The 115,768-nt window shown below is 36.6% G+C and overlaps 1 protein-coding gene across 5 annotated transcripts; it reads left to right on the plus strand.

Moving 5' to 3' along the window:
• Nucleotides 1-24,366: 24,366 nt before the first annotated feature.
• On the plus strand, nt 24,367-114,241 carry LOC129122357 (sodium channel protein type 1 subunit alpha). Of its 5 annotated transcripts, XM_077181453.1 has the most exons (28): nt 24,367-24,785; nt 32,498-32,577; nt 50,646-50,961; nt 57,551-57,668; nt 61,969-62,059; nt 62,760-62,888; nt 63,409-63,500; nt 64,608-64,880; nt 69,169-69,232; nt 69,611-69,752; nt 69,900-70,106; nt 70,555-70,860; nt 71,584-71,964; nt 73,151-73,283; nt 74,095-74,333; nt 76,579-76,752; nt 77,359-77,715; nt 78,421-78,903; nt 81,719-81,836; nt 83,269-83,423; nt 85,993-86,166; nt 88,515-88,637; nt 100,827-101,108; nt 107,725-107,778; nt 108,109-108,246; nt 109,879-109,983; nt 110,345-110,615; nt 110,980-114,241. In XM_077181453.1, the coding sequence occupies exons 3-28, from the start codon at nt 50,698-50,700 to the stop codon at nt 112,146-112,148; spliced, it is 6,042 nt and encodes a 2,013-aa protein (XP_077037568.1). In that variant the 5' UTR covers nt 24,367-24,785; nt 32,498-32,577; nt 50,646-50,697; the 3' UTR covers nt 112,149-114,241. The 5 variants fall into 5 exon arrangements, with proteins under 5 accessions (XP_077037568.1, XP_077037566.1, XP_077037567.1 ...); XM_077181451.1 differs by lacking the exon at nt 32,498-32,577; XM_077181452.1 differs by lacking the exons at nt 32,498-32,577; nt 63,409-63,500 and adding an exon at nt 63,599-63,690.
• Nucleotides 114,242-115,768: the final 1,527 nt, after the last annotated feature.

The raw sequence follows: 115,768 nt of genomic DNA on the forward strand, positions 1-115,768 counted from the left end.
AGCATCTCCCGGCTGCTGCGGGGCGGAAGGGCCGGATCGGAGCCACGGGCGGCACCGGCTGCGGGCACGGGCACCGCCAGAGCCCGGCTGGCACTGAAGGGACCAGGCTTGTGCTTGGTACAGCCTGAGAATCGCTCTGGTGGTGTGGAGATAATAGTCACTGTCAGCACTTCTGTGACTGAAAACAGCAGCTTCTTGGATTTCAGTTCTGTACCCTGTAAGACATGTGGACCTATGTCTCATGTACCTGTATCCAGACCTGATACCACGTCAGCTAAGAACTGCCGTGCTCATCTGAGCTTACTAAACTACAGCTGAAGGGTTTTGATGCAGTGAGGAATTCCTCAAATAGCTTTAAGGTTTACTTTTCTTAGTAGGCATTATTCATCTAATGCCACGGTGCACCCCTGAAACAGCCCCAGCCTTCTAAAGAATCACATATGAAAGTATCTGTGTCATTTGCACTTCCTTATACATATTATATATATATATGTGTGTGTGTGTGTATATGTATATATATATATAATATGTATAATGAAGTATTATTAAAAATGCAGGGGGATTTTTTTGGACATAGAAAATCCTTATGATATTTATTCTATAGTATAGATTCAGAAAGGCTTATCTAGCTCAGTAAGGCATTAGGAGAAATAATCTGAAATCTCTGCAGTGTAGGAATATTTAATGGCTCACAAACCTCTGCATTAGCAACATCTTTTTCAGTGGGGGATGGTACCATTTCTTTCATCCTTAGAGCACAACTAGGTTTTGTCTATGTGATACAGCATGCAGGTTCTGTCACTCAGCATATTTATTTTTCCTCGCTGATCAGTGGGAGCTGTTGCATGGTGGAAAGAGACATATTCTAGTGCTTGCCTTAAAAAAAAAGACTGCAGTGTAACCCAAGCAAAGTAAACTGCGGCACATTCTCATCCCTCTGGAGAGGAAAAATTGCATGCTGAAGCACACATGATGTCTGCTGCAAGAAAAGCTTTTGATGAAAATAAGGAGTGGCATTTCATAAACAATTTATAACAATCAAATCCTGCAGTTCCACACATGCTCTGCACTTCCATTTTCTATTGTCTTAAAAGCATGTTACTTTAACAGCAATCTTGATAATCATCTTTGTGGATGTGACAGCTGATTAACAAACAGCACAAAATATTTTTCAAACAATGTATATATGAAATGGAATGTAATAAACTGTTTTGACTTCCAAAGTAGTAAGTATCTGTAACAGTCATGTTTAAAAATGGTCAGAGAATTACATGCTGTACTGCTATTTGCAATATTGCTTTATAAAAAAGTCATGCTTGCAGATACCATAGCAACCCGTCATGTGGTACTTTTTGATTGCCAAGCTGTATAGTAGCTTTATGCTCGTATTCTGCAGCCATACTTGCATTAATATCTTTATATAGAGAATATTAATATCTTTATATTGTGTTTAGTGAAAATTGTAGCTGTATCCACAACATAATGCAAACTGAACTATGTCAGCAGTGGTCTCAGGCAGGCAAAAAGTTAAAATAATCTCTCCAATAATTGACATTGTGAATACCCTTTCTCTTGTCTTAACTTCTTCATGGTCCTGATGGTTGCCAAATGGGGTCTTACAATGATTGCTGCAGCATTGCTGCAAATACTAGTAAATTAATTCATACAGATGGAAAGCAGATGCTCATGCTCTAACTATATAACATTGGAAATTGGATGTGATTTATGTGATTCTGAATAGGAGGGCAGATAAATGCAGGCTCCTGATGGCCTCTGCCTGGAACTGCATGTGCATCCAAGAAAAAAAATTCCAGAATGATGCAGAAAAGCACTGTGAATTCACCAGCTTTACCACTCTTACTTTCTCATTTATTTGAAAGCAGTTACTTGAAATTTCGTTTACCTATGTTGCATCAATCTTTTAGAATTCTGTTATTTTTATATAAAGACTGGAAGAACAAGGAAAGGAGAATGTTTGCTTTGAAAAGATAGTAACCAATGAATATGAAGACAAAATAATACTGTGTTGACATGATTTTTTACTTGTATTTCAGGATTAAAACAGGTTTTTTACAGTTAAACTCTACTACATATGAGAAGAGCATCCAACAGGAAATTTCAAAAGCTACATAGAGGAACTGACAGGAAGAGAAATCACAGTGCTGATATTACTTGCTGACAGGTTTTAAATATAAAGTCTTTTGCAGAAGTTAATTGGAAATTGATGAACTCTGAAAATAAAAGATTGTGCCACAGAACATGGAGTAAGAAAAATCTGCAGCAGAGTGCAATTAGAAATTACTGTCTTACACATGAAACTGTTTTACTTTTGTGATTAGAGAGAATACTTCATACTAAAAGCTAGGATCAAAAAATAATTTACGTATCTGGTAATACCCAAAACACATCTATGTATATGTACCCTATTTATTCACACCTATTAATATATATATATATAAATGTCTTTAATAATTTAGCAGTTTAAAAATTCTCAAAATTTTCTTAAGAAAAAAAGAGAAAAGGCATAATAGGAAGGCATGTGGATTCAGTTTTTCTGTATGACTTGGTGCCTATTCACATTCCAGCTTCCCTTTCCCTGTTCCCCTATCAATCCCTGTCCATGAGATGAAGGTTTCACATGGCAATCCAGACTGATGTGGTGGAATGTACTCCTTTTAAAAATCCATGATGAAGTAAAATAAAATGCTTTTTCTCCTCTGAGGAGCAGAAAAAGATTCAGTTTGCAGGTCTCCCTGGCATTTTCAGCAATATGCTGTCCAAAAACCACTTGAGCAATTCTTGGCTTTTTAAAAGTTCTGTATTAAGTCAAAGGAACTGCATTTGAAAGGTTTCCTCGGTGTTTCCTCAGTATTTCTTCATACATAAGACACAGAATAAAAAATTAGTTCTTCAGAGCTGCATTTAGTCTACAATCTCTTTTGCCTCTGGTTTTACAGGAGTAAATTTGTGGAAGTCTAAAGGAAGAGAATGTAAGTAGGTAGGTGAGAGCCTATACCTGCCCCTCCACACGTAGCTTCTTTCTGGCTTTAGGGCAGCTCTAGTAGAGTGTAATTGTGTCTCCTTTTCTTTTCCTTCCTGCTCTGTTCCCAGTCTGGAAGACAGAAGAGTTACCTTTCAAGCAGGAAGACCACAAATCAATATATTATTGCACATGATTCAAATGGTGGAGCTGAAGAGTAACTGGATCAGCTGCAGCAGTTTTTTCACGTATGACAGTGCCAGAAAATGATGGTAGGTAACCTCATTAGCAAATAGACTTCAGCAGCAATTAGAATAAATGTTAAAGAGTGAAGAGAGAAGATAATTGGTGTTTAAAAACAAAAATTAGAGACAAGGTCTTTTAGGTTTTATAGGTAATTTTATTCCACACAAAATTACAACTTTGTGTATGAATGCTTTAAAAAACAGATGCACAGTACTCAGACCTCCCTTGTGGAGATAAAGGACATTTAGAAGTGATTTTAAATAATGTTGAAACATGGCAAAAATACCACCTTAAAATGTCCCATTGAACTGCAAGCAGAGGCAGATAAATTTGATATTCAGAGACTGATAAACAACTTACTTCCTCCTTTTACTTATATTTTTCATATAGAGAATTTGTTTCTGTCTGTTTTTAGAAGTGTCCTTTCTGATATAAGTAAGAAGTACTTTTGTAAAGTTATCTGGTTTGTTCATAACTTTGTGAGAGTTTCTTGAGGTGTGACTGCATTTTCTTAACAGTTTCAAGTCTCTAGTTAAATGTTAGGACAATTTCAGTTATGAACTTCCCTAGCTCTTTAAAAATTTTCTCCTGGTGCTTTAGGGCTTTTCTGATAGCTTGCTAATCTATAACTGATCTGGCAGAATGTAATATAAACTTCTACTAAATTTCTAGTCTTTCTGAGCACAACTGGAATGCTGGTCTGAAAAAGCTTCCTTGAATATTACTGGCTGCTGGCCATTCTGACAGTGTAAAAACCAAACCATTAGTGCCAAAAAGCCACCAGAGGTATTACCAAGCCAATCCAAGGTTTATCTGATTCCCAGGGTGAGAGACTGACCAACCAATTGCTTTCTGATTCTTCCCAGCCTGTTGATTGCACGTGCACTGGCTAAGTCATGGTAGTTACCAAGCAGGAAGAAAGTTCTTTCAGCACACCACAAACTGCTCAGCCCCTTAATGCTTCAATAAGTCTGTAAAAGCACAACAGCCAACGAGGCCCTTCTCTACCCTGCACACTGTGGGGAGAGCTTTGAGTGCACAACCAGCAATCTCTCTTGTAGATGAGGCAGGCTTTCTCCGTCTCATTTTTCTGCTCTGTTTACCAGGCTGTGGGATGAGGGGAATAAGTAAAGGTATGGAGAGGAGGAGGAGAAGCAGCTCAGTTCAGAAAGGTGACAAGGAGCTGGAAGGGTGGGGATAAAGATGAAGGAAAGGAACAAAATGAAGCAGGGCAGTAACTTCTGATCCAGACTGTCACAGACTGAACTAGCTTAACTGGTTTAATTTTAGTATTAAAAAAACCCAAAAGTCATAAAATCCTAAGTCCACTGAAAATACAAACTTGATAACAGTGAGGATTCTTTAGTGTAAGAGGTATTGAGCAATTGCACAGCTTTCTTTGTGTTTATAAAACATGCATGATTAAGAGTTTCTGCCTGCTTCTGCTCAGTTTATATATTAAGGGATTACTGAAGATTTGTCTGAAACCATCTAGATCTATTGCTGTCAGTTATACTGACATGTTATGAGGAATTGTTACAATCACAGATAGTTGGTGTATTTCAATTAGCATTCCATATCATTATCTTCTCCTAATCTTAGTTGTAGCAGAGGAGTTGGTTCAGCTCATTGGTTTTATCAATGCTGTCCTGATACTTTTAGAAACTGCAATTGTTTGGGACTTTGAGAGAAGTTTTAAAAACATGGGCACATTTATGTTCCAGTATAACTGAAGAATACTCCAAGGGGCTCAGAAATTTGCTAGGGTATGATGACAATTTAGCAGATCCTTCACAACTCAGCTGTAAAAGGCAGTGGAGGAAAGCAATGTCCAAGTGTTTATAAAAATAATTTGTTACAGTGCTGTTAGGTACTTTCAATGTTCAGGGTTTATGTAAGAGATAGATTAACACAGCTGCTGGGTAGTTAATGGACACAGGGAAGTTAGGGTCAAATCATACCAATAAGTGAATTTTCTTGATCTTGAGTGATCAAAAAAAGAAAAAAAGTCATTCTTTACATATTATTAATGCAAAATAATTTCCTTATTTTGTAGAATTACATTAAATTATTTTCCAGCATTCCAGTTTCCTTCCCTAAAATACTATGCATCAGTCTTGACTCTCCTGATTCAGTGTAAATATAGTAAAAGTAATACTGACAGACATAATGTTTATAAATCTAGTTATCATAAAATCAAAATTTCATTCATGTAGGTATGCTTTATATCTCTGTGGCTTTCTAATTCCCTCTTCAGAATTCTAGACATCTCTGGTGCGTAAGCTCTGGTGCTTGTGCCTCACTGTGATTTTAGTTTCAGTAGCATTTCTGACAGCTGACATCTCTGAATTTGCTTATCCTTACTAATTGTCAAGTAGAAGGTCTAAATTAGGCCATAGTGTGACAAACACATTTAACTGCCATAAGGTGGCAATGTATGTGAAAGAAGAAGTCCTTTCCCCCCAGTTAGAAGAACCATTTGTACTTTCCTACAGCAGACTGGATTGGGGAACTAAAAACTCAAGGACAACAGAAGTTTATCCTTAACCTAGATAATTTTTCCATTCAATTCACACTACTTCAAGTACTATGATGTGTTATATTTTTCTGATTCATTTGTCTCTACCATAGTTTCTAAGTTATGAAATAATGCTTATTAAAAAAACATTCCGACAACAAAGAAACAAAAGAAACAAAATAAACAACCCCAAATTCCAGGAAAAAAGACACCTCAAAAACTCACAAGTAAAAATGCAAGAAAATGTGTATGGAAACTCAGAAACTCAACACCATTGTATTAGAGCTTTCATTCTTTATGATTAATGGAAAACTTGTCTGTGTACACCTAATATTTCAAGTTTCTGTTTATTTATAATATTTTGTTCTGCTAAGAAGAATTTTTAGAAAACACTGTTGTCTGGTACTGTATTGCTGTAAGCTGTCTCAGTAGTTTGGATGTGTCACCTCATAGCAAGTCTTATGTTCTTCTCTAAGTTTAATCATAATAATTAAAACATATTCAGGACCAGCCTTATAATTACATAGCTTTATTTTCCATGCCTCTGCTGCTGATAGTTTTATAGCCTCAAAAGTGTGATGCAAAATTTCTTAAGTTTTTCTTTCAATCATTGAATTTGCAGTTCAGGCATTACTTTCTTCAAAGTTTTGCCCAACAGAAAAATGCTTTCTTGTTATTTCAATATTTTATTCACAATCATCCTTTTTCTCCAAAGTAGGCTATTCCATGTGTAGCTACTGATTTACCAGCCAGTCATTTCATCTGCCCACAAGAGAAGTAAAAGTTGTGTAGGTGATCAACTTCACTTCTGATTGACGATTTTTAAACCTGAATCCTTTGTAACATTTCCTGGGGGATACCTCTCATTATGGTTATTCCAGCTTCCAAAAACACTGTCTTCTACCACTGAAAATTGAGGGGTGTTGAGGTAGACTAAGTCAGCAGAGGCTACTTCCATTCCAGCACAGAAGAGGGCTGTGCTGCAGTTCTGTGTGGAGGAATTCCATCTGTTACTCTGTTGTAGTATATTCAAATGTATTTTTGTGTGACATGAAAATGTGCCTTGGCAGAGGCACAGTGAGATGGCATCAGGGTGGGTGTGTTGAGGCAGAGGCAGGGCCCTGGTGAGGCAGGAGGAGGAGCCAATATCGTGGTTTGGCAGCCACTGTAGATGAGGGATGCGATAACTTCAGTGTGTGGGAATTGTATAAAATGTGGGGTAAGGAGTAAGGTGACTTCCACTCAGTGAATTTACTTCCACTTTAATCTTGACTTTCACCTTTTGGTTCTGCATCCCCTATTATTTATTCTGTGAAGATCTGTGAATTTTTAGACTCATAAAAAAAATTTAAAATTGTTTGGTTGGGTTGCTTTCTGTATTTTGAGTGTGCATAATAAATGATTAGTGAAGAATGCATAGAATCTGTGGATTAATATAATTTTCTCTTGAGGATTTGCATAACTTGAAAGTGCTTCATGCATAACTGCCTTTGCCATAGCCATGTTTTCCAAGGATCAGAAGAGATTTTCTTAAGAAGTCTTTAAAGTCGTTAAAGATAAATCTTTGAATTCCAGAGATCTTTTTATGAAGCAAGTGGCTTCATGACTTTGTTGTACAAAATAGGCTGTGTACATGTTTATTGCCATACAGTTGATTTTTTCAATTTCTATGCTAATTTTTCGTCTGGTATTCATAGTCAAAATTAGGGATTTTTATCTTTTTAATCACTTCTTCTTAAGGATGACACAATCTCCCATGAGGTAGGGTATTTTCATTCTAGCATCCTCTAATGGCTTTTTATCACTTTTGGCTGCCTCAGTTTATCAAACTGAGTCATGCCATCAGGAAGCAAATTCTACCTAAGCTGAATGGAAGGATTCCCAGATAGTGATTTTTTTAAGTCATTGTGATACAGTTATTTGACATTTGTGAAAAACCTTGAGAAATTCTCTCTATCTCAAAACCCTCATCAATCATTAAATTTTATAAATGCAACTTCTAGCAGCAATATACCTTTTGATAAAGAATATACATTAATTTGCTTCTTTGAAGAACCATTTTTTCTGATATGAATATATAAACCATGCATTTGAAAATAATTGATTAACCTAATTCATACATATGTCATGTAATTATGCATGTCTCAGTAATATAAAAAAAAGGATTTTTTTTAGCTTTAAAGGATTTAATCAGAGCAGGACTCCCCTACAAATGAATAGAATGATCCTTCTTCATCTTTGGGCTCTCTGCCAAGATTCATGAGTATGGCAAAAAAATCAGACTGAACAGTTTAAAATTAGATCTCACCTGTCTCTTCACAAATGCTAATAAAGTGGAAGAAATAACTCACTTGTATTCCAGGCTCAGTAAATGTAGCAAGATTTTGGGGGCTAAAACGGGGAGACTGGGTTGATTCTGCAGGATGCTTGCTGAACAGGGGTTAGGTTTTGGAAGCAGGCTGCCAGCATGCTCTGCAGCAGTTTGCAGGTGTAAGGACAGCAACCTTTCACAGTGTGTGCTCTCAGAAATACACTGATATTGTTAATGCCTTTAAAAGAATATTGAGAAATTCAACAAATTTCTGCTTCCTTAGAGGCTTCTGGAATGAATTACCACTACAAAGTCCAGAGGTATGAACTGGTAAAAAATGTCTTCTTCACTCCACAGACTCAGCCAAGTGTCTATGTACTGTAGTAACTAGTAACAAACCTGCTAGTGGTATTTCTTACATATGTAGGAACAGATACTGATAGGGGCTTTTGTGGGGTTTGTTCCAAGTGCAGAATAAACTAATTGAATAATGAACTTCAATAATTACCTAAAAAAAAAAAAAGCAGTAGTATTTGCAGTCACAATATTTTAGGGATTAAATGGGAGCAAATAAAGACCTGAATAGTACCTGTGAATTTATTGTTTCAAGGTGACTGGTAGACATGTGCTTATTGTGGGGGTTTTTTTGTTTGTTTTTTTTTTTTTTTTTAGGGCAAAATTGAAAGGCTGATTACATGTGCCATGCAAAGCAATGCTAGTGCATGGTAACTTGAGGAATAGCCAGGAATGGTAGCAAAAAGCTGCAGGCTGGTGGCTCCTGTAGTGGGTAATTGAGCAAAGTGTGAAGTTACTCACCAGTAAACAAAGCAGACAGACTTTACTTTGAGCCGTGTTTTACTGGTAATTAAAAACCTACATCATAAATCAGCTGCAGAGATGTACATGTATACCTGCCATGTGGGTTCAGAGAGCCTGAGACTTGTGTGTTATAAAAACAGGCTGGTTCCAGAAGGTTCAGCTATGGGGAGGGACGTGGGGGTGGCAGCAAGCAGTGCAACATCTGAAAAGCCAAGTGCCATCAACATTTGGTGACATAGTTACACCTAAGTGCATTTGTGTGAATCTGTGCCTGAACCCATCACACTCAGAGTACACAGACACGAGGGAGCAGGTCCACAGCAGCTCATTTCGGTCAGATTGATGTTATTTACCTGCCTCAGTGCAAAACAGATGGATACCTCTATAGAATGTTACCCTACTACTCCCATTTTTTCCATTATTTGCTTAATGAAAAAGATGGTGGTTACAAGGAAAAAAATTCAGGTTTGGTTTTTTTTTTACTTCAGCATAGAACTAAAGAAGTTCCTTCCGTGTCCCGACTTTGCCATCCAAAGAATTACTGGTAAGTACAACATTGAATGAAGCATTCCACTTTGTTCAGGTTTTCTTTTAAAAGGTTTTCATACTTTTCATTTTATTTCAGAGGTATTTTAAAGGGGAAGTTCAAAGAAGATGATTAGATATTACCTAAGCATTCTACGTACTGTCGGTTATACTATGCCTAGATTGCTCATAATTTCAGAAAACCCAAGACATGTTAAATGAACTAAAAATTATAGGGCTAAAATGCAAACAAGTTACTTTTAATTCACTTACTATGGCACTTAAACAGAGTACTGGTAAATAGCATTTCCTCTAATACGATTTTTATTATTTCTTGGCGTATCTTAAGAACCTTTTATTTCCTTAATTAGTGTTAATTCCAATTAAAAATTGAGGATACTACTTCATTCTGCTGATTGAAAATGAGATACACCTCCTGTTGTAGCTGTAGAACATGAAAGGTTCTAGGACTCTAGAAATCTCTCTAGGACTTCAGTGATTGTGAGCAGTTACCATCTGATGGTTGTTCAGCAGCCTGTGTGAAATGAATCAGTAAATTTTTGGAGCAGCATAAACAAGCCTGCAATGCTGTGCTGCCTATTCTCTACATAAATAGACAGGCCAATTCTCCAGAGATGCAGTCTGGCACCTCTCACAAGTTTGGAGTTTACTTACAATTCATTATTAATTGTTAAGTGCTTACAGCACACTCGATACTGTAAAAAGTACAAAGATACAGTCCCTGCCTGGAGGAGCTTACTTTAGAAGATAAGCAGAACCAACTCGTTCTTTTCCTACACAATAAATACAGTTTTCATTGTGTTTTGTTCAAATTCTCTTATACTCAGAGAATATGGGCTTCAAGGCAGGTTACACAACATTTCTTTACTGACTTTCCTATTACCCAGTTCAGAGTGAAAGGACTGTCAAAGCATTCCTGGCTGTATGCAGTGTGACAGGTTTCACTGTTCAGAACAATTGGTCCCAACTGCTCTTATTTCTTGTTTAAGGTTTCAAACCACTTTTGAAAGCTATCAAATTTCATGTTAATCTCCTCAGGAGGAGAAAGAATGAGTTTCTGGATGGGAAGACAAGCCAGAGCTGATGCATAGTGAATAGCATGAGAGGCATAATATTACTTGGAAGGATCTCTGACATGTCTGTGCCCCCTTTTCCATAAGGCAGAAAGCTTTATGATTTTCTTTGGGGGTGGGGAGAATAGGGAATTAATAGGTTAGGCAAATGTGGCATTCTCTTGAAGAAAAAAAAAATGCTACCCTGAATTTATAAGTAGAATGTGTATGATTTTATTTGTATGATTTCTTCTCAGGTGAGAATTAGTACATGGTGCATTTGGGTTTTTATGTCCATGGCTATACTTGTTCCAATCCCTTTCATTGCAGAATCTCAAGCACATTCACCATTTTTTGGAAAGATTCATAAATAGTAACAAAGTGTTAAATGTTAAGATTTGGGTGAATGAGCAAGAATTTGTAACTAAAAGTAAATTATAAAATGGAAGGAAAAATAGGCAATAGGAGGTGAATGACCTGAAACATGTAGAGAAAGAAAAAGATATAAAAATATTCTGAAAAAATACAGATAGAAAGGAAGTGTGATCAAATCGTGACAAAGCACCTCTGCACCAGTTTTTGGGTAATGTTCTGCTTCTACTAGTCTGGTCAGTGAATGAGTCAGTTGCTCTAATAGGACAGCAGATTATAATGAGAAAAAAGAAAATATGATTGGAAGCCATCACTCTGGGGGCTCCTATCTGGAGGGCAGTTGAGGAACCAGGTCACAACAAGTGAGCTGGAAGATTCCTGCCTCAGCTGCCCACAGATCCCACTGAAGCTGACCTGTGAGTTGCTGCCTGGAGCTTGTCAGGACTATGGAAGTGCTGGCTGCAAGAAAGGGAACTGCCTTCTGAGAGGGCTGGTAGGTGTGAAGAGCTGCTCAGCTTCTTCCTGATCAGTGTGTAGGAACTTAGAGATCTTGAGATAATATTTTTAGCAAAACTCCATGTATGCGGTTCTAAGTATTTCCCCTTCTGCTAAATCAAAACTGTCTAGTCATGATCCTCCCATTAAATTCACAAATGGAAGACATATGGATGCCAGGTTCAGAAAAAATTGGGTAAGCTCAGCTCAGAAGAATTAACACACAGCCACTCAACTCACTAAAATGTAACTTTTCACTTGAAAACACCAGATACTCCTCGCTGATATTACAGCCCTTTCTGTTACTTTCAGACCCTTTTACCAACATATTCAAGTCTATGTATCAATAATCGATTATAAAGAGTCTGAAAGCACCACCAGTATCAACATATACTTTGCAATAAGTGCAGTCCAAGGGGGATCTTGACAAATTTGCATCTGTTTTGAGGAATACAAAGCTCATCCAAGTGTAGCTTCTTTCAAAATATGTCTAATGGGGGATGATCAACAGATTGAACTCATAAGGTACATTAGAATAGGCCACAGAATTAAATAAGAGGTCTAGGGTCAATATTTCAGACACTCTTCAGCAAATTTAAGCAAAACTAGCTTAGATACTGAATACTCAAGACAACTTCAATATAATTATCAAAACATAGATAATTGAAAGTATTCTCCATGTTTAAAGCTCTTGACTGTGTAGTCAGTTCTAAAATTAAGCATCCTGGATACCATCTGAGCAACATAAATTGTAAGTGAGGGGAAAGAATCTTACTTTAGTTGTAACCATTTAGACAGAGTACTGAAAGGCAATCAACATCTACAGAGTGCTGGGAAAAGAGTTTTGAATTCTCTAAAAGGTGGTAATTTGCAAAATGATGAGATTATAGGCTTTGTTCTAACACACAAGTTTTTGGTTTTTTTTAATTCCAAGTAATTTTTATATCAAAATGGTTGGAGGAAACAACTTCAGGCATGGTGATCCACCAGCCCAGCTACTTTATATTTGCTCATTCAGATTTTTCAGTAACAGGCTAAGATCTTCTGAAATTTACTTTGCTTTGCTTTTCAAGCGACTGGAATATATAATGTGTCAATCTTTTTGAAAACAGAAATGTAGATGCTAGGCATAATTGAAAGATGAAGAGGTTCTTATGGTAAACATAGCAAGCATATGTGCTTTCTTCTCGAGACCCTCCTAAGCATAAGCTCACATATAACAACTATAAAAAATTTTTTATAAAATTTTTTATAACAACTATAAAAAAAAATCTGTGTTTCTGATCAGTCCTTATGTCTCATGATGAAAAGAGTTCCCACTGGCAGCATATTTCTTATTCTGTGTTATCTGGATTTGGCTCAGACAGGATTTTATCTCCAAATCATTTGGGTACAGGCAAGGAAACACCAAGAGACGAGGTCATAGAAAGAGAAATATTTCCTAAAGTTCCTATACTGCAGCATCTGCAGGAAAATCAGACTTTGTAACCAAGAACTGCAATATGTAAGTGTAGAGCAGCAGAGAATAGCAGAGAAATAGAATAGCAGAGGGTAGCAGAGAAATACCTATCTACATGTGTGTACCTGTCAGATGAAAAAAAAGGTTTTGCAAAAGTTTATTATTTGATAATTCCCTGTTAAACTGACTAATTTGGAATGTCTACTCCCAAGAATAGTAGGTTCCCAGCTAAACTGGTTGAAAGAATTGGTAACGTAAGCAGGAAAGCATTCCCCCATCACTTTCATTACTGAAAATCATCGTGCTCTTTTCTGAAAAATTGTAGGAAAAAATAATATGAAAGATTATGCTTGTAATTGTTTCAGACTTCAGCCTGCAGATGCAGTCCAGGAAGCTAAATGCAGCAGTAACAGTAGGCAGCTTCCCAGAGGTGCACACTGGGAATACCTCAGGAAGCAGTAAAACCTCCAAGACAGATGAAAAGTGAGACAAGCCCCTACAAAAACCCCATACATAGTTTTATACAATGTTTTGAATTATTTATTATTATAAAAGAAATTGAAAAAATGCAATCCCACCAAAAAAAAAACCCAAAAAGCAATCTTTAAATTAAAAACTCAGGTATTTTAATTTACCAAAACAAGTACAATTTTAAGGCTGAAAAGTTAACACTTTTTACTATATGACATATTGCATTTTATTCAGCTAACTATTCTGGTTCTCAAATTAAGATTTATTTGGGAGAATATATTTTTTTGCTACTGGTGTTCCTACTGGCCCTGATAACTTTTTAGACTAAAGGTATTATCATCCTTCTAAGGATTATTATTTTGTTTTCTTTCAAAAATTTAATAATTTGTTCTGCACTTTGCTTGCAGGATTTCAGTTGAAAATTATCTAAAACAACTTTGGTAATTATTTTTCTAGTGATTATTATAAGATTTAAGGTCCTATGGGAGAATGTCAAATTATATGTCTATAATTACTTTGACTCCCTCCAGTTTTTGTTCAATAAAAAATTAAGATCAATAGTTCTTGGCACACAATAGCCATGCAGAGCTCTTTGTCTCCGCAGGCAAGAAACTCCAGTCTATATAAATGATGAATTCTCTTCCCCACAAAAGCTTGCATTAAGTTGTCTGCTGTTTGCCATTCATCCATTGTGTGAATCCTCTATCTCTAAAGTAATATATTTCTATCAGATAGACTGCAAAGATATTTGGAAATAGCAGAAAGCTATTCTTGGGAACATGCTGAAGGAATATTGGAAATGTTCCATGAGCTCAATACATCCTAATGGCTACTCCTAGCCAAGGGAGCTGTGACTGTGTGTCTTCAGGCCCCTGTTGAGTGTGCAGCATGCAAAGCACACCAGATCAGCACCTGAATTCAGGTAAACATTACTGAAGCATTTGAAATCATTACAGGAACTGTGCTTTGTAGTGTGATGCCATCGATGTGAGAACGCCTTGTATACTGTTCTGGGTAGCTTCAGTGTGGATTTGGGCATTTTTGTGGTACACCCTGGTTGTGTGTTGGACTTGGGGAAATCAGCTTGCTGCTCTTTTGCACCTGCTGGGGTCCAGCAAAACCCACTACGTTTATAATTCGGTTTCAGTGCCAAATTTCACCACTTATTGCTTATGTTGGCAATGTCCAAAACATTTAATTACCATGTGCTTGTAATATATCCAAAACAATCATTTGCATATTTTTTTCTTAGATCAGAAAAGAACTCTTCTCTACAAAAAATATTTTCAATGAAAATTCTAAAATTTAAAGCATTAGCAAAATAGCAACACAAGTATAACCAGGAGAGTAGAAAATCATTTCGTTCTGAATTATCAAGAGTCACATCTTAGCCACATGATGACTTGCACGGGCCTGCTGCTGGTACTTGTTTCCTGCTCTAAATCTCAGTTAAAATTACAGAAAATACTTTCCTACCATTCCCATCTTAAAGAGCCACTACATTTCTCTGAAGCCAGTTGTATCATTCCTGAGGGGGTGGCATGCAGTGAGCACAGGCAGGGATGTGATCCCCAAGAGGTTATCAATGGAGGTATGTGCTCAAGTTAGAGTCAAAAAGGGTTTGAGAGCCACAAAGCATTTTGTGAGGATATTCAGTGTGGTCCAAAGGCAAACAGGAGAACATACATTCAGCTTTCTTGGCACTAACAGTAGTGCTTATGACTCTTAGGGATAGATTGCATCTTACTGAAATAGCAGAAGAAAGATAAGCAAAACATCATTAGGATAGATGAGAAGAAAAGGAGTGAAGCAATACATTATTTTTAATATTCTGAATGCTGTCTGTTGACATACCAGGCATAGACTCCATTTTATTACTCTGTATCAAAAGTTGAAATAAATGAGATGAATCAGTGAAGACTTAATGAACAACAGTCATATTCCCTTATTGTTAGCACAACTAACAGCAAGTTTCTAAAAATATGACATTAGGAATAGTGGAGAACTTCCAATCTAACTCCAAATTTATAAACACTAGAAATGACATTTTGAAGAACTATTGATTAGTTACATGAATGTCAGTTCCAAGTAAAATACTGAAGATATTTGGATTTGAACCACAACAAAATAGAGGCTGAAGTGCTAATTATGGTAATGAGCACAAAGATAAATCTTGTCAAATTACTCTCTTTTTTGAAAAGATCATTAATCTATTTATAAAGGCAAGTGTAGAAGCATAGTTTCTTTTTTTTTATGTTACTAAATATCGTACATTTTAAACACTTTGGGTGCAAGTGATCAAATTAGGTGGGCTACAGGCTGGGCTGATGGATCTAAAAATATCACTAATGAGGAGATGTATCTGAGTGGTATTGTTTCTGGGAAGGACCCTCTAGAAATAGATCCTTTATTTGGTGTAGTTAATATTTTTGTCATTTATGCACACTATGCTGTAAAGTTTTCTGATAGTAAAGTTTACAGATGACATGGAAGAAGGAACAAAGTTAATAAGGTTGGTATTTCAAGGCAAGCTGCATGGTCTGGTTTAAATACTGGAGTTGAAAACATCAAATTTGAAGGTAGTCAAATGCAAGGTACAAGAATTAGGACTTCAAAGTTTATGGCCTGGGCAAGAAGGCCTTTAATTCAGATTCAGAGTAAATCAAATTTAAATTCTTCACTCCCATCATACAATTTGTTAACTTAGCAATTTCTCTTCATCTTTAAAGAAGTTTTTTCTTATGATGAATAGGAACAGTTCTGATTTAAGATTAGTATTATAATCAAATTATCTCATTTAGATGTCATGAAACAACTTCTGCAAGATGCATAGTTTAGTCTATATTCTGCTTATTTTTTTTTCTCTGAATTGTTTTGAGGAAGTTTAAATTAGCACTGGGAATGAGATAGTTACCAGAATATACCTGTAGTCTGAAGGACTAGTGAGCCAGCTGCATCTTTCTCATGAACTCAGCTTTAAAGGGGTTGTTGAGCTTAGGGCTGCAGTTCATATCAGCAAGAAAGGAAGGGGAAAGCCCTTGAAACCTTTCTTCTGCAGCACAGGACATATTGATACATTTCATCTAGCAATCACCATAGAAGCACTTGCTGTGACTTTTTGTCTTCCTTCTATGACCTTTGTCACCCAATCACTTAATTTCATTCTGATTCCAGTCAAAATAAATAAATGATGGTTTCATTAGAAGGGTAACTGAGCTAAATCCAGTGGAATAAGGCTGAGACTAGACATTCTAGCCCATGAGGCCTGAAATTTTATGAAGTACTGTTGGTTTTATATTCCTTTTTTTTTCCTAAAATAACTGCATTATCTGAATGTGGCTGCAGTTGAGTAAACTTAACATGAATTAGCATTCCTTTCTATATTGGTGTTGAAAATGCTCAAGAACAGCTCTTGGCGGTGGCAGATTTTATCATACTGCTCCAGTTCTAGACTGACATGGCTATTCCAGCAGACTCAGAGTAACAGAGAGAGCAGGGCACAGGTTGTAGAAATAAAATATCAATATAGCCTCATAACCAAAATCAGGCTAATCCTGCTAAAGCTCAAGCATCCTCACAGAAGTGCTATGTTTAAAAGGGAAAACTAAAAAATTACTCATCCTGTTCTCTTAATCTTAAAGGAGGAGGTTATGAAAGTTCAGTGGAAAACTCAATGTTTTCAGGAAGCTGTGAATCAAAACAGAAATCCTGGAGGAAGATCTGGGAGCTGAAGTTATGGGCAGATTGTCCTATAAATGTTTCTGTTCTGGTTTCTATTCTAATGGCACTTGGAGCCAGTTTATTGGTGAACACAGTGGTGCTGGGTTAATGGTTGGATGCAATGTTAGGAGTCTTTTCCAGCCTAAATTATTCTGTAATTTTGTTTGAATTCCACAGAAATTCTGATATGTGTTGTGAGAGAGAGCTCAATCTCCTTCCCAGAGGACTCTTTTAGACCTGGAGCTTTCAGAAGGTTTCAGCCAGTTGTTCTCAGGTGAAAAAATAGAGAGATTTGCATTGCTTGATTTCCTTTGCAGGTCCACATTTGGAAACGAGACCAAACTCTGCATTTTGCAAGGCAATGATTCAAAGCTGACATAAATTGAGATGCTGGTTCTGGGAGGACAATAGTCTCTGTCAGGACTGTGATAGGCATCCCAATAGTGCATTGTAAGCAACTGAAGGAGGAGAGTGGAAACTTGTCTTTCTCAAGGTCACATTGCCACAGCTTCCAATAAAAGTTAAAAACTGTTAAAGTAAATTTGATCAAGGAAAGAATTTTGCTTCACTAAAGTACATTAAACAAATTGCTGAATTCAGAATTCTGAATTCAGAAATTGCTGAATTCAGCTGAGATGACCTGTTAAAAATAGGAACAAAAAAGTATTTTCCTTTATTGACTTCTAAGGACTTAGTGATTTGAGAACATACAGCTGAATTTTGAAGAACTCCCGACTAGGAATGATTGAGAAACGGAGAATTCCTTCAGTAGATTTCTCTCAGATATCATTGCTTTACAGTGTGGAATCAGTTTAAAATAGATTAGCATAAAGATCTAATATCATGTAATGATGAGGCATTGTAGGCATTGCTTTTGTCTGTTTATGGCTGGTTTTGTTTGTTTTTTTGATTTACTTGGCCTGAAATCAAGCCAGAGTGGCTTACAAGGACATTTAGTTTACTTTCTCACATAAGGGAAGGAAAAAAGAGACAGCTGCATCAAAGAGATGAGCAGGATAAGCAAAAATAACAGACTTTCATGTCACTTTTTCCTGCAAACGTGAAAATGCTATTCTTGGTTTTGCAATTATTGTGTTGTTTTTATTTCAGAGTTTACTTAAATGAAAAATCAATTAATGGTAGCCAAATAGTACTTATTCTGACAGATAAAACAAATGTTTTAAAACAAGGCATTCTAGAAGTTACTGAATTTTCTTTAGATGGGATAGTATTCATATCTTTTTAACACTTTTGGGCAGCGCTGCTAAGCTCAGCATTAGGCAAAGGATCACTTAAGTGTGAAATGTGTATGCAACCCTAAGGTGCTGGCAAGGATGTATCTTGCTTTGTAAATAATAAAACACTGGTTATCAATCAGCAAAGGACTGGTACCTCAGAACCTGGGATTTGCAGATTATCCCTGACAGCCCCTGAATCCTCCTGCTCTACAAGGGACTACCCTCAACACACAGAGATTTGGGACATCTGGTGCATTGGACCACTGTGTCATGCAGCACTGAATGAAGGTTGATGTGTTTAGTACAATGGTATTATCCTAAAAAACTTGTCTCCTTCTTACTGAGCTTTATCTTTAGGCTGGAGAAGGAGAAATGAAGACAGAAGCAAATCCTGACCTAGATGCCTGAGCACCATCTGTATTCACTCTACCTAGTTTGAAGGCTGAACAGTCTTTTGCCTATGAGAGCTTTTAGTGTGCAAGTTCCAAATCTGGATGTGGAATACATAACCTGAAGAGCTTTGATTACTGCACAGTAAGTCCTCTGTGGAAAATACCTGCAGACACTAGAGACTTGAAAAGTTACCTGAGACACAGACTTAATATTTACCTAATTGTGAGCTCTTATATTGTAAACTATGCCCAAGTGACTAGGAACATCTTGGGAAGAAAAGCAGGAAACCAAAAGGGAATCTGTATTATTTCCTGGAAGCACCCAAATGATGGAAATAAGAGGAAGCAAGAATATAGGAGCTGGAACAATTTCTTTGGTGGCAACCAAAGAGATCCATTGAAAACATTTAACAGCTCACCCACCCTTTTGTTACCCTGCAGTTATTAAGCATATTTCTAAAATTTGTGGTAAAGTAAAATACAAGAAGTATCACTTTTCTATAAAGAACTATATCTGAATTACTTTTCTTCCCAAAAATATAGACATTTCAAAGACTTGAAAAGACATTAAAAATTAATGAAAGTAATATAGTTTGTTTGACTGGTCTGGGCCATGTCAATTAAAGACAGAAATAAGGTACTTGGATCCAGAATGAAACTGAAGTGATGAATTTATGCCTTTTAGCCAAAAGTGAGTACTGATTGCATCTTCATGTGTTGCTAGAGGGGATAACCAGTCTTGCAAACATGTTCGCTGTAGTAGGTCCTTCAGGACTTTGTGTTAGCCAGTTCTGCATCTGTGTTAAATCAATATCACAAATGGTGCATGCTGGGGGCTATTTAGGAGGGGTTTGGGGAAAAAAAAAAAAGGAGAAAAAAAAAAGGCACCTTATTGCTTTTAGTGCTAATGGTATGTTTATTATGCTGAACCATAAATCTGTTTTGACTGATACTGTTCTTAGGCATCAATAACTCATGGCTTGGAGTTCAAGATACTACCACTACAATATCTAGAAATGTTCTGATGAATGACTGACAACTTAACTCCAAAACTAAGTGTGGTTCTTTTTTTTGCTCTTAGGCTCATAAAACTTATTTTGGGGAGATGCTAAAAATAATTAAAATGTAAATTCAACATCCTGGAATCAGTGACACAAGAAAATCCAACAGAAAATCCTGCCAGTACTAATTATTTTCAGTTGATAAAGATCATTCATTTAGTCAAAATAAATAGGCATATTTATTGAATAGTTAATTAACTGCTTTTTCATTTTTCAACTTTTTTCTTTCCTCTTATTTTTGCCATTCTCTTTTAGTATTAATATGCAAAACAGCAGATGGTTTTTTATGAGATAAGTACAAAAATAGTCACTTGGGAAATCAGTTTATTGGCACTCTCAGAGGTATAATAGGCAACCCTATAAATCTCACAAAGAATCTTGAAAAGGAATTTAAAAGACCATCATAGCTAGTTTTATTGTAGAGGAAGAGATGTCAAAGAGAAATGAAAGAACAGTCCATGAATATTCAGATTACTGTGACCTTGACCTATTTAATGTTCATAGTTTAATTGTAGAAGGTTTTTATGCTTAATTGGATTATAATTTTTTAGTTATTTTCTGGAGTAATGTATATTGTTAAATATCAGAAACTGCATGTGAGCACAAAATTGCAAAATTAGTGATACCCATCTGAGGAGTATCCACTGAATTCAAGTTCAGTGTTCACCTTTCATGACTGGAATACTTCATCATTTGGGGAAAATCAGGGACCTTCTTGTATATATGTAGGGCACTAAATATTGTCAAATGCTAAGGAAAGGAGGCTTGAAAACATTGACACAACATCTAAATTGTACAATTTGTTTGGAAATATGAACTACTTTTTAAAATGCTGTTTCATTCAGCTGCAAGGTTGGTAAGTTATCATTTAAGGACAAAAGGGTATTTAGAGATGTTCTGCCTATTTGAATATTGGCATTAGTCAGATAGGTGGAAGTTCAGTCAACTAAAAGAGAAAATCATTCCTCTTTGACTAGTCCTCCAGTGGTCTTCATTGTGATATGATTGAGTCAAATAACAAAAAAAAATATGCAGAGGAAATTGAGGTCTTGAGCTGCTAGGTAATATTTGAAGAAAGAAATCAAAAGTTTTTAACACCTGTTTCAAAAAGGAGGTATGTGTTATGCATTTATAGGTTTTGCTTACAGAATTAGCACATGCAGAGAAATGGCCAAAGTCTTCAGAGAGACTTGGGTACAGGACTCCTGTAAGGAATCCCCTTCCTCCTCCATTTGTAGGACTATGTGTTATCAGGTCTAAATGCAGGAGTTTATTTTTTGAAGACTTTGAGCCATTGTTTACACATTTCAGCATGACTCACTTGTGCAGGTTGTTCAGGAACACAAGTGATAAATTATTTTGAGAAAAGAAAGAAAGGTCACAGAGGACAGAAAAAATGCCAAAAACCTTCACCACAAGATATTGTAGTTGTCTCTCCAGTCACTGATACCAGAGCATTTTAGTGTTTCACCAGATCCCAAATGGAATCTATATTAGTATGAGCAAACCTCAAGTAATGATTTATTTATGCGCAAGGCATCTTAAGAGCAAGGTGTCTAAAAAAACATTGTCCTGTTTACTCAAGGTTGTTGGCAGGAGTAAGGTCTATGAGATACTGCTTCCTTCATTTCAGCATGGAATAGAAAGGACCTTGTGGAAATAAACTCAGCAAGTAAGGGCAATTTAGTGACAAGCATTGCAAACCTCTATTGCCATATTTTCCATAAAAGAACAGTTCCAGAATTTGTTTCATGGGCTTACAGTCTTCTGTAATAATGACTAGCATTATCTTCCTAATGTGTGTAGCAAGAGTTTAGGTAGTTTTTAACTCCTCACATTAAGCCCCCAAACATTCATATTTTCATCTCCATCCTCATGAGGGGTTGTCTAGTCCATTCTTCTTTTCCAATCAGCAGATTTTTCTGCAGTAATTTTTCAAAAGACTACAGTTTTTAAAAGGGTTTTTTCCCAAATTGCATTTACTTTATTTACTTTGACCATCTATCTGCTGAGGCATCAGAATAATTAATATGCTGGTTGAGTATTATATAAACTTAACTTATTTTCTTACCACTGTCAAGCATTAGCCATTAATACATTAATAGAGCATGCAGCTGGCTCAGAAAGAGTCTTTTGCTGAAAGTTCTACATGTCAGCAATTTCTGTATCAATTTGTGTTTAGATAGTCTTGACTTGCCAGCAGATTTGACCCAAGGAAAAATTGCTTATAGGAGTTACTGTAAACTGAAAAGTATTGTGGCTCAATGGAAGAGCAATTTGGCTACTACCTGAGAGAAGGAACAGTATTTATACTCCAGACAGAAGCTATGGCTTTCAGGTCTATGTTGAATGACAAAACTTAATGTTTGCAAACTATTACACTGGATTTACTTATCCTCATGAGAACAGACTGTGATGAGGTTGTTCTCTGGTTGGATACACAGTTGTATGAAATATCATAGAAAATAAGACTGGAAAACTTTGAAGGAATATCTGATTCATCGTTTAGCCTAAAGATGGAATCAGCTGTCTCAGACAAGTTTGCCTGAACTGCAACATCAAGCAAACTGTATATTGCCTTTGCAATGCTGCCAGCCAAATTTGCATTCTGTTCATTTACGTAGCCTTTTCAACTCAATTTCTGTGGATTGGGTTGGGTAACCTGTATTTTACCAATGAACTTTCTTTATTTTCCTACCTGATGCAGTCAACATTTGGTTATCTCTAGTTGGACTGTCCTGTCCAGTGCCATGGCTGTGGAGGCACCTGAGCTTTCTTTAGGTGAGTACTTTGTCTGCTTTGCTGTTTGGAGTGACCAACAGAATTGCTGGTTTTGCACCTTAATTGAACTCTTTGTGTATTTTTCCAAAGCCTAATACAGGTCATGATATTTTCAACTCTTGATTAACCCAGGCCAAGTATGTAAACAGATTTTTTCTAAAGCAAGCACTCTTAACACTTGAAACACACCAAAAGTCGAGGTTGGTGCATACAAATTATGTAAAGTTTTAATAGATACTCCTCATTAGCAGTCTAAACCAATATGTAAAAAAATGAGTGCTCCAAGGTATTTTTAATGTTATTTTCTGAAGATTGGAAAAACAGTTACTGATTTCAAATACAGAAATAATTGGTGTTTAAAAATAATTCTCAAATTATATTTTTCTTGCTTTTTTATTTTTTCCACATTCTGCTGAACTCAGGGCATGCTAGCTGTAGGTCTTCTTAGAAATCTGCCTTTTATATCAAATGCTTCTGATTTTTTTCTTTTTTTCCTTTTTTTTTTTGATTCTCAAGAAAGGAAAAAAGGAAAGCATTTAACAACAGAAAATGGAAATATATGTTTCAAAACAAGTGAAAACCAAGTTTTTTTTGCCTGATGAAATTTATTTGAAAAGTCATTGTAAATTAATCTCCAAAGAAGAAATATAGATTAAATAGATTTGGAAGACAAAAATTTGTATTATTTTTGTCTCTTTCACCTTGATTCTACCTTTTGAGATCAGAGCTTAAGTCATGTTTAGTCTGGGAAGGACATAACTATTAATAATAGAGTCTGCCCCTAACCAGACTTCTGTAAACCCCAGCCAATGTTCCACATTGAGACTTAAAACTTTTCTTGACCTGTCTTTTAATGTTGCCACAGGATTTTGTGTCCAGTTGCATTTACTCTTGATTATGTCTAATCAAGCAGTCTCAAATATAACCACAAAACCTCTTAGTGAAACCTTTGCCTTCTTTTGTAAAGAGAAACTATATTTATCAAAATATTGGTTCAAGAATAATTTGTATATGCATTGTAGGTATTTAAGGGTCTTTAGTTACTACTGAAGCATTAAAATGAAATAAATTATGGAATACTAGTTATATATAGTAGTTTATTTTATATAAAGGGCTTTTTGTAAACAAGGTTATGTAGGTTTTAATGGCTGATTAAGCCTGAATACTTGTTTCTCCTGTTGTGCCCTGAACAGAAGTGCTGATATGACCCAAACAAGAATAAACTATGAAAGTACCAAGGCTTCTCTTAGGTAAAAAGAGGAAAAAAACAGATAAACACCAGAAATTACTGTAAATATCTTCACAACAGATAATATATCTTACCCATCATTTTCTTGAAAAATCAAAACCTCTGTAATAGAAGCAGTTTAACCCCTGTAACACCACATACAACAGGTAAAGAACGGTTACTTTCCAGAAACTAACCTGCATGCAGTAAGATTTCTTGGAGGGAATAGCAATTCCCTTTGGAAATGCATCCCAGAGTTTCTCTTGCAGCGATGCTTCCCCTGTACTCACCGCAGTGAGCCGTGGCCAGGCAGAGGTGTGCGGGAGCAGCGCGTCCCTCGCCGCTCTGCCGCGCTGCTGTGGCTGCAGCCGAGCAGTCCTGCAGCTGCCCCGTGTGCCAGGAGCCCTGCTGCCTGCGAGCAGGTACAGCTGCAGCCGAGCAGGTACAGCTGCACCGTGTGACAGGAGCTCTGCTGCCTGCGAGCAGGTACAGCTGCAGCCGAGCAGGTACAGCTGCACCGTGTGACAGGAGCTCTGCTGCCTGCGAGCAGGTACAGCTGCAGCCGAGCAGGTACAGCTGCAGCCGAGCAGGTACAGCTTCACCGTGTGCCAGGAGCTCTGCTGCCTGCGAACAGGTACAGCTGCAGCCGAGCAGGTACAGCTGCAGCCGAGCAGTCCTGCAGACACCGTGTGACAGGAGCTCTGCTGCCTGCGAGCAGGTACAGCTGCAGCTGCAGCTCCTGCTGCCTGCCTCACACTTGGAACACCCTCGCTCCTTCCGGTCATTCGTTCCAGGGGAGGAATGACAGCAGCATTTCTGAGCTGTTCTTGTGTTTTCTCCCAGAGCAGTCAGGGAAAGCAGACTTCGTGATCTCCATGCTAACTACCAGCCTGCCTGCTGCCAGTTCTCCCTACTTCTGCCAGTGATGACATTCAGCTTGCTCCTCCACACAGGATACAGCGCTGCTTCCTCATTATGTAAGGCAGTCTAGGTCAAGTGTAGGAGAGACACTGCTGGCCTGAGCAAGCTGCTGGATTGCTCCCTCAGCTTCATGGGGTCTGGAAGTTGGATCGTCATCTTTGCTACTTCTTCTTGGGTGAGTGTTTTTTGCATGATTTAAGTGGTTACTCTGCTGCTTTTCTATGCAGAGAGCTGTCAGCCATGCTGTGAATTGCAGAGATCATTTCTTAGGTGAAACCAGCTCTGTCAGCATGATTGAATTAACACAGCAGTTCTTCTAGGCGTCTCAGCTTTAGGACACTTTGCAAATAAATAAACCATAAATTGGGTTTGTTAAGAAACATCCTTTCTAGCCATATTAGTGTTAATTTGACTGATTAAGCAGTGAATTAAATCCATTTGCTTGAAGATGGTGTGGGAAAGCATTATTGCATATTGCTATTAGCTCTGAGAGGTTTACTGCAGTTCTTGGCTGTTGCATTATTTTAGCCTTGCAAATTACAAATATGCTTCTCCTATTAAACATAACAAAAGAAACAAAAATTGTATTTAATTTTCTTATACTCGATGATTATTTTTGAAGCAGCAATTAAACCCAGGATGCTATTTGCTATGTACTGCATGAATGTGTGAATAATTATGATTCTGAGATATGTAAGGTGAATACTGCAGATAAGATTACATTTAGTGACTGCTCTGCAGAATGCCAGAACAGTACATGGGAGCTAGATTTATATTAGAGGGTAGCTTTTATTCATGCACCATGTAGAATTCAAAGACTTTGTTTTGTATTTCAGCCCTGCTGAAAATCAGTCTGTAACAAAGACTAGAACAGGTTCGTCCTTAATTATACAGACTGGGTATTGTCAGGTGCTGGAATGTCTGATCTTACTGGAATGCAGTAGAAGAGGCCCTGGAAAGTAACAGCATAACACTGATACTGCAGTATCATGTAAGGAATTTCAGCAGGGATATCTTGCTTTCTAAGGACAGCTAATAAATCTGAAAACATTTTTAACACATTCAAGAGATTAATTGGAACACTTGTCTTTATGTGCAGTACCTTGGACAGCAACTTTTTTGTTCTGGGGTACAGTGAATCTCCTTCATGGGACTCAGCAATTTGTGACTGTTAATACAAATTTAAGATACATTAATGAATTAAAAAATACTGGGGAATGTATAGTAAAAAAAAAAACCAAAAAAAACCCAAACCAAAACCGAGAGGAACTTTCGTCAGCATTGTTATCAATGCACTGTATTTAACAGCTTACTGCCAAGATTTCTTTTTAATATGAACTTTAAAATAGTGGTGTTTTATTATGTTAATGAGTGTCAAAATAGTGAATTAAGAATGCAAAATTGTTGACAATTTATGATATGGCACTGAAAAAAATTTCATGTCTAATAGGTAACTGCTCACTTTAAATGTAAATGCCAAGGTCTCTTAAATCATAATAAGGTTGGATATTTATATAAGCTTATGTATTAATATCAGATTAAAACTCATTTTGATGGGAAGAATGGAAGCCTGGAAGCCTTTTAAATGTGTTTTTTCCTCCCCATTAAAAAACTAGTTGTTCTTCACATTGTTCTAGAAATAACTAGCAGACTTTAATTTCAGCACTTGTTTCAAAGAAAGGTGGACTGTTTTATCATTTTCTTATTGTCTTTAAAAGCTCTCTTTCTCTGGAAAAGAACTGCCAAGCAGTCAATTGTCTGTTCATCATGGTCTTACCTTACCAGTTACCAATTTTTTTCTTTTTAATGACAGGCATATAGACTGTGCTGTGATTTTATTAGATATACCTGGCTGCTGCCTTCATTAATTACATTGTGAAAGTTAGGTTCAAGAAAGTGTAGCTCATTTTTGGAATCTTGATAACACCTCTGTTGCAATGCAGCACATTACATTGTATAATATTTTATAGATACCACTTCAGACTTCAAAGTACAGAAGTATGTCTTCAAACAAACTAAAAATAATAGCATAGTATAGGAACTTAGAACAACACTGCTAGGTACCATGAATTATTGTAATGATGTACTTCACATTCTTTGTCTCTTGCTGCATGAAGTGTTCTAAAATAGTTACGCTATTATATATGAGTACACTGTGTTCCATTCCCTTTCAAGTGTGGGTGCTTGAGGTATTTTTTTACAGGCTCAAGGAGTATTAATAACATATCTATTCAATTAGAAGAAGGAAAAAGCCTTATTGTCTTTAAATGTATAGTGATCTTCTGGAAGTCTTATTTTTATTTTTTGCATCATGGTTCATAGCAGGGCACACAGTACTTCTCAGCATTGCAAGCTGCAGACACTACAGCAGGATACAAAGTGTTAGAAGATGGTGTTTCCTATGTGTATTCATATATCCCATATTCTGGTGTATCACTTTGGGTCTGAGAAATTGAATCTGAGCTGTTAAATATGTTTTGAACCCACTACAATGCAGGGTATTGGTTGTTAGTGGTCAGTACCTCTTCCTGGTATTTTTCTGTGGTTTACTGGAATTGTCCAATCCATGACTACATAAGTAGCTTGCGTTCAATATACTTTATATTTCCTCAAATAAGAGTATGTATCTGGATTTTCTGACAAAATTTTCTCTTCACTTTTTCTCTGAGCACTAGAATTTTCTGTACTGCAAAGGAGTTTCTTTCCTCTCTTTTTAGTTATGGAAATTACACTAAAACTGACAAGCATGGACACAATACCAAGGTGTGTCATATAAGTTATTCAGATCTCAGGTCCATCTTACTGGAGTACTTGAGATACATATTGGGATGACACACATATGCTGAATTAGTGCTAAATTGAAAAGGAAAGGAAAGACTAAAAATATTAGTGTTTTAGTTTATATCATGTAACAACTAAATATGACTGTAATAGTACAGTTGACAAGCTTTCCATGTAAGTTTGGGTACACAAATGCAGATCTTTCACTGTCTAGAACTGCCAATATATATTTGCATCTAGTACACAAAAATATTGCTAATTCCTAGACAAAAATCTATTGCAGTAGAAATGTGCTCTCCTTATTCTCAAAATATCTGTTTAGAAGCTGGGAGATGTGCTTTGTTCCTTGTGCAAAAAGTTACTCTGCTTTTTATTCAGAGGTTTTCCTTGCTCTTCCTTGAAACTGGTTGGATGTAGTCTTCTGTGTTGCTACAGTTTGTCTCATTTTTCAGATCCTGGCTCTCCATTATGATGTTTTCCATCTTTAACTGCTTGGATAGCACTTCTGTGACTGCAGTACAATCGGTTTACAAGTTTAGAAAGAGAAAATGTCCCTTGGATCATGATGTTCACCGGCACGTCCACCGAGGATCTTGGCTGGCTAATCCCTTATCTGTTAGATTAATTACTCCATTAGCTGTTTTCCAGACCCACTGTAATTCACAGAATTCATTGCTAGAACACTAGAAAGAGATACTGTAAAGAATCAAGGGAGATTTGTTTTAAATGTTTTGGTAAATAAAATGTACCTGATAAACTTAAATTAAAAAGGTACATATATATTTATATATTGCTCTTAACACTTTATTAATTGAACATACCATTCTGAATTGTTGCTTATGTGGTTTACCTGCCATGGCTGAACATCTGAACTTCTAAGGTTAATTTTGAAGGTTTCTCTATATTGTACACAACTATGTTTGCAGCAAAAAAATGCTGAAACACAGTTGTTTGTTGCAGCAAAAATGCTGAAGCATAGAGATACATAAACTCACATTCCCTTTTTAATTCATTTACAGTTCATCATAAGGTCTTTTCAGAAAGGGAACTGTGCTGCAGAGGGGCACTAGAGAAGGACTTCCAGATGAATCTTTTAATGTGCTGAAGACGAACAGACTCTCCTAATGCCTGGTGATTACTAAGGCTCTTGAGCCAAAAACTTACTGGACTGTTCTTCACCAGTGCCCTTAAATATTTACACAGTGTTCCTGAGGTAGGACTGGTCAAAATGTGTATGAGGACACGTGAACCACAGATCCCCATTAAAGCAAAGTGACCAGGTCTGCAGAATGTGAAATCTGCAGGATTGCAAGCTCATGGCTGCATTGGAGGTGTGCCTGGCAGCTGTGTCCCTGCTCTGCTTGGGGCTCTCCTCTGGGCCTGCTGGGTGGCTGCTCCAGCCCATGCCCATTTCCTCCTTGGGCACTCAGGGAGGGATTTGTCACCACACCTGCACAAAGATTCCCAAACGGAATGCAGTGAGTATCCTGGTCTTGCTTGGTTTCAAAAATGATTTGACTAGCTATTAGCAGTTTACTATTTGTTTACAGATGGTAACAAAGGCAAATATTAGATTTTGGGGAGGAGAGGAAAGGGAGACCATGTTTTATTTACTAACTTTCCATCTATCTTAGCATTAGAGCAGCTCTGGCTGAGAAATCTATACATTTTTCATTTTTTTCAGTTGTGGTGCAATATATAAAACTTTAAAAATAGAAGAATTCATGGGATATAGCTCTTCAGCAGTTGGAAAGAAGTTGCTGTTGTGTGGATCAAATCTCTCTCAAACCCCATAACAGAAGACAGTCTGGTTCAAGAAGCCACAAAGAAGCTTGTTAAGATAATCAGAAACTCTATCAATTTTCCTGACAATGTAAGCTGCTGGAGCTGAATTTGAGCACCTAGTTATACTATGAGCAGTGAAATTGTAGCCATGAGAAATCTGCTTGGAAAAAACAGTTTTCAACATTCTGTTTATGATACTTGGAGATTTCTCAGTCACTGGTCATATTAAGCATCCTATGCTGAACCTCTCATGATGCTTAAAGAAGGATGTCTTAGTTCATTTTTTCCTAGTTTAGTGTTTAATTTTATGTTTATTTCATTTCAAAGTGCAATATTTGAAAGGAACTATGCCTGTAGCATGTCATATGTGCCTAGCAAAGACTGGAGGGACTCATGCTAAAACTTCAAGCTGAGGAGCAAATATATTACCTTTAACCTTGTCATAAATCTGTGTTTATAAACATCAGACAATTCATCATTTCCAGAAACATCCTCCATGAACAGAAAGATTTCTGGGAATTATCAGTTGGCATCAGCAATTGTATCTGTTTAGTATTTAAAAGTTTAAGGCTTCTGAGTTAGGTGTGTTACTAGTGCTACAAAGTCATTTGTCACCAGCAAATGCTCTACATGATCCTAAAGAGCTTTGCAAATATGAGAAAAACACACAAATCTCCCTTTAGCATTGTACCTAAGAAAGAACCAAAAAATTGAATTGTGTGCTACCAACTGCTAATATTAAGATAATGATTGCTCTTTCTACCTGAAGATCACAGACTCAAACAGCTTTTGGGTAAAGGGGACCTGCCTGAGCCACTGAGCCAACCTAGTGCCAGCAGAAAAGCTGTATTAGAAACTGGTGATCATGACAGCAGTGAAAGATGAAAGCATGAAAGATGAAAGGCTTTGTAAATCAGAGCTCAGATGTAGTCAAAGGAGACAGGTTGAATGGTTGTGTCCAGATTGGTCTTGCCATTGCTATGTCACATATTAGTATTAGTATTTCTATCTATTATGGTTTGTTTTAACTAAATATTTAGTGTCACACACTCGCTTGCTGTGTCCTTTTAATCCCTGCAGTATTTGAAGAAAACATATTTAAAAACTGAGCAATTATATTTCATTATTAGAACAATTTTTCATAACATTCTGTACTGATAAATGCTTGAAAATTAGGTGTTATACTGAGAGGATTCCAAGTGCTTCCTGGGACAAGCACCTTAGGTCACCACTGGGAGGTGGAAAAATTCTGATTCACATAGCTTGGATTCAAACAAACTTTAAGAAATCCAAACACCATGATGTAAAAATATTAGAAAAAACCCATCTCAGAATATTGGAATTGACTAAGGCATAAAATTCATTAAAGCTTCTTGGAGTCATTAAATCAGAGGTTAACATTAAGCTTGTGTTATAGATATGCCTCATTGCATACAGGTATTCATTAGATTTATATTCTTCTGTCTTTAGATGCAGCAATGGCATTGAGCAATGAAAGAAATGCATTGTTATTTTTAGCCCTCCTTCCATGCACCTCTCACCTCGGCAGACACTGCCTCCTCCTTTCCTTTCCTACCAGTCTGTGCCCACCCCTGTCCAGCGTGGCAGGGACTGGGGCTTTCACAGGCAGGCAATGGGGCTTTCTCAAGTGCTCACTCGTGGCCATCCCCACTTTTATTTCATTGCTCAGTACAGCAAAATGAGAAATACAGAATGCTGTCTGATTTAGCTCCAGCTGAGGCTGGTCCAATGCAGATGGGGTTCATTGTGTTAACAGTTACTGTCACTTAGCAGTGTGAATATTAAAAAGGAGCCTTTTTTTGTCTGGGTTCCAGATTTGGCTGCGCAGCTGCCATCTGAATCCAGGGGATGTATAGAGCTGACGTGGCAGCCGTACCAGCGGCGTGCTCAGCAATGCAGGCTGCAATGGATGGACACGTCACGGGACTCGGGCTCAGGAGCCCTTTGTTTGGTGCCTGAACCCAGGACTGATGAGGTTGAGTCTCCCCCAGTCCTCAGTGGGCAGGTGTAAAATGGGACAGAGGACAGGTAGCATTTATCTGTGACATGCCAGAGGCTGACCTGGAAAGGTTTCTGGTGCTTTCGTAAGGGGCTGAGACTAACGCAAACTATTTCTTTCACACGTTTCAGAGACAAGTAATTAACTGAAAAGAAATTAAAATTACTGAAAACCTTAGTTCATTTAACACTGGATAAAGAAATCTACTTCTCAGCACTATCCCTGCCCTTTGTCCCTCCCTGAAGGAAAACGGAGTTGCAGATTTTCCATCTCGTTTAGGTCAGGAAATCTCTGAAAAAGCGATCTTTTCCAGCCGGTTCTTTGCTTTTACCGATAGATGGGGCTGTCCTTTCAGGTGATGGCTTAGTATCTTTTTTTTTCCCCTTTTTTCTATCTTTACCCTCCTTTCTGTCTCTCTTTACCCTCCTCCCTTCCCCCCTCTTTTTTTTTCCCTCTGCTATTTGCTGATTTGTATTAGGTACCATAGAGAGAGGCTCAGAACAGGAAGCTGAGAACAAAGCAGAGAGGATACTGCAGAGGTTTTTTTCCCCCCTTCTCGATGAGAATGCAGCAATTTATAACACTTTTTAATCTTTTGGAACTGAGAATCTAAACACCTCTATTAGCATTTCAAGCATTTCATCATCACTGTCTCCTGGGGGTTTTTGGAGTTTTTTTTTCCATAATGCTTTTGAAATTCCAGTTTTATCAGGTAAGCCAGGAGGATGGTAACCTTAGAGCATTTCTGTGAGCAGTCAGCATAGATCTCCCACCCCAACCTCCCTTCCTTTTTTTTTTTTTTTTTTTTTTTTTAAATGCTTGCTTTATAGTTACTGTTAAGATTATGATTAAGGAGAAATTTGGGTTTCTTTTTGGCATCTCAGCATTTTGTTACAAGACATATTTCAGTGGCCTTATATTTTTGGGTGTTTGCCTTTTTGCTGGAGGGTGATTTTGTTTAAATTATTGTTACATATTTTCCCCTGAACTTTTTGGAAGGTAAGAGAGGTCGTGTTGTTCCTTCTCATGGAAGACATATTAAAGTCTAAAGCAAGCACTGCAGGACTGTACAGTTTTCCTTCTCATAGAGAAGCTCTGTTAAAGGCTGAATGCTTCACACCAATGTTTTCCCAAAGGAGGAAAGGCAGCCCTCTCTTTTCTCTCTCCCTCCCTCTGCCCTCAGTCTGTCTGATCAGGTGCGCTGCTGGCACCTCTTACCTTGATTTACATGACCAGGACTGGGTCTAATGCTGCAGATATGGCTTGGTTCATCATCTGAACCATCTTGCTTTTTCAAACAGCACAAGAAATTTGCCAGGTGGACTTCAAGCTCTGTCAGCATCTTTTCTCAAATGGATTTCTTCTCTGCTGCTTGTCTGAGGTATGTGTTTAAATGAATCCCACTGTATTAATTACCTGGGATCGGGCTGTTTCTTCAGCCCCACTTTGAGAAAGCTGTTGTTACTCACTTAGCAGTATTTGAAAATGGGTTGGTGTTTTCTGTCCCTACTGAAAACCTCTTCAGCTGTATTTTTTTCAGAAATGCTTATTTTGTCGTTATGGTGTCAGACTCCTGAGCTATATTGACTGATGTTAGTGTTGCATTTTTGAACTTGTTTATTGTGTTTTTCATGCCTGACCAATGTGTTGATGTCAAGTACAAAAGAAGAAAGGCTGTGCTAAAAATTCCTCTGAAATCTAATGCAAAACAATAACAGGATTGCTGTCAAAACTGACATCCTGATACTTTATTCTGCTGAGCCTGGTTTGTGTGATCTTGAATATTTGCTGAAATATTTAGACACAGGAAGGCAAGTTAGAGACAAGCAGTTTTAAACTGGTTGTCCTCAGTTTGTCAGAAAGTTTTTATTATTTTGAAGGAAGTATCAAGGGGAGTGAGACAGGGAATTAGTAGAATTAAGAGCTTGCATAAGGCATAGTCTAATCAGAACAGTTCCAGTGAAATTCTTGGGAAACAACAGCAATTTGCAAACTGGTGCCAAAAATAAAAAAAATGTAAAAGTCTATGATGACTTACAGAAAAATTATATAGATAAATGTATATCAAGAAAATATATATCCTATCAGCTGTTTGAAACAATACTTTATATAGGGGCACGGGTAGTTTATTATTGATCACTGAAACCTTTGTTGAAATTATCATATAAAAACATGAACTTGCTTTGAAGTTTCAGAAGTTGTAATCATCAACAGCTGAGGAGATAAAATCAATTACAGATTCTTTCATTCTTAAATGAACATGGCCTTGAGCTAGAAAAGCTTCCCAATATTTATGAATATGGGCTCAAGGCACTACCCAATGCCAAGCAGTTTAAAGGACAACTGACTGTTGTTGACTTCTAAGGATGACAGTGCTGCTGCTTTCCACATTGCACTGCATCCTTCCAGCATGTGAATTGTAATTCCAGAGTTTTGTACATTCATGGCAGAACACACCATATTTAATGGGCAAGCCCACATAGCTTAGCATTGAATTTTGCCCTTTAAATTACATTTTACATATCCTTCTCTATCATTTTTGGCTGCTTGAAATTGAAGAACTGAGATTAACTAAGTCTGAGTCTTGTTCTGCCCTTAGTTGTGAGAAATAGTCTGTTAATAATCAGGAGAACTGGGTACTTTGCAAATTCTTTTGAGAAGAGCCAGAAATCTTGACCTTCTTTTTCTGTGTGAATTTAGAACTGAGGCAGTCTCATGGATTAATGTATTTTCCTTCATTTTATTCATTTTCTGAACTCCAGCCCCACAGTTCATCTGTGGGAAAACATATTGTGTCTTCTGGGCTAAATATCATGAAGAGAATTGTGGATTGTTTTCCAGTAACAGAAACATATTTTGCCATCTTTTTCTTCATTGATAACAGCTTATGTAGGTGGGAGGCAATGGGATTCCTCAAGAGTTCTGTATTTGACCTGTAACCTTTCTGTTGGTGCCAAAATGACTAGAGCAGAAGAAAAACTAAATTAAAAATTGAACAATATTTATTCACACCTCTAAACTGAGACAACCAGTGTTATGGAGACAGTATGACATACTAGAGAAGGAATACCATTAGGCTTTTTTTTGTATAATACTTTTGAGCACTTAAGATATCACATTGCTACACGAGAAAAAAATCCCTAAAACTGAACTATTCTAAAATGTGGGGAAAAAAGAACCTTTGAGTAAATTTGAATCATTAAAATCTACAGCTGATATTTCTGACTGAACATAATATTGTAGGGAGATGGGCAATATCATACAAATTATCTAGATTTTTTTTTCCCAAAGTCTAATAATTCTGGTATGTTACTTCCATTTTTCTAGTTGTAGGCTTATTCTTTGTAGACTTCTATCCATAAAAACACATAGAAGTTGGATGGAAACAACTGAAAATTTGGTATGAGTGAAGAAATTAATCAAATACCAAACATGGACATAGAAATCATCACTCAATCACACTGGGGTTAGTCCAATTTCTGTAAAATATACTGATCTCTTTTTATTCAATAGTTTGTTGAAAGAATCACTGTGATGTTTTTCTAAGTACATGGGTGTTCAGTGTTTTTAGGATTGCTGCCTTTTACTGATTATTGAGTCATTATTTCTGTCTCCTCCATTTTCACCAGTGGTGGTGGTTTCAGGTCCCCTTTTGGGTTCTTCTGAAATTTTGTTTAGCTCTGAAACAAAAAATTATTTTATTTTGCACTTGTTAAGAAAATCTGGGTAGAATCCTTCCCTGCCATATTAAATATCATTTGAAAATCCACAATTCTGATTCATCCATCCTGCTATTTATTGTTGTAATTTATCAGCCCCAGTTCTCTCACTCTCCTCTCTCTTTCTGCCATGAAATTCTCATTACATTGCATTTTGAGAACCCAAGTTTCCATTGCTTTCTGTCTCAGCAGTATCTAGTGGATCTCTAATCATCCTTCTAGTGCTCTATTTTAAAGTGTTTCCACCCCTTTTTTAAATTAATTTCCTCTTTTTTTCCACAAGTCTCTGAGAAAAGGACAAAACCCTTATATTTTTAGTCTCAGAAGCACCCAGCTCAGTTTGAGCTTCCAAGCTCTCTCCCTTCCAATTCCCTCTATCTCTATCTTTGTAATTTATATCAGTACCTTGTAAACATGCAGACCAATCCTCATATTTCTCTTGCTCCTTCAAGAGACTGTCTAATTTGCTTCCAAAATTGGCTTTTTAAAATTACTTTGTAACACAAATTAAAAAAACCTGATAATCATCCTCCTGGTAAAACAAAGCAAAACCAAACAAAACCTCAAATCCTGTCAAGGTCAGAAATAAAAATTTAGGAGTAAATGCAGAGAACTGTGTGACTCAATTATTTAATAACTCTCTCTAATAATGACATTGGTCAAAGAGGACAAGTCAAAGTAGCAACTACAGTACCGTTACCAAATGTTGTTTCCTTCAGAGTGAGAGCCTTCATTGTTTTTATTTGTAATGTTTCGCTTCTTTGATTAAAATTATTGTCAAATTAATCTGTTAAGAGGAAATGATGCTGGAGGTATTTCTGAATGCAGATGATAGGTGTTCCTATTGGGAATATCTCAGCAGGGCTCTTTAAGGAGCTTTGCAGGATCCCTGGAGCAAGTTCGCTCATGGAGACAGAAGTGAAGTGGCTGGTGGATCACCAGAAGCTGAATGAGGAGGATGATTTGTGCTCTCTGTGTCCAGAGTGGGTAGGACAGGAAGTGAAGATTGAAGAAATGGGTACACCCACGTGAGATACGAGAACACACATTTTACTAAAGCAGATAGTGGAGAGCTGTAAAAGAATGTCAGAAGAATCTGTGGCATTTGTCCTGAAGGTCTGTAGGAAGAGGTTAGATGAAACATCTGTTGGGAAATAGGTATAGCAATCTTGCCTTGGGCAGCAAGATGAACCAGGTGGCCTCTGATCTCTTTTTTCCAGCCTGGTTTTTCTGTGAGTCTACAAAAAGAAGTAAATATCTGAGATATAACAGGCAATGTAAAATAAATGATATAGGCTCCAAAACAGCAAAACAGATCCACTAAAAGCTAGCTTCACTAGGATTGCATAAAAGCATATAAACACCCCCTTAAAATATTTATCCTATTGTATATGCACTCTGAAATGCTTCCAATGTACCAAGAGCGGAAAATGTGTCCTTAAAAGTTAATTTCTTAGTGTTTCTTTTAGACTACATAGTCTTTACCAGTGAACCACAGCAAGTGTGTGAATACAAGGGGTAGAAAAAGGATATTTGCAAATCTGATCAAATTTCCATACTGTCTGGAGAATAGTACACATTTAATTAAAAAGATTTTAAAATTGATAGTTTTTCTTTATAGAAAGAACTAGGACACTTCTGAATCTGATTAAATAAAGTGAGTGTACCAGAGCCATTTTAAAGTTCTATTTTTAATGTTCGTATTCAGTATTTTTCACAGCTGAGAAACCCAGTCTGATACATTTGTTTTCTAAAATGAAACCTAAATAATGTCATACACACACACACACACACATATATATATATATATATATATAACCTAAAATGTGCAGTGATAGATAGAGACAGAGAACTGTTCAGAACTCCATAGTGGGTACATTGACAATGCTTAATTGAAAAAGAATTTATACAAAAATTTAATTTTTTTTTCTTAAACAGGAACTATGTAATCCAAGTGTAATCTAGAAGCGTTGCATCTGATTATTTTTGCATTCAGTTCAATTTATTTTCTTTTTACACATACTGGGGGGATAAACCAGAAAGGATGACCCTTTATTATGTTTTCATAACTTCATATTGCCTCAAAACAAAATACTACAAATCAACTACTCTGAAATAATGAAGCATTTTCTTCTCTGAAAGAAAAATTTTTACTCCAAGAAAAATTATCTGTGTATTACATCTTACTCATTTTGGCTCAGTCTAAGACCAGGACTAAGTGGCATTGGGATATCCTGTGCTTGCAAGGATCTTTACCAGTCCAGTGGCTGTCAGCAGGGTACTGCTGGGGGGAGCAACTCTTGAGGTGTGTTCCCAAACTCCTTGGGAAACTGCTAATCAAAATGAGTGAACGTTGCATCAGGATCAGCTCTTTCTAGCAAGACAAGGGATTGTGTCCCCAGATCCAAGAGTATTTCTTACCACTGATTAATATATTGGCTTCTAAGCTATGGAGCAAAAAAAAAAAAAAAATTTACTTTTATTCAAACATTTTTTTTAAGGTTTTTATTTCAAAATAATTTTTGAAACTCTTTTCTTACAACACCAGTAGCAGCAGTGCTAGCACTTGGTTTCCCACTCAAGTTCCAGTCCAGCCTAGGGAGAAGCATTGTCCCTGTGCTCTGCCAGCAGCAGCATCTGCCGACAGCGTCGCTGCCACGAGCGGGCACTGCCCAGCAGCTCAGAGGGCACACATGTTCTGGGGTGAGCTTTTCAAAAACTGGTAAATTCTAGATGTAGTGCCAGTGCTAAGGATCCTTACAGCTCATGGGGAGTTGCTGTGTCTCAGGCAGTGCAGCTGGTGCTGGCTGTGGGTTATGTGTGTCCCAGCTGCTGCACGGCCTGCCCGTCTGCCACTTGTGGGCATTGACCTCAGACTCGCCCTCTGCCTTCCCTTCAAGCAGGCTTCTCTACATCTGTGAAATCTAAGTTCAGACTACTACTGAACCAGCACAAAATAATATTCAATGGTTCTGCTGGGAGAAACAAAAATCCTTACTGCCCAAGAGTAGAGAATGATAAAATATGAGATCTGCTAGCAAGAGAAAGCAAAGTACATGGTAAAATACCTGCTCTCTTATGTCTGCATGCCTAATTCCTAGACAATAACAATGAGTTTTGGGGGAAGAGAAAAAAATAAAGCTGAGGAAATGCAAATTAATCAATCTTTTAAAATCCAGGGGAGTAGTAAACACCAAATTTTATTTTTAAAAGCTATTTCTTTGTTCCAAAGCAATTTGTCTTCACGACATTAAGCTCTATTTAACTCTCTAATTGTGTTTTACTCAAAATTTTCTCTCCCTTTTCCTTTGATTGCCTTGCACATATTTCTCTGCAGGTCTCAGCAGTGACAATTATTTCTCAGGGTTATATGCTTTGGAGAATTCTGAAATGCAGGAAACTGATCAGTTTTGGGAAGAGGTTTTTTCCTCCTGTGGTTAAAGTAAGATTGACTGTGCTATTAAGGCTGAATTTTCATATGATATGTCTAAGCTTATATATTTAAGTCTGTATTTTAGTGCTGAGGCAAAAAATACAATGACTCTATACAGAGTGACAAGAACTTTATATTGATTTCTGTCTGAATTCTTGATTACTTAGCACTTTGGAAAAGGATGGCTTATGCCTTTAGCTGTCTGTTCAGATAAGTTTCAGACAGGAAATATGAGCCTTTTTCTCTCTTTCATGTGAGAAAAATTGTGAAGATGGCTAAATAATGGCTGGGGGCAGTGCAACTGTGATTAGCAGTATTCTGAAGTGAAGTCCACAAAGTAAGCTGTTTCTCTTTAGAGATCTGCAGGTCTGTGCCTCTCTGTGTAATGCTTTTAATTCAAGGGGCTTTACTGAAGCAGTATTTGTTAACTGCTTTGGGGGATTACAACAAACAAATTTCAGATTTTCTGAGACATTCTTGTATCATCCCTGTTAAAATTCCATATTGCGGAGTTGTAGGGTGTATTTTACTTCTGGAAGTTTCAGGAACTTTGTTATTAAAAACCTCCTGCTCTCTGGCTCTGCCAGACTCAATTCTGAGCCCATTCCTTCATATTGCTCATCTGAAGTACACGCTCTTGAATTTTAACAATTCTCAATATCCAAGTTCTTACCTGCAATATTATTCTATTTCAGTTTGTGGCCAGCATTGCAGGTTGCCTTGGAATGATGTATGGGAACCTTTGGGTGTCTGTAGTGGGCAGGAGTTCAGACATGGAATGCAGGATCCCAGTCTGAATGTGCTATTCAAACCCAGAGAGAGAGGGAATTGCTGCTCCAGCCATGATACTTGAACGAGATTTGAAAGTACACTGTCTCCCAACCTAAGTGTAAGGAAAAATGCTCAGATATCAAAGAGCGAAAGAACTTTAAGGTGATGAAGTTTTGGTAGCTGAGCAGCCAAACCACTGGAGTTTTGGAAGGTGTCTTGAAAAAGAAGAGGTTAAAAGGAGCATAGGCAAAATGAGGGATCCTTGCAGATATTTGCATCTCCTACATATAACCGGACTTCAAAATTACAGTGTTGATGTAAATTGAAAATTTAAACAATGGATTTAACATCTAAAAAATGAAATTTGAGATAATGAAGAAAGGCTGCTAAGGGCCTCTGAGAGGCAATCAGTCTGCTTTCTGAGAATTTATACAGCAGGATGATGGAGCCCTAGAAACTAGCTAGAAAATAATTCTTAATAAGGGCAGTGTTTCTTGATAAGGGCAAAGAAACTTTCTTGGTTTTTTGTAAGAATGATGGAAAACAGACCTTAGGTATATACAGCAGCAGGCAGGAGGAGTATAGTATGATTTATAGTTTGGCTCCAAAGCTTAGACAAGGACATTTGACACGTATGAGAGTCAGATTCATTATGACTGCTAGTAGCACAGGCTCCACTAACCTCAGCAGCCCTTAGGCTTGGTTGCCTTTCATGTGCTGAGCTGCTGTGGTAAGCACTTGTAGTCTGGGGTGAATCACTCCAGCTAGAAACTGAAGACATTTACACCAGCAATGGCAGTGAAGTCTGAAATAATTATAACTGGGGTAAATTGGACTACATATAGGATAAATAAGATGAGTCTGAAAGAAGCTTGGAGACTAAAATAGCTACAGCTATCCATTCTTCCCACTTTCAGCAGGGTTTATGGGGTTTGGACATCTTTGATGCTGCTCTGAAAAGGTAAGCTTCACAGGTGTCTAAACCCATTTGCCTGCCCTGTGAACGTGTCTGTCTGCTGTTCAGGGTACAAAATCAAAAGTAACTCAAGAGGGGCTTTGCTAGAAAAGCTCAGATATCTGCAGATTTGAAGGTTTGAAAGCATACTATCTCCCAAGTCCAGAAGAACTGCCTGTAAAAGGCAGTGCAGGCAGGTTCATGTTGCCTCAAGAGCTGCTTGTGACAGAATACAGTTTTGGCTGCACTCTGTCAAATATAGTATAGATGTAGCCTGAGCAAGATAGGTAGTAAACCAGAATATTAACATTTCATATGGCTGCTGATAAATCTATGTGCTCATATTTCAAAGCAAACATCTTAGGACTTTATATTATAATGTATTGCATTTTTCCACTGAGGCCCTTTCTTCTAAGGGGACATAGTCTTTGAAAGGTGCCTAATCACAGTCTTATGCTTTGGCCACCTGTTATGCATCACATCATGGTGTTTTCACTAAAAAATTGCCTTTTGCTTTGCACTCTTACTTGACTTTAACTGTCTTTACAGTGGTAACAATTTTTATTTGGACCTTAGTGGGCTTTGGAATATTTTAGATACATGCACCGCTTTCCACTTGCTTCAAGCTTCTGTGGTCAACATGTAATTCATCCAAGAATCCCCATCACTGAGCCACAGCAAGCCTAACTTCACCACCACATTACCTTCAAACCCAGCCCTTGATGCCATCAAGCCCAAAACATGCCCAAAGCACTCAGCTTCCAGCAAGGCTGGCTGCCAGAGGAGGCTCCAACAGGCACGGGAGGAGGGAGCTTGCATCTCACTCTCTAGGATCCACTTCAGGACCATGTTATGCTCATGTCCCCCATGGGTTTGCCAGAAAGATGAGAAGATTTCATGGAGGGAAAAAAGTCTGAGCAAGAAAAGTAAGAGAGGAAGGGAAAACAAAAATTTTCATGACCTTTTCATACTTCCTGATGAAATTTTAAATATAGAGAAAACGAGAAATTTTAAGAGTAATAAATATGAAAAACTACATAATTGGGTGTAACAAACCAATTGCTACTTAAAATTGCTAAGTACTGAAAATTATTCTGTATTTATACTTTTCATAGGCTTTTTCCTCAAAGTCAAATTAAAATCTGTTTGATGTCATTTCCACCTATGATATTAAGTCCCCAATTTGTCCTTGACTCACAATGAATGAAACACGAATATTTTTAAGCTTCTTAACTGTGCATGTATCCCTCAGACTTAAATGTCCTTGGATTCATTAGAGCCATGACCCCACAAATTGCATTGATCTCTTCTCTGACAGTGTTCACTGTTGACATACTAAACACTAGTTTTTCATAATTGGATATTCTCATCTTTATGTATCTTCTATTGTGCTCAAGTGCATTGAGAAATGGTTTTTGAAAAAGGAAGGTTCCTACTTTGGTTTCTCACTGTAAGCTTATTTATCCAAATGCTTCTGGATTGCACACACACTACCTGCAGAAACATTGTTCACCTCTCAGTGTGGCAGGAAATGGTGCCCTGTCCTCAGAGGCATTGGTCAGACAAGAAACAAGATGTGCTGAGGAATGCCTCTCCTCATTTTTCTCAGCTGGGTGTATTGTAAACCAATACCTAACTCTGGGAGGTTGAGTGGCTGAAGCTTTCTCTCATCTAGCAGGGCTAGAACTAACTTTCATACTGGTCTGCTATTAGAGGAGTAAAGAGTTATGGGAAACGATTACTAATTTATAATAATTTATCCTTAAACTGTTTCAGATATTGCCCTGGTCACCCAATGCCAAAATACCAGAAGGCATTGCCACTCATTCTTATAAACAAAAAATTATTAATTAGAAAAAAACATTGCAAAACACTTTAATCTCTAATACAACATTTAAAATGACAATTTAGAACAGCAATAAACAGTTTCAATCACAAATGCAAGAGTATTTTAAATTAATGAAAAGTCAAAAGTGTGGGTTTGAATGAGAAAGCTGAAAGCATTTTAATCACCATACACAAATCCTACAAAATGGGAAATCTGGTATTTTTCAATCAGAAAAGTTGAGACTGAGAGAGATTATTTGCTGATATTGGTTGCTGTGCTCTTCAGTTCACCATGTTGATTCTCCTACTAGAGTTCTCATCTTACAGGTGGAGCCACATGAACAGATTCACATTATACAGACCCTGTAATCTATCAGTTAGGATTCAAGGTGGAATACAAGATAGAAAACTTTACTAAATACTTTATTGCTTCATTAACCTCATTAATGGAATTTGTGTACCTTTGATGTGCACCAAGTGATATTTATAAAAAACTATAGACCTCAAACCTCTTTCTTTTTTTTATATTTCTGTACCTATATTTGAGAATAGCTTCTTTGCAAAATAATCACTAAATGTGCACTACAATTCCATGTTTAACCACATAGCTTAATGCTGTATTTGATAAAGTGTTGCTTGCTTTCAGCCAATTATCTGATCTTCAGAAAACTACCAGAAAGTGGCTCAGAATTTGAATGACTGGATGTTTTGCTTCAAAATTTGTTATCCTTTATGCTCTTTATAAGTATATATCAATATTTCAGATATTTCTAATGAATGGTTTTCCAGTTTAGAATAACAAATGGTATCTGGTGATATTATCTTAGTTTTACATCTTGTCTGTTTTCTCAGTACATTTATAGCATTAAGTTCATTCTAAACATTTGAAGTTCCTGCATATAATGTATTCTTATTTATTTTAAAGAAGCATATTTCTTTAATTGTTTCTCTTGACCAATAATAGGATTTAAAAAATTTTCAAAGTTCCAATAGCACTAGATTTCTTAGTCTATAATCATACTGCTCTTGGCTTTTGACTGGATTATTTATTATATCTTTACACTTCCATCAAAAATCAACTTAACATCCTGAACATTTATTAGACCATAAAATATTAAATGACTGGAAAATCACCAGTATCTCAAAAGACAAAAGACCCTTGAAATCTTTGCTTTTAAGTGAAAGTCAGTGGGGCTAACAGTCTTCACTCAATGGCTTTCAAACTGCTGATTCTGCAGAATTACTAATTCCCAGGTCCTGCCTTTCTTGGCAAATCTGAAGCTTTTTCCAATATTGCATTGCTCAAAGGATGGCAGCAGATGTTTCTGCTGCTGCTTGTAGTTAACCATTTAATACCAATAAACATTTTGTTTTTTCTAGGAATTTTCAAGATTTTATGCAACTGAAAATATGCTACTGAAAATACTGAGTGCCATGTAGGAGCTAAGATGTTTTAGATGTTAAAACAAGCTAAATATCTAATATTCAATAGAGTAAACAAACTCTGCAACTATACCACCTCTAGGGGACAAGGTGCCAGGGCTTGAGCATTGTCATGTCTCTAGTCCACATCATGTATAGACATGCCTGGACACAAGGCTGCGACATCAGGACCTCATGAGTGTCCACGGAATGAAAACTTTCCAAAATTACGTTGGACTATCATTGTTAATTCAAAGTTTGTTAAAAATCAGTTCAAACCTGATCAGGATATTGGTGAGAGTCATTTACTTGTTTGTTTTTAACAGGTCTGTGTTTTGGAAGAAGTTTCTTTACAGCAGTGATATGACTTTTTTAAATTTTATTTTTATTTTGAGAACTACATTAAAATATATAAAATAATTTTTGAAGTGAACTAAAATTGTATCTGTAAGAACAAATATTAATTATGCTTCTGTAAAGCAAAATTGCCAATCTGGGAATAAGCCATTTCTCACATATTATTAGGTAATTATTAAGTTCAGAGAAGCTTACTAGGAAACACCAGAATCCTCTTATTGTTGGTAAAAGTGGTTCGTGTGTTCAGAATCACAAAATGCAGAGGGACATGAGGGGAGAACTGCAGAGGAGTTGCCTTAGCAGGATCAGAAGATGCCAGTGACAAAGGTGCAGCGCCTTCCCCACATAAACAGAAATGCAAATGTCAGTGTTTACAAACTTGTGTTACCTGCTGCATGGCATTAGCATATAGAGTACCAATTTGTTTGGAAAACACTTAAATCCCATGTAGCCCATGTATTTGTGGCATCTCATAAAACCTGAGGCAGGCAGAAGGGATTGAGGCCATGGAACCATCCCAAAGTTGTGCAGGGGCCGTGGAGCTTCCTAGGCTGCAGAGCTCCCATTCTTGAGCACTCCCTGCTCTCCCAGGCAGTGTGAGGTGCATCCTCCCTTGGGTGCTGCACTGCAGTAACTTAGCAGTGACACCCAGCTCCTGACACAGGGGCTGGGGCTGCTGCTGCCTCCTCTCTGCACAGGCATGTCCTGGGCCATGCTCTGAGTGCAAAGGGTGTAAAGCAAGGGGATAAGGTTCAAAAGTTGCTTTCATATGGTGTCTGGACTTCTGTGCTGTATAAAAAATACACGTTTCTACAATTTGGGGGGTTATTACTTCACAGTGGCCCCGTCATTGTGCATGAAAAGCAGAAACTTGTTTTGTTTCCTTAATTATGATTGAGTTTCTTTCCCCTGTGGTCTTGTGTGTTAAACATGTCCCTGTTGCTCCTGCATCTGCTTCCTTGACCCAGGAAAATCTCAAGAATGAAATCTGTGCTTCCTAATTTTTGTTAGAAAGTAAATAATTTTTGTTATTATACCTTTCAGGCTTCTGGCCTTTCCACTGACCCTATAAGACAGCAAGTACCTGAGTGCTGTTAATGGGGTCAGGCAACCCACTAATTTGAGTGTGGCAATGTCTTTGGGTTTGTTAGCTCTGCAAATTTTGCATCATTAAAGGGTATGGAGCAATCTGTTTTCCATCAACTTTTATTTCTTTCCAAAGTGTGGAAATATGCCAAGACCAGAACTTAAATCTTGTCTTAAATTCAATTTTAGCTTAATGCCAAATGAATCAGTAGCATTATGTAATGTACACTGCATAGCCTGCATGGTTTTGTTTATTTTTTTAACTGAAGAAAGAGGTTGTTATGTTTGCTAAGGTAAATATAAACAGACGTTTAAGAAACAGATGTTTAAGAAAATTAAACTTGAGCTAGTAACGTAGATTGCCAGTAAAAGGGGTCAGTGCTCTGATCAAATGGAGGAAAGCAGAAAGATTGCTTCTCTGTACTGCAGTCATTTGCTGCACAAGATATGCTGCAGGAGCAGAGTAAGCAGAGAATCCATTCAGCTTGGGAGCAGTCCAGTAGTTCTAAGCCATTAAATGCATTTGCTCAGATGGAGTACTAATGCAGCTGCATTGTGACTTGTCCCATTAAATTATTTTCCTTCTTTCTTTCTATGAAGCTGCATAACTAATTTTGTTTTTTTCAACTTTCTAAAATAAAAAAGACTAATCAGTTTGTAGCTAATTAGACTTGGAATTAGACTAGCAAAGCAGTAAGCTGAAGCAAGCTATTTCTTTTTAATCTAAAGCCAAGCCTAGTACCTATATCTTGGTTTAGAGATACATCAATTGAATTTCAAAATATACTGAGAATAAAAATTTTAACAATGCATACATATATAACTAATAGAGATGGATAATATACTGTGTCTGCATCATATGGTCTTCTGATTTCCTCTAAACAAGACACAAGGACAGGACTGAAAGTCTAGGTGTTAGTGGGAGAAAAGGTAGCAGCAAGCAGCTCTCTGGGAGCATACCAGCATGGGTGTTTTGCTGGCTAGTTATCTTCTTGGGGAAGGCTGGATTATTTTACTTTGCTTTATTTTTCAAAACTTATGCTTGTATTTTCTTCCTGAGTTAAAGAAGTTGGTTGTGAGTGAACACTAGAACTAAACCCTCTTTTCCCATAGTTAGTGGTACATTTTTTCTTCTCAGCTAATGTATCTCTGGTGATTTTCAAATGAGTTTTCTCAAGTGAATTTACTAAGCATAATAGAGAAATAGCTCTAGGAGCAGGGATCAGAAGCCATGACTGCCTTCCCAAATGAAAGCTTACCTTTAAGATGCCAAGTCCATGTTTTTTTCACACCTTCTTTCTACCCCGTTAATCTTGATTTCATTCCTGCACAGTAAGCTAAGCAGTGGTACAACAGTGTGGATTTCAGAGACAGGAGCTGCATTTCCTATCCCTGTCTGTTCTGCCTTCTGGCTGTTGGGCAGCCCAGACTGAGCACTGAACTGCCCTCCTGAATCACACAGCTACCCCATGGCTGTTTGCAACTCTGAGGCAAATTAAACAATCATCCTCTCCCCCCATCACTCCCTTCAGCAACCCTTTCTGTGTGTCAGGTTAAGTAATGGAAATATTCAGCTGCAAAGCATAAACTTCCACTTAAACTGGTATGTACTGTTTGATTGCTTCCAATATTTCAGATTATTTATTTATATAGCTCAGTGCATATCTATGTACCCTATTCTGATGTCTGCAGTATTACTGCACCTACCCTTTATTTAAAATTAATATGCATTAAATAAATGCAGTTATCCAAGCCTAAGTAATGTAATGCAAGCAAGCCCTTGTGCCAGATCTGCATTATCCATGCTGAGAGGGAACATCAAGAAGATGGTAAAAAAAGATATGGGAGAATCCTATTATCAGTCTGGTAATATGCAAGTTTCCCTTATAAAGCTGTCCATGAGAATTAAATTGAATTTTATATGTGAGCTACAGGGAGTCATAAAAAGTTGTATAGGTCCAATATTCCAATCTGATTCCTGCCCTTCTGCCAAGCATGTTACTTGGATATCCTACCTACCTTTGCTGCCTGCAGTAATCCTATAATTGAGACAAACAGGACAGACACAGGCTTGGTTCTGAGGCTGCACATAAAAAACTGGAGTGGCTTCCCACAACTTTCTTCCTCTCCTCCCACAGATCCACACTGTGAGGAAGGTAAATTATATTTATTCGGTACGCTGAAGACAAGAATCCTGGTGACTCATTGATAAATCAAAAGTAATGAGAAGCTGTGCCAATTAATAATGCAAATTATTATAACATAGAGATCTGGGCTCTGTGAGTTTACATGTAGATTCATTATTTATTTTGAAGCAGTTAAATTTTAATTAGTGGCTGTTATACCAGAAGACCAAACTTCAAAGAATGTTTCAGATTTAAGTGTATGGATAATATAAAGAAATTCACTTGCTGAAGTTTAAGTGTTTGCAGCACTGTAGTTCCACATGGATGCTAAGGTCCTCCTGACCAAATTCTCAGAAACTCTTGTTATGAAGGTATGAAGGAAATGCAAGCTGACAGTACTGGATGATATCAGATTAGGAAATAATCTTGTTCAAGCTTGTCTCTGTTTCTGAGAGTTATGTATTGTTCAATTGACTTTTTCAAGAAGCAGTGTGTAACTGATTTGAAATCATTGTTTGACAAGGCACCATCTCTTCATCTATTTCCAATGTGTCCCTTTACTTTGCCTAAAAAAATTATTTAGATGAGATTTGAAGACTGTAAAAATACACAGATGCTCACAGATGTTTGATAGCTTAGTTATTATCAAGGAATGACAGATCTAAAATGACTCTTTGTGCACAGTAGCTCACAGCCAGGAGGGCAGTGATGGTGTGTGTATCACCAGCTGCTCTGTGTGTGCAGAGCTAATCCAGGCTGGTTCTGGCTGCCTCACACTTGGCACACGTGGGCAGATCTCTGTGCTTTGTGCACTTACACACATGCAGCTGAACAGCTCCTGACTTACTCCGCTTGTGGTCTGCAGATGGTCCCATCCCTGCACGCTGAGTGTGCTCTGCAGTTATCTGGCTTACAACAATGGACACTGCTAAGTGTATGTGAATATATTTTGCCTGGGAAATACCAGAAGAAACAATGATTCTATTCTCAAATGTTCTGAGTACCTTATTTTCCAAAATTTGAAATGTTTCACATTGCTCATAAGAAGGTCACTCAAACAGACATGGAAATGTAGAAGGAAAAAATACTCATTCCTTATAAGAGATTAGGAATGAACTTGGTAAGAAATTAATATTTTGGATATTCTTATATTTTTTTCCTACGTTGAATTACTAGTGCTATACTAAAGGAAAAAAAAACCCATTTGGATCATGTAAACAATCTTCACTTATTCAATTAATATTTAATAAATCACTTGGTGGAAATCAGAAGGATAGCAGTAGATAATTTGGCCTGGTATCAATTTTTATCCATCCCCATCACATATAAGTGAGAATAAATCAATTTACTATAGTAAAGGAAATACAAACCTAGTAGTTAAGCACTGCCATGAGCAATGAAAGTGATTTGGGATTATGTATGTATTTAGTATTGACTTTTAAATTTATAGAAGATTTCTATTTGCAATTCTGAAGATTTATAATCATTGAAATGTATGAAGAAGGGGAAAACGTATCCTGGATATCATCCTCTAATCTGTTAAGCAGAGGATAAAAAGTAGGTAATCTTCATAAAGCCTCCTGAAAGATGTTGTTAAGTACAGCCTACTTAGATTTAGTTGCATCTAAAGGTGTAGCTGGCTAGCTCCATGCACATTTGACAGACCATAGAACATTCTAGGGTTAATTATAGAAAAATAACGTGGAGTTCCTTTCTATATAAAGAAATACACATATTATTAGAAAAGCCCCACAGCACTTGCTGATTTTAAACTTGGTCTATAAACACAGTAGCTGAATCAAATGTTTTTGGAACATAACTAATGGCTGTGAAGCATTTTGTTTCTGTGCACCTGCAGGCAAATCCTGAGGTAATACTTGTCCTGAATGCCAGGTGGGGACATTCAGTGAGCTAAAAGGTGATCCTGACACAGCACTCTGTGGTTTCGGGTTGAGGAGAGGAGAGGAGAGGAGAGGAGAGGAGAGGAGAGGAGAGGAGAGGAGAGGAGAGGAGAGGAGAGGAGAGGAGAGGAGAGGAGAGGAGAGGAGAGGAGAGGAGAGGAGAGGAGAGGAGAGGAGAGGAGAGGAGAGGAGAGGAGAGGAGAGGAGAGGAGAGGAGAGGAGAGGAGAGGAGAGGAGAGGAGAGGAGAGGAGAGGAGAGGAGAGGAGAGGAGAGGAGAGGAGAGGAGAGGAGAGGAGAGGAGAGGAGAGGAGAGGAGAGGAGAGGAGAGGAGAGGAGAGGAGAGGAGAGGAGAGGAGAGGAGAGGAGAGGAGAGGAGAGGAGAGGAGTCTTGGTCCCTTCTTTTGCCAAATAAGTTGAGCGGAGAAGAGGGCTTGATTGTCTCTGTATCTACCTGAAGCCCATGGAGCAAGTGGTATCCACCGACAGCTTGTGTCCCCCATGACATTGGGATAATAGTGCAAGATATGTCTTCCATATCATGGTGCCCCTCATGGGGATCAGTCTGAGATCATAAAATTCAATGATGTGGCTGATGGTTTTTTTCTCCTTCTTCCCCAGTACCCACAAGGTGTGGTTGAACATTAAGAAACAGTGTTAGAGTGTACAAATAGTGAGTTTATAACTTCAATAGTTAGGTGACTGAAGTGGCAATTCACAGAAGTAAACAGAACCATGACATAGGGAGCTGAGGACTGTCTAGAGGATACTCTCTATGTGGAGAAAGGCAGGATCTTAAATCCCTTTTAGCTGAGGTAAATTTTCTTATACCCTCCCCCCTCCCACCAATGGGGACAGAAGAGTATAATTCCTTTTCCCTTGGAAAGGAGGGAAGCTGTACAGAACTGGTTTTGGCACGCGTGTCTACATGGGTGAATGCTTAGTGTGTAGTGTGACATCAGCTCACTTTAATTTTTTTACAGAGAGAAACTTGCACCTTGATGCTTGAAAGTCATTCAGGCATGAGGGATATATGCACCATTGTGAGCCCAAATATGCACTTCATTTGTATGTCTGGTGCCATCAGAAATTTATTCAGCAGCATGGAAGATGCCAAAACTGTAGTCTTAACAATTCTTTTTTCCTTTTTTTTTTTTTGCTTTTCTTCCCAACAGGTTTATTTTTGCAATTGCAATGTTTAAATAAATATGAATACTAAAATACTTCCAGAATTTTCCAGTTACAGCTATTTTATAAAGAACCAGACACAGTAACTGCTAACCTGAAATAATACTCGGAAATTACTCTTCTTCTTATCTAAAATAATTTCCCATACAAAAATTTATTTGGAATCATTACTTTAATACTTCATAATATACAGACTTGATTTTTTTAAATGGAAGTTCTGGTTTTTCAGTGCTTGTTTTCTGATACTTTTGCTGATCTTGGTGAAATTTTCTGTGTTAGCTCTGTTGAACTGTTCTATTTATAGTTGCCAATGTAATCCTGATTGATTCCAGAGGAGTGTGATCATAACACAATTAGAGTTATGAGGAAAGAATGTATTTGATTATTGTTAACTATCATACTTTTCCTTATTTGGCATAAAAGACTAGTGTAGTCCTGAAGCTGAGAAATTTTACAGTTTCAATAACTAGTGTGAGAACAACACAAGTGCTTCTTACAAATGCTAAATTGCTGACTAAACTGTGTACTTTGTTTACATAATTTTCAAATCGTGTATTTTAACAATTCAATATAGCAAAAACAATTGCACTTGAAAATAACTGCTACATCTTTCTTACTTGGTGATTTCAACATGTTTATTTGAATTTTATTTCTGCTTTCTTTTAGTATTTTCCTATGCAGAAGAATAAATGGTAATTAAAATGTGCAGGATGAAAAGATGGAGCAGTCAGTGCTTGTACCACCAGGACCAGACAGCTTCCAATTCTTCACTAGAGAGTCTCTTGCAGCTATTGAACAGCGCATTGCTGCAGAAAAAGCCAAGAACCCCAAACAAGATCGCAAAGACGATGATGAAAATGGGCCAAAACCAAACAGTGACTTGGAGGCAGGAAAAACACTCCCCTTTATATATGGTGACATACCTCCAGGAATGGTGTCTGAGCCCTTGGAAGACATGGACCCATATTACATCAATAAAAAAGTGAGTCTAATATCAATGCTGTTCACGTGCCAGTGTTTGCAGTGTGTTATCATGCTCGTTTCATTTTCTTGGAGTGGATCATAGAGCTTGTTAAATCAGTTTGTTAATTTTCAGCCATTTGCCTTAATGGTTACTAGCTTTTCACCCTTTTCTTTTAATTTACCTCAAAATTTATTTCCTTGATATAACTGACTTAATATCAAAGGAACACGTACATCAAAGCTGTAGCATAATATGGGATCTTTGATTACAAGCAATATATAACACCTATGCAAACATATATACTTTGTGAGCTTCTTAAAAATGAACATACATTCATACTGAGTACACCAAAATTCTCTAAGGTTCTTCAGATTTAAAACTGACAGCGTGATGTGATGCACAGAACATTTTGTTCACAGAAATCTGCTTTGATAGCAAATACTTAGGAAATTTATGGAATCAATGGGAATACAAATAGATAAGCAGTGAATGTAACAAAAAGAGTATAAAAACTGATTTTAAAGTTTTAGTGAAACTGGCTGTGGGCAGGCCTGGAATCCTTTCAGAATGGTCCTGCTGCACAGCCTATAAGCAACAGAAAAAGTTCATGCTCTATAGCTGTAGCTAGATTGGGTGATACTTTAATTACTGGATTCTATGTTTGTAAAAACTGTCAATATTAAGATAGGAGTTATTTTGACTTTCACAAACTACTGTTTTCTAAGTGTCTCAGCTTGCTAAATTTCATGAGATTTATGAGTCCTATTTTGACAAGAGAGAAAGTACTGTGTGAAAGAACAGTATTTTTATCTCTATTATCTGGTGCCTCTGAAAGAGCCTTTATCTGCCATTCACAGCATATGAAGATTTATCTTCAAATCACAGTTCTACTTTTACAAAGATAAAAGATGTGTTTCTATAAAAGCAGGCCTCGTAGAGTTCTGCACTAATTGTGTCTGTTTATGATACAGTATTTTATCCCTACCTGCCCACAGCTCATCCTGGACCTTTATAGCCAAATCAGTCTCTCTTATGTTTCTGGCAATGAAAACAGACACATGATAGGTATGACCTCTGATAGATGAGCCTCTCAAGCCCTTGGGAATGGAAGACCCTTTCAGTCGCTTCAGTCCCTTCTCACAAAAACTTACTAAATCAGCCAGGTCTGGTGATAGAATTGCAAGAAATGGAGAGAAACCAGCTGAGTCAAATTCAGTCAGGTTTCTGTACTATTTGAAAGGAAGAATTTTTTTATTTGCACACTAAATATATATGGTCCAAACACATCCCCTCTGGGATTCTCCTCTTTCTGCTGAAGTCCACATATTCTCTCTATGCACGTGCTTTAATCTTCTGCAGGACAGAAAAAGAAGCAGCCCTGTCAGTCTAAGGCAAAAATTTCTCAACTGCTTCGATTCTCTCTGTTTTTTCTTCCTTCAGTAAGAGGAAAATAGATGTTCCTGACAGAAAATCAACATCTATTTCAATTTTCACCTGTCATTTTCCTTTAAAATATCTACTTTCTAAATTTTATTATCTAGCTCTATGTGAATTCTGGAAATACTTATGTTTTGTTTCACTTGTATTTTGAAAATATTGGCAGCAGTTGATGCTCCTGCAAGTCTCAGAAGGAGAAATAATTTGAGAAAAGCTTGTAACAGGAGTAAACATCTCTAGGAAGATGCATAGGAATGCTCAATGTATTTATCTCTGTAATGTTTTACATTTCAGCTTCTTCTTTACCCCTCTCTGAATTCCATCTTGTTAAGCCAAGTCCATCAGCACACCCTCTCCAAAGGGACAGTGTGACAACTGCTGCACAATCATTAGAGATGTTATGTTTCTCCCTGGTGAAGCATCCATCTGAAATGTCATGGATCTAATGAAAAACACCAGAATAAAGGAAAATGCTTCTTTGCAAAAAGGGTTAGGGCAAGTGTAGAGGATTACCAGATGCCACTGTTTTCTTCAGAGCTCTGTTAAGATCTCTGCATAAACTATAGCTGATTTGTTGACAGAAACTATCTGAAAATTTGGCTTCCAAACTTTCAAATAGGGAACACAAATGTTTGCTCACAGCACTGGTCACTATGTTTATTTGGAAAAGCTGTATAGGAATTTTAGGAATATTTTTATTATAAGCTTGGGTCATTAATGAAGTCACCTATCATTTGCCTTATATGCAAATATTGCATCTCACTTGCTTTTTTTCTTTTTTCCCCTATTCTTTGCACCAAGATTGATCAAGCTCACTGTATTTTTCATGCAGTGAATGTTTAAATGTCATCTAGAGTGTTTTATGTTCCATCTTTGGGACTGCTTTTTCTAAGCAAAAGGTTTGTGTGTGCCATGATTTCATGCAGTTTAATAGAGAATAAGACAGAAATATATACATATTTTGAGCTGGTTTGAGAGCCCTAATTTGTGCCTGAGATAGGCTTGAGATGAAAATTTAAAATAAAAAAAAAACATCTACCAAATAGGTATAATAGTCTTATGTTTTTGTGAGTGTGCTTCTATGCAAAACCTACCATGAAAGAGGACATATCTGTACTCAATGCTGATCTGAAGTTGAAAGGAAAAGGAAAATATTGATAACTGCAGTTTGACAGTAGGACAGCCCATTATAGCATGTTTACACACTTCATAGTATTTTTGATTTACACTGTATCACAGGTAGCCTGAAAGCCAGCAACTGTACCCTTGAAACATAATTATTTTATAGTAAAAGAATAGAATAATGTTCTCCTATACTTATGATTTCACTATACTGAAATGCTCCTGTCTGTGGTGGCCTATAATGCTGGTCTTTAGAACTGTGAGATTTAGCATCCTAAAGAGTTGCAATGGTCTTTTTTTTCTTTTTTTTTTTTTTAATCCAAAATTGATTAAAAGTGAACAAGAAGTTCACTCATGTTTTGTGTTCTGCTTCTGTATGAGTGCAAATCTGTGTGTTCCCAGTACAATAGCACCTGCCTGCTCATGCTCAGGCTGCCATCACAGAGGATCAGCAATGTTCACTGCATTGTCTGTAGAGAACAGAGCAGCTGGAATCCCCTAAGATCCTGACCTGCGGGCCTGAATCAAAGTCTGGTCCACTTGGTTTCACACTTTAAGGGCTGGCTCTTTTCCTCTGAACCTAGGCTGCTACATTAAAGAGGAGGCAGAGAATAGATGGAACTAAAGTGGGTAAAATTTCACTTGCCTCCTGCTGTGATAGTTTATTGCCACTCCATGCCCTGCCTCTTGCCAGAAGGATCTGAATGATGTCTGTCAGCAAAGATGCCTCCTTTTCTCCTGGCATTTGATATCAGTCCCTAATCTCATCAAATCACTAACTCCTGGGTTTCCCAGATGAGTCTTGGGCTGCAAAAAACCCAAAAAGATTCTGTAAAATTGCTTCAATTTATTACACCAGCAAAGCTGAATGCACTAGTGATTTTGGATATGTTCATAGTTGTGAAATAATTTTTAAGTGAAAAGTTCTAGCAAAGCAAAAAAGGACTTGCTAGAAAACATTGTTTCAAAAGATAACAACAAACCCAAGAAATGGAAACTTCTCCTATGCCATGAGTGTCCTGTTCCAGCTGCTGCAAGAGCTTTTCCAGAGACCCTGAGCACCGAGCTCAGTGTTGTATCTGCTCCTGTCTTTCAGAAGGTGGAAATGCAGTGAGGTAGCAGAAAGTGCACTAAATCTAGCCTTCCAGAAACTACATTTAAAGCTAACTAGGAGGAAGGAGAGGAGAAATAAGGTTTTGGGAACTCCTTATCCCAAGAGGTTCTCAGAGACCTTATCTTTATTCAGTGTTGACTCTTCTCTCTTAGCTACATCTTCTCAAAACACTCCTCCTCCTCCTTTGCTCTGCTAAGAATTCAGTTTCTGGCTTTATTTCAATATGGCAGAAGATGGATTGAGTTTTATGTTACAGATGCAAAAGCAGAAAATCAGGGACTTCCTTTCAGGGAACTCTGAATTTATATTCACACTCCAACACTTTGAGTGTGAGTCAATTTTGTGCCTTTATAAAAATGAATAAAACATAAGGCCTGAAATCTATACATAATCCTTCATATAAAAGCATTCATGTTTCAATTTATTTAGAATTTATCTAGCTTTTCTTAGTGTATGTCTACTTTGTCCTGACAGCTTTGGGTACAATTCTTCATGTTCATCCACACTGCCTACACATTGGCTTTCATGTGGGTTGAGAGTGGAGGGAGATTTAGCAGGCATAGCAGGGAGCTTACATAGGGCATATCAGCTCTTACCTGTACTTTTTAATGAAAATTCTCCTTCATAAATAAAGTACAGTTTTAATTCATATTTAAGGCTAGAAGTTAGAGGACCAACAAAGTCATTCTGAAAGCCCAAGTCACAAAGATGCTTTCAGTGAAAAATTAAAACTGAGGTAGGGAATTTATGTCTTGTTGGTTCTGCTTATGCAGGGCAGCAGAAAGTAGAACAGCTAAAATAGCAGCAGCTTCCAACTGAAACTGGAACTGTGCCAGCGTGCTGTTATTTTCCATAAGGCATGTTAGAAAATAGATGTATGTTTAATATGCTTGTGTTCAAAGATTTTTTTTAAAATGTAGGTTGACTAAATGAAGGTGCAGTAGTCTTAAATACAGAGTTAGTAGGAAGTGTGATTTTTATTGCATTTTGTCAACTACCTCATAATATGAAAAAGAGCATGAGTTGGAGGCGTCTGAGATGTGAGTCCTGGGGGCTGGGGACAGACCTGGCAGAGGAAATTCACCTTCCCCCTTGGGGTGTGAGGCTTTAAAACATTGTGCCAAAAAGTCATTCATCTGGCTGGTTGCTTCAGCAGTTGAAATGGAAGCTTCATGTAAGGTCAGGTCACCTGCAGGCTGTTACCTGTAAGCCCAGACTGGATGTGTAATTTGGAAACATTAGCTCAGGCTGTCCTCAGCTTCATATGCAGTTTCTCCATTTCTCTGCAGAAGTGGGAAATCATATACATATCTTATACATTCCTACACATCTTGAGTTTGTACTCAAGACAGAGTAAAGTCTGCCTGGTAGTGTCCCTTACTCCTGGGGGTTGGTTTGTAGGAGAAGTGTTCTGTGTAGAGCTGTGATGGGGCCACAGCTCAGGGAAGAAGCCGCTGGGACTGGAGCAGCTTTTCCTCACAGTTTAATCCTTGCTTCTCCTCTGTCTTCAGTAAAGCCGCATCTCCACATCTCTCTCCACTTCCTGTGGGCTTCTAGACATTCATATCTATACTTCACAGTTCTAGACTTTCCAAATCTCAGCAGACTGAAGCATTGTCCTCCTTGAACCTCCTTGGCATATTCCCAGTCTTCCAGCCTTCCTGGAAACAGTCATGTAGTTCACTGCTTACAGTCTTGAAGCAATACTTGATGTCATGGACACCAGATGAAGCCAACATACCCCTGCCCACACTTCCACTGGAATTCTAGCTTACAGCTCATTTCATCAGCAACTTAACAAAAATCAGGAAGGCTTTCTCATAGCTTATGTGCAAAATACGCAACTCTGAAAATGCAAAAAACAAAAAATGAAAAAAAAATTTTAGACATTTTCCTGTAATTTCATTTGAATTTAGGTTATTATTCTTGCATCGTCCCTTTCACTAGATGCAGATTTCATCTGAGTTACTGAACCTTCCTTCCTTCTGCACTGTTTTTCATTCTCTTCTGATTGATCTTGCAGTTGAAGAGCACCTTAGTGACAAAAAAGAACCTGACAGCCCCCATTTTGTGTGCTGTAGTGTTAGGGCAGGTGCAGCCATCATATCCTGCAGGGGAGCACAGCAGTGTTTGCAGGGTTTGCTCTCATACTGTTTATCTTTGGCTCATGGATTTATTTAAGACATTTAACCTACAGAGTCTTCTAAAATTCTCTGAAGTAAGGCTTGAATGCCTACAAGTTTCTCTAAATTTGATTAGTTCCATAAATACTAAAAGTTAAATTTTAAAAGAATGTGTTTTCTGGGAAATTTTCACAGCTGGAAACCACAACTATGCAAGAGGATCATTTGGGATTATCTCTTGCTCTCCTCCAGTAAGGTATAGTCAGATTTCCAGTACTCAGAGACCCACCTAAATATGGCTGTGTATGTTACTGCTATTTCCCTCTCTCCTTAACACAAAACTCCAAAAATTAAACAAGAGGATAGTCTAATAAATCAGTTTCCAGAAGGATTTCTAGTTAGTAAGACTAAATAAAGCCCAAAAATAGGGTGGAATGCACCACCACACCCTGCTTGTGCTATTTCAAACAGTGAGAGTTTTCTGGGGTAAAGCATAAATAAAATTACAATTTCAGTTAATAATTTATGCATCTTTAATTACAAGAAACACATGAAAAGGAATATTACTTTACTGAGTCTGTTTAATGAAGAATCAATGCAAAAACATTAATGAACTGAATTTATTGCATTTTCATATGTTAGATTCATCAGGTAAGTACTGGAAATAATTTTTATTTGAAAAATTTTTGTGATTTTTGTGTTATCTGTTCAAAAATTTACAATTTTGGTGATTGTTTACTTGTAACAGTTTTAAAATGAGAATATACAGTGTACAAACTCTGATAAAATGTCTTTTCTTTCTCTTTTTCAGACCTTTATAGTATTGAATAAAGGGAAGGCAATCTTCCGATTCAGTGCCACCTCTGCCCTGTACATTTTAACACCCTTCAACCCTCTTAGAAAAATAGCTATTAAAATTTTGGTACATTCATATCCTTTTTTTAGTGGTTGCTGAAAATGAAATGAAGAAAACAGGTAATGATTTCATAATGAATTAAGGTACAGGGTCCTTCTGGGGCTATCCTCAAGATCAGCTCCCCAGTCTGCTGCAGCAGTGTGCCTGAAGCCTGGCCCATGCACGCTGGTTCTCACATTCCCAAACCCTCCCAGCTGCACCATAAGCCTCTGCCAAATTTAATACATTGCCAGAAAGCACAGGCAGCATTTCTGCAGGCCGTTTGCAAAGCATCTGTACATGCAGCTGGTGGACAGACTGGGGGACCATGACTGATGGGATGGTGCACAAGGTAAAGTTTTAGACTGATATGGGGGATAGCTGCCTGATGGTCCTAACAGGATGATGGGAATTTCTAGTGGCTGATGTCTTGGTGCAGTTGGTTTTTTTGCAGAACCTCAGGACTGAGAAATGTAGTTATCAAATGAAAATTTCAGTGTGACAGTAAGACTTTGAACATTGAACAAGCAGTGAAAGGCAGCAGCCTTATTAGTAGAGACTGCTGACAGAATTTTCCAATACTTTGGAAAAGGTAAGAAACAAGGCTGATGGTTGCTGGCTCAGAACACCTTTTACTCTGAACTCCTGGGAAGTTAAAGCAGTGTGAGAGAAGGAGAGGGTGTCAGGCTGGAGTTAGGGAGCATTTGGGGACAGTAGCTAAGGGAGCTGACAGAGCCCTGCAGACACAGTGGTGGTGATGGTGAGAAAACACAGCCAAATTCTGTCAGATTGCAGCCTCCAATGAATGCTCATCCCTTCACATGACACTGGTTTGCAATACCTCCCAACATTGCATCTGGCTGAGTTGTGGGCAATGCTTTTCACTGCCATATTGGTTGCTGAGTTTGGTCATGGTTTTAAGTTTCTGCTAATTGTCTTCAAAGAGTATCCAGCTGGTCTTGCTGACAGTAAGAACAAAAGAAATTCCAATAGACAATATGTAATTTCAGTATTTTTCCTTCCATCTATGAACTGATCATGTAATTTAACTCTATCATAGGAAAAGGTTTTCTTTCAGTATATGGACTGATTTCTTCTTACTATTGCAGGAGCTATTCTTATCTTAGATATAGGCATAGGATTGGTTTTATTTAATCTAAAACATAAGAATAGATGTGCAGGTTCACTGATTTTCTATTTTTTAAATATTATTCATTATAGTACAAACACTGCAAATATTAAAGTGTTTTAACTAAGAAACATTAAATAAGTTCCTTTTAACAGTTCAAATCCCAGCTGCTTATACAGGATTAGCTACCTACAAAAAAAAGATGAGGGGTAAAATTTATTATTATTTTTAATAATCTTCTGATTTTTATAGAAAAAGTCTATTTCCTCCACATTTTGTGGCAGGTGTTTGGCATTTTGGCCTTTGTAACAGAAATGTGCCTTTAACTTTCAGTGTAATTAAAGATAAGTGCTGAGCACAATTAAACTAGCACATTGGTTAGAAAACCTTCATCTGTCTGTCCTCCAAATTCTCTGAACCTCTGTACAAGGTGCTCTGATCACATGTGCCCAGACATGTGAGCAGATGTTGCTGCCCTGCAGAGAAACAGAGTGTGTCTCTTTCCAGTGCTCCCAGACTTTCCCTGCAATTATTCTCACTGCCAGTACTGAATGCAGAAACTGGTAACAGCATGAGTTTCTCTTTGCTGACTCATCTCCTGGTAGTCTGCTTTTTTTTTTTTCCCCTCTTCTCTTTTGCCTGCCTGACTAGACTTAAGGCAGAACATGGAACTGAGGAGGCAGCACAAGAGTGATGGGAGATGGCCAGGCTTTGGCAATTAATAGGAAAGAATGAAAAGGTGAGAATAAGTAGAGTGTTGAGCAGCCAAAAAAAGGGAGGTGGCAGTGGTTGGAGCTGCAGAGTGTTAGAGAGTTCTGTTAGAAAGAATTGGGGAGGTGCTCTAGAGAAAATGGGTAAGTGCTCCTGTGCAAGGCTCTGGAAGCCTAAATTACAGTATTCCTCAGTGTGGCCTGACTGCCAGACAGTATCTGTGAAACCAGTTGGCAATATTTGGTTTTTTCCCAATTGTTTCATCTTCCACCAATCCACACAGTCGATGAGAGACTTCAGCTGCTCCTGTAATTGATCATCTTGAGGCTGTGTGGTGCCTCTGCATGCCTGCATGGGAAAAAGGCAGTACAGTTCCATGAAGAAGTCATCATAGATCAGATTTTTTTGTCTATGAGTATAGTTGAATTGTTATAGAACAAAAAATAGTAAATTAAGGGAATATTCAGCTTGTAAATCAATCACTCAAAATGTGGGATAGGACAGGAGAGATGCACAGACATTGAATGTGTCAGTTACGTTTGAGATTGCCATAAGAGAAATGGTCGGTCTGTATGTCTAAGTATTTTAGCCCTTAATGATCATCTGCCCCCTTTCAGAGTGAACAGCACTTTGGTGACTTTTGGCTCCCAGACATGGCAGGTTTTGTAAAGAGTGAGCAACGTGCAAGGACCTACCTGTGGCCCTTGTTATGAGTGGTGCCATGGTACTGAGCTGTAAGCACACAGCACACTGCACAGGGGTAAAACCTCAGCTCTCCTAAGAGCACATTGCACTTCTAACTCTTTCATGAGATGACTGAAACTGCAGCCATGCATCTCCAACTTGGACTCAAAATGGATTCTCTATATTTAAAGGAATTTCCTAATTAAATTAAAACAGGCTCTTTAGACCTGTCTATGGATTGTGATGACAAACACTGTAATACATTCTAATAATTTATTCTAAGATTTTTACTCTACAGAGTTTGTATGGAGACATGATCTTCAAAACTAGTTAAGTCAATTACTGAAGTATACCAAAATGTCCACTGCTGGATCAGCCAAAGGGCATGCACCTTTCTGTGAGAATCAGGCAGCTAATTCCTTCCCTTTGATCTGAGTGTTTATTGAAAAGTTATGCTAAAGTTTGAATTTTCAGCTGCTCTAAGCAAAGATCTTAATGATTGCAGCAATTTTCTGAGAAGTTTAGATCGTGGTGCTATTTTTCTTTTTTCATTTTGTTTTTCTTTATGGTATAAAAATATACCCAAAACAATCAAATGCTATCTATTTGATTTTAAAAAAAATTAAATCCTGGGCTCTCAGATACAAGTTTAGCTGTGAAGAGCTTTCTTTAGTTTAAACTTTTCTTTTCCAGATATGGTGATGCAAGGAGTTTTAAGGAATAAATAATTTAGAGAGATGACTAGAGGAAAAATAAGTTAACCATTTGGTCTAAATGTGTAGCAGCGCTTATTTTTTGCTGCCCCCATGTGGCCATTTTGAGCCAGGTTTTTGTCTAGTTTGGTTACTTCAGTATTTCCAAATGTTTGAATTGAGGTTATTGCCACAAAAAGGGAAGAACTGCACTGTCTGAAAAGGCAGTGATCTGGTGGACAAAGAACATTGCATTGAATATGCCCCAGTATATTATTCCACCTCCCTAGAACCAGCCCCTCTGAGCTGTTAGTCTGGATTTCATAGTCCCAGAGTGCCTAAATGTTTCTTGCTGGTATATCAAGTAAAAATTAATTTCATTCTAATCTTCACCAGTTTTCTATGCTTTTCAAGCAATTCATGCAACTGTTGAAGCATTTTCAAATTATAGCATTAGTAGAAACAGATACACTGATTTTGCTGGGTTTTGAGAGAGACAAAAAGTAGTACTAGAAAACTATTCACTGAGCTCTCTATGGATTTCTGTTCACTGATTGAAGCATTAAGCTGGTGTTAGGAAAACGTTGAATGCACTCACTTCAGCAACTAAAAACTTTATTCTATGTTTTATTTCTGTGGTTTCAACAGACTGGGTGTGCTGGGTAGTGACTCAGCTCAGCTCTGACTCTGGGTAAATAGAGGAAAATTTTTTTCCCCTTGCATATGCCAGCTCTTTAGTACCAAGACTGTAGAAGTGAAGGACTAACACTTATTCAGTCATGCCAAGTACTTAAGGCAAACTGTGTATTCCTGCAAGTTATTTTGGTTTTGGCAGTTGCTCAACTCATGTTATCTCTCAGGGTGTGAGAGCCATCTCCTTTCAGGACCAGCTGAAAACAAAATATCAAGACACCAGCAAAGCAACATCAGTGTCAACAAATCGAGACCAATATTAAAGTCTAATGTACTAAAGTGAAAAATACGAGGTTAAGCAAAGTGTATGTCAGTGTTTACCAAAGCCTAAAAGTTTTGTGTAAGTGGCAGTATTTTACTGTACCTAAGGCATGACTGATGTGATATTGTGTGAATAGCTACTGTGTTTTCCTTAACTGTTCCTACATTATTCAGCATGCTTATCATGTGCACTATTTTGACCAACTGCGTATTTATGACCATGAGTAACCCTCCAGACTGGACAAAGAATGTAGAGTAAGTTGCAAATTATTTCAATATATATCTTTGTCTGTTCCTCTAGGAGTTACCATGCCAGTAACGGCAGTGCACGATGTGCTAGCAGGAGCTATCATGAGGCACTATGACTATTTCCTCTCTGAACGATGCAGAAATGTTGAATAATTATTTGAATCTCATTCTAATAGAACAATTGGGTAGAAAAACCATGAAAATAGTTTACAGATAGCATTCTACTGAGATTCCACTAGTTTTCTCCACGGTTTAGCCCTACCCATTGTTTTTACCCTACCTTACACCATTGCATTAGTAGAAGAACCATGGGCACTTCAATGTTCATGTCAGTTAAGAGCAGCATACAAGCAAAAGTATTACTGAAGTGAGAATGAGAATTCAGTGCACGCTTGCATCCTTCCCTCTTTAGAGCCAAGACCAGGTGTTTTACATGTTGGTGACTCAGTATCCAGTAACTTATGCTCACAGCTTTCTCACTCAACAGTAAAGGACCTAGTAGTGCATACTTTTAAACTGAATGTCACCTATGAATTTTAATCTGTTATTTATTTGATGAATTTATTTATTTTTATTTATATACAAGATTACTGTATTTTTTTATCTGGCTGTGAAATAAAAAACTCATTTGATCATCACATTTCTCTCATAATATTGCTGTAAAATATTGCTACTGATTTTGATTAAGTTTTCCTGTATTTTTCAGGTATACTTTCACTGGCATTTACACATTTGAGTCACTAATAAAAATCATTGCAAGGGGCTTTTGCTTAGAAGATTTTACTTTTCTTCGAGATCCGTGGAACTGGCTTGATTTCACTGTCATTACCTTTGCGTAAGTTCTTGTTTTTTGCTTTTTCTTGGAAAGAGAAGGGCAAAAAGGGCATGAAATTAGTATCGATACATACCAATTTTGTTAAATGGAAATTCTTTTATGGACTTACTTTTGTCTAAAACAATTTTCACTTTCAAAAATGCGTATTTTGATGTAAACATAAATACTGCAGAAGCCATTAGTACAGCTAGTATTAGAGAGGCTAATTTCATGTCCTGCTTTTTTTTTTTTCTGAGCAGAAAAGGAGCTTCCCTTTGACTTCATTCTCCAAACTTACCAATCTAGTCTAGATAAATTTTAGGCGTTCAAAGTAAAATCAGTGTGATACATTTCAGAGACATTTAATTTAGCTGAAGGCTCTGAAAGTATATTGATGCAAGGCAAACTGCAGTGAAAGGTAAACCTCTGACTGTTGCTGTTTAAGTTTTTGCTAAAAACGCCAAAGCGGTCTTGATGAAAGACCCAAGTAAGTAGCATAAACTTTGCCTAAATTCTGAATAACTGTGATTTAATCCTACAGGTATGTAACAGAATTTGTAAACCTAGGCAATGTTTCAGCTCTTCGAACTTTCAGAGTATTGAGAGCTTTGAAAACTATTTCTGTAATTCCAGGTAAGAAGTAACTGGTGTAAGGTGTTAGGCCCCTTTTACCTCCCAACTGTTCCTTTTTATCCTGTCATTGTGTTTGTGTGTGAACTCCCCTATTACAGATATGTGACAGAGTTTGTGGACCTGGGCAATGTCTCAGCGTTGAGAACATTCAGAGTTCTCCGAGCTTTGAAAACAATATCAGTCATTCCAGGTGAGAGCGAGGTTAAACACTGAGGCTGACTTTAATTCAATGAAACAGAATTCATATTTTTTAAATATAAATCTTATTTCTTTCCACAAAAAAAAGCAGGAATCAGAAGATATCAGGATTTACTGAAATCTCTGATTCATTGCTTTTGAAAATGAGCATTTTCCTTTTGAAATCAGCCTTTGAGTTTAACAGATTCTTGCATGAGACATTGCAGTACACAGTGTGTGTGGTTTGCATCGTATGACGTCAAGCTTTCTTCTCCACATTCAATGAGTATTAGTAACCCTAAAGTTTTCTTACCCATGTGTATCCTACCTACATGACGTTATGTGGTATTTTTCGTGAATATCTGTGTCTGAAAAATAAAACTGTTTGAAATGTTGACTTACAAAGAAGATGAAGGAATAAGATAATAAAGAATAGCATGGGTGTTGCATGGGGGATTTATTATCTTAAAAATCTACAATTTTCCAAACCATTTCCAGTTTTATAGCATTAAATTTGAATCCTTTTTATTGTTGAACAGGCTTTTTACTACTGTCTTCTAAAAGTAGCATGTTATAAAACTGATAGTAGTAAAGGTTTGGAGCAAGATGTATTGACAAATGAAAAGAAAGATGTTTACCTGAGATCAGTGTACAGCATGAATAAAAAATAATTGCTTGTTTTATCATTGAAACAAGTTGTTTTGAAATATATGCAACTCATTCCATTCACAGTTTCAAGTGGACATAAATTTCAGCTGTTTATTCATTTTCACAAGAGAAAAAGCTCTTCACAAAAATGTTGTTTCACAGACATTACAATCATGTATTTGAGCTTCTGCATGAAATCTATAACTTTTCTGGGAGACATTGTAAATTTTGTGCTTTGAAAAAGTTTCCAACATCAGAATAAAAACTCCTTTCCATTTGCAGGCCTGAAGACTATTGTAGGAGCCCTGATTCAGTCTGTGAAGAAGCTCTCAGATGTCATGATCCTGACTGTGTTTTGTCTGAGTGTATTTGCACTGATAGGGCTGCAGCTGTTCATGGGCAACCTGAGGAATAAATGCCTGCAGTGGCCTCCAGAAAATTTTACCTTGGAAACAAATATTACTTCCCAGCTAAACAGCACCATAGGTGAAAATGGTACATTGCTTAATTCAACAGTGACTCCATTTGACTGGAAGGGGTACATTGAAGATGAAAGTAAGTATTGTCTGCAGAATTCTCACTGAAGTGGTTTGTGGCTGACCCAGTTCTTAGAAGGAAGGAGGGGAAGGGACAATACATTTTGTTAAGACAGAGTCAGAGAAATATTTTCTCTCTCATATGTCTGCTCTAAAGGCCTGCATGGAAGAGGGAGCAAGGAACATGGTCTTGCTGCTTGGAATAGCTCTTTTTGTCAACTCCATCTGCCAAATTCTCATCTCCCCTGAGACAGAAAAGTCTTAAAATTTAATGCTCCCAGTTCATGTTGTGAGACAGGTTTGCAGAGACTGTAGATGTAAATTAAGAACTAAAGGGGAGAGAGACATAGAAAAGATATTACAGTGACCAGAAGTCGTGGGGTCTCTAGATGAGTATCCTCACTTGGGTATCCTTTCCAGTGCAGCAGTGACCACAACACTTTTCCCACAGCATCTCTGTGATTTTTATTATCATCTCCTCAAATTCCCTACACCTTGCTCCTTCTTACAGTGCTATTAGCACTAATTGGAGTGCCCTTTGATCAGAATGCGTGCTGCACGGCTGCCTAGTTTTTAAGCTTGTACATGCACGTTATTAGGTCACTTAATATAAAGCCACAAGCAAAGAATAGAAAAAAGGAGGAGAAAAAAAGATGAATCTCACACCAGAGACAATTCCTTCCTGTGAGCACCTGCTGTGGCAATAGTGTGTTTGCAAGTGTCATGTCATGAGAATAAAAGTGACATGAAGGACACAGGAAAAATAGTGCCACAGAGGCTCTGGAAAACAATGCCACAGCAGCTTATGTGTAAGGCTGCAGGGAAAATGAAGGGCAGGATAGAGAAGTGCAATTGGAACAAAATAGAGACTGAGGCACCTAAGGCACTGCAGGGCAGCCAGGACTGACTAATTAAGGCTAAATGTCTACAGCCAAAAAGCTAAATAATATCCTGTTCACATAAATAAATTATTGACCAGGAAGACAGAATTACCCCTGTATTTAGCATTACTGCAGTTGCTACCGGAATACTATATAAAGTTCAATTTAGATAGAAAGTTGAAAAAAATGGAGGAAGTTCAAAAAAGAGCAGAATGATTAAAGGCTTGGAAAACATGCTTTATACCAAGATAGACCAGGAGCTCAGCCTACTTAGCATATCAAAGAGAAGGTTTAAGGGGTGATTTGATCACAGTTAAAAAAAAATCCATAGGGAACAGAATTTTCATCGTAGACATATCTTTGATCTAGCAGGCAGAGATATAACAGGTTCAACAGCTGCAAGTCAAAGGCAGACAAATTTTGAATAGAAGTGAGACAGCTTCTAACTGTGATCACACAGCTAATCAATGACTACGATGGATTATAATTTGAATTCCCTAAACCAATCTTTCTGTGAAACTCAATTTACTTGAACATGTGAATTCATGGAGATCCCATGCTATGGGGTATGACAGTCTAAGCAGTCTCCTAATGAAGGCCTAGACTTCAAGGCCAAACTTAATTTCCTGACTTTTTAACAAAGAATTTATAAACTTAAGTTCTGATTTCATTTGATTTAAAGAAGACCTGAAGCCCCCTGAAAATAAAGCTTAATTGAATTTGTTCCAGGAAATACTTTATTGAATGGCTACATCTGCCTTTGGTATATTTACAGAATTTCATATGCATTATGAAATTTATAATGAAATTACAAGTCTTATTTTGAATTTAATAAGGTTTTCCTTGCCTACCAGCAGTTTCAAAGAGAAAAATTATCTTCTCACAGCTTCCTGCTCTCTTTTTGCATGTGGGTGGGCAGACAGGATGCAAAAACCAGCTGCTTCACAGGGCAATAAGCTGTTCTTTGCCTGCAGCTCAGAGCAGTGCAATAGCAGTGTCTTTTGTAGGAATTATGGAAGTTATGATGCCATTATTTGTGTATGCTATGCAGAAAAAGGCATGTAAGCCCTAATTTTACCAGTGAGCTCATTTTTGGAGACACCATTTAGAGGGTCTTTACGTAAGCATTCCTGTCATTAATGAGTCTGGCACTTTCTTCCCCCCTCCACCCTTTTTCTTTTTCCAAGATAAGAGTTTTGATAAACTTAGCTCCAGATAAGCTGAGGTTTCTTTCCATAAGCAATTTTTTTCTGAAAAAAAAGCATCTCAAAATCTATTTCATGAAATAACATTTATTCTCTGTGTTTCTCATATTATACCCTATGCTTACTCAAACAGCTTTAATCTTGCTTGAAGTTAGGTGCTCACCTATCAGGGAGCTTTTCCCATTTCCCAATCAATTAAACAGGAGCCAAGCTTACACCCTTGGTGTAATGAGGAATTTTTCACTTATCTTTGGTATACATGCTTATACTGCTCAGCTTGTGTGTTATAAAAATTTTCCTATTATGATAATATTTTGAGCACTTGCCCAAGTGTATCAGTGCACTCAGAAAAAGCCTGTGTGGCTCTGGTTTCTGTGGAGCTGGCAAGTGAAGCAGCCTTGCAGGGCACATCTTCTCTGAAGCACAGAACCTGAATGCAGAGCTGCTGTAGCAGCTCAGCTCAGCTGCTGCAGTGCTGATCAGGACTGACTGCTCCATGGTAAACCGCATCAAGGCAGGTTTGAATTCTTCCCAGCAAGCTGCTATGTTCCAGCATGTTTTAATCATGATTAGCTGACATAAGGCAGAATAAAATTTGCTTCCTAAGGGTCAGCTGTGTCCAGCATCCTGTCAGCTTTCTGTTTACAGCTGTGCTTCAGCACGGAGCAGCTCTGCAATGCACACCAGCCCAGAGTGACAGCAGCCACACACAGGGCTGTGCTATTGGCCCAGCACAGGGGATTGTTCCCTGTGAGATATGGATACATCATTAGACACTGAAAATTAGTCCTTTGCAAAGTGTCAGAGCAAGGTCTACTTAACAGCTTAAAGACTCACTTTTCCAAATGGTGAATTTTGCTCACAGGATGGAGTGATGAGGCTGGCCCAGGTACTGTTTCCCTTCTGCAGCAAATCAATATGTGCTGAGCCAGCAGCTTGTGACACCTCCTCAGACTCAGAATTCCTTAGTGCCTGTAGTAGCCTGGCATGGGCAGCACAGGCAGAGTCAAGCTGAAACTCAGCTGCACTCATTTTCAAAGGATATAATTTTAAGGGAATCTAACGGGACAGTTAAATGGCAAAGAAATCCAACATGAGGTTTAAATGGTCTCAGAAAGCAAAAAAGGTACCACCCTGATTCTGAGGCTGCTGTGATTCAGAAGTGTTGGAGCCAGGGAGGTGCTCAGAGGAGCATCACCAGTCCCTGCCCTGTCCTTACAGACTACCTGAGGCAATATTTTGGATTCCATCAGAAATGGGACACATGGTCTGACCCTGTATAAAAATCATCCTTCTGCCTGTGACCAAATGGGAGATTGTTATTACAGGAGAAGCTTGTCCTATGATAATTCTTTCAAAAATCAAGAACTTTAGCAATCAAGACTGTAGGTATCTGCTTTGAAGGGGAAAAGAAAAACACTTCTCAAGGATACAGTCAAGATGAATCTTAATAAGCACAAAGTTTTTCTCATCTCTTTGTTCTTCTAAGAAGAGATAGGTCAATGTCATTGTTATTTAAACCATCTAAAATGTCTTTTAACTATGGCATTGCTGTACAGACATTGGGATGATTGGTTGCAGGGTAATTTGGTGGAACTTTACCAATTTATTTTACTAAGGTGTTCAATAATTTTGTCATGTACTCCTAAAATCTTACTTAAAAAGTTGTGGCTGCTGCAGTAATTATGTCTGAGTTAAATTTAGGTGTATGCCAGGGCCTTCATACAGTGGGTGAGCCACAACTGCAGTGTATGCACACCCATGGCCATCAGAGCCACTGGAAGCTGGGTAGGTTTTTGCAGGGTTTACATATTTGATAACTGTCACAAGTGCTCGTGAGCAACGAACTGAAACCCCTGGAAATACTGATCAGGAAGTTTTGAAGAAATTATGAAAACATTTTTTTAGATAGATTGTAATTATTCTAATAAACAACTGTACATTATTTCAAAAAGGACTGTTTAGCTCAGTGATCAGACAGAAGGGAGAATCCACATCCAGAAGCATTTGACAGAATTTTTAGTAAATTTTGGCATTTTAACAGTGAGTGCTGTGAGTGATAATGCTTAGTGAAATTCATTATGTCATTTACTCTAAAACTGTTATCCTGCTGAGAAAATAGCACTGCTTGTTTAAAATTGGGTCAGAAATCACCTTAAAACTTTTAGAGATAATGGCTATGGTTTGAATTTTATAATTTTTTTAATTCTTTTTGAAACAGGTCATTTTTATTTTCTGGAAGGGCAAAATGATGCTCTGCTTTGTGGAAACAGCTCTGATGCTGGGTAAGAACGAATTTCATCATATTATTGCACCATGTAGAAATTAGATCTATATTCCATAGATGCACAGTTCTAGTGGGGGTTATTTTGAGTGACCACTTCCTTTCACATAAGAAAGACTTTTATACTGGGCTTAAGTTCTGTATTCTTGATCAGAGCTCAGTGGACTGCTTGGTAAACTGAGTGTTTGCATGATGAATAAGTAATTTAGTATCAGTATAGCTCCTGCCTGGTAGATAAATAAAGAAAGAGCAATACCTGATGATGAAACCTGGCAAAACATGTTATTTTGCAGTTCTGGCTGCACAAATGAGTACACTAACATCCAGGTGATAATATTAAAATATGATTAAATAGGTAATGTCCAGTTTGTCTTTGTAGGCAGTGCCCAGAAGGATATACTTGTGTGAAAGCTGGCAGAAATCCCAATTATGGCTACACAAGTTTTGACACATTCAGCTGGGCATTCTTGTCACTGTTTCGGCTAATGACTCAGGACTTCTGGGAAAACCTTTATCAATTGGTGAGAAATTTTTAATGAAAAATAGACCAAATATGTTTGTATCAGTGATGCAAAAGGACAAGAGTCTATTTTCTTATCTGAATTTTAACAGTATGAAAAAAATAACTGCTAACATATACTTGCTTATAAATGTATTATTATTTCCAGACTCTTCGTGCTGCTGGGAAGACATACATGATATTTTTTGTTCTGGTGATTTTTCTGGGCTCTTTCTATCTGATAAACCTGATCCTGGCTGTGGTCGCCATGGCCTATGAAGAACAGAACCAAGCAACCTTGGAAGAAGCAGAGCAGAAGGAGGCAGAATTTCAACAGATGCTGGAACAACTGAAGAAGCAACAAGAAGCAGCACAGGTATCATTTATGGTGTAATAATGCAGGACTGTGAGGAAGTGAGTTTACTGGAGATATTCAACTTCTGCTTCCCAAAACTGGAAATACAAAGCACCCTGTTGGTCTTTCCATGACTGAGTTAGCTCAGAGGTTTTCTATTCTGCACTGAAGAAGGGTATATTCAAAACTAGGTATGGGCTGTTCACTCTGTTTTTCTAGTCTAGTGCAATTAATGCAGTCTGGTCAATTTCTGCATTTAAAATTTACTCATGAATGATGAGAGAAGTCTATGACCAACACATATCTTGAGTCAACTGATTAATAGTAATTAGAAGAAAAACCTAGGGAGAGGATACCCTATGGAAAGTGTTGGGAAGTGGGACTTCTGGAGTAGAAATTATGTATAAGTAAATTAAAGAAAAGAAAACATTAGTTCATGGTTTGCTCAATTCCTTCTGCACCATGGCAGGCAGCAGCAGTGGCAGCAGCAGCAGTAACAGCATCTGCAGAGTCCAGGGAGCCCAGTGCTGGAGGAGAAGCAGGAGGCCTCTCAGAAAGCTCCTCAGACGCGTCAAAATTGAGTTCAAAGAGTGCAAAAGAGAGGAGAAATAGAAGGAAAAAAAGGAAACAGAAAGAGCAGTCTGGAGGAGAGGAAAAAGATGAAGATGAATTTCACAAGTCTGAATCGGAAGACAGCATCAGAAGGAAAGGTTTCCGATTGTCTATTGAAGGCAATAGACTGACATATGAAAAGAAATATTCTTCTCCACATCAGGTATTGCCTATAGTTTTTTTTTTTGGTAAAAACATATTTAAAGCATCATAGGCTGTTGCAAAACTCTTTTAGTCTTCCTAAAGTACAGTAATATGATTCTACTTCATAAACAAAGGAAATTCTGATACTTTATATTACTGTTGCTAGGGCTTGAGAGGAAGTGCTCTAACTGCTAGATTGCCTTGTAAAAAAACCCCTCAGAATTAAATGTAACCTCATATCTCTGTTATTTTAATGGCATTATTTAAAAATAATATTAAAATATTCTCTGATTATGGAGGGTTCCTTTTAGCATGATTACATATAACCGGTTAAAATGCTACAATATTTTTCTGTTATGATAGTCTCACATTTTCCTCTTGTTTCAATGATGTTTGAGCCAATGTTTGTCACTATGGGCAAGATCCCTCATACATGAAAGAGAGTGCATGTATGGACTTCCTTTTTTTCTCAGTGGGAATAATGCAACTAATCTATTTGGCAACTTCAGCTGAAAAAGGAGTGTTCAGCACTGGTTTTGTCTTAAGAATCCATAAACAGTGATACTTCTATCTGCAAAATATATCTCTAATGAAATACATGCAAAAATTTCACAGCAGCGTGTAGCTTCTGGGTAATATGGTTACTCTTATTTAAGAAAAAAAGAAAACCAATGCTAATCTAATAACAGTGCTAAGTTTGAGGATTTCAGCTAATATTCACATATTTTTTATTTACCTGCAGTCTTTGCTGAGCATTCGTGGCTCCCTGTTTTCCCCAAGGCGCAACAGCAGAACAAGTCTTTTCAGCTTCAGAGGTCGAGCAAAGGATGTAGGATCAGAAAATGACTTTGCTGATGATGAGCACAGCACTTTTGAAGACAACGACAGCAGAAGAGATTCTCTCTTTGTGCCGCGCAGGCACGGAGAAAGGCGCAACAGCAACATCAGCCAGGCCAGTAGGTCATCCAGGATGCTGGCAGTGTTTCCAGTGAATGGGAAGATGCACAGCACCGTGGATTGCAATGGGGTGGTTTCCCTGGTTGGTGGACCATCTGTTCCTACATCGCCTGTTGGACAGCTTCTGCCAGAGGTGATAATAGATAAGCCAGCTACTGATGACAATGTAAGAAAGTTTTAAATAGCTCAGGCATGGTGGCCTTTTCTTACTGCACCAGCCAGTGTTTTCTACAGAATGGAACCCTTGGCAATGCTTCCTGGTTGGTCAAGCTATGAATGCTCCTGCATCTTGTAAACTCTTTAGTTAATAAAGCAGCTAAGATAGGTTTGCAAGCTAAGCATTTACTTACAAAGATTCACATAACTAACAAATGCAAGTCACAGTTTCCAAGTCATAGAATAATAACTTACACATTCATAAAAATGCTATGCTTCCCTGTATTACTGTGCCATACTTTCCTTTAGCTGATCTAAAGGTCCATTTAGCTATTGTAGTTGATATGCAATGGAAAATATTATACAAAAATGTTATATAACTGCAATCAATATGATGCTGTATTACCACTATCAAAATTAGCATTATTAGTTAATTTTGATATCACTCTTCCTTATCAGCCTGGTTAAAAATGTAAGGAAGTTGTCAATTCCTTACTACCATTTATTTCTCATTCCTATATATTTTCCATCCATTTTTGGTGGAGTATTGTAGAATAGACAACAAAGAGTTCATTGGAAGATCAAAGTTCAATACATACTTCTAAAAATGCAAATGTCTGCGTGAACATATTGGCAGCACGTATTGCTGCCATTCTCTTACCACACAAAAGTAAGAGAAAATGTCTCCAAAAAATTTCTTGCTTAGTTCAAATTTGTCTACTCAGACTGCTAAAAAGTACTAGCATGAGGAAGCATGAGGAAGTCAGACTTTTCTTACTTACTACAGTTTGATTAGGAGAAAAGACTATTATGTTGCAAACCCCAGAATATCCTGTCAACAGGAGCAAGGAAAAAAAAATTACAGTTTGAAAAATTTTGTGCGATATTTTGGACTCAACCCTTTTCCATTTGTTTAAATTTGTTTAAATGTTTAAAGACTTTTCATATCTTAAAGAAAAAAATGCAAAAATTGAGTAAATAAACTCTCTGTCAATCTTCAACTGTAGGTACCTGTGACCCAATGGAATTCTAAAATTATTTAAAAGTTACTGAAAAGTAATAAAAGTCCGACATGATAAAATACTAAGTGCACGGAGCACGTGTCCAAGCTAAGACACTACTAACAGGCTTATGTCGTATTTGCTTATCTGGTTGTTTCTCCAACGTAGTCTCATCTACTCTCGTTCTCTGTATAGGGCACCACGACAGAACCAGAAATGAGGAAGAGAATATCAGGTTCTTTTCACGTTTCTATGGACTTCTTGGAAGATCCAGCTTTAAGGGAAAGAGCCATGAGTATTGCTAGCATCCTCACAAACACTGTGGAAGGTGTGTGCTATGCATAGCTTAATATTTAATACTGTTTTTCCCATAGATTTCTAAAAGTTTGAGTTGAAACTTGAAAACAGATTTAAAATAGCTTAAGTACAGATAACATCCAACAAACTGACATGTATTTATCAGTAAAATCAAAACTCTTTATTTACTAAGGTTATTACATAACTAAGCATTAAAGTTATTATATAAGGAAGCATTTTGTCTCATTGTTTTGTCACCATCTAACTCATGTGCATGGTCATAACTGAGTGGGTACTTATGCATAGTAATTAAAAATGTATTATTGGACACAAAAAAACCCACTGAACATTTTTCAAACATATGCAACTCTTGTTAAAATATATAAGCATTTTTACAGTTATATTGGTTCAGTCATTCTGTAAAGCTACTCTAGGTGATCAAAATGGTTTTCTTCTTGAATTCAGAATGAGCATTTTCACTTAAATGGTACAAATTTCAGAATAAAAAATATTTTCATACTTGAACAGTAGGTGAGGGAAACAACCTGAAGTGTAATCAAGGAAAAATTAAATGCATAATACAAACCAATGCATCAGCTGACGCTGATGGGCATAGTGATTGTAATACAAAGAAGTTGTGCTTGCAGATAAGCTTTGAACATAGCAAATATATTCAATAGCAATTTTTAAAGGCTTTCTTTAAAAGCCCGGTGGAATGGGGGCTTAAAGGAGGTTGATCAGTACCACTGCAGACTGAAAACTTGACTGGTACAATTCATATTTGAATGAGCAATGTTAGAGAAATCACATAGTTACAAATATAAACTTTCTTTTCCCCACAGAACTTGAAGAATCAAGACAGAAATGCCCACCATGTTGGTATAAATTTGCAAATATTTTCTTGATCTGGGACTGCAGTCCGCATTGGTTAAAAGTTAAGCATATCGTCAACTTAGTGGTAATGGACCCATTTGTTGACCTGGCTATTACAATTTGCATTGTTTTAAATACACTCTTTATGGCTATGGAACATTATCCAATGACCGAAGAATTCAATAATGTACTTTCAGTTGGAAATCTGGTAAGTTTGTTGGGGTTTTACATTCATGATTTGGAAGGGAGTGTGCCTGTAATAAGTGAAAGAAAAGGTTTTAACAGCTTTTTGGGTATTTACTGGCCTTCAGATATAAGTATCAGAAACATTTTTGGAAATTTGACTGTCAACCCTGACTCATGTAGCTTAGGATACTGTAAAATCAATATACTGCTGTATTCTGCAAAATCAAATTAAAAATTTAAAAATTGGCTCCAATGCTACATTAAGTAATGCCCATCTTAAGCAGAGTTTGATTTGTGCAGCTACTAAACCAGGAAATACATTGTTTCCATGAAACAGACACTATGCAAATAAATGCAGTGTTAATTTCTCAATCAATACAATACAAATCTTTAAATTATGAATGTGTTTTTAATTGCTGTTTCCTGAGCAGAAACTTACAATTGATAAAAGATCCCTTTAAAAGCATTTCTAGAATTTTCTTGTGCAAAAGTCTTTTTATATGGATAAGTGGATTGTTTTCTTCCTATGTTTTATGTAAAAAAAATATCCCACAGTACTTTTTCCTCTCCTATTTTTTATTGTTTTTATCCTCTGATAATTAGTAAGACGTATTTTCCTCAGGTTGTCAGCTGTATTTTCTCCCTTTCTCTCTGCTTCAAAAAGATAAATTATTCAAGATTTCATGAGTTAACTTTTTGTAGCTCTCCTGCTTTTGAACTGACATGTTTGATCACATAGAAGAATCTGCAGCTACAGTCCTACTTTATCTCCTTCTTGAAGAATTGATTTCTTATAATGTGATTTTTAATAATCCTTGTTTCGTAATGAGGAACAAATAGATCATGTAAATAACTATAAAATTTGAGGGGGAGAATTAATACAAAATTGTACAATTGATTTTCATATACTTAATATAAGGGAAATGCCGAACCTCTGTTTCTTTATAAAATGTAAAATCTTGTAGCATTTTATAAGTTTGTTTTCCAAACAAGAAAATTCCATATAAATCTTCGTGTACCTCTGACTACAAAGGGAGTGTGCAAGAACCTGTCCATAGGCACCACATTCTTCCAGTTTTAGGCTCCCTGACACAAACCCCTTCTGCAATAGAGAGGATCTCAGAGCTTGCCTCCTCCAGCAGCTCCACTTTAATGCTTCTTGTGCTGTTCTGATTGTTAGGAACCTGTCAGCATTTCAAACTGTATCATTTTTATCATTTTATGTCATCTTAAAAATTGGTAACCTTTCCCTCTCTGGTGTTTGTATCTAGAGTGTAAAGACTGTAACAATCTATCTTGAGTATTGGTGTTCCTAGGCAGAGCAAGTCAGACTTCTTTCCTGTCTCCTGACTATCCCACTTAGATTATTCTCTTTAGCTGTCCTATTTTCTTTTCAGCTTGCTGAAAAATGGGTTATCAAAACCAGAAAAAAAAAAAAAAAACCAAAACCAAAAAAAACCTTTCAGAGCAGGGCTCAAGCAGTTTTTAACTTCAGTGACTTTAGTACATTCCTATCCTAAAAGAAATTCTCCCAAGACTTCTTTCAGAGCTACTCAGGGTTATTACTTTGGTGTGTCTTAAATTTAATTCCTACTTCATTCAGCATATAAACTCATGATGAGAAACCACTCCCAGCAGCACTTTGTTTAAAATGCATTCTTAAATATTCTTTTATTCCTGACATTGAAGTGTCTGAGCCAACCAGCTTTGCTGCTACTTCTGGGCACATCCAGGTAGAAGTTACTCAGCTTCAGGAAATTGTTGTACCTCAGCACATCATAATGTATCTCAGTTGCTGTATCAACTGAGGTACATTATAATATACCATTTATTCATCTGGCATGAATAATCACAGCTCTGTTGAACTGAACTATAGGCGGGTCATAGCAGGCAAGAAGCTGCCCCCCTTTAGTCTTAGATTTGGCCGAATTTGTATACCAAGAAAGAGCAATACCATATAATTTCTTGGAAAGCACTCTGGTTTATGTTCTGAAAATCAAATTTGCGACATTGTACTGCACATGAGAAAGTCCATATCGTTTAAATGTTATAAAACAGAAGTTTATGCAATTTGCTTAGTATAAAATTTAATTGATAGAAAAATTACCTGGTTTTCTGACACTTGTTAAGGGAAGGTGGGCATAATAAATCACTACAGTAAATATAACTATTTTTAAGTATTTCTTTTGGATAACACATAGCTTGAATTAAACTAGAATGGAGTATTATGTTTCACCTTGCAATAACAAACTGCCTTTTGAACCCAGGTCTTCACTGGAATCTTCACAGCAGAAATGTTTCTCAAGATAATTGCAATGGATCCTTACTATTATTTCCAGGAAGGCTGGAATATTTTTGATGGCTTTATTGTAACCCTTAGCTTGGTTGAACTTGGTCTTGCGGATGTGGAAGGACTATCTGTTCTTCGGTCATTCAGATTGGTAAATATACTTCAATTGTACTGATTTTTCAATGTGGCTTCATGAAAATAATGTTATTTTTGTCTTAAAAACTTTGCTTGATCTTTGCCATGACATTGATCCTGAGGACAGTTTCATTAACACAAATCCTTACTAATTGTGGTACTTTACAGTCTTCAATAGAAATTGATAGAGATCCAGATAGCAGTGGGTGCTCTGGGCCTATTTCCATTGTATCCATTGTAGATACACAATTTAAACATCCCACCATGCAGACATAAATTGACTCAGTACAGGTGTTATGCTCTGATTGGCATCACAGGAACAGATCTCTAGAAACACTAGTTGAAAAGTTGTCCAGATTATTTTAACCAGTGAGCCCTAGATTTTAAGCTCAAATCAGTAGCTTCTTTGGCCTTCAGTAAAAGCTATGCTTTCAGAATACCAAATTACAATTTTACAAATTTTTCTTGAAGGAAACTTCCATCTTCATGCTTTTAGACAAGATGATACCCTCTGAACAATCCAACTAAAGGCATATTTTGCAGCAATATCCTTCCACAAATTAACTTTAAAATATCCTTGTGTCTTTCTGGTTCTCCTAACAATATTTTTCTTTCCTTCCAGTTGCGAGTTTTCAAATTGGCAAAATCCTGGCCAACACTAAATATGTTGATAAAAATCATTGGTAATTCCGTGGGAGCTCTGGGGAATCTGACCCTGGTGCTGGCCATCATTGTGTTCATTTTCGCTGTGGTTGGGATGCAGCTCTTTGGGAAAAACTACAAGGAATGCGTCTGCAAAATTGCAAGTGACTGTGTGCTCCCTCGCTGGCACATGCAAGATTTCTTCCACTCTTTCCTGATTGTGTTCCGAGTGCTGTGTGGAGAATGGATAGAAACCATGTGGGACTGCATGGAGGTTGCTGGCCAAGCCATGTGCCTTACAGTCTTCATGATGGTCATGGTGATTGGAAACCTAGTGGTAAGTAATCAAAGTGTTAACAAAAAATGATTTGGCAAGAGAGTGGTCTCAGTCCTGAAGTGAACTAAGTGCTCTGGCTCTGCTTCAACAAAGCACTTAAGCAGGTGGTTTCAAGAAATGCTTAAAGTTAAGCTTAAGAGCTTTTTTGGAAAGAGAACAAAATATTCTGCCATGTCAAAATCCTAAGAATGTCAGAGCAGGTACTTAAGAATGTGACTAATTTCTCTTTTGGCCCTTTGAAAATATTTTGTGCTCCAAATAATTTTAGTACATGGGCTCTTTATAAACCATTTGCTGTGGATTTTTTTATTATTTATACCATATGATTAGTCACCTGAATAATCTAATTTCTGTTGTGAGATGGGCTAAATTAAATTTTTTAATGATGCTGAACAGCAAATCTGACAGCTCCATTTTTAGATTATAAGCTTTGACACCAAAATATTTACATAGTGTGGGGAATTCAAGACACATTTACAGAGATATTAGTAAGTTGTACAAATATTTTTGAATAGTGAGCAGGACCTAAGCTAAGTGAAATAAACTTGATTTTTATGGAGAAGAGAAAAATTTTTGATAGTACTTTTTTGGTTATGGTGAGTTATTGGGATTTTAGTCTTTGATGTCAATAATAGGACATTTTTAAAATAAAATAAATTTGTTTTAAAATAAACTCTAGAACATATTTTTTAAATCTTTCTGCAGGTACTGAACCTATTTTTGGCCTTGCTCTTGAGCTCATTTAGTGCAGACAACCTTGCTGTGACAGACGATGATAATGAAATGAACAATCTCCAGATTGCTGTGGCAAGAATGCAGAAAGGCATAGATTATGTGAAGAGAAAAGCACGTGAATTCATCCAAAAAGCCTTTGTTAAAAAACAGAAAGCTTTAGATGAAATCAAGCCACTTGAAGATTTAAACAACAAAAATAGCTGTATTTCTAACCATACGACAGTGGAACTAAGCAAGGACCATGACTATATTAAAGATGCAAATGGAACCACCAGTGGTATAGGCACAGGCAGCAGTGTGGAAAAATACATAATTGATGAGAGTGATTACATGTCATTCATAAACAACCCAAGCCTTACTGTGACAGTGCCCATTGCTGTGGGTGAATCCGACTTTGAAAATCTAAACACAGAAGAATTTAGTAGTGAATCAGACCTGGAAGAAAGCAAAGAGGTATTTAGATATTTTTTTGCATTCTCTCTGATCTTTTGAGGGTCTTTGTTATGTGGGATTTTGTTTGATTAGGTTGTTTTTACTTCTCATAAGCCAGTGTATTCCATTCTTAATAATTTATTTTGACATTTCTTTGTAGATAGGCATAAATGAGTGTATAAAGGAGGACTTCATTCTTGATGAACAGAAGTGTGAGAAAGAGTTAAAAAATTAAAGCTTCCTAGAGGGGATAAGAGGCCATGTAATGGGAGACTCAACTAATCCATAAAAACTATGCATGGTCCACATGGTAGTTGTAACAACTTGTAGGGGACAGTGCCTTTGCCCCAGTGTTATTCCACCAGAAATTTGTGTTTGCCTTCTGTGAAAAGGGTCCCATGAGGAGTGTGATACATCTTCTCTCTGCCCCTTGAAAAAGCATATATAAACCAGAAAACCTATAAATAGTTTATGTAACTCCTTTAGACATTCCTTTAGACATAGGAATTCTTTTTTAAACTGTCAGCTCTTCTGCACCTAGATTCCCATGAAAAGAAGGCTTAACCATAGACTCTCCCATATACTTCAAATTCACTTGGTTGTTAAAATTGAAAAGTACCAACATTAGTAGATTAAAACATCTACTGTTGCTAAAGGAATGCTTTATATCAAACTATTGATATAAAGCCTTTTTGAGAACTGTAATTTTAAAAACCGTATTAAAGCTATAACTGTTCCATTATATAACTTTTTGTATGTGGCTATTTTAGCAAAATAATTTAAATTGATTTGATGACTTTGTAAAACAGCTACACCCTCAATGACTTATTTTGTTGCCATTTTAGTTGAATTAGAAAATTGCCTTTCCAGACACTTAACAACATTAATTTTCTCACTTGAGAAACCTCAGCCTTAACCAGCTAGTTCCCATTTTGGTTGCAATGCAATTTTTTTTACAGGATAGCTCATCTTCCCCCTTCTGTCCCAGTGTTGTATTGCTACCAGTGCTTCAGACACCAACTTTTAGGGCAGCTGAATTCTTTATCACAATCCTTTCAGTGTGTGTAAGAGCCCTCTAGTGCTCTCAGCAAAAATTCGATGTTAAGCTAAGTGAGATTTTTGGATCCTCCTCCAAGAAAGGACACCTGTACAAAACAGCCTCTCCCCACAGCAACTTATTTCAGAGACAATGTTGTTCGTACTTCCTAATTAATATCTGCAGCATTAATAATTATTTCCTGTTAAATATTAGCTAAAATGTCTATAATTAATTTGACTTATTGACTTATGAACCAGTGCTACAATAAAGATTCTTAAAATTTCTTTCAGCACATTATGAACCACCCCCAGCATGAAGAATTTCAAAATAAAACATTTAAACAAAGATCCTTTAGAAGAAAGCAATGACATATCATCTACTCTCCACAACTACATTTGTGCTGTCCAGTCCAGTCTTCCAACCCACCACAGAGCAGACAGCCAAATAGAGAGACACCAGCTGGTTTATGACTGACCAAGGGAGAATTAATCCTGTTTAGATACAGACTCAGTTTAGGAAAGCTTAGGGAAGCTCTCTGCTGATGTGCTGCTACCTGTAGGAACAGGGTTACCTTTTATCCCATTGAAGCTGTGACACTTCTGGCATATGGCTACTAGTGCTTTAATAATTGTTAGTGTTTGGGGGGTTTTTTGTCCTCAATAGGGAAAGGGCTGCTGCCACCCAGCACTGATGAACCTGGGCAGAGGCTGAAGTGAGGTGGGGGTCAGCCTCTTTCCCCAAATAAGAAGAGACAGGATGAGGAAATGGCCTCAAGTTGCACTAGGGGAGGTTTAGATTGGATACTGGGGAAAAATTCTCCCCTGACAGGATTGTCAAGCCCTGGAAAAGGCTGCCCAAGGAAGAGACCTAATTGTCATACCTGAAGGTATTTAAGAGATGTGGCACCTGGGGACATGGTTTATTGGTAGTCTTGGCAGTGCTGAGTTTGTAGTTATACTCAGTGATCTATATTGCAGTTGTTTCATTATTTTGTTTAGCCATACATATTTAAATATATTTCCTTCACAATTTTGCCCAAGTTTTAGCCATGATGCCAAAGACATAGATTGTAACCAGGTTCCAGCTGCATGTTATGTGTTACAACAGTTTTTGGATTTTTAGGATGAGAATTAGCTTAAGTGCATTGTTTTTTTCTTTTTTTTTTAATTTGGTTTCCAGCTTATGCCTCACTCTCTTTATGCTTATCATGTTGTTGAAAATTTGTTGATAAAACACCATCTGATTTTTTACGGGCATAAACTGCCTCAGGCTTATTGTATGCAGATTCTGCTTCACTCTGAGCTAGACTTTCAGCAAATTTAATCTGGATTTACTAACCCCTGAAGTATGGCCTTCTCTGCTTTTTTTCCTCATTCCTCTGAGCTCCCACCTCATTTATGGAGTTATTTTTAGCCTCTTACTGATTTTCAGTAGACACTACAAATTCCTGTATATTTTTTTAAGCTTCATTATTTCTATGTAGGTCAAAAGATCATTATGACTTATGGGTTGTTGTGGTCATACATCTTCTCAGACTTAGCATTACCCATATTTTTCAGTTTAAAGCACAATTTTATTTGAAATCTGATCTGTTACTGATACACCTTCTATTTAATAGATTGAGGCACTACAGGAGGAAAATCAGACTGTAAAAATTTCTCAGATGTTTATCAACAATTTACTTACGTTGCATTCTAGAACATTCAAAAGTATTGTCTAATTTTCTTATTCCAGAATCAAATAATATTTGTTTTTAAATTATTTACTGTTCATTTGTGATGCTTCTTTCCTTTACAGAAGTTAAATTCATCCAGTTCATCTGAAGGCAGCACAGTTGATATTGGACTTCCTGCAGAAGAACAACCAGAAGCTGAACCTGAAGAAGCCCAGGAGCCAGAGGCCTGCTTCACAGAAGGTATCTGGGAGAAAAACACTAGTAATAATTATTAATACAATTACAGAACTATTTTCTATGTAAGTTAAGTATTAAGATTTATTAATCATATTTCCCTTTTGTTATTGTTTAAGTTCTGATTATTGGCAGTAGTACTTTTACTCCATAATATATTACATGGAAACTGATACCACAATTATACTATGTACTGGATAAACAGTTAAGAAAACATTTTATTGGAAATGTATCTCAATTTTTAAAATAAGAAAAAGTATGGTATTGAAAGTTTTGTTTTAGTATGCTAGTGTACTTTCAGAGTTTAGTAACAGATAGTAAACACACTTTAAAAATATTCTTCATAGATATCTAAGTGTTTTATAAAGTATACATTACTACAATAGCTGTTTAGTGATAAATGAAAACTCCACCTAGATGGTCTTGTGAAAAATGCTAAATGAATCTTCAACAAATTGGCTAAAGGAGAAGGAAGAGCCTTGTGTGCCACCTGGGGAAAGAGCAGTCTATCCTGGTGGATTCCTTCATCTTTCATTCTTCCTTCTATTGTCCCACAATTCAATAAAACCCCAAGCTGGTCATAAATGTTTTTCCAATGGCATTTCCTTGGGAGAACCCTTATGGATGTGTGCATGTGAAGGAGGTGGAGAAATAAATATTATTTTAAAACAGTAATATAAGGATACAAATGCCATTTTTTGTACCTGTAAACAAAAGTTAGATTTATGTATTGGAGAATAAGTGCTATTGTCAGGTTGGATTACTTCTGGACATGATACCAGATCATTCTTTAGAAATTTACATTGAGCTTGTAAGAGGTAGTACCATAACAGTCTAGGATTTGTCATGGAAAAATACCATTATTTATTACTAGTATTTTTCTACATAAAATTCAGCAGCTAAATCATAAAAGTGTAAAATAAATTAGGGGCACAAGTTAGAGAAATTAGCTGGTACTGAAAAGCCCAGACTTTAGCTAAAAGACTTAGAATTTTTTAATGCAATGAATGCAACGTTGTCTGAATTGAGTATCCTGAACAAAAGAAGGTACAGTTTAATATCATTAGCCCATCTCTTACTACATCTACCTACCTGACATTTGGATGAGTTTGTATATTTTAACTCTTATTTTGTATTCTGTAATTTGGCTTCATGTCTGATGGACTTTTATCTTTTTGTGTGCACTGTACTGATCACTTCTCGATAAATGAGAAATGCATTCTTCTCACTTGTTTATTTAAGTGAAAATTCCAATTGTCTCAATGATATCTTTTTCTTTGAGGAAAAAGAACGTTATCTAGGTGAAAATCAATTGGTTTTTACTAAATAGCACAGTAAAGATAGCATTGTATCATTAACAGAATGCATAACCAAAATTAATGCAACTCAACAAAATCTCGCCTTTTTTTCTCCTCTCATTACATAAAATGTTCTAAAGGCTGTGTAAGAAGGTTCAAATGCTGTCAAGTAAGTATCGAAGAAGGGAGAGGAAAACAGTGGTGGAACCTTAGAAAAACCTGCTTCAGAATTGTTGAACACAACTGGTTTGAGACTTTCATTGTCTTTATGATTCTCCTCAGTAGTGGAGCTCTGGTAAGTAAAACATGAACAGAATGTTTCCATGTTGTCAGAAAACTCCTTAAAATTGTCTCTTCTAACACTGCTTTAACTTAACACAATTCCATGTCTTCAAATGATAGGACTAAATTTTATTCAGGCCTTGGGAAAAACAGCAAAAACAGTGTCTTCTTAACAACATGTAGAAAAAACAGCAGACATCAGTGATTAGAGAGAGCCTACCTCTATTGCTGGAAGTGGCAGTGATATGCCTCAGGCAAAGAGAAACCACATGTGAAGAGGAGAATGTGCTAAACTTTCTTATTTGAGTGTGCTCCCTCCTTTCTCTGCTGTTTACTGCTGTAGCTGAGGGAAAAGGACTGTCACTGTTGAGTGTTTGGAGCTATAATGGCATAAACAGTTCAAAACACCTTGCAAGGGCCAGGGCTGGCTTATGTAGTCCTATAAATGTTGTGTGCTTGAACAGTAAAAAGAAGCTAAAACTGTGTGGGGTTTTTTGATTCCTTTCTAAGAATAAGAGGTGATTATTTAGACTTACAATTCAGCTTCACCTGACATACTTATGTAGACTGAAGGGACATCTGCAAAAACATGAATTTGCTCTAACAATCATGCAAGGGCAGAATAAAGGGAAGCCAACTATAATAAAAATCTATAACAATAAATTAAATAAACCCTAACAATAATATGGGTTTTTTTTAAAGATACAAATAATGATGAAGAATAAAGAAATTATAGAAGAATTTTTAAATTAAAGTGAGCCTGTATAAATACACTGAGGTGATGTTTCTTAGGCAAACTACTTGCTGTGAGATAATGCAGAGCATATCTAGCATCTACTGTGACAGATTTAGTTACCCTTTGGCAAATTACTTAACTTCCTACCTAATAAACCAAGTTGTATTTCAAAATTGTATTATAAGCTCATTAGACCACTGCCAACACTTTAAAATGCTGTTAATACTGTTAGCAGTTTATGATAATATCTATCCCTAGTTTCAGCTACATCTCTAAGAATTATTCTGCTTTTGTTTGGTCTAATATTGACACAACCATCAGAAAAAAAACTTTCATGCAATACCATGTGACGCCTTCCCTGTCATTTAAAATCCTCCAAATAACAAAAGAAGATCAAGTTTACACCACTGAATTTTGGTTCATATAACTAAGTGGAGATAATCTTCAGTGACAAGAAACTTACATGAGAAAAGTAGTGGAAAGAGATCTGAAAAAGGTGAATTTCTATAACTATATTTAGAGGAAGTGTTAATACCTTGTGCTTGTGGCCTAAGGTGTGTTATGCAAAGAACCTTTACTTTGTGAAAACATTTCAAAGACCATGGATTAGCCCAAGCCTCTGGAGATGTGAGACTCTGCTCTCCCTTTGAAGTCCTTTGTGATAGTGAAGAGGTCTCTTGGTACCCACCAGCTCTGCATCCCATATTCACCCCAAGGCCATGCTCCAGACAAGTCTCACTGTCACCACGGGCAGGAAATGCAGCAGGCAGAGCAGGGCAGGGAGCAGACACATTTCCCTGCCAGGAGTGCTGCTCACTCAGCCTCTGGCATCCCCCACCCGCACAAAGGAAATCGCAAGTGCTGACCTCCCAGTTTTAGGGAATACAGGAGTGTCAGGTTCCACAGTGCCTGATGCAAGTAACCAGAACACACAGACCTTAGTTTGATGTCTGATATACAAACACCAATTATTTGAACTGACAGACATCAAGTAGTTCAAAAGCAGGCTGAGTAAAAATGAATGTTAGTATCAAAAAATATCCAAATCTTTGCAAGCTAGCAGATCATTCCAGTTCTTCCAGCTTGATAAAATCAGACTCCATAAGAAATAATAGCAGAATTGAAATTTGAAAGCAATTAAAGGAAAAAAAAATTATGAAAAGCAGGAGCTATTTGTTTTTTCAATTGCCTAAAAATGAGAACAAAAAGTGTAAATAACATCACAAGGAGCTCAGAAATATTATGTACTTAATGAAATGTGAATAATAAAGAAGGTAATAAGAAGGTAATTGATTTAAGAGAGATAATTTTTTTTTTTTTAAGAAAGGAAGAACTTATTTTAAGATTTATAACTTAAAATTTTCAGGAACCGGAGGACTTAAAAAGTAACTTGTATTGTCATTGTCCTCAAAATTTTACAGCTATGGCCCTGGATTTTGTAGTTGGGTCTACCTACGTACAAGCCAAATGATCTCATAGAATTCAGTCCAGGCACAATACTTGGCAGAATCAATTCCATTTGTCAATATGCAATATGAGCTAAGAAGAATAATTCACTATCAGCAATAAATAAATAAATACATTTTTAAAAAATCTCTGACCAGTGTAGTGGTTGCTGTGTAATATCTGCTTCTTCCTCCTGTGAGCTGGAAAATATATTTCCATAGGGAAAAGCCAGATACATTCTGAGTTACCAGAAAAAGAAGCATTAGATAGAAATGACATATCCTTGCCATTTCTTGAATATTATTGCCCTTTTTTGTTGCTTTTTTTGGTTTGTTGTGCTACAACCTGAAGCATATGCAGTAACCAAAAATAACATATATTTGAATGTTTATACTCACAGGCTTTTGAAGACATATATATTGAACAACGTAAAACTATCAAGACCATGCTGGAATATGCTGACAAGGTCTTCACTTACATCTTCATTCTGGAAATGCTGCTGAAGTGGGTGGCCTATGGCTACCAAACATATTTTACTAATGCCTGGTGCTGGCTGGACTTCCTGATTGTCGATGTACGTAGTGCATTTCCTAGTGACACTTTTCTATTTACCTGGTAATTTTTAAACTTTCTCTGCAGCCATAATATCTATTAATGCCAACTAGTTTACATTTCTGGGCTGCTCGCTCCCACCTCCAGACCCATCATTCCTCCTGCTGAGGTCTAGGTTGAACCCAGCATTCAGATGTGTGTCTGATCCACCAGACATCAGACAGCCACCTGAATCAAAACTCCTCTGGCAAGACATTGAACATCATGTCCACAAATTTCAGCATGTGGATAAATTAGGGCTCCACAAAGAAAGCAAGATATATCTCTAGCACTGGTAGTGGGGATTAATTAGTATTGAAGTCCAATAAGTATTATTGAGCTTGCAGTCTTCAGGGGCACGTTTGAAATCTTTGCTGTAGGGTTATCTCATAGTTCTAGCTCTGTGGTACTCTGCTGCGAAATGGAAGAGAACATTCCTTGATGATTGATACAATTATGGAGCATTTAAGAATATCCTAAGTATACCCCGTGGGGAAAAAAACCTCCAGTGTGCATGAATAAATACTGTTTCTGCAGCTCATGGATTTCTGTGGGTGAACCTCAAACACTATGTTCTATGGAGTTGCAAAACCAGAACCAGTCTCTATATTTTCAAGACAGTAATTTCTGGTATAACATATACAAAAACCGAGTATTGAACAAGCTCAGTTTTAAAATTAAGGTTCTTTTTGTCCTGGTTTCAATGACTTAGAAATGTACATTGAATACACAAAAAGAGACCTTTATAAGAATTTATAGCTCCAAAGTACTGCCAAGAATCCAATATTTTTTCAATGTGTTCAATGTGTTCCCATCATACAAGGACTAATTAGAGCATCAGAACAATTAATTTTCTTCAGGTTTTTTTTATTTTTATTTTTTTAATGGGTGTTTACAACATTTTTGATTTGTGTACATTGTGGTTTAAATATACTGAGGATTCAACTCCACATATACAGCTACAGATAGCCATGTTTCATACAAAGAAACTACCCTCTCTCAGAAAACACTTTGCTCTTTATTATTTCAATTCTCAAAATTGGTACCTAAGTGGCACCTACAACAAAAAAGCTTGAACAAACATGCAAGCAGAAGCAGTTGCTCATTTTTTGAACTAATTTTCTCTAATATTTGACCTTATTTAAATTGTACTATCCCAAACAGTCATCTTGTGAATGTGAAAATGTGAATACATCATTATGTGAAGCTATAGTACATATTAAAGTGTCTGTATTAGTTCATGATAAATGCTGGATTTACACATGTGGATATTTTATTTCATTTTCCTTTAGATTCTGGCAACTTGAAAGTTTTCAGTAATACAATGAATGTGCTGGAAAAAAGAAATTTAGATTTCAAAAAAACCAAGTTTTGTAGTTGCTAGAGCTGCTGAAAAGTTCAGAAAAGCTATTAACTTTTAAAAGCTAAAAATTGCACATATAATGCTTGTTTTTAAATATGAGCACAGTCCTAGAATTCTCTTTACCTGATACATTGTTCCTTACAATGAAAGAGTATATGAGAACATTATGCTATTTTTGTCCCAATAAATAGTTAAGGAATTAGAACAGCATAATGAGGGAACATTTAGGGGAAATGGGAAACAAACAGAAAGTAATATTTTGGACAGGAGCCATAGCAAATGTGGAGAATGTGGTATTTTGCACTGAGGTAATGTAGGGACATGGAATATTTAAAGGCCTTTCAAATTCTTCCACCAATGGAACTGTTCTTCTAAGGTCTTAGAAATAGCATATTCTGGGTTAATTTCAACATGTAAAGGTCATAATTTCAGCAGTCAGGCAAAAGGATTAGTCCATATAACTGTCTATAATAAAATAGTCCTTTTTACCAATTTCCAGAGGAGCAATGTTGTTCTGTGACCCACGTGTAGCTCAACACAAATTTCAATCACTTCCCTTTCAGTTGTGAGCAGAGAAATCACATTATCAACCACACTTACTAATCCAAACAGTATTGTAAAACAAAGAAAAAATAGGACCAATGCCTCAATTGGTAAAAAGGAGAGATTAATATAATTCAGGCTTTGTGGTTTTAAATGTCCTCAGATCAGTAGCAAAGGATGACATTCAGAAGTACTGATGTTTCCAGATATTAGTTATCTTATGATAATTCTGTTTGTTTGTTTACCTATTCACCTTTCATATTGTTTCTTTCTTCTTCTTTTTTTTTAACTTGAAAGACTCCCTATTCCTGAAGAAAGTGATCCAAAATTAGACTCTTCTAATGAAGTGTATATCTCACATCTATGGTATGTAAAGTAATAATAATAATAATAATAATAATTTTTACTTTCCTGTTTTCATATAGGTCTCTTTGGTTAGCTTAACAGCAAATGCATTGGGTTACTCTGAACTTGGTGCCATTAAGTCCCTTAGGACACTAAGAGCTTTGAGACCTCTAAGAGCTTTGTCACGATTTGAAGGCATGAGGGTAAGAACACGTGAAAGTGTCTGAAACTATGCATGCATCTAAAGAATACATGCATGCACAACAAGGAATGACAAGTCCATGCAGAGAGGCTGCACTATCTTTTTATCGCATATCTTTTACTAACAGATAAGCAAAAAGCTTCATCCATTCACCTAAATCCATATGCAGTTATCACATAGAACTTGTACTCATTAAGGTTACTTTACTTTCTAGCCAATCTCAGGAGTTTTTCATATGAGTCTTGGAAATTGCCAACTATGAACTCTCTTAGCAGAGTGCTAATGATAAATAAAATGTAACACAATTGTATTGATTTCTTTACTGATAAATATATCAAAATATTTATACAGGAATCTAATTTAGCATTAGTTAAAAAAGATATTTTCCCCTAGAAATTGAACTTCTTCATTTTTCATTATATTCTATAAACTCCCTTTAATCTAACCCCATTGAATTTCATTAGATAATACTGCAGATACATTCATATCTACTAGTGGTTTAAATCTATTTCTGAGTTTGGCTGAATTAAAAAGCAAATCAAGTTATTTGATTCCTCTATGAAGTTATTCTTTTTGTCAGGTAAATGCCTCTTTTATTTCAACTAATCTCTATTCAATATTAAATGCAATGTATAGAAAGTTATTTCTTGCTACTCTGAGTAATTTAGAGGCCCTGCTTATTATTCATCTCACTCAAGAAGGCATTTTGACTTATTTTTTCATTTGTTTATACCTTCTGTTCCTTAAAGCCACTGAATACAAACTAACTCTATATGCATGTCAATGAAATATGCTTTAGGAGAATGCTTTTTCCTGCGTCATGGAAACATAAGAGGAAACAATGCAAAATCTTTAGAAAAAAAATCTAAGATTAATGAAGTGAAACTGAGGCTTTAAATTCTTTTCCTGAAATTGTATTCAGCAGACTACCTATCTTCACTTCAGAATGCAGCAGAAAATACATTGCTAACCAATGATTACTGAATTAGTAAACTTCAGCTTCATGCAGCAAATTGACTTTTAACAGTTTTCTCCTTATATGAAACTCATGAAGTGATATTCAGCAGGGTAAGAGCTGGTCAAGTACCACAGAATATGCAACTATTTGATTTAGCCATTTTCTCTTTGTCTTTCTTTGTACATACTGTTCATGAACATTCAGATAAATGTATGTGGTTTTGTGCAGAGAAATGTTGGGAAACTGCTGTCAGCTTTATGTTTTTAATGATGTTCTGGTCAGCTGCAGGAGGACTGGGAGACCAGTACAGATAATATGCAGGGAGGAAAAAAGATGCAGCTATTAAAATGATATTGGAAGAAAAGACCATTTCTAAAAAGATGTTAAAATTGATTGCCAAATGTTTTATTCATTTTTTCTGTATCTTTACATGATCGCCTTAGTAAATTTTCCACTTACAAGATTTAGGATATTCATGCATAAAGAAGCTGTCATTAAGGTACCTGTTATTTGAATTCTATTTACTGCTGTCCCCTACTGCTTGCTGAATAACTATGAAACTCTGCCAGGAGCCCAATCATTTGATAGAATTTCAGCTACACAACATGAATAATTCATGAGCAATTTACTGGTTAGGAATCACAGGGAAGCTTGGAGAAGCAAATAGGCTTCAGCTCTATCCTCCAATATTAATGACAGTCAATGAAGTGCCTGATTCCAGTCATTTAGCAGATTTGACTGGCCAAATATATAGATGCCTCATAGTTACTACTTGCACTTCTGAAATAGGGTTTTTTTTTCCAAAGCACTTGGCAAGCATTGCTCACTGGCAGTGGTTGGCATTACTTTATGAATGACTCACGAACAGTAAAAAGATTCAAATGATAAATAATTGACCAGCTCATAAGACTATAGTCAAATTGAAGTCTTCTCAGAAACCAAGTTCATTTCATAAGAATTCATAAAAAGAGATTCTTTTTTCTGTCTGCAGAAAGTAAAGATAAAGCAGCCCTCTTGGATTTCTTATGTTGCTCATACCTACACTGAGCTGTGATAAAACAGAGTTTTTATTCAGCATGTACTTAAATTTTAATGTTTACCCATGTTCAAAACTGTGCAAATTTTGCACTGAAAATGTAAAATACCTGAAGTATTCCACAAGAGGCTGTGGATGTAAGAAGCTCTGCATCATTTTGTAAAACAATCTGCCAAGTACTCAACTAATTTAATTCAAACAATGTTTTCTTAAATAAGTTTTTCATTCTGATGAATTGGAAGAGTGCAGCATTTTACACAGTCAGTATATGCTAATGACTATTCTGTTATGCCTAAATATGAAACACACTTCAGATTTTAAGTTACATTCTTAGAAGTCTTCAGCTGTACTCTTTAGTTACAATTAATTTTATAATTATGCTATTTCATAATTCTCTTCCCAGAGTATAAGATATATGAATCACTTGCACCAAAATAGGGTACAGGTGATCCATAGCTTGCGCTTGCCTTAAGCACAGAAGTGAATTTTGCCATGTTAAAGGCATTTAGAATATCTGCTGAATTTTGTATAGTATACTGAATAGCAGAGTATAGTATACTGAATTTTGAGAAATTTTAATAGTTTCTATATTGAATCTCAAAACCAACTCCACCCAGATGCTGGAAGGCAAAGTAAAGGATTGCTTTAATTTAATTTAAATTAATGTCTTAGGGTTTATATTCTCATCTCAATTAGTGTATGTACTAAGCAGAAGTAGCTGCAAACTGAGATTTGAATATACCCATTGCTTTTTGTTTAGCTTTTTAGTACTTGCAGTATAATGCTTTTGCGCTAGTTCTGAATTGGTATGCTACTTGAAAATGTAGAATATGGAGTACATTTGCTTTGCTGAGTTAGAGAATTAAGTGACAATAAAGCATGCATTTGTGTCTAACTTCACAAAATAAAGCATGTCATGCCGTGCTTGATTTATTAGAGAAATAGTAGAAGGCAGCAAACAATCTGAAATCCACTTGCACTTTCAGTTTTGCATGCCTTATGCATATTTCTGGCTGATGGCTTTAAACATTTACTGTATTTCAAATTTCCAGTCCAATTTCATAACTTTTTAAATCTAAATTAGAGTATTTGATATCTTAAATCTCCTCTAAAATTCAATGGCTATTCCTTAGATTCCCTTACCAGGAAAGTGGCAATGAGGCATTTTCAAGAGTACTCAAAACTTCATTAGTATGAAAGTAACATTTCTCATATTATTGAGTTATAAAACATATCATCAAGTGTCTGTCATTACAGATTCACAACTAACAACAGGCTATATATTTCTATTTCATATAGGGTACGTTTCAGCTTGGATGGGGTGGACCACTGGTTCCTCCCCTTACCTCTATTGTGGGTACAGTATTTCCCCCTTTTCTACCCTGAATGACTGCAGTCTGACTAATCACTACATTGTAAATCAAGAGTTAAGAGGAGAGACAACCTCATCTGCAACTCCCAATACTAGTAGATTCTATATATTCATCCTCCACTGCTTCTCAATTGCTTTAAATCTTTGGAAATAACTCTTTGACATTTCAATGTTAAAGAAAAAACATGAAAATGAGCAAATGAGTATTTTTTCCAGGTATTTTAAGATTTTTAGTTGTTTTTTAACTGAGATAAAAATTGGCTTTCTTTAAAATTTTGAATCTGGCTTTTATACTGTTTTGGAAAGATCTATGCTTTACCCTGTTACCCAATTTATACTGAATATACTCAAAATAACCTGGAGAAATTTTTTAATATTACTCTTAATACATTAAACACACTCCAAAATACTGTGATCTGAATAGTCACAACTATAGATATTTATATAATTGCAATTAAAGTTTTTTGTGTAATTTAAAACACCCTATAGGTTACATTAAGTAAATCACTCCAAGTGTATACACACAATATATAACATATAAAATCCCTTCTTGGAATCTGAATTCAGTCTTCTTTGGCCTTTGTTGGAAACTAGTTTTCATAATTTTTTAAAAAAATGCCAGTAAGAGTATTATCTTTCTTGGGGTTTAAAAATGTCCTGCAGGAGACATGTCAGTGATATAAAAATTTTGCATTCACTAGAATTGTTAGCAAATTCCACTTGCTAGAACTACCAGCCTTGCAAGCACAAACTGCAGGAGGGTGTCACTAACGCAGGGGTTTTTATAGCTGCACTGTAAATGATACATCAGTAGCAACTATGCTCAGTGTAAGTTTAGCATCGCATCTCACACTTAAGAATTATGTATTCACTCTCAAGGAAATGAGTGAATAATTTCTGCAAATTTCTCTTAAAAATAGGGGATTATATTTTTTTGATCTAAACATTGGGAACTTGGAAGGACTTTTTGAGGACTGTGATCTTATTCATTAACTTTGAGTTTTGAGGAAAATCTATTAGATGTTTTGTGTCTCCTGAAAGGCAATTTAAAAATTCATAAACTTCGAAATCTGTCTATATAGATGTTCACAAATCATACCGGAAACATCTTAGTATTTTTTAGATTGTAATTCTAGATAAAAAAAGAACTTTTGAAGAGTTACCTCATATAATTGAAAATGATACCATTTTTTTCCAGTTTGGTAGCTGTTGCATCTAACAGAAAACCCTTACTGTTAGGATCAAAATTTAAAAAAAATTGAAAGGGATACCTAATATAGCTTGCATTTTTATTGAAAATGTTACAGGGCATGTAAAAGTTGATAACATTTCATTAGTGCAACAAGGAGGGCAAGAAGTTGGGTTTTTTTACTGCATCCAGTGAAATACAAAGATACTATTCCCACATCAACTGCTCTGTTTTCATGCTCATGTCTCTTTACAATGTTTACCAGGTCTTCTCAAACTAATGGAGTGATTTATTGCTTGGCAGATAATTATTTTATTTTACAATACATTATGTAAAATTATGTCTTTTCTTCTATATTGTCTTCAAAAGTACTTTTTGCCTACTTGGTTTCTGGTGAGAAACAGAATCAGGCTGCTCCAGAACCTCATTTTCTGTTAAATCCAACAGTGTAGCTTGCTTTTAATAGACTGTTATGTGAATGAAAAATGCTAGTGTTGCTACTTTAAACAAGTTAAATTTTTTTATTGAAGCTAGAACAGAACTTCAGAATCACCTAGTCCAACCTCTCTGCTAACAATTGTGGCATTCCAAGATATAAACTCACCACCCAATAGTGTGAAATTTCTCCAGCACCAAGTGTTATAAAGGTAGTTGGTGCATTGTTTGAGAAAGTATTTTGCTTTCCTTGAAGACAAAATTCACTATGAGAAGCATTCTCCAGACAGGTGCACTTGTACGGTAACAGTTACAGAAAAGTGGAAATTACAGCAATTGTCTTGTTCAGGGAGTGATTTTCTTATCCTCTGAGACCTTTTATCTCATACTTCAGCTTTACTTGCTAATTATTGTTCAGACTAAGATTTACTTGCAACTCCTTGACAGGTCTCTTTGGTTCTTTCCACCTGCCTGACTTTGCACACTCACAGTTAAGTCCAACTGTTTTTACAGTCATTGCTTTATATGGTACTTTACTAATAATCTTCACTGTATATTCCCAATATAGTCTTCCTTATACTCAAAAAAATTAAGACACTGTCATAAATAATTTTTTTCAATTGGTTCACACAAGGTGCTTCTCATGCCTAACACTGACAAAATGCATTCATTGTTTCTTTCAGGAAACAACATTTTTTTACTTTTTTAAAAATTGATTTAAATAATAGTATAGTCCCACCATCATCATAATTTACTTCTCCAAACTTTTGATTTACTAATTTTTTAGTGATCATGAATTAAACATTAGTTTATATGCAAAAAGAAGGGAGTTTTTATTTTTTCAAATTTCTTATAACTTTTCTAAAGGTTTTTTCTAAATGTTACTTAATTCTGACCTTACATAATCCTAGGTCATGCCATTAAAAATAAAATATATGAACACATAGAATTATGGCAAACTGTGAAGCAAAAGTAGAAACTAGTATTTTTACTCTATGCCTATTAACAGCAAAATCCATTAATTGCCTGTAATTTGGGTTGGAAGATAGGTAAGAGACAGAGCCAGACTCTTCTCAGATGTGCAAAAATGGCAACAGGACAACAGCTTTAAGCTGGGTTAAGGGAATTTCTTACTTTATAGAAGCAGTTTTAGGGAGTGTTGTGGTTTAAATTTTTTCATTTGAAGGATGGAAGTGTTTGGTTTTCACATACTCAATATAACCTGAATGGTGGGGCTTTTTGTTTGGGGTTGGTATTTTTTGGGTAGGGAATTTTTTTTTTTTTTTTTTAGTCAGGTAAATACTGGAACAATAGCATGTAGTTAGTGGATTATAGATCAAACATTCATATCAACACAATGCATAGTGTACAATTCTGATTTCCATTTGTAGGACGAACTTATGAAAATTAGTTTCTTGCAAAAAATCCATTGAGACAAAATAGGAGTAATTCATTGAAAATGAGAAAGTTTTAATTATTATTCTACATTTTTAGGTTCCTAGAATCTAAAATTTCTCCTTGTTCCTCCGTAACCATTGCTTGGATCATGTCAAGTAGGTTGCAGTTTCTCTCACAGATACACCCAATTTTCATTTACTGTTGCCTCTACAGCCAGTTCATAGCTGATCACCAAGCACATGCAGCATGCTTCTTCCCAGGGTACCACTCCAAGCTATTCAATGACAAAATTTCTAGTTTTGAGGTAAAAGAATTATTGCAATCTCTCTCTCAATTCCTTCTCTTTCTTCCTCTCCTGTTCTGTCCTCATCTGCTAGACTGCAATATCACATATGTTTATCACCTGATATAAACATTGATAAAATGGGATAATTTTTTATTATTATCTGTGAATAAGATTCCCATCTCCAACAGTGCTGTGGCAAAGTACATATACTTTATCCTTTCACTACAAAGAACTTTTATCCTTCAATAGCCATTGTGTGAATCCACAGCTAACCAGGGGAACCAGCAGAACACAGTCTCAGATGCAAAGAGTAAATTTATTTCATTACCTTGCCAGCAATGCTGGGAGGCAGAGACACACGGGACACAAGTTCCCTTAGGGCTACTTTATCCTCATGGGGACAGCTGGGCCCGCAGCCTTTCCCAATGTATGAAAGGGCTTTGTGCATGCACAGCTTATCACAAGGCTGTGCTTTTTTGAGCTCTCTGTCTCCCAGAGGAGGCTCAAGCATGTCTGTGAGAGTGTATTATGTCTACACAGGAATTCTGCTTCTCAAAACAGGCAGAGGATAAACAACACTTGGCATAATAAATGGAGTTTTCCCACACTTACACGCTTAGCATTCTTAGCTGCAAGTTCACTTTGAGAGAAACTATTCCCTCCTCACCAAATCTGTTATAACCTTTCCCTCCCAAGAGCCATCTTCAGTCCAAACCCACGTATGCACTCAGATGAGACAGGGTATCATATGTGGGAACATTTTTCCTGTATTGCATTGCCAGTTATCTTCCTTCATGGGGACCTCCAAACCTCACACTCCGCAACCGTGGCAGAAATCCAGAGCCTCTGCTGAGGGTCACTCTTAATCCTCAGCACTGGGCCATGTTTTTATTCTGTCTGCTGGCCCTCACGTCCACTACCTCCATTCCTTTTGTGACAAACATCTTCAACTCATTCAGCTGCTCCTAAATTAAGCCTCATAAGCATTTCCTCCAATCCCACTGACTTTCTGCTGTGTTATGACTTGTAGAAGAGGCTCCTCTAATTTCAGAAAAAGGCAGTTTCCATCATCAATTTTACTGTACTAGGGAGAACAGAAAGCCATTATTACAGCATCAGATAGTTAATCTTTTTGATTAAGGGATGGGGTTTCTTCATGGTCTGCCTCAGATGCTCTTTTGATCCCCTGCCTGGGATAGTTACTGTATGTTTACATTAAGTTACTATGTCCTTTCTTCCCTTGCTTCAACTCTTCTACATTTAAAAGAGAATACACTTGTCTGTTACTTGACACCCACTTGGTCAAGTCAGCATGGTTTCAAAGTCTTCTTGACTTCCTTGTGTGCTGTCCTCCGGGTCCTTCACTGTGAGCATGTGGTAAATGCTGATCCCATTGTCACCTCTGCCTACATCTGTGTCCACTCACGGTGTACCTCCTGCCATTCCAGCAGTCTTACCTATGTGCTGCACCAAGAATCCCAACCACTGCTCACTTCTCCATCTCCCACAGCAAATGTTCTCTCTGGCAGCTCTTTGGGAACTTTCCCTATTTAAGCATAAAATTACAAAGTTGATACCTTCCAAGTGGAGGCAAATAAAGTACTTCTTAATTTTGAGTAGAAAAATGTTCCATACACAGTCCTGTCATCTCCCTTTCCATCCCAAAGATGTTAACTTCCTCCTCATTTGCACCAGGAAGAGAGTTAGGAACTTCTTCACAGAATCTGCAAAAGTTATGGGAAAATTGGATAAGCACTACTAAAGATTTTTCCTTGTTTACAGATTTCAGGAGGCCCTGATATATCCATTACTCAGCTTCAATGTAGGAATTCCTGGAAAGTCTGTGGCAGATGAGGTGTCAGGATCCATGGAAAATACTCTCCCCTGGCAACTAAAATACATTTATATCTCACTGTCTGTTCAGCTATCTCCCACAGCAGGGGTCAATCTAGTAAAGCTTCCTCATATTCTATTCATACAGAAGAGATAAGCTGATGTTTTGTACAATCCTCATTCTACACATATGAACAGTTCTGACAGCAAAACTGATTTTTTTGTCCCATTTTTATTGTTTTCTTTGGAGAGTTTTTCAAAAGAAGATACAAACAGCAGCCATGAAAAATACTTGGATTACTAAAGATAGGACATAAAATTAGAATTGCAGTAATTCTCTTATATATAAATCTGATACTGGAAGATGTTACATAAATTCAAACATGAAAAATTGTGTATATATATGAAATACTGCTTTCTTCTAGAAGAGATGTTGTTTCCCACAATGATTTTTTTTCCCCACTGGATGAATGTTGACTGAAATGTAAAATAGTCTAGAGCTCCTTTGTCTTTTTAGGCATCAGATGTTGCTTCTCACTTGTTCTTATTGCTGTTCCACCTACCTGAAGCTATAGGAAGGTGAACAAGCAGAATCAACTTGGGCTTTTGCAGCTTTGCTCACTGGAGTCAGCCTGACCAGCAACATCCCAGCCTTGAGGAAATGCATAGGTAATTTATAAAACCAAAGAAATGGCTATGTAAACATCTTTTTCCACTTTACTGGCATTATATTCTGTATCAAGAAATAACAGAAAATAGGCCCAAGAGAACAGCCCCTTTTAAAAGAAAAAATACATTTTGAATCATGTATATCTGATCTAGATTTAAAGACCAAACAAAAAATAAGAGCTGTAGTTGCCAACATTCTTTTAACCTTTTACAGACTCTTCCCAACAAGATGAAAATGGCAATTTTTATTTGCTAAATTAACTCATTAAAAATGCTAATTGACCCCTTTTCTGCACTCAGTTCACTTTTCAATTGGTTCTCCCTTTCTTCTGTCCATTTGCTGTAACTTATGTGTGTTGTCTGTGTATGTATGGGTGAAATCTTGGATATATATTAACTTAATGTCCTGGTTATCCTGATATACCTCAGCTAATTCCCAAAGAAAATACGAAAAAACAAAAAACCAAAAAAAAACCCAACCAAAAAAAAACAAAACACACCCCACCAAAAAAAAGAGTAAAACAGAAAAACACTGTTAAGGCAATTACCTCCAACGGTATGTGTTGAAGAAATTAAAGACCTCTTGCTAAGGAGGACTTTACAGTCAGCCGAACATCTGACCAACGTGTAGCAATACAGTTTTACATTACAAATATGACAGGGGTAAGGCTCAACACTGTTGAAGAAGAAAAATCAAACAGAAAAAAAATGCAAACAGAAAACAATTTCTAAAAGTTTTAATTTTCTTTTCTTCTTTTCTTAAAAAACCTTCCAGGGGGACTGGATAGCTCAAGGGGTTGGTAATAGGATACAGAGCCTTTCATCTCTAGGTCACCAGTTCGCATCCAGGCCAGGTCAGTAGTGACCAAAAATTATTACCATTTGATGGGTTTTCAGTGACCTCTATGAATTAAGTTGTTGGAAGCATTGTTGGAACAGTTGCTGGAAGCTGTTCTCTTATTTTATCCAAGAAGATGTGGCTGATCTTTCCATAGTCTCAGTGGTGAGACTGCATTACCTGTTCATCTAAAGATTATCAAGTGCAAGACGCACTGATGCATTTTGTAGAAACCCTTTTTTCTACAACTATTATCAATTAATAATTGTTGTAACAGTTATTGTTGCTGTTATTATTCTGCTGCCTGTTCTGGATCTGTGCTGTGGTTCAATGGATGTCAGGGGTGTTATAAAGGTAACTGCTACAGGCATTCAATTTTTGCAAAACCATTCTTTGTGTGAGCAGAGGTAACCTTAATTCATTTGAGTTGCAGAACTAAATCCCCATCTTTCTTTCTTGACATCTTTACTTTCAGGTTTTTCATCAAGACTAAACAGAGGAATTAAATCAGTGTAACACATCTGGAACATTTTTATGAGTGGGGGAAAAAAAGACAAACACTAGCTGGCCTAGAATTTCAAAGCAGCAATAGCATAATGCAGTGTTAAGGATCAGGTCAGACTTGGAACAAATTTCAGAATTTCTAATTCCATTTCTAATTTTTATGTTGTTCTCAATTCCATGAAGCTAAATAGCAACAGATTTATTACAGGAATCTTTTCATCACAAAAATACAAACAATTTTTAAAAAATTAAAAATAAAAAAGTGTTACATTTAAAAAATAAAACTGTGGTTTTATAGAAGAAAAGGATTATTCTGCTACAGAAAGGTCCCATTTCTACTGCCTGGCAATGGAGGAAAACGTTCTAATTGAAAAGCAAATTTGCCCTGAAAACATTTCTACCTAAGATCTCTAAACAGGTCCTGATTGCTGGCCATAAAATTTGGGAGGAAAAGGGGAGGAGGGTGCTGAGTGATGAATAACACAACCACAATGTTCCTCTTCCAAAGGCCTTCTAGAGGCTGTGAAATACAGGTAGTAAGATTGAGCAGTTCTGAGCTTGCTCACAACTATGTTGGTAGTAGGGAGAATGTATCTATATTGCAGGGAACAGAGATGGACTAAGACAACTTAATGTACTCCAATATCCATGCCAATCCTTTCCTGCCTTGCTGCAGGACTTAGATTACTGAAAGTCAGAATCCTACTTCATATTTTATTTTACCTTCCTACCAGGTCCCAAAAGTTTACAGAAGAAAAAAATGTAAACTTTTAAATAAAATATAACTTGTAAATGAGAAGCTGGAATTGGATACTTAAGGAAAAATAACTGCTCATCACAGAAGTTTTGATAGGTCTGACAGACACATGTGATTAATTTCTGTATATATCAGAAAAATGCACCTTTTTTCTACAAAAGATATATTGACATCTTGCCTGCAAATATCTGAGAAGGTAACCCCCCTAAAAGTAATTCAAAATGCAAAATCAGAAGCCCTAATTATATCCTTTTTTAGATAAATGAAGGGTATTGCTAACTTAATTCATGAAACAACAAGACTGGAGCTTGAAATAAATTATGTTGATTCAAGTAGACACATACTGCAAACCTGTCTTGCTTTTGTATACAAAGAAATTAATCTTTGTTATAATCTTGCATGGAACGATAAGGCAATAAAGTGATGTCTTTAATTCGCGCACAATTCTTTTATGTAGAGCTTAGTTTCTAGATTCATGGCATTTGTATTTCCAGCTTAAATTTCAAAACTATGTTGATCCAATCTACAAGTTGCCATTTTGCTTTAAACATTTTTTAAGCTATAATTTCATTCATTTTTAGAATTTTATTATGTCTACATTTTTCATTTAGCACATTTTTCTTTTTTATCTAGAACAAGTCAGTGTCAGGCATCATCTTACTACTGCCAAATCTTCTCTTTTGTTTCTCTATTAATTATTTTAATTATCTCACTTATTTTCTTTTCATTACATGTACTAATGTTAATAATTTAAAGGAATGGTGCAATGCTACAGTTATTAATATGCTGCTTTAAAATTTATAGTATTAGTTTCTGACTAAGCATTTATTAAGGAATGGTGAAACAGTATACAAAAATGTATTGCTGTAAGTATGCTTATACTCTTTTCTCTTTCCCCCTGTATTTGTGTACTAGGTGGTTGTGAATGCCCTTTTAGGAGCAATTCCATCCATCATGAACGTGCTTCTCGTTTGTCTTATATTCTGGCTAATTTTCAGCATCATGGGAGTAAATCTGTTTGCTGGGAAGTTCTACTACTGTGTTAACACCACAACCGATGAAAGGTTTGAAGTCGACCAAATCAACAATTTTAGTCAGTGCGAGGAACTCATAAAAAACAATCAAAGTGCCCGATGGAAAAACGTGAAAGTAAACTTTGATAATGTAGGATTTGGGTATCTTTCTTTACTTCAAGTAGTAAGTGATCACTCTTTATCTACCTTTTCCTGTTTATAAGCAGTAGTGAAAAGCAATTCTAGCAACAAAGAGGCAAAAAATTTACCTGATGATTTTTATCTGTGACTTAGTAGTTCTGCTACATGGGTAATTGATTATTCTTTTCATCATAAGCAGCAAGTAGAGTCTACTATGATGAATAAAGAATCCTCAGGACATCTAATGAAACAACTTCCTATTTATTACTCCTTTAGTCCTTTAACTACTTCTAAGTTTTAAAGTTTCTAGAATTACCTAGGAATGGTATTCAGGTATCTCAATATTTTAAGTTTTCCAGTTTCCAGGGAAAAAAAAAAAATCTGCATTGATGTAATTAAGTCACAAAGAACTCCAGGTAATAAATCTCATCTCAGTTTTGTGGCTGCCACTGGGGCAGATCTAATCTAAAAAGCACTTTGTCATTCAGAAGAGAAATAAGAAAAGAAAAAATAGCACTTGATACTATAATCTATGAAATATTTTCCTGATACTTCTGTGCAAAAGCACCTCAGAGAGTTCATTTACAAAATCTGAGGGAAGAAAGAAAATATATGCAGAGAGATACTAGAAGATTATGCCTTCAATATCAAAAATTGAAGGCACAACACTGTCTATTTGTATTTTGAAGCAGCTACCAATCTCACCCAGCTTTAATCAAGAAAATGCTGGACTTTTACCTATGTTGTGTACCTTCAGCAACTTCTATGCATTTTTTTTGAGGTTTCTATCTAAATCTGCAGTATCTTATGTTTAATTTTTATTGCTTTTAAATAAGTTTCTGGATTTTATGTTGTTTACACAAAATCTCAGTAAGACAAATCATTAACATGATGCAGTGGTATGGACATTGTCCTGCACAAGGTCTAAAACAGTAGTTCTGAACAATGGGAACTGCCTCTCCCAGCTAATACAGCATCATACCTGTGTGACTGATAAGTCTGTCCATTTAATTTTCATTATGATTCCTTACTTTACTGTCACATCAGGAAAGAGTGAAGAGGGACCAATAGTATTAAAGGAATAAAATACTGAACTGAACACAATTTGATTTTGATAACTAAAGACTTTAAGTACTTACTTTCTTTGCCTTCTTTATGAAGTCTACTCACCTAGGGAGTCAGAATGCTTCATTACAGGTATTCAGGAGAAATATGACATCAATAGAACTCTTTCCAAGTAGCTTGCCAACTCTCCTTCTAGTAGTAACCTATTCTAGTCTGGGACACAAGTCATTATTCCAGGTTCATTTCTTTCCTGGCTGCAATCACCACCCCTCAGCTACTTGCAGTCATATATATTTCAGTGTCTTGGCTACACATAGATTATTTCATTTTCTATTTATTGAAAAGACACAAATATTTTCTTACATGAAGGCTTAGATTCTTAAATTATTGGATTTTTTGGGAGGCAAATGAGGAGAAATTTGCCAATCATTCCCACAATTCCAAAGGAAAAATTCATCTAGACCTACCACAGAGGGACCTAGCTCTCATGGAGGACAAGCCTGTTTGTCCAGTATCTACAATGTAGAGATCTTGCAAGAGCATGAGACCATCACATAATGATGGAGGATTTTTTGTGTGAGTAGAATGTTAATTTTTCTGTATTGCTAAAATGCTTATAAAATCATCAAGACCTTTTTATTTGACATAGCAGAAAAAACAGGGGCGTTTCTGTCATTGAACAAAACATCACCCCTGCATCTTTTAGGGTTTGGTAAGTAAGCCACTAGGAGTTATTTTGCAGTTATGGAATTATAAGAGCCCAAGGACTGAGAAAGAGTATCAGCTTGATTTTCAGTTAATGTATTAAAATATAGAGAATCTATGTTTTTTCACCTTCAAGAAAACAAGGCCACAATTCATAACTATTTGAGATTCTTACATTGCTTTCTCAATCAAAAAAGACTGATAAGGTGATTTTCTATTTGATATATAAAGTACTTTGGATCAAACTCTAGAATAAGCCTCCAAAGCCATCATGTCAAAATAAACATGAGACTTGAATAGGTATATCATAGCCCTAGATTTTCCTATCCTTCCTAAACAGCTTGCAGCAATAGAAAGAAGACTAAATGCTAAGGTATGACTCAGTTAGAGGTACACATTACTGTGTCAGAAACAAAGATAAAGCTATTGAACGTTTAGCAGTTGGCCTAAAATTACATACGGAGCCTGAAAAATCTGATTATAAAACCATGGTTGCAAGTGGATATGCTTTCTGTTTGCCTAAAGGGAGCATTAATGGCCTTTCTACTGAATTCATTTGGTTCTGCACCTCAACAACCTCAGGCAGAGATTTTTAGTAGTGCTGGACCTGAGAAAATAACCCCAGGGAGGTCAATATCATTTTTCTAATAACAATTTCTGTGAAAAGTATCAGTGCGTGAATTACTGATACAAGGCCAGGAGGCTAGAAAATAAATACAGAAAGCTTCCTCTTATTCCTCATTATTTCCATTCTCCCTTCTGCCCTCTGGCTCATGCCCTTTGAGTCAGCCAAAGAATGCTGTAAATCCCTTCAGCTTTTCTGAGTAACAGGAACCATATAACTTTACTATCTGTATCACAAATTGGAGTGAATACTAATGGAAGTTAGAACTATTTTTATGACAAAAAATCAAAATGAAAACAAGCCAAAAGAATTTCAAACCAAGGTACTGAGGGCCTTATTATTCTGGGAAAGACAAAAGTCAAAAACTGTGAAACTGTGAAATTTTTTTTAATGTCTCTGGCTGTATATGGGTCTGTTCATCACGGAAAACTTTTTTTTTAAGAGTGATATGGAAAAGAAACATATCTATTTCACACAGAAACACTCAAAAGCAGAGAGATAATTTCAGAAAGAAGTATTCTGGGCTCAAAAAATGCAAATGTGTGATAGTGATTTAAGCAAAAGGAACTCTCTAACAAGCTCTTTCTTGAGTTTACTCAGCAGTGCTGGTGAATGACTTTCTTGAATGAGGAAAAGAACATTACCTAATTTTTCATTGACATTTCCTGGATATTTTTCTCTCATGGGAGGCATTATTGTGTGGAAAATCTTTAGTATTATAGCAATGTTATAATTCTTTCTGCCCAAAAATACAGCCTAACAATACATGTCATTGATAAAACCAAGTTTTATGGACTTTGTTGATCAAACTGTTTTTCAGAATTCTTACATAGTTTGAAGTTGGAGTAGAATTATTCATGCCATCAGTCATATAAGTACAGATTTCTTATGTAAGATTATTTTTCTTATATAATATAGCATAGATCATATTGGTTTTTTGTGGATCTTCAAGATTCTTTTTTTCATTTCTTGGTCTGAACTTGCTTGAGTATTTCTCTGTCCCCAAAGAGAAGCATCAAAGCAGAGACAGATCTGCTGGAGAAATTCTCTTCACAATTGTCATGCACCAATGAGTGAAGAGGAAGAGGTTGGTGTACACAAAAAGATGTGGCTCTGCCCTGATAATTGTATGGCCTTATGCCTTTTAATTTGAACCTAGTATTTGGATTCCTTGGTAAGTAAATCTCCCAGAGACCTGCTTTTATCCTGCTCACCAGGAAAAAATGTGGCAAACCGGCCACAAAGCACAATATTATTCTCTACTGTTACTAATATCAGTAAGACAACACATCTCTTGAAGTGTATGGTAAAAAAAACACAGCAGCTGAATTCTAAGACTTAAACTTTAGGGTACTTTCAAAGTTCCAACAGGTTAGTATTTTAAAAGCAAGATGCTATTGTATCTCCAAATGGGAACGTGAATCTTCATGGTGATTTTTCTGGTAAAGAAATTGAGTGTTAAAACTCCAGCATGACTTACAACTTCATAAGAAATTATTTATCAGAGGGAAAAAAAAATCTATGATTTTTTACCAATAGTAAAGGAGATGGAGGATTTTTGTTTTGTTGTTTTTTATAACTACATTTTGAATCTGCATTTGAATGTGTGTCATTGAAATCTCCTTGGCAGAAAAAAAAACCTTTGGAACAGATGCTGACTTCAGTTATACTGCTGTAATCTTTGAAATCAATTAATTACTCCTGATTTAGTGTTACTGAGAATATACAATACATTTTATATGGTAATATGCAAAATGAAAACTAATCATTTGATCTCTTGGTCATTTTCTGTGTTATTTTCTTTCAGGATACAAAAATACACAAATGATACTTTATTTCTCTTAAAGAGAAGACATTGCAGATAAATATAAGCAGGTCTATGCATCTACAGTAGAAAAATGCTTTCACTGAATGGGATATTTTGACTCTCTTTCTTAATTTCTTCAAAATTTTTAGTATCTTAGAGTTTTATGAACCTCATTGTGGAAATCATAAGATAGCAGTATGTTATATTTCTATTTTTCCACCCCACACTCTTTTCAAGTTTCCTTTTTAACAACAACAACAACAAAAACAACAATAATATGGCTCAGTTCAGCTGAGTTCTATTCAGCTCTATTTCCTATCACTTGTTAAAGGGTGCTGTTTGTTTATAGTGCAGTACTTTAGTGGTGATGGTGAAGCTTAATGTTTTAAAATTAGTCTATCTTTTTTCATTGACTCTACTTAGTCTAGGCTACACTAATACATTTGCAAAAAAATCAAAAATTATTCTGTTTTGCCTGGAGAATGCTATGCAAAGATCACGAGTCTGAATCAGAGGCAACAGCACACATTTTGCACAAGTGCCACTCCATCATCCGCATCATCTTTCTGAAGTAAAAGTCTGCCCATTATTTTCACATGGTGTTTCAGACTGAAGTGCTCATTTCAAGTCATGATATTCCAAAAAATGTAAATAGTGTACCAAGACAGAAGCAAAAGTAGCACTGTAAGACATGATGTAATCATCTTTCCCTATTTAGACCTTGTTAGATGAAATGCTGAATCCTGTTTTAGTTGCCATTGCAAAAGATTAACCAGTGCAACAGAGCTCAGAGCAAAATAAGGAGAGTGATCAGAGTTCTGGAAAACAGGAGTTGCATGGGAAGATTGAAGGAACAGTGATCACTACCTAAAAAAGAAGGACAGCAACAATCAATTTGCAAAAAGTAAGAGATGCTGCATGAAGGTGATTCCTGGAGTTCTCCAGATATGTAATGGCTATGACAAGTGAGTCTTAAATGGCAACAGAAGGATGTAAGCATTAAGAAATAATCAAAGGAAGTGCCAGAATACATACTTTTTATAAGGTTGTGGTGTATTCACCATTAAAAGCCTTTGAGAACAAGTTAAGCATATATTAGTAATTACATAAATAGACCTTATCTACCTCTCCTAATCCCTTGCAGTCCAGGTATTCCACGAGGACTTTAAATTCTTCAGCTGACTGCTACTTGTTTCAGATTTATTCTTGATTTATTGGTCCTCTGATTACTACCTTTTGATTTTACCATCACACTGTTAGTTACCTGAGCTTTGTATTTCCTGTGTTGACCCCAAGATGTGAAAGTTGCTGCACACTGCATGCACATCTAAGGATAATCATGCTCTTTTCAGTATTCCACTGTTCCAAAAGTGTAAAGGACCTTTCCTTTAAGAAAATAATTTCTTCTCATTTTAAGTTCACTTTAGGGTGATGCCAAACTGCTCCATGTCCTGCATAAAAAAAAAGGCTTTTTGAAACTTCCACTAGAAATGAAACCTGAAGATGATGGTGATACAGTAATAAACATGGATGAGTGTTCCATTCCTCATTGTATCCTGCAAATGGTTTCTGTGGCAAGGAAAATAAAGGAACCAATGATCTGCGGTGGTGTTTTGCAAAATTGTAATGAGGATTAAACAGCATAGAATTATTTCCTTTTTTTGCTCTACTTTTGGGCACAACTGGCCAAAAATTTCTACTTGGAGATGTTGCCTTAAAGGGATATCTAAAAGGGAACTAATTGCCACAACAAAGTAAATTACTTTCTGTTTCAAACATTCTGATGAAGCAATCTACACCTCACTGTCAAATATAAAAATGTGCAGATTCTGGGCAGAGGAAATACCTCCAAAATTTCAATAAATGCTGTCATTTATGAGGTATATTAAATATTCAGTGCACATGAAACACTTCCACTACTTTAGCTCAGAATGTATGAGACATCCAGCTCTGTGAAGCACAAATATATTGTATTTAAAGTGAACATAGAATTGCTAAACCAGGTAAAATCTTTCAATGTATAGTGTGATTATAGAAAAATACCTTTTTTGAGATGATCAAATTTTTAGTTCCATTTTGTTTCCACCTTTATGACTTGGGACAGAGGAACTACATATTAGTCTTAACTGGTGGCAACTCAGTTACATAAGGCTATACACCCAGCTGTACATAGCTCTTGCAGTTGACATGATTTGATGAACTAAAATGCCATCTATAATTTTTGTTAATTAGAAGTGAGAAATAAATTAATCATACTTACTGTTTAAAATGTTCATATGTAATACAAAGTAATGGGATACACAGCAGTATATCTGATGAGCAGCTAAATACAAAGCCAAGAGGCAAAACACTTTGGAAATCTAATGATACTAATTATTCCTGGTGCTGTACTGAGTTGCTGGAAATTATTAAATGAATTGTCTTTAGAATGCTTAAACAGGTGTGTACTGTTTACAGGCTACATTTAAAGGCTGGATGGATATTATGTATGCAGCTATTGACTCAAGAGATGTAAGTACTGCAAATATTTTAAATTATCTTTTTTTTCCCTGAGGTCTGTCTATCTACAAGTGTGTATTTATCCTAAATAAGCAAATATATCCATACAATAGAATGAAAAATGAGTATGAGATTCTGTGGTAACAAAATGTGGGCAACTGAATGCAAACTGCCAGGTGGTATCAGCAAGAGGTAGAATAGAAAAAAATATATTAATATAAGTGATAGGAATATTGTCCAAGTACAAAATATTGGTGGCACTTGGTGCAAGGTTGCCACTTTTTTGGTTGAAATTTTCACATGAAGTCTTAGGACTCATATTTCTCCTTTTTTTCCCCTTAGGTGTTAGATCAACCCAAGTATGAAGACAACTTGTATATGTACTTGTATTTTGTCATCTTTATAATTTTTGGGTCTTTTTTCACCCTGAATTTGTTCATTGGTGTAATTATTGACAACTTCAATCAGCAAAAAAAGAAGATAAGTATTGTTTTATTTCTCTTCTAAAGATATTCTAAAATAATGCATATTTGCAGGTGTAAAATATATGGAAAGGAGCCACATAACTTGTTCAAAATTGAAGCTCCAGTATGTTATGATGACATCATACCTGCAGTATTCATTAAAGTCATAAGATTTTTCATTTAGCGAATGGGACAGATCCTTCTTTTGTCAATTCCCAGTTTAGTCTTCCTCAAGTCATCTGCTTTTTCATGACTAAATTTCATGAAGTCTTCCTGCATGATCCAACCCCTTAATTATGTCCCTACATTAAAGCGCTCATAATTTCTTGGAGTTTTTTCCTTCTTATTTTTAGTTATTCTCTGAGCATACACAAAAAAAAGCTAGCTGAAAGATAATTACATCATGCAAGTAAAGAGGATGTTTTAATGATCCCAAGTATTCAAGTTCTACTTTGTGGCACTGAAAAATCTGAAACTCTATAGAGCAGGAGTGGTTTGTAACTATTTCAGGACCTTTTTTTTTATCATTTCACAGTGCAGATGTAGATAATCTCACTGGTACAGATGGTCTGAGTAGGAAATGCTTGCCTTTAAAATTATTTTCTGTAAATAGATCAAGCAATGAAAGCTCAAGGACCAAAGTAGCTATGAATTAAAAGGTTTTTTTTACTTTACTGGACTGCATCACTTTCTTTGCATTTATGTTAATAATGACAAATACTAAGCAAGATTTCTGGATGCTGTAAATGTAGAAATGTAGAGGTAAATGGTCCAGGAGCCTGTCCAGTTTATGGTCCATGCATTCCCACATCTTCAAGCTTCCCACACAGTCATCAACAATGGGCTGTATCCAGTCCTATGTGTGCATTGGCATTCCTGGAATTAGATGTCTGCAAGTATCTCTTATCTTGAAAAAATTTTCCTCAAGATGTATGGGATGTCTCATAGATTTTCATTCAAGCTGTCTCTAACACAAGGTTACTATAGATTTTGATTAGAAATATGAAAAATCCATAATTCCTTCTTTTTCTTCACTGTCAGACTTCAAAGGCAGGTTCATGCTTTTGCTAAATAGAACACAGAACTAATCAAAATAAAAGATTTAAAAGAGAGCATTTTGCTGTTAATAGTACCAATCTTCAATCTTCAGCGAAGTTTCTCCAAAGGTTCTCTGATAATCCATCTTCTCAAGAACCTTGAAGACTTTGGACCCCAATGCTAATGTGATTGCTAAACTAGAGATTCCTAAAGCACATTTCTATACTGACAACCTGATTTTGTCTTTTTCCTTTGTTTCGCTACAATCACAGTTCAGAAGTGACAGTATTGAGCAGCCCAGACTATCTGAATTTATCTCAAATACTCTTTACGGTATCTCTTGCTATAAAAGAAAAGAGGTAATGGAAATGATATCTTGGAGTTCCCAGAAAATAACCATAAAAAGATGTTGCTTGCATATTTTTTTCTTGTTTTGAGTGCTGCAGTACTGGATGTCCAGATTTCTAGACTAAATGCTTAGATTGTAGACAGATGCATTTGATAGCTAAGAGATTTTTCCCAATTTAAACTTCTTGATTTTTGAATCACTCAGTTTTCTCAGCACTGCATATAAATGTGATTATAACCAGTTCTGATTTTATGTTTTTACTTTGGAGGTCAAGACATATTTATGACAGAAGAGCAGAAGAAATACTACAATGCAATGAAAAAGCTGGGATCCAAAAAACCACAAAAACCTATACCAAGACCAGGGGTAAAATTATTTATGCACATCAGATGAATAGCTATTTACAAAGAGTTTTATTAATACAGGGAGAGTAGAAATATGCCAATTGAAAGTTGTCAGTAACCAGGGCATTAGTCAGCAGAAATGGAAAACAAAAATAAAACAAAAAAAGTTTTTCACTTACAACTATTTTATATATGAATATGCAACACAGGAGGCCAAAATAAGTTGTTGTATTTGAGTACTCAATTAGTAACTAGTGTACACTAGTTACAATTTTATTGAAGTCTTATAAGCTTTACCGCATGTGGTTTTTTACTTTCTTCTCACAGGAAATATAAATAAATTACAGTTTGTATTGGATGTTTCTTTTTTCTTTCTTCCTCAGAATAAATTCCAAGGAATGGTCTTTGATTTTGTGACACAGCAAGTATTTGACATCAGCATCATGATTCTTATTTGTCTTAACATGGTTACCATGATGGTAGAAACTGATGACCAGAGCGAAGAAATGGAAAATATTTTATACTGGATAAACCTCGTGTTCATTGTCCTTTTCACTGGAGAATGTGTTCTGAAATTAATTTCACTTCGCCATTACTACTTCACTATAGGCTGGAACATTTTTGATTTTGTGGTTGTCATTCTCTCTATAGTAGGTAAGTCTTGTTAATTAAACTAAAAGGAAGGTAAAATGAACAGGAGGTGAACTTTTACTTGAACAGAGCTATATGTTGAGCTTTTGCCATTGCAAGATTTACAGCCAAGTCATTCAACTTTACATTTTAATTTGTAATTTAGCTAAACCAACCATCAAAACTGTTATAATCATCCAACATTTATGGCACCTGCAAATATTAAGTATAACTGCTAAAACAGAAAGTATGCCAGTGTAATCTACAGAAAATCTTTAATTGCTACATAAAACTGCCAATTTTAAAACTGTGCTTCTAAATTTCTATTGTGATATGGAGATTAAGTGGTAATGTACCTTGGTTTTCTTTTCTTTTTTTTCTTTTTTAGGAATGTTTTTGGCTGAGATGATTGAGAAGTACTTTGTATCTCCCACACTATTCAGAGTCATCCGGCTTGCCAGGATCGGTCGAATCCTGCGCCTCATTAAAGGCGCTAAGGGAATCCGCACTCTGCTTTTTGCTTTGATGATGTCTCTTCCTGCTTTGTTCAACATTGGGCTGCTGCTCTTCCTGGTCATGTTCATCTATGCCATATTTGGCATGTCCAACTTTGCCTACGTCAAGAGGGAAGCTGGGATTGATGACATGTTCAACTTTGAAACGTTTGGCAACAGCATGATCTGCCTGTTCCAGATCACCACGTCCGCTGGCTGGGACGGTTTGCTCGCCCCAATTCTCAACAGTGGGGAGCCAGACTGTGACCCTAACAAGGCTCATCCAGGGAGCTCTGTGAAAGGTGACTGTGGCAACCCTTCTGTTGGGATTTTCTTCTTTGTCAGCTACATTATCATATCCTTTCTGGTAGTGGTGAACATGTACATTGCTGTGATTTTGGAGAACTTCGGTGTTGCTACAGAAGAAAGCGCTGAACCCTTGAGCGAGGATGACTTTGAGATGTTCTATGAAGTCTGGGAGAAGTTTGATCCTGATGCAACACAATTCATGGAATTTGAGAAATTGTCTGATTTTGCAGCAGCACTTGAGCCTCCTCTTCATCTACCCAAACCCAACAAAGTCCAGCTCATTGCAATGGATCTGCCCATGGTGAGCGGTGACAGAATTCACTGCCTTGACATCTTGTTTGCTTTCACAAAGCGTGTTTTGGGGGAAAGTGGGGAGATGGACGCCCTCAGAATACAGATGGAAGATCGGTTTATGGCATCCAATCCTTCTAAAGCTTCCTATGAACCAATTACGACTACATTGAAACGAAAGCAGGAGGAGGTGTCTGCTGTTATTATTCAGCGTGCTTACAGACGTCACCTCTTAAAACGAACAGTGAAACAAGCTTCCTTTATCTATAACAAAAATAAAACTGAAGGTGGGGCTGGTCAGGGTATGAAAGATGAAATCCTTATTGACAAGTTAAATGAAAACTCATTCACAGAGAAAACAGACATAACCGCATCAACAGCAGTTTGTCCGCCTTCTTATGATCGTGTAATGAGGCCAGTCAAAGAAAAGCATGAAAAGGAAGATAAAGATGGTCAGAAATAAGAGCAAATAGCAAGAAAAATCATATATGTGCAAAGTAGTTCATAGCCTGTAAGGATCGTGTGTTTGTGTCAACAGGACTCCTGAAGGAGGTCTATGCCAAACTGACAATTTTTACAAACATACTGTACATTAAAGGTCAGTGCCTATTAAAAGACAGTGACCCCTTGTCAGTGACTGTAACTGTGATAAGAAGAAACAACCTTGACAGGAGGTTACTGTTCTCACTACCAGCTGACACTGCTGAAAAGGAGAGAAAAATGGCTACACAGACTGTAGGGACCAGTTAAAGGGGTGTGAAACCAAGTATTTGTGTGTTTAGCATAAAACAATATGGTAACTCTATCCACTGTTTGCATTTCAACTGCCACATACTTCATATTTTTACAAAATCTGTGTTGGTGGATTCATCTTGTTTTTATTCATATGTTGTTTATTATATGTGACTATTTTTGTAAATGGGGCTTCTGTTGGGGAAGGGAATTAAGTACACCTTTACAGGTACAAGGGCCAGGTGTTCTATTATACAGCTAATATACACACAGAAATTATTTGCATGAAGGCATGCTGCACTTACAGATCATGCATGAAAATAACATTAAGTCACAAAGAACAACAGATTTTTTTTAGCACAGTGTTTCTGGAAAGGAATAACAGACTTTGAGGTGCTTAATTAATGTATTCATGTTGTTTCATATTCAAACAAGTCTTAGTATGCCTGTAAAGTCCTCTACAACTCACAAAATTAGTAAATATGGTTTACTTTTTGCACAGACCATTAAGTTTCAGAAGGTGCAAACTTCTTCCTAGGTCTGGAGTCACAGATTTTGTCTTTGTCAAATGTCTTTCTGCATATGAATACTAAATGAATCTGCCTCAGCCCACCAAATTGATCAAAAAGAGCCCTCTATAAAGTTGTTCTGCTTTATCCTGCAGTATTGTTTAGCCATCTTCAGCTCTCAGTAAGGTTGATGTTGTACACGTAAACGAAAAGCCCTCTGCTATGTAAATAATTTTTAACCTGTGGTGCATGTTTGAGCAAACAGATAATGACTTTAGCACATTTATTGCATCAAATATGTACCACAATAAGTGTAGTGTGCAAGCATTCAACAGGTAAAATAATGTATTATCTACCATTATAGATAGTTTGGATGCAATCAGTGCATGTTTATATTGCCTATGCTGCTATTTCTTTGACTGTCCAGGATTCTTGAACATGGGAAGCCATACATCAGAGCTAAATAAAATAAACTACTCAAAAAGACCTCATTCCTCCATACCATTGAGCAATATTTTGCAGCTGTTTAGGAGCTTATTTGTTTTACATTTCTGAATTTTCAGTGAAAAGCATATAGTGTATATCCAAACTGTACAGATGTTGAAAACTACTAAAACTGTTGAAAATAATGTTAGGATTTTATAAGCAACTATAAATACTGTAAAAATCATTTTATTTTATTTTTCAGCATTATGTACATAAAACAAGAACTGAATTTTATCTTCAGGTTAATGTCACAACATTTTTGTTACTTTCAGTCCATAGCACTTTTTCACAGAAGAGCTCCAGAGAACAAGACATAACTAAGTGAATGAATAACTGTAGGATCTTATTTTTTACAGTATTTGCCAACATATAAATAATTTCTGCAAAATAAGTTCATAATTTGCTTCTAAAAAGCTAAGTTGTTTTTTTATTTTTGCAGATGGGAAAATGGTCTAAAGTTCAAATTGAATGTCTAAGCAGTGCCTGCATCATAAGTTTTCAGATACAACCTTTCTTTCAGAGAATCCTGAATCTTTTCTCATGTTTACTCACAGATTTTTTTTCATTCATACTGCACTAGAACAGTTCTAAATATTATCTAGGGTCCACAATATTTTTTCACAAAGAGAAAGTAGCAAAATTGTATAATCCAATCCATCAGGACATTTTATGTTTCTTACACAGGAAAATTAAATATAGATTACTTTTATTAAAATTATTGACTAAATCTGTATTAGTGAACTGCATGCAGGAAAATGCTATTACCCTAACTGAGGCTAAAGAACATTATTAATGCGTCAAAATAATAAAGATTACATTTTTTATTGTACGTTCCTTTTGTGTTTATTATCTGATATTAATATAAAGAAGGGGATGCTTTTAAACCACAGAATGAGAGAATACTGAAAACGTCTACAGCAGCTATACAGTTCTTCCATGTAGGAAAATCTTTGGGACTTGCTTGTTAGTCTCTAATTAGGAGTTTCTTACTTGAAGAGTGTTAGACAGTGAGCATGATGCCTCTGCATGTATCAGCAGCTCTGCCCTGAGTGACTCCATGCAGCAGCTCCATGCAGTGGCTGCACAGCCATCGATACCAGAGCTGCCCTCAGTGTGTCCCAGGAGGCTCTGAGCACTCACAGGAATGAGAACTGAGCGTTCAAGAGTTTACAAAGACAAAATGAGGGCAGAAAATAGGACTAGATCTATGACATTCCCCAGCTTGGGTTGAGAGCCAGTTTATTCTTGCTGGGTGCTGTTCACAAAACAGGCTACGGAGCATCTCTCATGTGAGTGCATTTCTGAAAAAGAGGAAATGGTGAAATAGTGTTGGAATGAATAAATCATTGGTCTTTTCCTCAGGAATTTTAAAAATCACTCTGGAAGCACCTCATTCCTAGAAGCAACCAGGTACCAATAGGGGAAAACCAAATGCATCTGGAAAGTGGGCCCGTTCCTTTATCAATTGCTTCAGTGAATTTCTCAAAATATTAATTTTATATGTTTGCATAATTTTAGATTGCATTTCCCTACAACTTACAATGAAAACAATCATAGATGAATACTGAACTTCGCATTAAATAAGTTGATGAACAGCTGTAGTCTGTATGCTTGCTTAGTGGCTAATGCAGAAATAAAATTTCATAGCATTTTCCCTGAAATTCATCAACAATTTTTCAAGGGAGGGAACTTTTTCTCTGTAAAATTTTTGTGAAATACATTATGAAAAAAAGAGGTCTACAGCTTTGATTCAAAATACCTAAGTATCAAAATGAAAAGATAAGTATTTTCAGATTAATATGTGGACAGAATATGTCTTAAATAGTTACCTTAAAAAGTATGTAAAAAATCCCAACTTGTTTCTCATACCTCTAATAGATTTTAAATATTACAGAATCCTAAATGGTGCTTCAAAACAAAACAAGCAGAGCTTAAACACAGCAGGAAAAACAGAGGATTTTCTTGGCCAACAAGGAAAGGCAAGAATGCTCACTGCATAGTGCTTCTTTGGCACCTTCCTGATGGAAAGAGAGTTTGTGATACCTTCCTGATAGGATGAGAACTTGTGACAAAGGAACTGCACGTGTAATGGACTTGCTAGGAAAGGTCACTCTGAGCACCCTCTGCCAGAAGAGCCAAGCCAGGCTTCTCCTACAAACTCCGCACGGGCTGGGTTCCGCTCCTTGTCCCTGGTGTCATCACTGCCGGCTTTCCTGGTGGACAGACTGTGCTCCCATTCCAAAGAAATGCTCTTTAGCAACCTCTGTTTCTGGTGTCTAGAAATTACGGCTGAGGGTGCTTTCACCTCCAGAGGAAAACCCTAATTTTACTAGTCTTTGCAACTCTAATCTTCCAG

Source organism: Agelaius phoeniceus, chromosome 7 (assembly GCF_051311805.1).
Source record: "Agelaius phoeniceus isolate bAgePho1 chromosome 7, bAgePho1.hap1, whole genome shotgun sequence".
NCBI lineage: Eukaryota > Metazoa > Chordata > Aves > Passeriformes > Icteridae > Agelaius > Agelaius phoeniceus.

Excerpts from the sequence above, each read along its gene's own strand:
- LOC129122357 (XM_077181453.1), top strand. The coding sequence starts at position 50,698 with ATGGAGCAGTCAGTGCTTGTACCACCAGGACCAGACAGCTTCCAATTC. Across the intron at positions 69,753-69,899 it reads GGGAAAACCTTTATCAATTG|ACTCTTCGTGCTGCTGGGAA; the intron begins GTGAGAAATTTT and ends TATTATTTCCAG. Across the intron at positions 70,861-71,583 it reads AATATTCTTCTCCACATCAG|TCTTTGCTGAGCATTCGTGG; the intron begins GTATTGCCTATA and ends ATTTACCTGCAG.